At 32.8% G+C, this 125,323-nt stretch overlaps 7 protein-coding genes, 1 non-coding gene and 1 pseudogene across 12 annotated transcripts in view; 5 read left to right on the plus strand and 4 right to left on the minus strand.

The window, feature by feature from the left end:
• Nucleotides 1–24,567: 24,567 nt before the first annotated feature.
• On the plus strand, nucleotides 24,568–28,022 carry VND7 (vascular related NAC-domain protein 7). 3 transcript variants are annotated; one of them, XM_088808785.1, is made up of 4 exons: nucleotides 24,568–24,712; nucleotides 25,777–25,949; nucleotides 26,360–26,635; nucleotides 27,131–28,021. In XM_088808785.1, exons 2-4 carry the CDS (start codon nucleotides 25,790–25,792, stop codon nucleotides 27,658–27,660), a joined length of 966 nt encoding a protein of 321 aa, XP_088664911.1. In that variant the 5' UTR covers nucleotides 24,568–24,712; nucleotides 25,777–25,789; the 3' UTR covers nucleotides 27,661–28,021. The 3 variants fall into 3 exon arrangements, with proteins under 3 accessions (XP_088664911.1, XP_088664913.1, XP_088664910.1); XM_088808787.1 differs by lacking the exon at nucleotides 24,568–24,712 and adding an exon at nucleotides 25,580–25,673 and having other exon boundaries at nucleotides 27,131–28,022; XM_088808784.1 differs by lacking the exon at nucleotides 24,568–24,712 and having other exon boundaries at nucleotides 25,730–25,949; nucleotides 27,131–28,022.
• A 7,357-nt stretch (nucleotides 28,023–35,379) lies between these two features.
• Nucleotides 35,380–39,741, plus strand: LOC18592950 (putative membrane protein At4g09580). Its single transcript, XM_007019923.3, has 4 exons — nucleotides 35,380–36,007; nucleotides 37,084–37,351; nucleotides 37,485–37,655; nucleotides 39,180–39,741. The coding sequence occupies exons 1-4, from the start codon at nucleotides 35,742–35,744 to the stop codon at nucleotides 39,309–39,311; spliced, it is 837 nt and encodes a 278-aa protein (XP_007019985.1). The 5' UTR covers nucleotides 35,380–35,741; the 3' UTR covers nucleotides 39,312–39,741.
• An 826-nt stretch (nucleotides 39,742–40,567) lies between these two features.
• Nucleotides 40,568–44,610, minus strand: RPL21C (Ribosomal protein L21). The gene is made up of 5 exons (XM_007019924.3): nucleotides 44,191–44,610; nucleotides 43,787–43,867; nucleotides 41,618–41,719; nucleotides 41,447–41,521; nucleotides 40,568–40,822 (listed from the first exon to the last, which is right to left on the minus strand). Exons 1-5 carry the CDS (start codon nucleotides 44,536–44,538, stop codon nucleotides 40,751–40,753), a joined length of 678 nt encoding a protein of 225 aa, XP_007019986.3. The 5' UTR covers nucleotides 44,539–44,610; the 3' UTR covers nucleotides 40,568–40,750.
• A 462-nt stretch (nucleotides 44,611–45,072) lies between these two features.
• CDPK2 (calcium-dependent protein kinase 2) lies at nucleotides 45,073–49,430 on the minus strand. The gene is made up of 7 exons (XM_007019928.3): nucleotides 48,729–49,430; nucleotides 47,744–47,887; nucleotides 47,496–47,648; nucleotides 47,264–47,379; nucleotides 46,625–46,792; nucleotides 46,258–46,482; nucleotides 45,073–45,436 (listed from the first exon to the last, which is right to left on the minus strand). The coding sequence occupies exons 1-7, from the start codon at nucleotides 49,288–49,290 to the stop codon at nucleotides 45,293–45,295; spliced, it is 1,512 nt and encodes a 503-aa protein (XP_007019990.3). The 5' UTR covers nucleotides 49,291–49,430; the 3' UTR covers nucleotides 45,073–45,292.
• A 2,427-nt stretch (nucleotides 49,431–51,857) lies between these two features.
• LOC18592953 (Proteinase inhibitor, propeptide) lies at nucleotides 51,858–53,617 on the minus strand. The gene is made up of 2 exons (XM_018125571.2): nucleotides 53,190–53,617; nucleotides 51,858–52,086 (listed from the first exon to the last, which is right to left on the minus strand). The coding sequence occupies exons 1-2, from the start codon at nucleotides 53,512–53,514 to the stop codon at nucleotides 52,013–52,015; spliced, it is 399 nt and encodes a 132-aa protein (XP_017981060.2). The 5' UTR covers nucleotides 53,515–53,617; the 3' UTR covers nucleotides 51,858–52,012.
• An 11,421-nt stretch (nucleotides 53,618–65,038) lies between these two features.
• On the plus strand, nucleotides 65,039–65,131 carry LOC148761296 (small nucleolar RNA snoR8a). The gene has a single exon (XR_016028092.1). It is a non-coding gene; the product is annotated as a small nucleolar RNA snoR8a (small nucleolar RNA).
• A 1,502-nt stretch (nucleotides 65,132–66,633) lies between these two features.
• Nucleotides 66,634–77,175, minus strand: LOC18592954 (erythroid differentiation factor-like protein). The gene is made up of 9 exons (XM_007019931.3): nucleotides 76,852–77,175; nucleotides 76,650–76,771; nucleotides 72,114–72,321; nucleotides 71,512–72,040; nucleotides 71,181–71,432; nucleotides 70,895–71,086; nucleotides 70,735–70,809; nucleotides 68,166–70,616; nucleotides 66,634–67,128 (listed from the first exon to the last, which is right to left on the minus strand). Exons 1-9 carry the CDS (start codon nucleotides 77,043–77,045, stop codon nucleotides 66,829–66,831), a joined length of 4,323 nt encoding a protein of 1,440 aa, XP_007019993.3. The 5' UTR covers nucleotides 77,046–77,175; the 3' UTR covers nucleotides 66,634–66,828.
• A 34,124-nt stretch (nucleotides 77,176–111,299) lies between these two features.
• Nucleotides 111,300–117,731, plus strand: LOC18592956 (ABC transporter G family member 25-like). Of its 2 annotated transcripts, none has more exons than XM_018125556.2 (3): nucleotides 111,300–111,576; nucleotides 111,702–112,563; nucleotides 116,523–117,731. In XM_018125556.2, the coding sequence occupies exons 1-3, from the start codon at nucleotides 111,430–111,432 to the stop codon at nucleotides 117,542–117,544; spliced, it is 2,031 nt and encodes a 676-aa protein (XP_017981045.2). In that variant the 5' UTR covers nucleotides 111,300–111,429; the 3' UTR covers nucleotides 117,545–117,731. The 2 variants fall into 2 exon arrangements, with proteins under 2 accessions (XP_017981045.2, XP_007019995.3); XM_007019933.3 differs by having other exon boundaries at nucleotides 111,301–111,561.
• Nucleotides 117,732–122,665: 4,934 nt separating this feature from the next.
• Nucleotides 122,666–125,323, plus strand: part of LOC108663049 (ABC transporter G family member 25-like) — a 6,385-nt pseudogene continuing 3,727 nt past the window's right edge. The window contains exons 1-2 of the transcript XR_016027955.1: nucleotides 122,666–122,875; nucleotides 123,016–123,877. The product of XR_016027955.1 is annotated as an ABC transporter G family member 25-like (transcript). The remainder of the gene's footprint in view (nucleotides 122,876–123,015; nucleotides 123,878–125,323) is intronic.

The raw sequence follows: 125,323 nt of genomic DNA on the forward strand, positions 1-125,323 counted from the left end.
TAAAACTAAATACAATGACTTCTCATTTCAAAGGTCAATGCGTAAAGTATTGTGTAAGCACAACATAGAAAATCCAAATTACACCAAAAAGCAATTGCAATAGTGGGTGTCAGAAAAGTTTAACTAGCAAGTAAGCTAAGCAACAATCACATCGCATAATTTCTCTTGCAATCCGAGAACACTACACCAAAGTTTCTTAATGCATTAAGAAAAGTTAAAAATGAGGTCCAAGAAGACATTTATTTCAAGAAGAAACAGATAACATTAGACTCAAATTTTACAAAAGGCCTTCCAATTGAGTCATGTATATGTATAATTTTGATTTATAAAGAAATTATTAATTTATATATATGGTGAGACTTATGTATTTTTTAAAAAATGTATTATCTTATAAATTTAGTGAATTCTTAATTTACCACGTTGGTCCCAAGTCGAGATTGACCAAAAATATTATTTAATTGAGGTTATTAATTTATCAAGTATAAATTTATACAAGTTTTACTGTATGATGATAAATATAAGTTGATTACGAAACAATAGTGTCTTTTGGTTTTCAATAATTTGAGATCCAAATGAGGAATAAAAATGAGAATGCCAAAATTAATAATAATATTTTCCAAAGCATTTAACCACATATATGTAATAAAAGTAAGTTAACTTTAAAAAAAAAATTCATCTCATTACTTTTTTACCATAACACTATAAAAATATCAATATTCATCAATTATGTGAGACATCCAAAATCTACACTTATAAATGTATATTCATCAAATGACAATCATTGAAAATTTTTTTTATAATTATTAGTAAGATTTATTCAATTTATAAAAAAAAAATTTAATTGCATTGAATGATTTCATTAAAAAATATTTTTTTAATTATAATAGTATTGAATAATTTAAATATTAATATTTGAAGTAAAAAAAATTAAGTTAAATATTTATATTTTTAATTATTTTAATATTTTAAATTAAATATTAATGTTCATCAAACCTACACTTCTATGGTACATTTGATTCACAGAATAGAATGAAATAAAATATAATAGGTATTTTGTGGGAATACAATAAGATAGGAATAAAATGGAAATGTTATTATGTAGTTTGATTGACATAATGGAATAAGATAAGAATTTTATTATTACTTATTTTAATGTTTGCTTTGTAAAATAATTTTAGAATAACAAAGGAATAGCTGATAAAAAGACAAAAATACTCACTATTATAATGTATGATTATTTATTTTTATTTTATTTTATTTTTAAATATTAATATTTTATAATTACTTAAAAGATTAATAATTGATCATTTAAGTATTCATATTTTATTTATAATCTAATCATTAACATTTTAAAATATTAATATTTTATTTATAATTTAAATGTTGTTATGATTAAAATATGAATAATTTTAATTGGTTTTTAAATTTAAAATATATTTTTTTATAATATATAATTAACACTTTAAACTTTGTTCTTTTTTATAATAATATTAATAATTGATCATTTAAATATTTAAATTTAATTTATAATTTAATCATTAACATTTTAAAATATTAATATTTCATTTATAATTAAAATGTTATTATGATTAAAATATTTATAATTTTAATTAATTTTTAAATTAAAAATATTTTTTATAATATATAATTAAAAATAAAAACTTTTATTTCTATAATAATATTATTAATTGATAATTTAAATATGAATATTTTATTTATAATTAAAATGTTATTATGATAAAAAAATTTATAATTTTAATTAATTTTTAAATTTGAAATATTATTTTTATAATAAATAATATGTAATTTTTAAATTTGTAAGGGACATTTAGGTCTTTATCATTTTTAAGACGATTCCTAAAAAAAATAGGTAATATTAGGGGTGGTTGGTATTAACTATTTTTTAGTTTTAGCTGATTTTGGGGAATAGCCGTTTTAGATAATCGGTTATTCTTTGAATCATGTGATCATCAAGCAAAGGAACAAATGTTCTTCAAGAGCCATTCCCTAACCAAATATGCTACTAGGTTTAGTATAAGAGTTTTTTTTTTTTTGTTCTCTAGATAATGTCTTAGGCCCCTCAAAGACATAAGACATTTTACGTGATCAATAGTTGTTTTTCCATTGACCTATAAAATTTTTATGTTTGGAATAAAATTTCTGTCTTTCAAACAAGCATAACTCCTGAAAAAAAATTTTTAAAAAATATTTTATGTCAAAACAAACAGAAATAAACTATTTGGTCGTGATCTACATAACCTAATTGCAACTTGTCTAATTAATCGATTGTTAAACAACATTTAGGGTTTATGACTATCAAATTTCCTAATCCTAATGAGAAGACAAAATTGCATTTAAAGCCATTAATAACAAATTTTTGATAAACCAATTAGAAATTGCGATCGACCATTGACATTATTAAATACTTATTGATGGAGTACTTCATCATTAATGAAGGTTAAACAAGTTTTGCAGGCATCAAGCCTTTTTCCTTCTTCCTCCTGGTTGTCCTAAAGCCACTTTTCAATCTAATTTTGTTTTGTTACGTTCTGTCTTTGTAACTCTAGTTCCTCGATAAAGGAATAAGCTGATAATTAGTTCAATTTCTCTTTAGGATTCATTCTAAAGTATTATAAAGTATCAAAGGCCAATTGCAATTTTTAATTGATTTATCATAAATTTGATATCAATGACTTCAATTACAATTTTATCTTCTCATTCAGTTTAGGAAATATGATAATCATAAACCCTAAATATTGTTTAGGAACTGATTAGACAAAATTGCAATTAGGTTATGTAGATTAGGAACTAAATATTTTGTTTTGGTTAATTTAATTTTTTTTTGTTTCAAATTCCTAACTCAATGACTTTTAGACACGTGGCTAGAAAAAAAGGAGAAAAAGTCAATTCTTAATTAGCAACATTTAATACTCATCATTTGCCACGTGGTTATGTTATCATTAAAATAACAAGTCAACATGTCACGTGGTATATTATATAACATTAAATTGACACTTATACTGTTGACTAATGTAGTGAGAAAAGTTTATTTGAAAGTTCAAATGCTTAATTAAACCTAATAAAAGTATAAAGACTTAACCGAATATACCAACAGGTGGGTGTAGAAGAAGATGGAGGTGGTATTGCTGTTGTGAAAGGACTGAAGTAGTTGCTGCTGTAGTTGACAATTTATTTATTTATTTATGTCTTAATTGCTAAATTATAGTTATTTAGAAGCTTATAATGAGGCTGTTGCATTTGCTTCTAATGAAGATGGAAAGAAGAGAACCAGTTCACATGCAGTTTTGGTGGATCTATATAATAAAGAAAAACAATCAAAATCATTGGTACAAAAGCATCAAGAAAAAATTGCAAAGCATCCAAAGAAGAAATCTAAGCACCAAGCAGAGAAAGTAGAGTGGGAGGGGAAATTGATATGAATAAAAGAAAAAAAAAGGGCAACGAACATGAAGAATAAAAGGCAAATTACATAAGACAAAGAAAGGATGATTTCTGAACATACTTTAATTCATCAAAAGTTAGCCTTTTTATAGGTTGAACATGTAACAAGAAAACAATAAAAAGGGCATAAAATTAGCTAACAGTCAACAACTTCTTCCAAAAATCATAGTAAAACAAAATATCTCCTGTTGACTAAGAGTTCTTAACAGACCAAGCAAAAGGACTGACTGACAATCCCTCCCTTAAACTGATGTTTCCAACACAATTTATAGGGCTTCAAATTCTTCTAATAAATAGACACCTAGCATGTCTCTAAACTTGAGAAAACTCTTCTTCTTCAAGGCTTGGGTGAAGATATCTGCTACTTGGTTTTCACTTCTATAGTAAACCACATCAATTATACCATCATGTATGAGGTCTCTTAAGAAATGATACCTTACATCTCTATGTTTGCCTTTCTTAGAGAACACTAGATTTTTTGACAATTTGATAGTTGAGTTATTGTCACAATATATAGCAGTAGCTTCTGTTTGCATACACTGAATTTCCTCAAGCAACTTCCTAAGCAAGATAGCTTGACATGCACAGGCTGTTACTGTAACAAACTCTACTTCTGTAATGGACAAAGCTACTATAGGCTGCTTCTTGGATGACTATGATATAACATTTAATCCCAACTTGAACACAAATCCAATGGTGCTCTTCCTATCATCTCAATCCCTTGCTTAATCACTATCTGTAAACCCTTTAACATTGAATTTTTAACTTTTTTGTACAGCAAACCATGACTGGTTGTGCCCTACAAATACCTCAAAATGCGTTTAGCTGCTACAAGGTGAGATTGTTTAAGTTTGTCCATGTATTTGTCGATAAGGCTAATTGCATACATTATGTCAAACTTAGTTGTTGTGAGATACATCAGATTTCCTACTATCTGTTTGTAGTAAGTTCCATCAACATCTTTTCCTTTTGAATCTTTGTCTAACTTTATGTTAGGATCAACTGGTGTGCAAACTGGATTACATTTCTCCATTTGAAACTTAACTAACATTTCTTGCACATATTTCTTCTAAGAAACAAAAATTCCATTATTGGACCGAACTACCTCAAGCCCAAGGAAATAATGCAATATTCCCAAATAAGTCATGTCAAACTCATTCATCATAAATTCTTTAAACTTGTCAAATATAATCTCATTGTTTCTAGTAAAAAGTAAGTCATCCACATAAAGACAATGAGAATATTACTTATATCATACCTGATGTAGAAAGTATGTTCATATGGGCATTTATGAAAGCTTTCCTTTGCAAAATGGGCATCTATGCGGTTGTACCAAGCTCTAGTTGCTTGTTTCAATCCATATAATGCTTTCTTCAATCTATACACTTTGTGTTCTTCTCTAGTTCTGATATAACTAGGAGGTTGATCAACATATACTTCTTTCTATAGCTCTTTATGTAAAACTGTTGATTTTACATCAAGCTAATATATTGGCCATTGGTTTGAGTTGCCAATCCCAAAATCATTCTGATTGTATCATGCCTCACAATAGGCATAAGCACTTCCTCATAATCAACACCATACTCCTATTTGTAAGCTTTTGCTACAAGTCTAGCTTTCTGTTTGTTTATCTCTCCAATTTTTTTCAACTTTGTCTTGAACACCTATTTCACTTTAATACTTGTCTAACGTTCTGAAGATGTTATTAGTTTTCAAGTGTTGTTTTTTTTTTTAATGGCTGATATCTCCTTATTCATTGCCTTTTGCCATTTTGGTTCCTTGATAGTTGCCTCGAAGGTAAATAGATCATATTTGTAAATAAACAAAAATGAGTCAAAGTTTCATTTGTTTGACTAACTCCAGTTACCTCATAATCCTCTATCCAAGTAGGCCTTTTTCTTTACCTTTGAACTTTTTTATCAAGGATATTTATGCTTTGACTGGTAGGTTCAGCCTCCTTAGCTTGTTCCATATAATGCTATTTTCCTCCGCCATTACTTTACTCTTCATCATTAAGACTTATAGGTATATGTTGCTTTGTTCCACCTTTATCCCACTATTAAAACTCTATTTCATTAAAGACCACATCCCTACTAACTATGATCTTTTTTGTAGTGGGATTATATAGTTTGTAAGCTTTTGTACAGTCTGTTATGCCAAGAAACACACACTTCTTTCCTTTGTCATCTAATCTTTTATTTTTTTTTTCATTTGGTAAATGTGTGTAACCAGTGCAGCCAAAAATTTTGAAATGACTTACATCGGGTCTTCTTCCGTTCCATGCTTCTTCAAGTGCCATGTTTTGCACAGCCACTGTTGGACTTCTATTCCGAGTGTGCACACTCCAATTTGCTGCTTCAAGCCAAAATTTCTTTGGCACCCTACTCTTTACCATCATGCATCCCACCATGTTCATGATTGTTCTGTTTTTCTTCTCATTCACTTCATTTGTTATGGATTGTATGCTGTTGTTTTTTTTTGTCTTTTATGCCATATAACTTGCAAAATTTTGAAAAATCTTATGAGTCATACTTTCCACCTCTATCTATGCGCAGCACCTAAATTGTCCTTCTTGCTTCATTTTCTATAATTCCTTTAAACTTCTTAAAAGTTTCAAACACTTTCAATTTTTCTACAAGAAAGTACACCTAAGTTTTTCTACTGTGATCATTTATAAAGGTTGTAAAATACCTTTTTCCACAATTTGAAGTAGGAGTGATAAATCCACATATATCTGAGTAGACAATCTCTAGCACTTCTCGCATTCTCTAAGTCCTTCATGTTGGAAAGGATTCCTTGTTCTGCTTCCTAATGACACAATCTTTAAAGATGCTAAAAGGATTTTGAAAGGTTGAAAGACCAATCGCCATGTTCTTTTGTTGTAAGATTTTTAGTCCTCCAAAATTCAAGTGGCCATATCTAAAATGCCACAACCAAGCTGTATCCTTCAACTGAGCTATAAAACATGACTGCTTAATATAATTAAGATTAAGTGGAAACATTCTATTGACAAACATATTTACTTGTACTATTAGTTCAAATTTGGCATCTTGAATTTCGCACATACGATCCTTGATAATCACTTCATAGTCATTCTCCTGCAGCTGTCCATTACTCAGCAAGTTAGTCTTCAAGTTTGGTACAAAAAGTACATTACAAATTGTTTGAATGGCATTCCCTTTTTTTTTTATTCTAACCTGACTTTCCTTATGACTAAGACTTATGTGTTATCTCCAAATTTCACACTGTCTTTGAAGGTTTTGTCCAAGCTTGAAAAAGTTTCCTTGTTACCACTCATATGGTTACTACACTTTTTGTTTAAGAATCGCTGTAAAACCTGACCCTATAAACACATGTCATGACATACATGCACTGAGTAGCATGTTATTACGCTAGAAAAGCACCTAAGAATAGACGAAACCCGATATTGTACCTAACGGTACACTTAAATTGATTTAACCTCGAACTAGTTCAAATAGGAATTGTAGGATGAAATTTAATATTTTATAGTCCGGGAATGACTAAAAATGATTGTTCGGAGTTCGAGGGTTCATTTGGGGTAAAATTGAAAATTTTGATATTGAAGTGCAAAATCGTCATTTTGTCACCTAAGATAATAATTTGATCATGGAGTGAAATTTTTTACCAAGATTAACTATTTGGAGTATAATTTAATGATAGGAAGTGAAAAAGTTTAATTTTGGTGATTTCTGGAGTGTAGGGGTAAAATCGTAATTTTACCACCCACAGACAAAATTTGAGATTTTGAGAGAATTTAGATCAAATTTGACAAATTGGAGAATGGTATGAGTATAAGGGATGAAAAATATGTCTATGGGCAATTTTTCAATTTTTTGGGTAAAAATGTAATTTTTCACTTTTACGGGGGTAAAAGTGTAAACTTCAAAAATTTCTCCACCGAGACTTTGGATAAGTCTGAGAATTTTATCTAAGCTATGGATATGTGAGACAAGTGTATGGTGAAAATTTGGAAACAAATGGATGAAATTTTAAAAATGGGCCAATGGGAAAGTGACATCTGGTATTTTTTTAATGAAATAATATTATTTTAATGAAAAGTCAGCCCATTTAAACCCCATTTTAAGTGCTGGCCTGCCATAAGGAAGAACAAGAGAGGAAATAGAGAGGAAAGGAAGAAAAAAAGAAAAACCAAAGAGAAACAAGAAAATTCAAAGGGAAATTCGCGGTTTTCGACCGTTTACGCGTCTAACGGTAAGATTTTTCGATTTTAGCTTGATTTCTATCTTTCCTATGCCTTTATTTCCATTTAGCATGCTTGAGGAGAGAGATCAAAAAGTTATATCAAGGCCTGGACGAAATTCTAGGGGAGAGAAATTGAAATTTTTAGGTTTTGATTTTTAGTTAAATTGATAGTTTTAGTTAGTTAAATGTGTTTAGAAATTAAATTGGGCAAGAAATCATTAAATTTTCACAATACCCACTCTTGGCTGGATGCTCAATGTTGTACAATGATGATGAATTGATTTTATTCTAAGAAAAATGAAGAGAAAATGATGAAAAACGATTAAACGTGATAGAAAAACAAAGTAGAAAATTAATCGAGTTAATGTCCCATTTTTGGCCGAATTTTCCAAGGAAGGGAGTGAGCTGATTTTGTTGTTTTTAGAAGGTTATTGGCTGATATTTAATGGTTAGAAATGTTGGAGAGAGAATGGGATGATTTAGAGCTAAAATGGAGCGCGTTAGCAATTTATCAGGCAAAGTGCCAAAAATAGGTTAATACCGCGTTTAAGCCGTTTTAGGCTATTGTATTTCATACCATGCATTAGTATAGGATTTAAGTTAATTATATAGTGATTTAGCATCAATGTGATGAATTGTGTAAATTTTTGTAATGTGTCTAGGAGGAGAGCCTTCCAGAAAAGGCAAAGAAGTCGTACCCGACGAGTAGTGATCGGGGCGCTTAGAAAGCTTTTAGTTTGTACAAACGGTGAGTAAACTTATTATTATTGTAAATTATCTAGAGTTTATTTTTAAATACCCTTTATGTATTTTATGAAATGAGAACGAGATTAAAACGAGATTTTTGATGTTTTAGGAATAAATGTGACAAATAAAAATATATTGTATTGATTATGAAATTGAGTAATTGAAGGCTGCAAATTGACTTGAAAAATATATATTTTCCTAGGAATGGCTTATGAGAAATGAGTGTATGTGGCTATATTTTGTGAGTGCATTGGGAAATTTATGTAAGTTGTTTTTACTATGCAAGCTAGATAAATAAATAAAAGCCACGTTATACTGTCAAAATTTTATTAAAATTGGTGGGTTAGTCACTGCAGTGACGGGTTTCCGTGGACTGCCTATTAGAGGGGCACGGCAAACTCAGTTATATAGTTACTCCGGTTGTAGAGGCGAGGAGGGTAACTCTTGGGGTAGTATTAGAGCTCACTTCACGTTGAACCCCCACGTGAATGTGTAACTCTGCCAACGTCAAGGAACGACTGGTTTTAAAAATAAAAATGTGTTTCACGTGTGAATATTTTAACACCATTGGCGGACTTGGTTAGATGCATCGGCCAAGGTATCTCCGAGGATTAGTTTTGGCTTGAGCCTTGTTTTAATAAAAGACATAAGCCTTAGCAACTGTTTTGGTAAATTACAAATATTTTATGGTTTAAGAAATAAATTGGAAACATTATGAAATGGGTTGAAATTTGTTGTTTAAACTTGCCTCCATTTTACTCGCCTTTAGATATTTATGATAATGTCTGTTTACTCATTGGGATTTTATAATCTCACCACCCTCTTTTCCACCCATTTCAGGTTTAGTATAGACTGTAGATAACTGATCTCATCGAGGACTACCATTGGATCTGCATTTTCCAAACCGTAGGTTCACAGTCATCTTTACTTTTGTTTATTCGGGGGCCCTCTTGTTATTGTAAATTAAATTAAATATTTTGGCTTACTGTATTTCAGTATGTATAAATTTATTTAGCTTTTACGCTATAAAAAATTATTCACGTATAACTCTATAAATATTGTTTTATAAGAAAATAGAATATTTTCCTTAATATTTCTTTTATTTTCTTATTATATTCAAATAACCATAATTTCGTTTTAAATGAAGATTTTAGACTTTTAAACTCATTTTGAATATGAATTATGTGTTTTGTACTTGTATATTACGTTTTAGCCAATTTCAAAATTTTTGAGAAAAAAATTACCAAAATACCCCTGTGTGGCGAAAATTTTATTTTGATTGTTTTTTATCTAAAATAGTATATATTCTCTAAAAACTCGATATTTAACAATGATTGCTCACAAGAAAGGAAAGAAACTGATATGTAAGCCTTGCGGGGTTCCGGTTGGCATTCCGGATAATGGGTGTCAATTGAGATGTCGCGACAATTGTCATGGGCCTGAGGGAGGTTCCGGGTCGTGACAATCGCTTACCTTGGACAGTTTCGTCCTTTTTTTAACATACCATCAATAAAGATATCTTGTCCTCCTGTTCTACAAAGTTAGATCATTCTCCCTTGTTTTTTGACATATTTGTACTGCATTCTGACTTGTAATGGCCAATTTTATAACACTTGTAGCATTTCAACATGTGCCTTGTTTCCTGCTCCTCCTTTATGACTAGCTTGAATAAATCTCCCTTGACTTTCCCTTCTTTGAGCATTATCATCTGTTTACACACTCCTGTATCCCTTTTTTTTTTTTTTTTACTCTTATCATGCCTGCTTGTCTAAGTGGAGACTTGAAGAGCTTGCTCCACTTAATCCGGCTAGATCAACTTCTGCTCATGGACCAATAACAAGCTTTGTGACTCATCTAGGGATAGTTCATCAACATCATGTAACTTTTCTATGGAATAGACAACAAAGTTATACTTTTGTGTTAGTGATCTCAAAATCTTCTCTACAATGACCACATTTTCTGACATATCACCATGCACCCTTATCTTGTTAACAATGGCCATTACTCTTGAGAAGTATTTTTTAATTGTCTCTACTAGCTTCATCTTCAATGTCTCAAACTTAGTTTGAAGTGCTTGAAGTTTCTACTTTTTAGTCTTGTCATAACTTTGGTACTTCTTCTTCATTAAGCCCCATATGTTTTTGGAGAGGTTTTTGTAGAAAATTGTTTTCAAGATTAACAATCTATAGCCTGAAACAAATAATTTTTGGCCTTTAGATCTTTCAATTTTAATGCCTCTACTTTTGCCTTATGTGCTTCTACTACTCTTACTGCCAATCGTGGTATACTTTCTGAAACTACTTGCCAATATACTTTTGATCTCATAAAGTTCTCCATCAGCATACTCTAGTGGTCATAATGACATCAAAACAAGGAATAGAAAGCTAGATGAAGTTTTCAGATACCATGAGGAAAATTGTAAGTGTGTAGAAATTTAGCTACTACAAGGAATCTTTTCTACAACACTTTTTAAACCCGACTATGATACCAAATGATAGAAATAAAAGAAAAAAGATAAGCAAAGAACGTGAAAAATAGAAGGCAATTTACATAAGAGAAAGAAACGATGATTTCTAAAAATACTTTATTTATCAAAGGCTAGCCTTTATATAGGCTAAACAAAAAAAACAATAAAATGGGCATAAATCAGCTAACACTCTATAACTTCTTCCTAAAATCACTGTAAAACAAAATATCTCTTGTTGACTAAGTGTTCCTAACAGATCGAGCAAAAGGACTAACCAACATAAACATCCATGGAAGCCTTGGAATCGTGAGAAGAGCTTTATTGTTGAAAGGTAGAGTGTAAAGCTTGATACCAAAACCATGGCTCAAGGTTTGACTTTCAGGTTTTCATCCGAAAGCACCTTTAAGAGGAACTTCCTTTTAGGCCATGGATGTAAATAGTCATAGCTAAAGCATCGTCCCATATTTTATTTGATTGTCATATTTGCTATATGTAGTTTAATGATGCCTTTATTTTTCCCTAAAGACATCATAGATCAACTGAAATTTAAAAGATAAAATGGGTGAAAGAAGGCAAGAGGAAAGAGTCTTATAGAGTTAACTTCTATAAAGTATAATTTAATTTGAACATAATGATGTTATTTTTGGTACACAATGAAATGCAATGATTTGCATTACTAATTTGGTGATATCATTTTTAAAAAAATTAATTAGTTAGTGATATCATTAATACCTTTTATATAATATTTATGTCAAAAGTCATTCATTGTCAATTTAGGGATGTAAATGGGTTATTGTTATATGGGTAACAACAGGTATCCAACTCGATAACATAAGATTAAGGTACACTATATTTAGCTATGGAGTATATTAGGGTAATGTTTTTAAAACTCAACACAGATTCGGATTGGTTTCATGTGATATCATTAATACCTTGTATAATATTTATGTTAAGTCGTTCATTGTCAAGGATGTAAATGGGTTATTTTCGTCTGGGTACCGACAAGTATCCACCAACGGATGCGTAATGTTTTTAAAACTCAACATGGATTTAGATATGTTTTGAGTGATATCATTAATGCCTTGTATATAATATTTATGTCAAGAATTGCTCATTGTTATTAGGGATGTAAATGGGTTATTGTTGTTTATAATATTTATGTCAAGAGTAGCTCATTGTCAATTTAGGGATGTAAATGGGTTATTGTTATATGGGTAGTATCCAACTCGATAACATAGGGTTAGGGTACTTTATATTCAATTATGAAGCAGATACCCTAAACTTGAACTCAGTTATTTATAATGTTACAAAAAATTTAGATTTTATGAGATTTGAACCTTTATTCTTCTTAGCTTAATATAATCCTTACCATCTCAACCAACGTAATTTTTTGTAAACTAATAAATGTAATATTAATTTATATTAGTTAAACTATGGTGCAAAGTTAAATAATGTAAAATTTTATTATTAAGTAGGGATTGAACTTATAGGAGGATAGGAAACACTTCAAGTCTTTGCCAATTTTGTCAACTTAAATGGATGTTTAATGGAATTGGATAATTAATAGATAGTTCTTTACTATTTGGATTTAGTTTTGGATAGTGTTTTGCAATCTTATGCTAGTTTTGATAAAGTTTAGATATCTTGATAGTTAAACGGTTTCGAGTTGGGTATCTAAAAATAGCAGGTACCCTATCCATTTACCTTTCTAATTTTCATGTTGGTCAAGACATTTTAACACAACAATAAGCAAAAAAGTAGCATTGTTAATTGCCAAGACAGAATAAGCATGTTTCTATCTTTTGTGTTAGCTGGCATAATGTCCACACCAACTTGTAAGGTATTCTACTTTGACTTATTGAGTCTCACGGATTGGTCTCACAAAACATTTCATTTTAGTAGTAGATAACTATTCTCAAATCATGACATCTTCTCCTACTCCAACAAAGATTCTCTCTTTAGTGGCATGTCATTCATACCTCAGAATCGACTCTAATGTCAACTACACCAACTTGTAAAGTATTAATTGATTTGATCCATTAAACTTCTTGACTTTGTTTTACATGTAGACACCCATTCAAAATCAACCAAAAATAAATAAAAATAATAACATAATATAATAAAAATAAAAATAAAAAAATAAATAAGAAAAAAAAGAAAACAGAAAGGGAAAAGACTGAGCGTATGCTCAGCCTCTCTCTCCAATTAAACATTGTAGGGCATTTAATGCCCCTAGGTAGCAACCGGATTTGGGGAGGAAAGGTCACGTCCGACTACCAAACCCCTCTGATGCCAGAGCCTTGTGAAATCATGCTCAGAAAGCATGATTTCACCTCTGGATTGTCCAAAAATTTGGACAATCGAGCTCTTAAAAGGGGGTATCAAACAAACAACCTGAGGGACGATTTTTGGAAACGAGAAAACGATCAAAAAACCAATCTTTCAAAAACCAAAAAACACAATAGCCAAAGAAAGATCCTAAGTTCTACCAACCAAACACCTAACGACAAGCACTAAAAAAAATAACTAAAATCAGAACGAAAAGCTACAATCAAGAGAAAAATCACGAAAATAGAAAAGGAATCATGCAATCTGAGTCACAGTGGGAAAAGCTTTGTTTTCTTTTTTTGAGGTGAGGGTGGTTTAAGGTTGGGGCTTTTGGGATTTCCATAGAGAGAGAAAAAGGGAGCTTTGAGTTAAAGGCCTTGGTTCGGCTAGACCTAGATCCAGTGGTGAGATTCGATCAACGGGAAAAACAAGATTTTGGGAAAATGAGCCCTACAGACCTAAATCCAATCAGTAGAAGAAGAGTGATGCCAGTGGGGAAGAAAGATAAGGAAGGAAAAGAAAAAAAGAGAGAAGGAAGGAAAAGAAAAAAGAAAAAGGGGGAGAAGAAAAGAAAAAGAGGGACGTCGACAGGGAAGAAAGAGAAAAAAAAAAGAGAAAATGAAGGAATAGAAAAAAAAAAGAGGGAAGAGAGAAGAGAAGAGATCCTGGCCAAAAAGAGGAAGAGGAAAAAAAAAGTAGAGAAAAGGGAGACAAACAGCCAGAGAGAGAAAGTGAATGGAGAAAGTAAAAAAGAAAAAAAAAAAGGGAGCTTATATACCTAAGCATGAAAGCGTACTAAACAACGCCATTTTGGGTGTCGCTTAAAGTGGTCGTTCAAGCACTAAAATGGTGCATTTTGAGAGCAGTATTGTGGGATTGGGGAGCAAATTTGGTGTTGCGATCTTGGGCTTCCTGCATGCTCATAGGCTAGGCCAATCTCAACCTAGAAAGGTATAACCTTTCTCCTTGGTTTGGACTTGTTTTAATTGGTTTTGGTTTAATTTAAATTGTTGTAGGAAAAGGTTATACATATATATGTCTATTTTAGTAAAATTAAAATAAATAAAAAATATAAAAAATAGTAGTGAAAACAAGAATAACCAAATTATTCCAAATATGTTAACTAAAAAAAGAGCCTAAACTTAAAAAATGTTTATTTACTAGATATAGATCTAAATAAGTGAAATTTACACAAATAGGAAATAAATGTGTAGATAAGATAATTATGGTGATAGATTTAGTCAAGGCAAAAAGAAAAAATATATATACTAATATGTTTAGTAAAAATTAAAAATAATAAAATAGAACAAAGGAGACCTAAAATAAGAAGAATAGATATTAGTCAATATAGAATAGGCTTTTATAAATAAAAAGGAAATAAAAGTGAAAGAAAGTACACATAGTTACTTAAGTATGCAGTAGATACAAAATGATAATTATGCAAACTTTTCTATATAGATGTACTCAAGAAAAATAAGAGAATGTGATGATTTGGTATGGAATATTAAATAAAATAAGAATAAATAATATAAATATAAATAAAAAGGATAATAAAAAATAGTTATTTTAGGATCAATATCGATGATGGGATGTCCGTTTAGAATGCGAGAAGTCGCAATTCTGAACGAATTTCCTTAGGTTAGGAATTTTGATTAGAACCCCACCAGTCTGATGGGAGGGTCTTAATTTTGAATTCCGATGTTCCTAATTTTAAATAAATAAAAAAACTACACATACTTAATCACCAATTAATATACAAATAAAAGAAATAAGAAATTAATGATAGCAATAAAGTTGTTAATCATAATAATACAAAAAATGGATAAAATACATATGCATAATAATAATAATTACAAATAATAAAAAATACTTGGTCTAAAAATATGATTTTAGGGGAGTTTCATATAGTAAAATAAATAAGTACCTATATAGTAAAATATATGATGAAATAGAAATGGTTATACAAAAATAATAAATAAATGTAAAAATTTGTTCATGATAAATATGCACACGAAGAAAAATAGCAAATTTTGTAAAAGATAAGAAACAAACATTGAGTTTACGAGTGCATCACGTATCATGGTTGTTTTGTTAAATGTCATGGCATATAGATATATTCTGTATACGAGTATAAGCCTCAATGATGGGATTTTCTGAGGAAGCTCGTGAAGGCAAGTTTCTTCAGTAAACTCACTAAGTGAAAAGATACTCCCAGATCCCACCAATACGATGGAAGGGTTCAGAGAAATATCTTTAATAAAAAGCTTTTACCCATATTAGGATTTGCATTCATGAAAATATTGTTTTTGCTCACAAACGACTATCCCGATGATGGAATCTACCTAGTACATTTGCGAAGGTGAATTTCTCAAGTACTTCCTTAAGTGAGAGAATACTCTCGGATCCTACCAGTATGCTGGGCAGATTCGAAAAGTACGCTCAATAAAAGGTTTTCGTTTAGCATTATCTCGATTTTATGCCATGCATTTTATAATTGCATCACGTGCATGTCAAATCCGTAAAACCAAATGAAACATTTTAACTTGTTAAAAGAATAAAAGATGAATTAAATAAATCAAATTAAGGAAAAATAAAAATAAAATTAATGGGTTAGGATAATATATGATTAAGTGGTATTGTTTGTGGAAAGGGTGTTATAGGGGTGCTAATCCTTACATGTGCGTAACTGTATTCCCAAACCCAACTCTAAATAAAATACGTAAACTAGTTTACCATTCTTTCGGACCTAAAATCAATTTAAAATTTCATCGAATAAAACTAATTTAATAGATGACTAATCGTACCTAAGTAAAAAAGATTGGTGACTACTCCCTAAATTACTTTACGTTTAGCGGTCGAGTTCTCGGACCTGACACGTTACGATATTACAAAAAGTACCTCATAAATTGAAGATGGTGTAAATATTTAAATACCTAATCTCATTTGAGTACACAACCCGTATGAGATTCTTTAGTCTCCTCTGAAACCGTGACACATAACATATGTTGAAGAGCTGGAATTCGCTATATAATATTGCCAAATGAGAATATAAAGTAGATATAGTGTACAACGTTCCTAACTCTGAATACAAAAAGGACTACATTGTCTGACGTTCAAACAAAGAAACACAACAAATTGACAAACTGAACTTTTCTTAACCCAAATAGTTTTATTTCCTTTCTACGTATTAGAATATATATCAAAGGAAACAGCTCCGTACTAAGTCCCTATTATTCTCATTAAAACAAGTACAAAGTCCTGATAAGTTAATTAATTTGCATAGATTTATGGGAAGGAAACAACTTGGCCATGTGGTGGGGGCACAAGTCATTATCAAGCTGGGCCTTAGTTTATTTGAAAGCCTAAAGCTACATCTCTCTAGAAGGTTTCGTTTCGTTTTGTTAAAGTCATTGTCAAGCTTAGTTAACCTTTCCTTCTCTCTTCTACTCTCTGGAAGGGTTTTGTTTGTTCAAGAAACACTGACAAAAAAAATATTATGGGGGGTTTGAAAATTGTGTGCTGAGTACATTTATGAATGTGGGACACAAAAACTCAAAAGCACAGCAGCCTCTGGCAGTCCCACAAACCGCCCCAGCAATGCCCACTTACTTGGTTTACACTATTTCTTGTTTGCTAAAGCAAACCCCACCACCCCCCCCCCCCCCCCCCCCCCCTCACCTCAATCCTACCCTCTTTTAAGATATAGAGCCTTTCTCTTTGTTTCTACCACTTTGCTGTACCAAAATCCTTCGTATTGCTTCTCTTTCTCTTACAACAATGTCTCTGAATATATATTGGATGAAGAATGAAGAGATTTTTTGGCTTCAAACATGAACTATACAGTGTTAACTAAAGGAATTTTTAGATAATTTAGAGTACAGGGTCAAGTTTTCCATTGCTTGTACCTGCTTGGGGAGTTCTTTTGGATAGGGGTAGGGTGTGTTTCACATTTAAGCATGGGCTGTCCAATCAAGTGGTGTTGGAAATTTTCCAATGTATTGGGACAAAACAGTTCATATCAGCACTGTTCACATCTTTGATGTTTTTATTAATGAATATCAAAGTGTTCACACTATTCTAATTTGCAAAAGGAGTTGGGGTGTAATTATCCCCAAAAGAAAAAAGTTGGAGATTTTGTAGCAATATAAATTCTACTTTCCCAAAAAGAAAAGAAGAATAATAACTTGGAAGAAGAAAGAACATGATTTATCTTAGGAGTTAGGAAATTGAGCATCATTGGTTAATGTTGGTTTGGATTAAGGGATTCCTGTTGAGGGCACTCTTTTTAGGCTTAATGGTACAGTCTGGCCATGATCAAAGCAATTCCATATATAACCGCCCAAGCGGCTATGAAAGAGACATATTTACTTAGTTAAGGTTTATCTTAGCTTAACTAAAGCCATATGTGTAATTCAATGATCATGGAGCTTAAGCCGGTGGTTCAATCAACATCCTTTATGTTAAAACACAATACTGAAAAATAATAAAATAATTTCAAAACGTGTATCTATGTTACTGTTTTAAAATTTTATTTATCTCTACTAATAGTATATAAAAGAGTTGCAAACAATAAATCTTGAGGATACAATAAAACACAGTAATTGTATTTTATGGTGACAAAGTCAATCTACTACACATCTACTGTTATATGACTAAATTACCAAATTCTCTCTCCAATTAATAATGAATAGGGAATGAGAAAGCTTGTTACCATTTACTGTGGTTAAACTATTCATATCCCGCTTGATCATAAGCATATTTCTTGGACTCAATATTCAAGAAAAAAAACAACTAAATTAAGAAGAAATATTTGGTGAAATTCCAAGGTTTTGTTTGGGTTCTATATAGTGATGACCAAAGGAACATAATTAGTTGTAAATTAATGATCTGACACAAGAATTCCAGGTTGTTATAATTCAATCAACAAACCTAGCATCCCATAGGCCAGGGCTTATCATCTTGCATGTGGCCTCAAATTGAAGTGCTTGAATCAACTAGCCAAGTTGCACTATGTGAACAGTGCAAAGGAGTTGAACAGCCCCAACAATAATCAACAACAAGAATTGATAATTGAATCATTATGTCTCTGAGGAAAAGATCAGATATATATATATTTGTAGGTTATATGAAGCAATTATATGGAGCTGAAATTAGGGCATAGGGTCACCATGATTTCCATTATTCTCCTGTATCTTGAAGAGAATTTTTGAGCCGTTCTAATTTCCATCTCAAAGAGTTTGCTTATGTACCTTGTTCACACTAGTCATCACTCAAGCTAAACTAAGCATTCATTGCCCCGTTTTTCACACGCTTTATGAGATTGTTTGCCTTCATAAACATGAATGATCAGGGGTTGTGTAGGCTCTTTGATAATAAGTACGACTCACTCCTCATTCCTTTGTCACTGCTCCAATTAATATAACCTATCACTCTTTTGGTGTAAGATTGCTTCGTTATGAATTGGAAATTACGTTCAAGTAACAAAAATAGTTTCTTTCCAAAAGAGGACTGATAAGGATGTCTAGAGTTGACAAGCCTCGGACTTGCGTCATACTCAATTTTACATAATAAAAATGTTTTGTAAGTTGAAAATATGAACCCGTAATAATACAGTAATAAAATTTTTCCTATTAGTTTCAATGTCAAGTAAGAGAGTCGGAAACCTTGAGCCTTGAGCAATGAATGGATGAATATGTAGCAAGTTATTCAAGTGGAGCTGATGGGATATGGTAAAATCAAAGTTTGATTGCATGGGGAATACATGAACTCATATATTATGATGATGGATACTTCATCTAATCATTCCTTTTCCATTCATTCATTCATCCATCACAATTTACCCTTCTTTTAGCAAAGGGTGATGGAAAAGGATGATAGACAGCACGTCCAAGTCAGAGAAAGAGGCTTTCAAGCTTCAGGTAGTAACAGAATCCATTACAAAGATCCTTTGCTAACTCTTTCACCACGCCACCAATAATCACTTGCTTTTATTTGCTTGCCTAAGCAGTACTAACCCAATCCAAATCAAGAGTGGGGCTGCCTTTATTAATATAAAAGTTTAAACAGCTTGAGAGTTTAAAACAAAGAACCGAAAAGGAAAGCACCCTATACAAAAGCATCTAAAAAAATATAGAAATATTACATTACAATATATGTTTTGCATAAAATCCATAAAAACTTAGATATACAAAATAACCTATCAATGATAAACAAACGAACGGTACATTTCCTTATGTGCTCAATTATCGATACGTATTGAACATGTTTGATCGATTCATGTCTACAAAATGATTAATTTCTCTGTTAATCTACTCATATTTGATTTCACCAACCACCTTCTGTAACTAGTCAATATTGACAAAAACCGTCCACGACAAGACCCATAACCTAATATCCGGATTAAGAACCCATGAAAGTGGGGCTGCTGTTTGATTCTTGTAGTGTCATTCATGTGCCATTTTGTTTTGTTTCTCTTAAAAGCTTATAATAGCAAGGCTTGTTTTGTATTTGTTTCCATTAATTTGATTGATACAACTTTTTCCAAACGAAATGATGAGTAAAGCGAAAATTTATTAATTGCTAATCAACATTGAAAGAGAAATGCAACCTATGAAAAAGGGTCTTTACCCAGTACCATATATGAAAGTTTTGATGAGTAGCCCATCAGAATTTTGAAAAAACCATTCAAAAAAATTATTAAAAAAAATATGAAAAGGGCAAGTCGGTAGATCGCATCAGATTGTGATGATTTTATCAGATTAGGTTCATGATACTAGTAGTTGATGGGTTGGGTCCCATCTTAGACCATTGTTGCTTAGCCAACAAAATTTTTATACGAACAAAAAGGGTACAGGAGGCCATTCATTTTTGGGGTTTCTAAGAGTAGGTGAAATTGGAATAATAACACTTTCCTTGAATTTAATTTTGAACCAATATCAAAACATTTTAAGATTTTGCTAACCAATATTTCAAAGTTTCTATATTAAGTAATCTATTCACTTGATACATTGAAAATTGTCACATTAATCAATAATTACTGTATGACATAACACGTAAAAATTTTTTAAATTATTCAAGAAAATTTAAATAAATTTTAATTCTTTTGTCACGTTTAATTAAAAATTTTATATTTTTATATTGAGTCAAATATTAGACCTTTATAACTTTTTTTTTTTAGATTAAGCATTACATTCATCAACAAGAGGTGAGCAATTCCCTATAAGAAAAACTATAGACTCTTATAACTAAAGTTTGATTTATTATCATTAGTAAAAATATCACTTGTTATTTTATACCTATCGTAATATTAATGTAAAACATAAAAATATCACATCAGCATGTTACGTCATTATTCATTATAATATGTCAACATATCACGTCAGTGTTATATGACATAAAATAACAATTGACATTTTGACTAACCACAGTTAATGAACCATTAATTAGAAAGACTTGTATTTGACTCAAAATAAAAATATATAAATTTTTTTTATGTTGGAAGTTCCTACAGAACCCAACTACCTTGTATTTATTTTAAAAATATATACAAATTTGATTAAACGCACTAAACAAACATTAATTTATTTAATTTTTTTAAAATAATACATCAAGATTTTAATACAGTAACATTTTAGCAATTAAAGTGGTTATAATAATTGAAGGTAGATGATGGTAAAAAGTCAACATAGAGAGACAGAATGGAGTTATATAGGCTTTGTCAAAGTGGTGGAGATTAAGTTTGGAGAGAAATTGATGTGGCATTATGCACCGGCCATTCAAGGTGGGTTTGAATAAGTGTGGATTAAGATGGGAAAACATAGGAAGGATTAGATAGTGATAGGGAAACTTTATACATGAAATTTGTGATGATCTAAGGATGAGAGCAACCCCCATTTTCTTTGCTAAGTGGAAGGGTAAACACAAAGGGCAAAGGGGGACATTGATTCTTCTTTGAAAAAGAAGAGATGAAGCTTCAAAGTCAAAAGGCAAGTTTAATGTCAACGGGTAAATTTCCTCCATTGGAGTTTACTTTGTTTTTTTGTGTGTTACTGATTTATGTTCCTACTCCAAAAAGTTTGAAAGTAACATGTAGACCACCCTAAGATTCTAGGTCGGAATTAGGGTTCTTCTTTCATATATATATATATATATATATAGCCTTTGAAAATGAATTATCTAACTTTTTATTTTTCACAAAAATTACGTTAAAATGAACATAACCCTAAATTAATTTAACCAAAAATCATAATAACCAAACTTAACATTAAAAGTGTAATATTCAATTATAAATTTTATTCTAACTTGAACTTGAAACTGATTAGAATTTAAAATAACTCAAATCCAACACGATCTAAACCGGAGATGACCGATCCGAACCCGCCGGTCTACTTCCTCTAGTCAAGACCAAGATTAAAGGGCAGATAAATATATAACCGACTTGGCCAATTGAAAATTTTAATTGTAGGCAAGGACCTAATTTAGAATAGTGTGGCTCTGTGCATATGTACATAGCTAGAAGTGGAGGTATGGAACCACAAAAGCCAATGTCATATACAGTGAAAACACCGATCAACAAAAGAGAAAAAGGGCCAATGTCATATAAGATGTGTGATGAAACTCTATTGCTACTTTATGCGATCTGGCTTACAAAGAAACAGTCATTTAAGAGAAAGAAATGGCTATTTGCATAGTTATCCGTTACAGAATTAAAAGCATGCAGCTTGATTAATCTTCTAGCACAAATTTTTGCTTAGCTACCTATGAGGCTTAATATCGGTATAATATTTGAAAATTTTTCTAAATTATTAAAAAAAATTATTTAAGTATTTATTTTTTTATTACGCTTAATCAAGTTTTTATACTTTTATTTTAAGTCAAATAACTCTTTATAACTAATGTTGATTAATTATTATTAATTAAAATATTATTTATCATTGTTATGGCACGTGGTGTTGATGTGGAGGATGAAAATATCATATGATCATATATCATCATGTTATACCAGCATATTACGTCATTATCTATTATGACGTATCAGCATGTCACACCATTACTTGACATAGAATTACAAACGACATTTTAATTAATAATAGTTAGTTAACTATTAATTATAAAAAGTTATTTAATTTCAAAATACAAATATAAAAGCTTGATTAAACAAAATAAAGAATAATAATTTATTTAAATTTTTTTAAATAGTTAATAAATTTTATAGATATTATGCCAGAACTCTTTTTGTCCATAGGTGGAATATTAAGAATTTGTCTTAATGGTCCAAAAAGTATAAGCTAGTGGTCAATAATTAACAATAAATTATGGTACTAATTACTTATCTCAGTTGCACATGGGTTTGATATTTATCAAATCTCATCCTTACCTTGGAAATTGAGGCATAATTACATTGTGCGGGCCATTGGTTAAATAGTTAAGGTTTACATCAAAGCTAGCACCATCTCAGTAAGATTATATGAATGACTTGACACCTAAATTCACTTACTAGTGAGATGTGAATGCCAACTAACTAATTATATTTGCTTTGGGAGTAAACTTTGTCTACAACATTAATATAATTCGAGGTGAAAATTCCTATAATACTATAATCTGGAAGACTCTGTTGAACACCGTAGACATCCCATTTTGTTTGAGTGTATCAAATCTAGCCATTAGAATGTCCCATTAGAGACATATTACACCCTTTGATTACTATATATAATAACCCATAGATTAATAATCTATCCATCATTAATTGATGATTTTTTTCTAGCTCTTTTTGTTTCTTAGTTTTTGCTTTGGAATTTGTTGAGATTTGATGCTTCTGGTTGTGCACTTTGATTACTCCTTTTGCATTTCTTCTGTGCATACATTTCAGTTAATCTTTCACTCATCAAGACAAAACTTTTGCTTGACCAGACGTCTACTTATATCTAATGTTAGGCCGATTGCATTACTCGATCAAAAATATATATTTGAATATGGGTCATATATTCTTCTTGGCTGGTCTTGAGATATATATATAGGGCTTGAGTGAAAGCCAGCTTCGATGCAATTTATAATCCATCTTATTTCGACTTTTTTTTTTTTTGCATATAATTTTATAGAGGTACAAATTAAATTATAAGTAACTCTTTCTTATCTTATAAATCTCATTTCTTCGTCTCAAAATTTAAACTTAAAATTTTCGTGCTTGAATGTAAAGTTCTACTTAACATATGAGTGTGTACCTAGTGATCTTCATTTTGAAATTCTCTTACCTTGAGTATATATGGCAACAAAATAGGATGTCACCCAGTGAAAATTATGCATTATAATACGTAAAAAAAGTTCTTGAATTATTTAAAAAATTTTAAATAAATTATTTTTTATTACATTCAATCAAATTTTTATAATTTTATTTTGAATCAAGTATGTCTTTATAACTAATAATTAATTAATTACTATTAGTCAAAATATCTTTTATTATTTTTCTATCATGTGACACCGACGTAGTATATTGATATGTCATAATAAATAATAAAGTAACACAATTATATAATTATAAGATATTTTCACTTTGCACGTCAATATCATATTAATATCACGTAAGTATAAAATGAGAAATAACATTTTGACTAATAATAATTAATTAAATGTTATTCATTAAAATTTATTTAATTTAAAATAAAAATTTGATTGAATTTTTTTAATGGTTCAGGGGCATTTTCAACTATTATGCCTTAGTTTAAACTAACAATAATAAAAGCAACTTAAATGTGAAAAAAGAAGAGAGAAAGAAAGTAACTTGTGCCTAGACAAAAGAAGTTTAGTTATGAAGAATAAAGGAGATAAAGCCAAGAGCAAGAGATGATGAAAAGGACTGTAGCTTTAGTGGGACTCATGAGAGAGAACACAAATGATTAGCTATTTGATACAGACAGCTTGTAAATTCTGACATGGAAACACACTTGGCAACACAAGAGCGGAGCCAAATGGCAAAGGGCGGCACACCAAACAGACAAGGAGGAGCTGGATTGTGGGAGACGTTATAAAATTCATTCTCAACAATGTCCTATTCGTAACATATAGGTCTTTTGGTCTTATTATGTTGTGTAAGAATATCAGCAAAATGTATATTAAAGGAGCAGTCGTTGTTGCTATAGTGCGGAAAATCTTAGGACATAAAATAGCGGTGGGGAGAGAAGGAGGGGGGGTGGCGTGAAAACTTGGTGTCACGCCGTCCAAACAAACCTTTCAATTCATTCATCTGCCACCCCACGCGCAATCAATAACCTCCCTAATTCCCTTCCTATACTATATATATATTTATAGGCTCACTCTCTTTCTTTGCAATCAAAATATTCCACCACCCTTTTCTCTCTAGATTCCTCTTCTGCATAGTTTCTGTAATTATCCTGTCCCTTTACAACACACTATACTTTCCCTTCTACCTCTTGCTGCAGGTTCAATCAAGAGTGTCAAAACCCCACGGTTTCACAATATCTTCATCTTGTGAGTATGTTTTGGTCTAATACCTGCCAGCAACTTTCTTATACAGTTGTTTGTGATAAAGGGTTTTCTCTTCTTTGGGTGCATTTTTCTGTTATTAGGGATAGAGTTGTCATGCACGCATGAGGTCCCTATGTTTCCAAGTGTATGGACATATATTGGGTTTTTGTCACTCATGTTTCTTAGTCGAAATCCAGTAGGATCAATGTGATAGGAGATCTGAATGGAGGAGATTTGAATCAATGAGTTCATGTAAGAAAGGATAAGCATGGGTTTTAGCCTAACACAGGCAGTGTTGAGAGAATGAGGAGAGATGTGGAGAGGGAGAGAGCTAATGATGAGCACTGTCATTGTTTTAGCATAAGGCGAACGAGGGGAGGAGGTGGGTGTGAAAACATATTCCACTACCACGAGCAATCGGAGTGCACTGCACTCAAAGAAAACATACAACAACATGCTTGTGCCAGCAAAGTCAAGCTTTTCGGCAACTTTTCTCTTCCATATGCTTTGCCTAAGCTCATGCAACTCATAAAATATTAAAGTAAAGACTATACTTAGGATAAAACCCATTCATGTTTTTGGTGGGTTCCACACATATGTAGCCTGACATTCTTTGGCCAGGGACCATCCTTGGGTCCCATAAAGTTACATCATGATCATCATTATGCACCCACTATTTAATCAAAAATAGCTACTCTCTTGCAACTTAAGAGTTGAGGAATGAGCTTTCTGTAATAATAATAGGAATTAATGATAATAGATTATGAAAACAACATACATAGGCAAAACATGTGCGTTTACTTCACTATCCCTTGTGAGCCTTTGGAATTTCATTTCATTGAAGAGCCATGTCCTCCTCCTCCTTCCAACTTTCCTTCTATTTTAGGCTTACGCCAAAAAGAAACTTCAAGCCGCCTCTGTTTGTTGAGAGAGGAATATTCACATAATCCCCTCATATTATTAGGTGGTTTTGCCAAGATCCAATATAAATGTGTACAAAAACAAAAGCAACATTGTTAAAACCTTGGGAAGAAACTTACTTTATATGCTTGGGTTATGTTTTTCAGGAGTAGATCCACGATGGAGCTGGAGTCATGCGTGCCACCAGGCTTTAGATTTCATCCCACTGAGGAAGAACTAGTAGGTTATTACCTCAGGAGAAAGATTAACTCTCTGAAAATTGATCTAGATGTTATTATCGACATTGATCTTTACAAGATGGAGCCATGGGATATCCAAGGTATTGTATTAATGAATAAAGCAACTATATATGATGTGTAACGTATATATATATATGACAGGATCATGAGATTTTGAAAAGTTTTTACTACATTTTCATTGGTTTCTTTTTTCTTGATTTGAACCAATCAGAATTTAACTTGGCAGAAACCTATTGGTCTTAGGGTTTGAAATTTGGAAAAGCAAATATGAAAAGCACTCCTTTTTTAGTGCATTTTTCCCTTAGTCGTCAACTAATCAATATCACCATGCCATGCCATACATTTACAAGTTGATATGACTATGATGCAAATTAGAAGAAATGTAGTAATGCCTAACGAACCAAGGGCACCAGGAAAATGACTGCTTTAAGTGGGTTCTGGTTGATTTCCAAAGCCAGCTTTTATATTGTTTTTTCTTGATGTTTTGCAGGTAGATGTAAGCTAGGGTACGATGAACAAAGCGAGTGGTATTTCTTCAGTCATAAAGACAGGAAGTATCCAACAGGAACACGGACTAATAGAGCCACTGCAGCTGGATTTTGGAAGGCAACAGGGAGGGACAAAGCTGTTCTTTCAAAGAATAAAATCATAGGGATGAGAAAGACCCTGGTTTTCTACAGGGGTCGTGCACCTAATGGGAGGAAGACAGATTGGATCATGCACGAGTATCGACTCCAAACTTTTGAACATGGACCGCCACAGGCAAGTTTATTCACCTTATCTTATACGTATCTCACTGAAGATGTTACATATTTTTAGAGCACCTAATACATAATGTCTGTCACCGATGTAGCAGTGCTACATTCAGAATTCATTGTCATGGCTGCAGCTAGTCTGTCACTAACGCATAGGTTATGAATTTGTACTTACTGGTAATCTATAGTTGAGAATTAGAAAGTAATAGGCACTGCTTTGCTTGGACAATAGTGAGGGGAATTGGTCAATATATGTTAAAGGGGGTGTTTTTTTTTTTTTTTTTTTTGGAGAATGGAAAAGTCATCACTCATTACTCATTAGCTGCACAAAATTGCAAGCACGCTTAGCTTGACTGACTCAATCTTCCAAATGACAAATCATTTTAAAGTGATTACTTACTGTGTCTGATAGTGCGTTTAGTTCTTACTAGAAGCGCCATTCAAATCATTTTGTTCCCTTTGGAAATATGTTACTGATGATACAAAAGTTTGCAATTTGCAGGAAGAAGGGTGGGTGGTCTGCCGGGCATTTAGAAAGCCAAGTCCTAATCAAAGGCAAGGCTTTGAAGCATGGAACCATGCTTACTATATCAGAGATAACAGCCATGTTAGGCCTCCAATGTCAATTTCAGATATAGTAAGTACATCGCATCATCTTCATCCGAATGAAGGATCAAGTTTTCATGATCAATCCTATGGTTCGGAGCAAGAGCTTGTTTCCAACCACAATGTCTTGGACAGCCAACAAGTCGTTGAACTCCCACAACTGGATAGCCCCACTACTGTTTCACCAAGTTTGGCAGCAAAAGAAGGTTTCCAGCGGAATTTCGTAACAAATTATGAGGATTGTGAAGAAGAAAAGAGCAATAACAGTAGCCAATACATTGACTGGAAGCACTTGGACAATTTTCTTGCCTCACAGCTGACTGATACAACATCTTATCCATATCAAACTGCGCCACTAATACCCCAAAACTACGAGCTAGATGCTCAAGAACACGTTAGCCACCTGCTTGGTTGCTTCCCTGGATCATAGCGGAAGGCCCAAGTTTCACAATTTATTTATGCAAAATGCTGATCCAACAAAGCTAAAAGCTCCTGTCTCAAATAGGAACTAAGTTTGAAAAGTCCTTCAGATTTACATAACATTTGCATGCTAAAAAAGTAGAGTAAGTGTAGTCGAGAAAGAATGGATTTCTTATGATAAAAGGAGACTTTCCTGCAAGCTTGAGAGGGTGTGTAGAAAGTTTCACTTTACCTTTTTTTTTTTTTTTTCTTTTTCCATTTGTTATGCTTACAAAATTGTATATTGCGCAATAGTGCATATATATAAATGACTTTGTAATAATGTTAATCTTTTCTTATGAATTTTGGCATTTTTTTTCTATGCAAGTTATAATAATAAGGTTTCTTGATGTGTATATCAGTGCATGTGATTTTTCACTTTGGTGCAATTTATGCAACTTAAAATTTTTTTGGTACTTTATGAAAGGTTATTGAGTCTTAATTAGTTATACATGATCAGTCACCCTTATCATAAAATTTATCTGTATTAATTCTCAAGTCAGCTGCAATCATAATTACTTTGTGTCTGTTTGTATATATACATATATATGTATAATGTATATTATAACTTAGTATTACTGTTCCATGATAGTTAAGAATTTGAGTCTTATTAAGCTGGGAACACCTTCACCATGCCATTAGTCTTGCCCATTCCCTCTTTTGCTAGCTTATCAGCCTCTTGTTCCCCTCCTTCAGTATGCAAGATCTACTTTCTCATTCTCTAAGGTGAAGTGTCTGGTCTTTGTACCCATTTGATAGCATTGGTCAGTCACTCTCAATGATTAATGCATGAGTATTTATTCATTTTGATGTGACATAAATTAGTAAAGCTTCTTTAGTCTGTCAATAACTCTGTAGATTTGGATCACCAATGTCTATGAATTTTGAGAAAATAGTTAGAGTTTCTTTGTTGGAATCCTTGAGAATTCCACCTATATCGGCATCTCCCTGAAATTTCGACATGCAGCACCATCAACATTAAACTTTAACTTCGTATATACTAGTTTGATCCAACTGGTATTTTGTTATATATTTTGTTTCCATTGCCTCATTTTATCCTCCCAACTTCCAAAATTGTAGATTTTTTTGCACTTTTTTGTGTCAAGCGCAAAAATTCTATGAAAAGCCACCTTAAGAATAATTTTTGAAATCCATTACTCATCCCAAAAATTTGAACTTTTTCTATTTCCAACAATCACACCAAAATTTGATGAAACTTACATGAAAAATTTATTAGAGGTGAAGAGGAGGGATAAAATATTCTCCACAAAGTGGAGCATGGTCAATTTGTATGAACAGACCAGATAAGGGCACTTGCATCACTACCATTTTTTTTCAATATAACTCCTTTCCGAAAACTTGATCGCTCTCTACCAAATCTCCATATCCATTTATTAAGAAAGTTCAACTTTTAACTTCAATATCCGTAATATATATTGCACCATGGTCTTTATAGTTACATACTTTGCTCCATTCCACATGATATAAATTTATTCCTTCTCATAACCTCCCCCCCCCCCCCCCCCCTAATAAAAACCTTCTTTGCATTTTACCAAGCTTGTGTTTTACTCTCGTTGGGATTTTAAAAGTTGACATAAAAAATAGAGGTATTTTAAAAAATAGTTCTTAAAGATAAGATATTTTAAAAATAGCTATCTTTATAATTTTAACTATTTTTAGTCAAGATGGACAAAATTACCATGATGTTACAAGCCATGTACAAAAACCTATAACAAGTCATAATTAGCGTATTACACGCTATGTACAAAAATATGTGACACGTCATGTACAAAAACCTATGACAAGCCATGGTTAGCATGTTACACGCTATATACAAAAATATGTGACAAGTCATGATTAGCTTGTTACATGTCATGTACAAAAATATGTGATAAGTCATGTACAAAAACCTGTAACAAGATATGGTTAGCTTGTTACACGCCATATACAAAAACCTGTGACAAACCATGGTTAGCGTGTTACACGCTATGTACAAAAATATGTGACAAGCTATGGTTAGCTTGTTACACGTCATATACAAAAACCTGTGACAAGCCATGATTAAATTGTTACGCGCCATGTTGAAAAAAAAATACTATTGTTGCACGTCATGGTTAAAAAATGTTGTTACACGCCATGTTGAAAAAAAAAATTATTGTTGTTACACGTCATGTTGAAAAAATATTGTTGTTACATGACATATTCAAAAACATTTTGTTACACTTTAATGCCTAAAATGTTGTTGTTACTTACGAATCAAAACTTCAAATCCTCTCAACTTTTTTCTCTTTTTTTTATTTTTTTGACAATTTGGCACAGATTAAAGTGTTTCTAACATGTTTTCATAAATCAAAATACAAATATTTTTTATCTAAAACACCTACTTTGACTAAAAAAAAAAAAAAAAAATCTTTGAAAGCCTAGATTTATAAATTTCAAAATTTTGAGTTTATTGGTATCTAGGTCCCGAATTGATTCAATTAAAAGCTATTTCATACATTTGTGATTATTTCTACCGTTTTAGTTTTATCCAAAATACCTAAAAATCGAATTTTCCAAACAGCCACCCACCCAAGCACGTCAAAACCATTGCTTGGTGTCTTGAAAGCGTAAGAAAGAGAAATCTGAAAGCGCGGGAGAGAGAAATCGAAAGCATAGCAGACACATGCCGAACAGAGAAATCGATAAAATTTGAGAGACTGAAATGGTGAGAGAGAAATCCGAAGCACAAATGGGAAGAAATGGGGAGACATTGTGATGAATCGTTTAATTTATTTGAAATAGTTTAAAGGGTATTTTCGTCAAATCATGACTAAATATGGTTAAAAACAGTTAAACTTATGTTGATGGTGCTAGGAACGACATGATTAAAGCATCAACGCAGCGGAATAAAGAATGGTTGAAATAAAAATAAAACCATACCTCCTACCTTTGAATCACCGTGGTTGTTTAATGCAAAGCTATGTACCACATAAAATCAGAAAAAGAATGTACCTTTTCAAGTGATATCGTAATCAAATAGATTCCTTTTAGTGACAAAACACGAACACCTTTGGTGTGAAAGAATCCCAGCTACTCAATCGCTTGCCCTTCAATTATGCACACACAATTGCAACGGTTCCTTCTCAAGGAGAGAGCTTTATACGACGGGCTCGTGCTAGCAAGTGGACAACGATTTGTCATCTTTTCTTCTTTGATTTCCAACAAAGAATCAAAGGAGAAGTTTTCAAAAGAAAATAAACGTCTCAAGAGTGGCAGCACTCAAGAGAAAAATCTTCTCCACAAAAAAAAGAGTGGCTATAATGTGATATTTATATCTAGGTTTAACTTATTAAAATTTGCAAAATAAGTCCTTAATATTATAACAATTATAATATTTAACCAATACCTAATTAAACTTTTTTAAGTAGGTCCTTAATAGTTAAAACCTAGAATTTGATTTAAGTCTAACTTAAATCATCACACTCTCAATTTAATTCAAATTGCCACCTTTGTGTGTGACCCATTAGGTTCCTAATATGTTGGCAATGGAATTGAATTATAATTTTATTAATTAATTAATTTAAATGAATCATATTCAATTTTAAATTAACTAATTCAATTCCATATACCATGATTGGCATCTAGTAATGCATCTGGCCACCCAATTGTTAGGAGAGTCAAAGGATTTTTTGACAACTTTTCAGTGTACAGTTTTTCAATGTAATTCATTCCCTTATCATATATCCCGAAGATAATAAGAGCTTGGTGAAGTGCCTACTCTTATTGATCTCCATATTTGTTCTTGCAGTTAGATCATTAGCTTTATGGAGACTTATGAAACTTATTTCATAATCTCCTAATCACCTTGGCCAAGGATTTGATTAAGCTAATATCAACCAAAAACTAATGAGATATTTCCCCTTAAATCACTTGGGATGATGATTCCTATCTTGACCACTCATCTGCCTTCACATGTTTCATCCTATACCCAAAAGCATCTTGTTTTGACATTCTTGGTTAGGCACCCATAGGGATGAAATCAAAACATAGCACTCAACACATAAGACAACCTAATGTCTCAAGTCTAGGGAGTATTTACACAATTGACACATGAGAAGTATTGCATAGACACTTGAGTGAAATACCAAATGCACTTCTCATGGCGGGTCATGTTCAGTGAACTCGCTCTCCCATGGCAAGCACCCACATGCTAGTTCCAAGTATCTTTATACTTCAAACTATGAGAATGATTGCTTACTTCACAAGTAAAGAACATAACATGTGTCAATCTTTGAGCATTATTGATGCCCTATCTCAATAATACAATGATCAGAAACTTTTAAGAACAATACTTTAATGCATAAGGATCTCATAATTATATCCCAATTCAATTCCTTTGCAAGGCATATATAGTTCCATGGGCTTTATCTACATAAGTATAAAAAAGTAATTAAATTACAAACTTATGGATAAAGAACTACCTCAATGTTATTATGAATAACAAAATGTCATACATGAATATCTCAAAATTGCAATTCTCATACAACCACAGATTGGCTTGTAGGGCTTATACTAACATATGGTTACTTTTAAAATGTTTTTATCAAGAAATGTCATTTCTCACAATTTCTTCTAAAAAAAACCAAAAGACTTACCAACACCGATCTCAACAACATCACGTGCCCCCCAAAGATAACATTTTTGCTTTCGAACCTACAAACTTAGCTTCAAATCGTTTAATCACCACTTTTCAATTTTTCATAGAATGCTCAAGGGCACCCAAAGGAATGCTAAGGTAAATGGTGGGGAGATTTCCCATCCTACATTCGATTTTGTTTGCCCATTCCCCTACCTTTGATTGTCCATACCTATACTAATGAGGATACTCTTCTGATAATTAATTCTCAAAGCCTGTTTGGCTTGTTTTTTTTTAGCTTAAAAACTATTATAAAATTCTTATGAAAAATAATAATTTTTAAAATTAAGCTAAATCTATTTGGTAAATTTACTTTTATAAGCTTTGTTTTTTTATAAATAAGCTATTTGGCAAAACAATTTATGTAAGTTCTAATTTTAGTTAAAATTACCATAAAATGGTATTTAATAAATAACTTTATATTAATTAGAAACTCCTTTGTTCACTATGGAAAAAAGTTAACTTTATTTTTTATTTATTTAAAAAAATATTTAGAAATATAAAAAGTATTTTTATATAATATAAAATTTATAATTAATAATAAATCAAATAAAAATGGAAATGAATAATGTTGGGATTATTTTTAATTAATGAGGACATTTTTTAAACAAAAAGAAAATTCTCCTAAAAAGGAGGCATGTTTAAAAAAAAAAAAAAAAAAAGAAAGCCTAAGGCTTTTTTTTTAATTTTATTTTTTAAAAAAAAGTTACTTTTTTTTTCATGAGCTTCTCAAAGTCTTTGTTTGGTATGTCTTTTACTTTTATGAGGTAGATAAGTTGCAAAAAAAAACCAAGCCAATGGTCAATCTCGAAATCACTTGAAAAAATTTCAAAATTCTTCAAACATTTTGCAAATGTTCAATTTGTGATTAGCAAATCCCATCATATCGTCCACATATTGCAAGTGGTTGCAAGTGGAATATCGATAACCCATTCCTTTCAATTTGAATGGCTATACACAAACTAACCTCCATTGCTTTATACATCAAACAATTAAATGTTTTCGTCACCATGTTGAACAATAATGGCGACATTGAACAATCTTGACGTAAACCTTTTTGCATCTTGAATTGTGCCCTAAACCCCATTCACAAGAACTAAAACCAAGGCAGTCAAAATACATTCTTTCACCCATCCACTCCATTTGTCACCAAACCCCATTCTAACTATCACAAAGTCCAAGAAGTTCCAACTTTCCAACTTACATTGCTATATGCCTTTTCAAAATCGACTTCAAATATCAACTTTCCTTTTCTCTCCTTTTTAAGGTCTATAATCTTGTTAGCTATAATTAATATTGAATCCATCAATCTCTTAAATGTGAATTGATTGGTGCAAATCACTTCTCTAATCACTTGTCTCAATTGGTTAGCGAAAAGCTTAGTCATAATTTTGTAGATACTACCTATCAAACTAATCAGTCTATAATCACCAAACTCAACCAAATTTGTAAATTTTGAAATTAAGGCAAAAAAAGTTGCAAAGAATTATAGGCTATGTTTGATAACCTGAAAATATTTACAAAAAGTAAAATATTTTAGGTCAACGGAAAAATTCATGTTGACTTGAGGAAAATGTTTTACTCCTTTTCCAATCCTTCTCCTATTGCATTCCTTCTATTTGGGATCGATCCCATAAACCTTAGGATCGATCTCACAAAACAACATTGCCTTCCCCTCCTCGTAGGATCGATCCCTTAAACCTTGAGATCTATCCCACAAAATGATCCCCACAAAGCATCATTTTTTTATATAACTATTTCACAACAAAGTGTTATTCAACTATTCAACTATTTTTCTTTTTCTTTTCATCTCTTCATTCATTATTCTTTTCCCAACAAAGCATCATTCACTATTTTTATTCAACTATTTTATAGGAATTATATCATCTATAATTATTTTTTATTAAGATACTATATAATCTTTAATATAATACAAAACAATTAAGGTCAATTAAAGAAAAAATCTTCTATAAAATAGGAAATAAAATTTTCACCTATAATAATCTCTCATTTATTTTAATTTTCAATTTATGATTTATTCACTTACAAATTAAATAGTATAACAATACGATCAGAAATAAATAAATAAGTAACAAGAGTTAAATAATATTTAGATAATATTTCTTAATATTGAAAAGAAATATTTAGGATGTCTTGTATAATTGAGGAATGTTGATATTGTTATGGTATTATTATTAAAAATTATTGAAGATGGAAAAATTTTTTGAAGATGGGGTCATGATGCAAAATATTTCTAAAAATGATCCAAACAATAAAAAAATTATTGATAGTTTATTCAAATAATAAAAAATATTTTACATAGAAAAATTTTAGGCATAATACTTAAAAAAAATATTTAAACTATTTAAGAAAATTCAAATTAGCTTTTAATATTTTATTATGTTCAATTAAACTGTTATATTTTTATTTTAAACCAAATAAGGTCTTATAATTTACAGTTGACTAATTGTTGTTAATCAATTATTATTTTTTGTCATTTTATATCATATGACGTTAATTCAGTAAGAAAACATATCATAATAGATAATAATATAACTATATGACATTTATACTTCCCACGTCAACATCACGTTAGCATCACATGGGTGTAAAATAATAAATAATAATTTAGCTAATAATATTTAGTTAACTATCGTTCTTAAGGATATACTTGATTCAAAATAAAAATAAAAATATTGATTAAATATGATAAAAAATAAAAAAAAATTATTTGAATTTTTTTTAAATAGTGCAAAGACTTTTATTATGTTTAAATTTTTCTCAAGTTTTCTTTTTTAATTGGAGGAGGGGAATTTAAAATTTATTTTTTAAATAAAAAATTATGTATCGATTAATGAATTAAATACTCGGATGCAAGTAAGTGATTTTTATGTTACGGAAATGAGCCATATATAATTAATAAGTTAAATTCCCTCTCAAAAAACTTAACTAAAAATAATTAAATTCCCCCTCAAAGGGACAGCTGAAATTTATATACAAATAAAGCCAACCGCTACCAACTCCACTTTGTAACATCTAACCAAAAAAGGCAGGAAAGAAACGGAAATGAAAACCCAAAAAAACAAATAAAAAAAATTAAAATTAAAGCATTTCCAGCTCTCTCTTCTCTTCCTCTTCATTAAAAGATCCAGACGCATTGCTTTAACACATTCAATTTCAATTTCTTCAAAATTAGGGTTCTTAAAACCCCCCCTTTCCAAAGCTTCCAATCCCTCATAAAATGGCATTACAATGATTCTCTAATTGATTCCACAAATTTTCCTTATAAATTTTTATTTTTTTGGGGGATCCCAAGAAGGTCCCAACAGCTTTGTCTGTCTTTTTGCCGATTCGTCCTTGTCGGTGTTGTGAAAATGGCGGCGCCGAGGAATGTGTTGAGGGACGAAGAGAGTGCTGCTGTGGCATTGTTGAACAACAGCAGCAAGGAAGACGACGATTCCCCGTCTGGGAAAAGGTTAAAATCGGAAAGGTTTCCGGTTTCGAGATGGGAATTGGCTGCCTTTTTTGGGGTTTTCTTGATCTTTTCTGCCGGTTTGTTCTGCATCTACCTTACCATGCCCGCCACCGAGTACGGGAAACTCAAGATCCCACGTTCCATCTCTGACCTTCGCTTGCTCAAGTAGGTTCCTTCCTTTTGTTTTTTTTTTATTTTTATTAAATTCTTTTGGTGAATGTACGATGCTTGGAGTTTTGAGATAAGCTTATATTTGTGTTAAATCTTTCTGGGTTTGACGAATATTGTAGATTTTCGAAATGCCCATCTAGGATTTCTTCTTTTTTTTTTTTTAAGATTTTAGAGCTACAAAGCTCTATTTGGATTTTCTTTTTTAAGCTTATAATTCTAGCACAAATCGAGTCGTGCGAAAGTGAAACAGTCCTCCGTTTGTGTTAGATTCGTGGATTTTAGATACTAAAATAGTGAAGATAGCTATAAAGATGAAATTAAACTCTGTCATTTCTAACCATGTCTAATTTGGATAAGTGCTGGGCAAAACAAACATTAATACATAACAGCCAAGGGAAAATGAAAATGCTCTGCCGAGAATGATGCCCTGAGGTAGTAAATGGTTGCTTATATTTTACAGTGATACTTACGTTGTCGCATATACATTAATACTGAGTGACTGAGGACTTGAAATGCAATCTAGGGTTAATTATAATTTAGCTACCTTCTAGTGCTTATCATTGCACCTTGTATGTGTAAGAGTGTTTAGCCCATTAGTGGATGGCGTGAGGAAATGCTGTACTGCAAATTAAAGGGAGCATATAGCATACATGCCTAGTATATAAATGGAACAAATGCAGTAAAATACTAGATAATTCTCATAAATAAACCTTATATAGCGAGTGGTCATTTTTTGAGGGGATCACATAATGAGAGGACAATTTCTTTTTTTTTTTTTTTTTGTAAAATTATGGTGGCATCATTTCATTTGGTTGTTTTGGTTGTATCTGAGTTCTGCTTTCATTTTTTCTCATGTGAAATTCCACCATTGAGTTTCATTAGATTCTCCTTCCATATATATGCTATGATTGTTGCCCGACTTACCATTCTTAATTTATTGCTGTTATATGTTTCAATTTTCTTATTTATTTGCTGCATTTTGTCTACTTTCGTGTCAGCACTTCTTTTTCTGTGTTCATATTTTAACTGCCACTCATTTTACTAAATTTTGTGCCTTTATTTTTGTTCAGAGATAATATTGCAACATATGCAAAGGATTACCCAACACAGTTCATTTTGGGTTACTGCTCAACTTATATCTTCATGCAAACCTTTATGATTCCTGGAACAATTTTCATGTCTTTGCTAGCTGGAGCTCTTTTTGGTGTTAGGGGCCTTTTCTTGGTCGTCTTTAATGCCACAGCTGGAGCATGCTCCTGCTTTTTTCTGTCTAAGCTGATTGGCAGGCCCTTGGTTAGTTGGTTGTGGCCTGATAAATTAAGATTTTTTCAAGCAGAGGTACTTTCTTTTTTATCCTTGTTACTATCGTTGGAACTTGTGATGTTTGTTGTCTTTTATTTTAGAATCTTTCATTTGTTTTGTACTACCATCTTTTTTGTACCTGAATTAATCTGCATTGTTGTGGCATCAGATTGCAAAACGCAGGGACAAGTTGCTCAATTACATGCTCTTTCTGAGAATTACTCCTACTTTGCCCAACCTATTTATCAATTTGGCTTCACCAATAGTTGACATACCGTTTCATGTGTTCTTTTTGGCAACCTTTATTGGCCTAATCCCAGCCTCCTATATAACTGTCAAAGTAAGTTTCCTGCACCTGTGCCACAATTATTTTCTCTGCTGGTTTATGCTTTGATTTTTTTTTTTCTATTCTTTTTCTGCTATTAACAAAATTGTCATCTTGATGAACATGGTCATCTGAATTGATTTGTTGAAGAAAGCAGATACTCATATCTTATCCAATCTATTGCAACAGCTAATACCATATAGTGTGGTTGTTATGGCATGATAGTTTTATGTTGATAAATTTAAAAGCCTTTTGGTGCCAAGGTGTAAATGTTGTAGATTGTAAGCATGTTACTTATAACAGTTCTTAATGATGGAGACGGAGCAATAAATTTATGAATGGTGCTTATGTTTCCTCACAAAGTATTGCTAAAAATGAAAGGATTCAGGGCTTTCTAACTAAGTAAACTCTGTTGTAAAGGCTCAGATGAATGAGAGTACTGTTCTGAGCTTTGCTTTACCTTAGCGAGCTCCAGATAGGAGGATTTCTTGAAAGTTTTAAAATAATTCATGTGAATTCTTAACAACATGGAGTGAGAAAAGTTCTACAAGATTGATATAGCATATGACGTGAGGCCATGGTCTGTCTAAGTGGGGTCATTGAGCCAAATGCTTGGAGTCATTGAACCATAGGGACTATTTTGGGTATATTTTAGTTGAACAGTTTACCAAGTGGTGTGTCAAAAGGACTATAAGTTTTCTTGATAAATTGGAATGCGTATGATGTGTTGTGGGATTGAAGTAGATGCTTGTTATATAAAGCACTGATTAGAGTTGTGGTAGGTTTCTTACCATAGCATATATTATTGAAGATTCATGGATGCCTTGTCATAATGAAAGTAAAGCTATTTCAGATAGAAGTTCAATAGGTATTTCATTGGGATATATTTATTTGTCTCCATTATAGTCGGTTGTGGACTGTAACTGAATTAGGCATTTTCAAATTGGAAATAAATGAAGCACATGGAGTTTGTGGTAAGATTCAATTTGATTCAATTTATTGGAGTCATATGTAAGATGTGGAACGATGATAGAGAAAGATTGAATCATGTTCTCAGATAGCTTATCTTTGGGATTTTTCTTGAAGGATGTTAAGAAGATATCTACAATGCTTTTGTAGAACTAATTTTGGATCTTTTTCTATGTTTGAATGGATACACTTAAGATTTCGCTGCACAATTTTGATGCTTAAACAGAGAGCAAGTAGATGCTAAGCGTAATGGACTATGGATGTGATGTCCCCCAGTGTCCACTAAAGAATGGATCTTCTTGAGATTGTCCCTACTGGGCCAATAGCACATAAATATAATTCCACTTCAGTGAGGTTCTAGAAGAATTGAACAGGATTTATCAAATCATTCCAATAGAAGGATCAATGAACATTATGTTGATCATTTGATGACCCCTTCAGTTTCTTCTGTTCACTTTATTATCTATGGCTTCTTTATTTCTTTTTATGAGGTATTTGTTGATGATGTTGAATAGATGTTGGCTTAATTTTATTCTTTTGATTCATGACTCTCCTTATTTCTTCATTCAGGCTGGCCTTGCTCTTGGGGATCTCAGGTCTGTAAAGGATCTCTATGATTTTAAGACATTGTCTGTGCTTTTCCTTATCGGATCAGTCTCCATATTTCCAACCCTTCTGAAGAGAAAGAGAATATATGAATAAGGTTATGTTGGTAAAGTTTGCAGCATCCTCCTGACAATGAGGATTAAGAATAGATATATTGACAATTTCAATATTTAGGATCCAAGAAAGAATAGAGCCATAGATCCTTACCTCTGCAGCTGAATATTGAAGATCTAGCATTCATCTTGTGGTACACAGGGGGCCAGTGTTGACACAAATGATGAAAACACAAGAAATTCCTTTTGGCAATTTTCTGTTTAATGTAAGCTAGCTCAATCATCTCCCAATTGGATTATTTACAAACATTTGGGAGAGTCATACGTTCTCTAGACGTGTTATAGTCCAATTACTCTCTTGACAGTTTTACAGACAGCACTACATGATAAAAGATCTTGCTGTAGAATATGTAAAAGCTGTACTAATATAGTATATTCAGTAATAATACTTTCAGTAGTCTTTTTTCACTTCAGGTTATTGGTGGTTTTGTGGCTGATATTTTAATTTGCCTTATGCCATGAATTGCACGAAAATTAATATTTTTGGCCTGTGGCTTTGTTATTTTCCCCATCAATCTTTCCTTTCAATTCTTTCTTTTCTTGTTCACATTGTGCTTAATTTTTATTGAACACATTCATTCCCTTTCTTACCAATGCAATGGCCTGTGCCACTTACCGTTTTCCAACCCCATACTGTACCACTCTCCTTTCCATGAAGTATCCGCCACCCTTCGTCTCAAACTCACCCGCCATTACTGTTCCCGGCATCGACCCTTTCTTCTTCCTAGAAAATCGGAATCAGCCCAAACTGTTGCGTATGACGACGTTGTCCTTGATGAACTTATCCGACATGGACTTAGAATCGGAAACTAGACATCCAACATGGAACGTAATATCTTGCCTTTACGTGAGGAGTTATGGGAACCCTTGCGGGAACATGTAAACTACGAGGGGTTTTTTATCAGAAGAGCTTTGGCGATATAGATGTCGGAGTTTGAAGGGAAGAACCATGGTCTAGTTCCGGCGAAGGTGAAGAGGGTTAGATTGGGAGGTGCAGAAAGTATCAGAGAGGCGTGTCAAAGGTGAAGATTTTGTGATATGCTTAGAGCAATTTAAGGTTGGATGGGAGGATTCGTTCGAACATGAATATATATATATATATATATATATATATATATATATATATATATATATATATATATATATATATATATATTCGTCTTAAAAGTTTCGAATTCGAATCTTGAGATATTTATTTATCTCAATCATGACAGGTGCAGGCCCCCGAAGAGAAAAGAATTGTTGGGAAATTGAAATTAATTAATCATTGTTCTGACAGTAAATTCTGATCAACTGGTTTTCATAATTCTCAATTCTTAAGGGATACATCAATCTAGATGCCAACTTGAAAGTGAAATACATACAAAATGGGAAAGAGCGAGAAAAGAAGACTCTGTAGCTTCCAATCCTCCACATGGAATTTCAGGAGTTGAGTGTCACCGCTGGATAGTCTTGGTAGCCTGTGATGCCTGTTATCCTTATCCGCGTATTCGGCTGCAACAGTCAAAAGATCATAAACATATCAGGTGGAAGAAAACAAGTCTGTAAAACTGTCAGTTTTAGTATAACTCAAATCGCTTTATTTGTGGAACGTAAGATCGGATACAGATACCAAAATGACAATGTTACGCTACCAGAAATATTTCAGTATTGAGAAAGCAAAGATATCTAAGACTATGCACGAATCAGCAGCTGCACAAGCATCTGGTTTGGGATTCATGGCTCCGAGCAAGGTGCAAGGGGAAAATCAGCAGCTGCTCAAGCATCTGGTTTGGGAAGAGGCTTCAGGGCCAAAGCAGAAAACAGTAGAAGGGAGGACAAGAGGGCATTAATTTTGGTTTAGTCATATGAAAGAACTAGATTATAGGACTATATATCTTTGCCTTGAATTCAAGCCTCCAAGAGCCAGGTGTGAGTGCCAAGCAGCAGGACAGCTTCAGGAAGAGGCCTCAGGATCAGAAGAGAGAACAGATGATAGGAAGGGACGATGAGAAGGCATTGGCTTTGGTTGAGTTAAATTAGGGAACAAGATGATTGAATTATTTATATTTTAGCAATAAATTCTAATTTGTAGTGGCTAGGTCCCCAATCAACTGTTAAGTCAGAAACTTGTCATACCTGTCGATGTCCAATATTTCTCCGATAGTTTTTCTTCTTCTTGTACTTGAAGACAACTACTTTTGGATTTAATCCCTGCATTTCAATATACATATTAATGGGTCACACAGTAGGAGCAGGTGATAGTATTGTAAATAAATAAATAAATACATAACATCAGAAGCTAATTACCTGCTCTTCAACAACAGCATGTACAGCAGCGTTAGTCACCACCGGCTTTCCAATATAGGTTGTTGTTTTTGTACCCACAAGCAATACCTTGTTCAAAACAATCTGTGAAAAAAAGAGAATTTAAACATTTAAAGGCAGCTAATACAGCATGAAAATGAAAGTCAACTAGTGATGAAATTACTGATTCTCTGGAATGTAAAAATACATGAGCATTGAGCATGAAAGTAATGCACAAACTAAAATGGGAACACTAAACCCCCTCCTGACTATAAATGTTCCAGACATGTAGAAACAGCCGATAACCAGCCAGGCCAAAATGGGAGTACTGGACTAGTAGAATGAAAAATGCACAGCCTTTTGGTTCTCAATCATAACAACAGAAGATTTTTACCTTTAATTTTCTAATCACATCATAGTGGTATGATTCTAACAATAATTTCCAAATATGGAGAGAAATGCAACAACAGCCATAACAAAACAAGAATATTAAATTTTTTCTCATCTATTTCAAGTTCTACAGTGTTATTCAGAACTGAAGTTAAAAAGATAGTATTAATGACAAAGAGTAGAATGCTACAGTTCAAACCTAGCAACTCTACCCAAAATCCACCCTTTTTACGACTTAGCTAAGCCCAGGTGGCATATATTGCAGTTATACAATTTAAGTTAGTGCTAGATGGGAAACCCCAATTTTTTTTCTCTTCTTTCTTTTCTTAGTATGCAGACTGCTGCTATATCAGAAATATATCACTTGGATTATTGTTCTCAAAACATTTTGGTACTGTTTCCATATACATTTATGCTTCTTTCAAACTTAACTAGCAAACATACCATTATGCTTTATAGAAGTATGTCTACAGATAGCAGCTGCTGCTTAGGAATTCAGAGACATACTACGAACCCAAGACTCCTTCCAGATTCTTTACACTAGGTTGATGAAGTAAATTTGCATAGTCCCAATCAAAAAGTTTTCACCAGCCGCCAAGCTTCAGTTGAGCCCAACAGACCCACTCAGAGATGACACTCTTCTTCCACTGGACCCAAATACCAGTATCAAAGAGTGGATAAAGGAAATGTAACTGACAGATCATTAACATTTAACATATTTTAAAACTATGGAAGCACCTGTCATGACTCGACACAAACTTGTTTGAAGTCAAGTAACTCCTCGAGGAAAAATCATTGGTCTTTCAGGTAAGTAGATTAAATTACTTTTAAAATAGCCATCATTACCGAAACAGCATCACCAAAGAAGAATTAATAAGTGCTATCAATAATAAAGATTACACTTGGTAACTGGTTTGTTACCTATTGATACTGCAGGGGCTGAGCCCATTATTACCCCATTTTTTCAGGTGGGCGATTAAAGCAAAGATATAGAATTCTTTCTCTTCCTAAGTCCTAATGCCCAAACTAACTCTTGGAATAATTCTCTGTAACTTCTCTCGCAATAAAACTACATCTCTGAACTTTATATCATGAATTAATGAACCAACAGATGACCATCAATTCTTTGTTTCATAAAACCAACACTCATCTTATTGTCAATTTCTTATATCTATCAGCCAACAAAGTTATCCTATATGTTTGATCCAATAATATTTCCCTAAGCTACCAATGAAATGAAGACTGGGAATAGTGTGGTCAAGTCCCCAATAATGTGTGCTTGAAACTGAATAATTATGCTCCAGAAAATGCTAAAGGAGCCAGCTCTCTTCTATCCAAATGCGTGACCAAGACCTTAATCTTTAGAACATCTGAAGCTGGTCAACAAAACCACCATCCAGCAACCACTTTGGGAAAAAACGCAAGTATAAAAGCCAACACCTTTTTACACTGAACTAGACATGATACTTGAAGCCTATATACTGTTCCATTCACTATGTACTTAAGGCTTTTATCCTTTCTTCCCTCTAGTAATCAGCACAGGCAAATTGTAAGTAGAGAATATGACAATGCATGTATAAACACAATGAATTCAACCATTCAAGCAAAAATGACAACAATACTACTATTACTAACTTGATGAAAATTGCAAGCTCATTTCTTTCTCAAAGAGAAAGCTAAACTGTGCAAGATTTATTGAATGCTTTAATAACGATAACAACTTCTCAAGTGATTAAGAATTAAGAAGAGGATTAAAATGCAAAAAAAAACTAAAGCACCGACCTCATCATTGACATTTGCACCTTTAAGCCTCTGAGTATAAATATATCGTCCAGGGAAAACAATATACTGGCGAGACCCAATCTGAAACAAAACCATACTAATAAATCAAACACATTGCATACAAGGAACTTTTGTTATGAATAATCATAAATTATATAATTTGGGCAACCACAATACTTAGAAAGAAAGAGAAAAAGATGGGGAAAAACCATTAAAAAGAAAAACGTCAACCTGTTGAAGAAAACCAAAATACAGTCTGGGTGGCAGCTAAATTCGACTAAAAACACTAATAACAACTAAAAATGCCAAAAGGGTATCCGAAAAGAATCTTTAGAAATGCATAGAGACTGATAATTCCATATAAAAACACATAAAAAACTGCTGAATTCTAAGTTATAACTCACCATGACAACAGCGAAAATCTCTTCCCTTTTGGGCTTATCCTTGGCAGCCTCAACAACCTCAGCTGGTTCTGGTGCTGGCTCTGGTTCGGACTGTATGTTATCAGGTTCGGTTTCAACAACGCCGGCGTCGGATTCAGAGGATTTGGGAATTGTACAAAATGTGGGTGTTTTGGAGAGGAGAGGAGAGGGAGTGAGCCTGAAAGAAAAAGGGTTAGAGAGAGAGAAAAAGGGAGTTTTGGAAGGAGAAAAAAGAAGAGAATTTTGGTGGTGGGGATGATTAGAGATTTTGCAATGAGTGGCGAAAGAAGAACAGAGAGCCAACGTTGCATGAGCTGAGGAGGACGCCATTGGTTTTTTTGGTTTTGCAGCTCACTGCAAAAGAAGTGAGCTTCCTCTTATTACCCCTCCTCCGCCTCTTCTGAACAATAGACTTATCCTATCCATTTTCTGTCCCAATGTCCATTATGCCCTTTTGAATAATAATAATAAGCATTCTTTGAGTATTATTTTTATTATTTACTTTATATTTTCAAAAGTAAAAATAAATGAATAAATAAATTTTATTATTTTATTATACTCATTAATATTTCAAGTTATATTATATTCACGTAACTTTGACATAAAATATAAAACATATTATGTTACCATGTAAATCTAAGATATTTCAGTATAATATGTCACTGTTACTTTATATAATATTGAATTTGAATAAAAATTTATTTTAATTTATTTTAATAATTAAGTAATTTTTTTGGTATTATCCCAATGTAATACTTTACTCATAGCATTTTACTTTTTGGGCAAAAGAAGGCAGTATAAGTCAAAGGTAAGAATAGGAGAATAGAATTGGTTATAAGGCTACAACATCCATGAAGCTGACAATTAGTGAACTTAGACTGAAAATTTTATTATTCTACCAAATACCATAGCAGCTGGTGTCATTTGCAGTAACCTTTAAAGGATAAACAAAATGTTAATCTTCACATTCCTCCTAGAGTACATCACTTTGAATAAAACCCAATCATCACCCTAAACAACCATTGACATCTTCCATTTCAGTATCACAAAATGTTGCTAACTTCACAGAAGAGATTGAATTTTTTCAGTTAGAATCAGATGTTGGGTCTTTCACTCCAAAGGCATCAGCTATGGTGAAGTTCAGGTTGCTTCTCATGGTTCTGCTTCTTCCTATCCCATCACCCTTTCTCATCATTGCAGTGAACTCCCCGTAATCTATTCGCCCATCCTGAAATTTGACATAATCATAAGAGAAGTTTAGGCGTAAAAAATTACAATGATTTTTCACTTGTGATAGATTTTAGTACATTTTAACATAGCCATCAAAGCACTTTCAGGCCGATGTTAAATGTTCCATAAATAGCAACCTTTTACGCTGCACTATAACCAACAGTGCGTACATACACACACACATAAGAGATAGATTATATTGTTAAAAAACTTGAGCTTAAAATAACTCAGCCATAAGCTCTGTGATATCATAGCAGGTCACTCTGTATTCTTTGGACAAATGCAAAATCACTTAACCGAAAAGTAAAAACTTGGGAAGTTCTATAAAATTTGTGACCAGAACCATCGAGACGAAAATCTCCCTAACTGCAAAAACTGAGGTTAAAATATGCAATATAATTCTGCAGTGTATCAAGTTGCCACTATATAACAGTACTAAGGTTCAGCAAAATGCAAAAAATCACAATATTAGAAATGGAAAGCAAACAAGAGATGGAGAAGCAAAGGGGCTAGAGCAACCACTAAAACTGTATTTGGTAGAGAAAAGGGAAGGAAGGAAAAATGGATGGAAAGGAAGGTAACTAATTTTCCTTCCACGATTTTGCTACCCTATCCTTCACACCTATAAGGCCATTAGATGTATTCTACTCAATAATTTCTCCAATAAACAAGACTCATACAAGTTCATCTCCATGATAACATTATATGCTGAAATGAAATGATAATGAAGATTTGATCTTTGATGATGATATGTGAAAACTATGACAATAGAACTTTTACAATTACAGATGTGAAAAAGTAACTTCAAAATATACTTACATTATCTTGGTCAATTTCTTTGATCATCTCATCCAGATGAACATCACCAAGACCAAACTCTTTGCAAGCATTTTGAAGTTCATCTATGGTGATGTAACCACTACCATCTTTGTCAAAAAAGGAGAAAGCAGCAACTAAATTCTCCTCTCTCTCCATCTTATTTATGTGCAGTGTAGCAGCAAGAAATTCACCATAGTCAATTGTTCCACTGTTGTCAATATCCGCCTGCCAAAATTTCCAAGGCAATATTTCTAGCTGTCATCAGACTCAATCATGTTGTAACAGTAGAGAATATCATACTTACATTATAAGAAAAACATTAAAGTTACATTAATTTTTCAATAATAACTCAAGAAGGTATATTTACTGCTTCCATTAGAGACTTGATTTCCGATTCCATTAGTTCAGAGCCCACTTTCTTTAAACCATCTTTGAGTTCCTGAAATGTTATCGTCCCACTGTTGTCTGTATCAATCATTTTGAACAACTCTTTCAAGCCACCAATTTCTTCCTCAGAGAGTCTTTCCGCTATGACCTGCAAAAGAATTTCTTTTCAATTGTAAAAAGATGAACGTGAAACATACATAAATATTAGAACGCATAGAATTTGTCAGAGTGACCCAAACAACCATTTTTCACCAATCAGAAGACCGTACACATAATTTACAGAGTGAAAGAGCCAATATCACACAATTATAGCAGACTTTATGTTTATTTCTATAAAAACAGAATGACCATTTTCCACCCGAGTTTATTCATTTCATAAACATTCAATCAGAAGCTTTTGATCATTTTTTATTCTCTAGGTGCCCAATACAGGCTTCACTCTAATTTCAGATATCCTTCACTATATGAATTCAGCATTAAAAATCCTTCAGCAAGGAGATGCGATTTTTTAAATTTAGAACAGAAGATAACTAGATAATAAGTTCATAATGAGATTTCCATGGAAAATCATCCTACAACTCTAGATCATTTGGAAGATATGAACCAGGAAAATTCATACACGCAAAGCCATCTTTTTAAGTTTGTTCATTGCGGAGAACTGCTTCAGGCGTGATAACACAGCAGAATCCAGAGGTTTGTCTGGGGCAACTCTATCATCCACAATCCATGGGTGACCTGATGCATAAATCAACACACGTTTTTGACTTACATACAAGAAAGATACGCATTGTCCTTCCCCTCCTATAGCAAAGAAATAATAATTTGGATGGTATAATGTTCAAATGACCTACATAGAACTTCATGGGCAGAAATTCTTTGCCTTGGGTCCCTCTCAAGCATCTTTCGTATCAGATCTTTTGCACTGTCAGAGATACTGGGCCACGGCTCAGATGCAAAATCAATTTTTCCATGTAAAATCTGTCTGAAGATTCCTGATTCAGTTTCTGTGAGTAGAGAGGAAACGTAAGTACACCTTAGGATACAAGAACATAAGAATGACACTAACCATTGCAGGGAGTAAAATTATTGAGATAGCTACCTGCCCAAAACGGTGGAACCCCACTCAACAAGATGTAAAGGATAACACCAGCGCTCCATATATCTACTTCTGGTCCATAATACTTGCATAAAACCTCAGGCGCAACATAATAGGGGCTCCCAACAACATCAGAAAAATATTGTCCTGGAAGGGAAAGAACAGAAGAAGCAACCCCCATTAAATACAAGAGAAAACACCACAGAAAAAGTAAGGGAAAGCATTAACACATGGGATAGGTTTGAAGTTGCCCATCCTTTGAAGAAACCTAAGGATTCTTCCAAGCACAATAAAGTTGAAAATAATTCTAAAAAGTAGGCAGAATTTATTGCTGAGGCACGACCAGATAATCTAGCTAAGCTGATCTTGACATCAGTATGGAGTTTTCCAAACAATTGGTGGTCACAGAACCATCCCAGTTAATGTTGGGGAAATTTATACATTATATTCAATTGAATTGGATATTTAGTACAGTAATTATGGACAAAAACAGAAACAAAAATAAAAAAGAAATCTTTTGCAAAAAAAAATGAAGGAATATGTATAACAGAACATTGCTCAAATCAAACAAAGCAGAACCAACATTCCACACAATTTTAAAGAATGAAACTAGAAAAATAGACACCAAATATGAAGTATCCTAAGGGGAAATGATCCTAATGATCAATATCTAAAGAACATTGACTGAATCAACATGTTGACAAATAATTATCCCAGGAACAAATCCAATTTAAAAAACAAAAATTCAAAAGAAAACCCCCAATCATGGAAACAACCCATATAAGATATCAATACCCTTCAACAACGTGTTGAAATTTAAATCATAGAATCAAGATAGTCCTCAATTTTTAACCAGAAAATCGAACTTAAAAAAAAAAATCCGAAACCCCATTTATTGGTTATTGCAGAACTACATTAACCATTCCCAAAAAAAAATGCCATTTTATTAAAAACTAACAAATAAACAAAAGAAAACCCAAGAACCAACCTGGCTTATAGAAGATAGACAAGCCAAAATCCGTAGCCTTGAGAATGGCATCATCAGCAGGAGAATCAAACAAGAAATTCTCAGGCTTGAGATCTCTGTGCATAACCCCAAGAGAATGACAAGCCTCCACGACACCAACAATAGTTTTGATAAGCTTAACAGCCTCTCTTTCACTATAATGACCTTTAGCCACAATCCTATCAAAAAGTTCCCCACCTGCACAAAGCTCCATAACCAAGTGAACAAACACAGAATCTTCATAAGTTCCCTTGATCTGCACCACACTTGGGTGCTCTGACAAATGATGCATGATCTGAATCTCTCTCCAAACATCATCATAATCTTCACGGCATAAAAGTTTGCGCTTTGGGATTGATTTGCAAGCGTAAAGAGTGCCAGTAGCCTTGTGGGTACATTGATATGTGGTGCCAAATTGGCCCTGCCCAAGCTTCTTGCCTAACAAATAGTGGTCCCTTAGCCTTGGGGTTTGGTATGGCAAAACTGTACCTGCGGGCTTTGTTGTTGTTGATGACGATGATGATGAATTGGTTTTCTTATTCATTGCAGAAAATATCTCAGATGGGATCTCTTTCTCTTTCACTTTCTTTCTCCCCTCTTGTTTGCTGTTGTTTTCTTCTTCTTTCTTCTGTTTCTTGTTGTAAGCTTGTAATTGGATTGGTGACCTTCGTATGGTCCTTTACCGATGAAATGGAAGACAGAGACAGCTCAAAACTTTATCTTTTTGGAAGTTTTCAGCTTTTTATATAGTTAGAAGTGTAGAATTGTTGACGGTGGAGATGGGATTATTATCTTAAACCTAGTATTCAATATGGTATAAATAATCAGGAGGAGTTTTCAATCTTGGACCATTGGAGAATGAGATCCCATTGTTGGATATAATATTAAACTCTGTTCATCATCTCATCCACATCAGCATTTTAGAGTCCATAGCATAGGGTCATAATTTTTGTTATTAATTGCTGGTATAATTTAAAAAAAAATTAAATTATTAAAAAATTTAAGTAAATTTTTATTTTTTTTATTATGTTCAATCAAATTTTATTTTTTTTATTTTAAATTCAAAATTTTACTTATCATTTTATATCCACATAACATCAATATAATATTAACGTAAAAAACAAAAAAACGTCATTTAATTATATTATCATATTATATTATTATCAATTATAGTATATTAATATATCATATTATCATCAAATATGACATATTAACATGTTTTATTAACATCACATAATATATCATGATAAATAATATTTTAATTAAATTAATTATTAATAATAAAATTTTATTTAATTTAAATTAAAAACATATAAAAATAATATGTATAAGAATATATGTGAATAATTGTGCGCATGCACCAAATTAAATCGTGAGGGTCACCCACCCCCGTCAGAGTCCTTGAAAGTAAATATTAAGGGCGCATGTCCTACACTTTGAGGGCGATAAGGGACAGAGCAAGTCCAGGTCACTAGTCTCATCTGCCCGGTCAATTTCAACTTTTAAAAAAAGTCGGTCTGCCATTGTTTTTCTCTTTATATTACTTTTCTTTGTTCATTTTTTTAAAATATTTCTAAATTATATCATTTTTTGACACCTAATAAATACTCTTTCATTATTTTCCAAAGATTTTTTTTATTTTTTTTTTGGTCATTTTTATAAAAAAATAAAATTTTGATATGAATTACATATTATAATTAAAGTTTTATTTCTTAATTTTATGAAAATAAAAAAGAAATAAAGAATAAAAGACAAAAGGAGCATATAATTCTTTTGTTTATATAAATAAATCGTTGTTAAAATTAACTTGCAAATGCTCTTAACAAAAAGACCTCAGCAACTTTGTTTGGTTCCATGGAATGAGCCATTCCATTCCATTCCATCCCATTCCGACCGCATCTATATTGCGGATAAGGGATTGGTTATTTTGATCAAAAAGTCTATTTCGAGTTTGATCGGAATAACCATTCTCCTCCTCTTATGTTTGGTCAGAGGGAATGCTATAACCATTCTTTCCTATTCCTTACCTCCTTTTAAAATTGTGTTTGATTCACGGAATAAAACGGAATAGTCATTACCGATTATGTTGGAATAGGTTAGAACAATTATTGGAACAAAATGTTCTTAGTGTTTCGCTTAGTTTTTTTTCAGCTTATTTATCTCTTAAAAGTAAAAGTCGGGTCAAATATGATTTTTTGAAAAGCTTTTAAAAAAATAACTTTTTTTTAAAAAACAAAATTTTAAAAAAAAAAGCTTAAAAAAAATTCCAAAGAGGAGTTTTTTCTTCTCTTCTTTTAAAAATACAAAAAAAAATTATTTTTGTTCAAAAAATATCTTTATTAGTTAAAAATAATTATAATATTACCCTATAAAAAATACTTTCTATGATAATTTTAACAAAAATTATAATTTATAAAAAAGAACTTATAAAAAAAAATTATCAAATAACTTTAAAATAATTTTAAAAATTATTATTTTTTATAAAAACTTCATAATAACTTTTAAGTTAGAAAAAAATCAGACCAAACAAATTCTTAATCAACTTCTTTATATCTCTACTCATCTGCCTCTATCCTTCTCTCTCTAAATTTATTCCACCGCCGGTGTCTCCACGGCCAAATTGGGCCGTCAGATTAAGGGTTTGGGTTTTATCAAAATACACCTAGTTTGATCTAGTTTCAGAGTGTTGAGTCTGCATGAGCCTTTGGGTTGAAATATCTTGGTTAGAGGTTCGACTTGGGCTTGTGTAGGGCTGAACTGGGTCCTCTAGGCTCCTTGGCCATCGTCTAACCACCACCTACGGAATATTGAAGAATAGTACTAAAGAGAAGAGAGGAGATGAGAGGATTTCAGAAATGAGGAGGTATTTATAGCTTAAGAGGTTGCAATGAACCATCTGAGATTAAAGGTACTGAACAACTCAAATCCAAAGACAAATTCGCGATACTTATCTCGAAAATTGGCTGGCCAATTGACACAAAAGAATGTCAATTTGTGTCGATAGGCCCTTGGTGATTAATATATAGCGTAAGGATGCATTTGTGATTAATATATCTATATATATCAAATAAATAAATAAAAATGAAACCAAGGAGACCAATGATAGATAGATTGAAGTATAAAACCAATCTTAGTGCAGATTGAATTATCATTAAAGCACACACCAATAACACATAGTGCAGCGAACAGGTCATATTGCTTTATACAAGGAGACCATTGTTTGATAGATTTGTTAATTACTAGGGTAAAAGAAAGTTTCTTGTGCCCTAGTGCAGCTGCCCTGGTGTAGAATGCAGCTGGAGAGTCCTGCTCGGGACAACCTGAAGAACGCCGGGTTGCTCTGCCACAAACAATTGTAAGGTAATCAACTTATGTGTGTATCATCCGAAATGTTCAAATCATTGAGAATTGTATGAAATGCTGTAATAAGACAAATGTAACAAGAACCTTTATGTTCACAAAAAGAAAAAGGTACGTGCAACAAAATAACTAGAAAAGACCTAGCCTTTCCATGATTTAATCTCACAACAAAACCATTTGACAACTAAAACCTAGAGATCATTCCAAAACACAATAACTCAATGTTCCTCACTTTTCTTTCCAGTTTATATTCATCTTCTACTGCCAATTATCAAGCATTCCCTTTGAACCTTAGACCCGAATATTGTTAGTATAATGCATAACTAGCACAGTGCTTTCTCATTTCTTCACACATACAACCATTCACACAATCTACATCTTTTAACAATGCAGCAGTCTTGCCTTAAGGCACAACAAGGATGGAAAGCCCCAAACCTAAATAACAAAACAAGCAAGTTATCCCATCACAATCTGCTCAAACCAGCCTTAAAACACCAAAGGCTAAGATCCTTAGAAAACAAAACATTTTGAATCATAATGAATTAGCAATTCACAAAAGATTGGTGATCCTGCAATTGCGAGTATAGCCCGCAAAGAGAGAATAACTGAATGGTTAATTGTTAAAATAAGTGAGCAAGCAAAGACAAATGCTTTATAAGTTGCATTTCTACAATTTTGTAACAAATAAGAAATCGGGTCCCTCATCTCATCTTTAAAGAAACCAAAACAGCAGCAGCTCCTTAAAAGTTGTTTCTTTGGTTATACATTGAATTCCACACCAGTGCAAGGATGCTCTTTCAATATAAACTACAACTTCCTTCTGACAATTGTTGTCGATAAGATCATACTCATTTTGAGTTATGAACTACAGATAAAGAAACAAGTAACACCACTGGGGATGAAGCTTTAAAATCCCAAGCTAACCATTGGGATGTTCTTGGGAAAGTATTCTTCCCCTCAAGGGAAATTTGAACTCATAATTATGAATCAGATAAGGGTTTCTTCTAATAAACATGAGAAACTGAACTCCACCAACGTACACTTCTTCCGTAATTGAAACAAGAGGAAAACAAGAGCACTTACTCGAGATTTCCGCAACCTGTTCGGGAGTAAGCTTGGCGGAGAAACCGCTAGCAGCCGTCTTGTAACTGTAAATAAGCGCCTCCTTAGCGGCCTCCTCGCTGCCGAGGACGGAGGAGAGGGTTCGGATGTGATAGGCTTCAGGCTGCTCATCCTGAGGCTTCTCGGTGTAAACGATGTGGACGGCCGCCGCCGCCGATGACGACGAAAGCGACGACCACTTGGATGAATCTACAGATTCAGCCATTTGGATCAAACAACTCAGATTGAAAATCAAACACAGAATCAGAAGCGATTTAATGTAAAAACAGGCAATGGGTGTCTGCATATTTGGGCAGTGCCTCCCCCTTTTTATACCCTTGTTTGTATCGAGGAAGAAGTTTTCTGGAATGGAAGAATTTTCCTTTCTGATTTTTTGTTCACTCAAATCTTAGCCATTAAGTTATTAAAATATTTTGTATTTATCTGATTACATGATTACGTGTTGCATTCGTGTATCGTTGCCCCCAAAGCCCTATTCTTGTCTTTTCCCTGTTATCCATTTTTTCTCCATCTTGCTCCCAAAATCCGACAAGTGGAACTTTATTCCGCATACATAAAAAATAATTGATTAAAATATTTTTTTATTAGTTTTAAAAATTATTATTATATTTTTAAATAAATTTTAAAGATGTTATGAAAAATAATTTAAAAAAATAAATAAACATAACTGAAAAAATAATTAAAGAAAAGAAAGAAAGTGTTTAGGGAGGAGAAAAGATATCTTATGGAAGTTTATATATCTTACAAATAAAGTGAATGGGTCTATTTATAAACTAACAACTCCTTGAATCATAGTCCTAATCTAATTTTATCTAAGAGTTCAAATCATATTGCGTTTCTTGTATCTTGTCTTTTAAATTGTTTGATTTGGTCTGCACTTTTTGGGTCATAATATAATGAACACTTACATATTTATTCATAACACTCCCCCTTGAATATTCATTGTATTAAGAATATGCCTCGTCAAAACCTTACTAGGAAAAAACTTCATAGGAAAAAATCCGAGTGAAGGAAAAAAAGTACATAATTCTTTTTAAGAATACGCTTTTGAAATACTACCTCATTAAAAACTTTATCAAGAAAATCCCAATGGGAAAAACCTTGATGAAGGAAAAAAGTACAGTGCGTATTTTACTCCCCCTGATAACTGCATCATAGAGATATTTAAAATGATGCATTTCAACTTTTTAAATGTTGCAATAAAAAGGGCTTTAGTGAACAAATCTGCTAGATTGTCACTTAACTGAATTTGTTGAACACTAATTTCATCCTTTTCTTGAAGGTCATGAGTGAAGAAAAATTTTGGCAAAATATATTTTGTTCAATCGTCTTTAATATATCCTTCCTTTAGTTGTTCTATGCAAGCAATATTATTCTCATATAACATTGCTGGAATTTTCTTCTTGGTTGACATGCCACACGTTTCTCAAATATGTTATATTACAGATCTTAACCAGACACATTCATAACTTGTTCATGAGTTGCTAAAAATTTCTGCATGGTTAGAAGAAGTAGCAATTATAGTTTGCTTTATAGAACATCATGAAATATTCGTACCTCCATATGTGAATAAGTAACATGTATAGGATCGAGCTTTATGTGGATCTGATAAATATCCTGCATCTGCATAACTAATTAAATTTTATTTTGATGCATTTGAATAATATAAGCCTATATCCATTGTTCCTCGGAGATATCGAAGTATATGTTTAATTCCATTCCAATGTCTTCGAGTTAGAGAAGAACTATGTTTTGCTAGTAAATTCACCGCAATTGATATATCAAGTCATGTATTGCTAGCAAGATACATTAGTACTCCAATTGTAATAAGACACGGTACTTCAGGACCAAGAAATTCTTCATTATCCTCACGAGGTCAAAAAAGTCTTTTTTCACATCTTATAACCTTACAACCATTGGTGAACTCAATGGATATGCTTTCTTCATATGAAATCGTTTTAGCACTTTTGCTATAAAATTAGATTAATGGACAAATATTCCATTTGTCAAGTGTTTAATCTAAAGACTCAAACAAAACTTTGTTTTTCAAGATCTTTCATCTCAAATTCTCTCTTTAAGTAATCCAAGGCTTTTAATAACTCTTCAAGAGTTCCAATAATGTTCAAGCCATCAATATAAACAACAATTATAATAAATTCATATCTAAACCCCTTTTATAAAATACATGGGCACATAGGATTATTACTATAGCTTTTTTCAACAAATTATCACTAAGGGGATTATACCACATGTGTCTGGATTGCTTTAATCCATATAAAGATTTATTTAATTTAATCAAGTAAATTTATCGAGGGTTCAAATTTTGTGCTTCAAGCAACTTAAATCCTTTAAGGATTTTCATATAGATATTGATATCAAATGAGCCATATGAATAGGCTGTAGCTACACTCATTAGACGTATTTTCATTTTCTCATTTTTTGCCAAACTAGTTAATATAGAATTGTAATTGTATCCACCGCAAAAAATATATCTTTTCATATTTAATACCAGCTCTTTGGGTAAAACATTGTACGATAAGCCGTGCTTTATATCTCATAATCTCATTTTTCTCATTTCGTATTCGCACAAATATCCATTTATATCTCATTAGTTTTACATCATTTGATGTACAGACTACAAGTTCAAAAACTTCATGTTTTGCAATTAAATTCAATTCCACATTGATTACGTCTTTCCACATTGGCCAATCATTTATATGTCTATATTCTTCAATAAATATAAGTTCAAGATCCTCGTTTTTCTTTCATAATAGTGAGCTCTATATTATATACAAAATATCGTCGACGTTTATTTACCGGTTCCATCTTTTCCCATCACGACATAATTGATTGAGATCTCTTCATTTTCAATGATTTCAAGTACCTGAATTTCTTCTGAAATTTTTTATCAATTATATCAAGGGCCTCTTCTAGAGTTTCTACTTCCTCTTTCTGACCATCTTAAATATTTGCTCATCTTCTTTTTCGAGGATTTATCTTTGGAACCGATTGATTTTCACACTTCTGACGTGCCTTGTCCTACATGGACATCAATGCTAATAGGAGCATTTGCAGCTGGTATATAAGATTTAGTTATTCCCTTTAGATCAGTAAATACGTTTGGTAACTGATTTACTATATTTTGTAAAATAATTATCTTTTGAACTTCAAGTTCATATTGCTTTGTACAAGGATCAAAACTAAATAATGATAATTCACTATAAGAAATTTCCTCTTTCAGCTACTTATTTTTTTCCCCTAATGTTACAAAAATTGTTTCATCAAAATAACAATTGACAAACTTTGTCATAAATAAATCTCTTATCAATAATTCTAAATATTTAATTACAAATGGAGATTTGCATCCAACATATATTTCTAACCTCCTTTGAGGACCCATCTTTGTGCATTGTGGTGGAGCAATTGAAATATATACCGCATATCCAAAAAATTCTTAAATAGAAAATATTTGGTTCCTGATCATAAACCAATTATATAGGGAGGATTTATAATAACTCATTTGGCCTGATGCATATAAATGCTGCTGCATACAAAACGGCATGCCCCCTCCCCCAAACAGAAGTTAAGAGTTTGAATTTCATAATTAATGTCCTTGCAATCAGTTGGAAGTGTTTAATAAATAATTCTGCTAGACCATTTTGTGTATAAGCATAAGCAATAAGCTGTTCAATAATTATTTCAACTAATATGCAATATTAAAGGTTTGAGATATAAATCCACCAGCATTTTCAAGACAAATAATATTGATTATATAAGTAGGAAAATGTGCTTGCAAACGAATAGTTGCAAATGTCAAATTGCAAGCTGATAATAAACACACATGTGACCATCTAGTCGATGCATCGATTAAAACTGTAAAATATCTAAATAGTTCACATGATGGATATATGAATCAACATATAATCTTGAATATTGTTAAAAAAAAGTAGGGAATTCAATCCGAACTTTAGTTGGTGGTAGCTTTATAATTTATTTGCCTTCAAAGCAAGCAACACATAAAATTCATTAAATTGAAAAATCTTCTGATTTTTTAATAAATGATAAATTTTCAATCATTTTTTTGCATCATTATTGATCCGAGATGGTCCAACCGGTCATGCCAAATATTAAAATCATTAGTAAACTTCAGGTTTACTATGGATTTCAATTATTCTAATATTTGTATAGTTTAATTCTGAGAACAAAGCGAGTAATTTTTTTCAACACATACTTTCTACTTGAGATAATTGCAAAATATAGGTATTAAGTGTCTTTTTCATTCGTTGTCTCCATATGATATCTATTCAAATAAATATCTTTAAAACTTAATAAACTTCTTTGAGACTTAATAGAAAATAATACAACCTCTATTACTTTATTCCTTAAGGTAGTAAAATATTAGCTCTTCTGGAGCCTTCAATTAATCTTGTACTACCAGATATTGAATTGACATTGATTTTTTTTTTGTTGTCAAGTAGGAAAAATATTTCTTGTCTTTAAATATAGTGTGTGTTATAGCAATGTTTGCTAGACATATATTTACATTATTGATCTTAGATCCAACATGATCAATATCTATATTTTCTTTAATAAAATAAAATATATACAATAAGAAACTTGCAAATTAACATAAAAAAATATTAAATATAGAATTAAAACACATAATAAGAACATATCATATTGAAAACATATTAAAACATCTTCATAATATAGTTATACTAAATATACCAATTACTATTAAGTTCATTCTCAGATATGTCTATTACCAATCAAATGATCAATTCCTTTTTCAGGACAAGAAAATCAATAATAGATATTTTTATTACCAATCATGTAATCAATTCCTCTTTTAGGGTTAACAAATATCTTGATGTGCTATATCAACTTGACCATGATTCAAATTATCACAAGATATTTTAATTTTCAATGATACTTGATAAAATTTAAGGCGTACAACAGGTATGTGATCAATAATCTTTTATGCCACATCAATAACAATACGTTTTCTATATTCCTTTTATTCTTTTCATTATTTATCCACTTCTGGTGGGTTACAAGTATTCATCCACTTTTTGATTGGTTATCCACTTCTAGTGGGTTAGTAGTTTAAGGTATCCATCTACTTTTTGTGCGTTGAAAGTATTCATCTATTTGTGGTAGGTTACAAGTATACATCCACTTTTGGTGGGTGATCCACATATGATGGGTTATCCACTTCTGGTGGATTATACATTTTTTAGTAGGTTACAGTATTCATCCACTTCTGGTGGCAAAATTATCCTTAGATTCTGATAATAAAATTATTATTCACTTCTAGTGATAAAATTATAATTAGAATTAAAATAATGATAGTGTAAATTATTATAACGACCTCTTCCATATCCATGATCGTAATTACTAAATAATATGGAATTCACTTCAGGGAATAGATAGATTCATGACCATGATCATAAGTATTAAATGATGTCGCATTCACTTTTGGGAATAGACAAATTTATAATTTTTTTTATTAATAGCTTGTTTGTCACATTCACTTCAGGAAATGAATATTATGATTTTCATTAATAGCTATATAATAGTAAATTCACTTTCCAATTAAGAGACAAAATATAATATATACTATATGATAGTAAAATTCATATTAAAGTTGATTTTTAGAGAATGAAAATATTAAAAAGATATCAAGTCACTTACTTGATTTATTACAACCAAAACAATTAAAGATCAACCATTGAAATTCTTTCGAAGCTTGGAGATGATGAAAACAAAATAATAGCAACACTTACCTGATTTGCTAAAACTATAAATCAAAACCAAATCGTTGAAATCTTTTTGAAACTTGAAGATGATGAAAACAAAATAATTTCAAAACTTGAGAGATCAGAGAGCATCGTGTTGATAACGTGTTATGAAAATAACTTAAAAGAACAAATAAAGATAACTGAAAAAACAATTAAAGAGAAGAAAGAAAGTGTTTAGGGGGAAAAAAGAGATTTATTGAAGTGTATATATTTTACAAATGCAGTGAAGAGGTCTATTTATAGGCTAAAAACCCCTTGAATCATAGTCTTAATTTAATTCTATCTAAGAGTTCAAATCATATTACATTTCTTGTATCTTACCTTTTAGGCTGTTTGACTTGGTCTGCACTTCTTGGGTCATAATATAATGGACATTCACATATTTATTCATAACAAAAGAGTACTTATTAGTGTTCTTCCTTTTCTCAATAGAGGAGTGCTCTTTCATTTTTTAAAAAGAAATAAATTATATAATAATAATTTTTAAAATTAATAAAGAGTAAAATTATTTTTTCAATATTATTACGTTATCAAATTAACGAAAACACTAACGGTTAATTAAGAGTTGGACTTATGTGTCCAACAAAATATATATTTTTTTAGGTGGAGTGTTTATTTTAAAAACTAATAGATCCGTTTCAAATTTCAATTAAAACTTAAAGAATGGGGTATTTTACCCAAAATAATTTTTAAAAAAATACATAATATTAAATAAGTTCCTACATTATTAAAAGAATTTAAATAAGCTCTTCTTTTCTTTATTATGTTCAATTAAATTGCTGTATTTTTATTTTAGATTAAATAAATTTTTATAATTAATAATTGATTAATTATTATTAATCAAAATATTATTTATCATTTTATATCTACGACATTACGTTGATGTGAAGAGTAAAAAATGCTACATATTCATCTTATTATGTCAAATTAACATATCATATTATTATCAATTTTAATATATCAACATGACATATCATAATCATTTATAATACGTTAGTATGCCACGTCAGCACCACACAACATAAAATAACAAATGGTATTTTGATTAAATCAATTATTAGTTATAAGGGTTTATTTGACTCAAAATAAAAATATAAAGATTTAATTTAAGACAATAAAAGTATAAAAGTTTATTTAAATTCTCCTAGATAATTTAGAAACTTTTTTAAATATTATGCAAAAGAAAAATGGTATAAATATACTAACCTTTTAAAATCTCTGCATATCCGATATACCCATTTATGTCAGTACATCCTCTCATCTATTAAGTTCATTCAATGTATGTATATTCTTATTTACTACATCTTTTTTGTTTATGTAAATTAAGTCTACAAATAAAGGCATTATAGTTGATCATATATACACTTAAAGAAGAAATAAAATAGAAGATCTTACTTTTTTAATACTTTTCTTTCGTAATTATTCTTTTAAGTTATATTTTACGATAAATACATAATATTTAAGAAAATTTAAATAAATTATTATTCTTTTATTACGCTCAATCAAACGCTCTTACTTTTATTTTGGATCAAATAAATTTTTATAATTAATAGCTAATTAATTATTATTAATTAAAATATTACTGGTCATTTTATATTTACATGTGTTGATATGGAGATTAAAAAATATCACATTACTATGTTTTATGTTTTCATGCCACATTAAAATGTGATATCATCATCGAGTATGATATGTCAGCATAATACATCATCATAAATTATAAAATGTTAGCATATCATGTCAACGTTGTATGATATAAAATGATAAATAATATTTTGACTAAATTAATCATTAGTTATAAAAGCTTATTTGACTCAAAATAAAAGTATAAGACTTATTTGACTCAAAATAAAAATATTTAGGTTTAATTGAATACAATGAAAGAATAAAAATTTATTAAATTTTCTTGAATAGTTTATAAACTTTGTTTTAGATATTATGTAAAAAAAATAAAGTTACTTTAGTTTGATTTGTTAGGATTTAAATTTTTTTTATTCTAATCATTTAGATTTGATATTGGTAAAAAGATCTATCCAGTCCCTGTACTCTTCAGTTTTGTTCAATTTAGTCCTTATACTCAAAATTGAAGCAATTTAGTCTCTTCATTTTGAGAATTGTGTCAATTTAGTCTCTCCCTCTAACAGCATCCAATTTTATCATTAAAAGATGATGTTATCGTTGATGTCAACGATGAAGTGTCACTTTTTGATGACGTGGCATTTCATAATAATATGCTTGTCAAAAGATAAATATAAAAATTACAAGATAATATTAATTAAATATTAAGATGTTTAATAATGGCAATTCATAATAATGAGCATATTTAAGGTAAATGCTAGGTGAACAAAGTATATAATAAAAGGGGTGTCATTGAATCAAAATTGTATCTAATTATGAAATAAGATGTTTTACTAAGCATACACTAAGATAACACATAAACATGTTCATAATCCATGATATACATATTTATAAAGAAGAATGATAGAAAAGGGAAGCCTTAAAGAAATAAAAAAGATACATGAGGACTCAAGAATAAAATAATGAATTTCATAAGCATAACATGTGTCATAGTTGCATTGTAGAATGTCATGGCATATAGATATATTCTGTATGTGAGTATAAGTCCCGATAATGAGATTTTTCGAAAATCTTGCGAAGGCGAGTTTCGTTCAGAAAGTTTCCTAGGTGAAAGGATGTCCTCGGGTCCCACCAGTAAAATGGGAGGGCTCGGGAAACATTTTTAATAAAAAGGCTTTTACTCGTAATAAGTTTACATTCATGAAAATCTAATTTTGTCTAAAATGCGTACGATAACCCCGATGATGGGATTTATTCATCAAATTTGTGAAGGTGAATTTCTCAGATAATTCTCTAAGTGAGAAAATATCCCCGGGATCCCACCAGTATGATGGGCGGATCCGAGAAATATCCTCAATAAAAGGTTATTTGTCCGACATCATTTAAATTTTACTCCATGCATTTCACGAATGCATCATGTGCACCTTATACCCGCAAAGTCAAAATAAAATATTTTAATAGAAAGAAAAATAAATGAATAATAACTAAGGCCATAATAGGATAATCTAAAATTAAATAGTACCGTTCATGGAACGGGCGTTACGGGGGTGCTAATCCTTCCCCGGGCGTAACTGCACTCTAGAACATAGTCCTAAAAAACGTAGACCAGTTTAACATTTTCTCGACAAGCTTAAAATTAATTTAAGACATCATCGATTAGAATCGAGTCAATAGGTGGTCAATCACACCTAGGAAAAAAGATTGGTGGCGACTCCTAATTATTTTATTTTTGCCCATGTCTAGTGGTCGGGTTTCCAGACTCGCACGTTACGACGGATGGCAACTCCACTGGGGACATCGAGAGTCGAACCATTAAATAATAATAGGTTATCCAAGGCTTTAAATAATTCAATGTTTCATTAGTATTAATGATTTACTCAACATATTTTGTTCGATGCATTTATTTATTTCGTTATTATTACTTTATTCCTTTTAATAATTGCAGGGATTTAGGATAGAGGGATGTGAGATTATTGGTCCAAAATCGATATGTTTCTTCACACACACAACATATTTTGCATTCATGTATAAGCCCTCTACCCGGGCTATGTCCATTTTTAGGAGGGAGTTTAATAGCTACGCTCTCGTGAGGTGATAACCTCCGCACGAGCTAGTGAAGACTCTCACTCAGATCGAACCTAGTCCGTTCAAAGCCTGTAATGGGTGAGGACCGAGGTGCCTTACTAGTCCGCATGGATGACAGTGAGGAATGATTTGGGAACCTTTAGCTTCGTTCATAATCAAAACTCAGCATATAAAATACTATAACCAACCTCCTCTTAGGTAGAGCCTTACCTGTGAAAATGTACTCTTAAATAGGAACACATGAAGGAATACTTCTCAGTTTCTCTATTTTGATTTCTTGTATAATATTATGAAAAAAAATGAAAAAATGAAGAAATGTAGAGCCGATGAAGATATCAATATCGACAATAATTTTGATTATTACTGCTTAAATGGCATCTTGGTCAGTCTAAAAAATATATATAAAATAAATAACATAAAAAGGAGTTCTTTTCTTCAAGTGATATTTTTTTTTAAAAAAAGAAAAAAGTAAGGAAAAGAAAACAAACAAAGTCTTTTCTTTTATTTCTTTTGTTCTTTAAAAATTATGAAAATAAATGGAAAAAAAAAGAAGAAAAAGAAAAAAGAATAAATAATTATATTTCTTTCAATTGTTTTTTCTCGTAAAAGTAAAAAAAAAAAAGAGAAAGAGGAAAAAGAAGAAAATAAAGAAAATAAAAAAAAAGAAAGTAGAAAAACAAAACAAAGGTCTTCCATTTAAATAGGAATGAAAAGAGAAATAAAAACGGTTTTTCATTTCTTTCATTACGTTCAAAAAAAAAAGAGAACAAAGGATTTTAATTTTGAATAGATCTTCCATTTCCCATTTTACATGATTTTTAATAAAATGGTTTTTATTGAACTCGCATTGCATGTACAGTGTTTAAATTTTCTTACATTTTGGGGGTACTCCATTGCATATCATTGCATCCATTCATCAAAGCATCATTGCATTTCATGCATTCGTACACGACATATTTGCATCCATATCCATGTATTCGTCTTTTCTTTATTTCTAGCTATATTTATTCCCATAATAAAGAACCACATTTTATTAGGTTTGAAGGAATAGAACAAATCCATATTTATGGAAAACATTTAGAAAGGTTCTAGTCAAATTTCAAAATTCTCTTCTAATTTATTTGATTTGAGTTAAAGGAGTTGAAGGATATGGAACATCAATTGGAAGCAAGGATAAGCGCACTAGAGAGCAATCAAGAAGAGTTCGGACATGATCTTTGAGAGATGAAAGGACAGATTGCTAAATTGATGAAAATGGTTGAACGTCTCAACAAAACTAATGGAATTCACCCTCAAGAATTCCAATCGCTTCAAACTGAACCACGCCTCAAGCGACCATTGAAGGAAGGCCAATTTGTCTTTGATAGGACCAACATTTCACCTAGTGACCCAAGTAAAGATCAGGGTTTAGAAAAAGTTATGAAAGGGATGGACGAGTTGAATATACAGATGATTGAATTGAAGAGCTCAATATCCAATATGGGATCTCTAGGCTCTACATCACCTCCAAACAGTGGTTTTGGCACCAAGCACATACTTCCAACCTACCACTTTTCGACCAACTTTTCAACCCATGAATGTCGGTCTGCGTCCAAGTTTGCACCCTTGCCCAAACACCTTTCGACCACCTTTTCAACAAGCTCATCGAGCCCAATTGTTCACACCTTCACCTACCACCCCTACTCCTAGCCTAGGTGTCATCCAAAAACAATCCAAAAAAAAAAACTACACAAACAGTTGGATCCCATTCCCATTTCTTATTGAGAACTTTTTCACCAATTGGTTCAGGATCACCTTGTTGCTGCTATGCCTATGGAACCCTTGAAACCTCCATATCCAAAGTGGTACAATCCAAATGCAAGATGCGATTATCATGGTGGAGTCATGGGGCATTCTATCGAAGATTGTACTGCATTTAAGCATAAGGTGCAAACATTGATAAATGCAAAGTAGTTTGATCCAGCAAAGATGGTCGAGCAGGGTGATAAGATGTCCAAATAGGCATCTAGGTGGCAAAAGTGGAATTTATTGGGACTTTTTCTTTTTGAGTAAAAGTTTTTAAGGTTTTAGGGCATTTAATGTTTAGATATGGTTGTGCTTAACCTCTTTTGAAGTTCGTAAAAAATGAAAAAAAATTTCATACTTAAAGTCAAATTTAGATGAATATCTTGTTTTACGTTAAAATAACATAACATAAAGTGACTAGATAAATTCTTCTTTCTTCTATTTATAATAATATAAAAATTTAAAATTTATTTAACTTAGTTTTTAACTTGAACTAAAGTCAAATAAGCAAAATATGTTGATTTGGTTTTTTCTTTTAAAAAAATGAAGAACGGAGATATAGAGTTTGCAATGATTATCAAAATAATTTTTCGTTCTGACTTGCTTAATTTGGACATGACAAATCTCTTATTACAACCATAGAATCTGAGCTCCACTATTTCAATTATTTATTTATTTTTTATGTTGTTATTTTGTTTAATATTTTAAGTTATACTTTTTAAGTTGAAATTTCTTAAATTAAGGATTGCATTTATGGTTGATAAAGTTAAATATAACTGTAAATATTTGTACTATTTCATTTTATTAATAATTTTTTTGTAGATCCAAATTAATAATTTAAATTTAAATTTAACAAAATTTGATTGTGGTATTTGAATTTAAATAAAATCGTTTTATAAGAAATTCTGAGTAAATTTAAATAAAAAGTGAATTGGGTAAGAGTTGAATAATTTTAAAAAAATGTTTATTTGTAAATTGTGACTAAATAAACATATTTTATTAATTTTAGTAAATTTAAATAAAAGGTAAATTAAGTAAAAGTTGAATAATTTCATAAAAATGTGTATTTGTAAATTGTGAAAATTGTAACTAAATCTACATATTTAGTTATTTTATATTATTTTATTTTAACTAATGTAAGTTATTTATCTAAATTTGATTTTAAGTATGAAATTTTTTTTGATTTTTTTTATAGAAAGAAAATTCAAACTTAATTTTTGTAAAAAGGATAAATTAATTTACAAACTCTATAATGAAATAATCAAGTAAGAAAATATTAATATATATTTTTTATTACCATAAATTTTTTATATTTAAATATTTGACTTATTAATAAACATATCAATAATCTACTTAAAGATTTATATTTTTTAAAATTTTTTTCAATTTAGTCCCTCAACATCTCAATTTTGTTCAATTTAATCTTTGTACTATAAATTTTTGTTCTCTTTAGTCCCTATGACGTAGTAAAATTTTTTTAAAAAAAATTTTTTGATTTGTCACGTGGTGCTGACATGTTAGCATGTCAATGCCACATCAACACTGCCACGTCATCGAACAGTGCCACATGACACGTCACGTTATCATCTCAACGACACATCATAAAAAAAGTAACACGTCAACAATAACATCATTACTGATATCATCAACGACACAATCTTTCATCGACAAAATTGAATTTCGTTAGAAAAAAAGATTAAATTGACGTAATTCTCAAAATTAAAAAACTAAATTGCTTTAATTTTGAATACAAAAACTAAATTGAACAACATTAAAAAATAGAAAAATTGAATATCTTTTAACCATTTGATATTTAAGGTTACTCGAGTTCAAGTAATTTTGAATTCATATTGTTAATTTTTTAAAAATCAAATCAAATTGAATTGAGTTACTTTTCCAGATTAGACGTGTATTTTGAATTTTGCTCAGCTTTATCAACTCTATTTTCCACATTATTAATATAAACTTAAAAGTAAATTTTTAAATAAAAATTTATAGTTTGTGATTATATTTTTAGGAGGGATTATTATCAGCATAATAATAATAATAATAATAATAATAATACTAATCATAAAACTTTCGATATAGTTAATATTTTAACAAATCAACTATTAAATATTAAAGAATTATTCGTAATAATCATCATATACGTAAAATTAAAAATCAATTTAAAATTTATATCACGTCGATCAAGACCATTACCTTTTTTAATGTTTGAATTATGAAAAAAAATTATAATAATTATCCTTGCGCTGTTACATTATTCACAAATGAAAACAAAGCATAATATAAAGGTCTAGAAACTATACCTTAAAAAATATGAAATATCCATGGGTTGCACCATTAGAGATTTATGATGATGACCACAAGGTGTACATTGCATGCAACTGCCCTAAGTGGTTCGACTTCAAAGCCATTTTGTAGAGCTCCCTCAGCTTTCCACCATCTCCAGACTTGTTACCTGTCTCAGAAGAAGAACAAGTTTTGTTGGAATTTACAGACACATTCACAGCCAGCATTTTCTTCAAAACCGTCTGCAACTGACTCCAAAATCTTGCATGCAATTCAGGGTAGTCTGTTGTAAACAAATTCAAGAATGCTTCCGATACATGGCGTCCTTCGAGTAGACGGGACAGTGCAGATTCCAGCATCTACAAAAGGAAAGGTATTTATCAGCATGCTTTTGCATAAAAATGTATAAAAAGAAAGAAAAAAAAAAACACAAGAAAGAAAACGGTGAGCTAGCGAGAATGATTTATCCGTTGGCAACACAACCAGCATGACAGATATTGCCAATTCATACCAAAACGTTTGTGGAATAAATAGATCAACCCAAGTTTCATCGAATGGAAAACAAAAATTTGCAGATATAGTTCTCATCATGATTGTGAACCACAACAGGCTATCTTATGTTCTTTTAAGTAAAAGAAATTGCAAGACAAGCCAATGGTCTTTCCAGACCGAAAAGAGATGCCGTTACTACTGTTTCTTTTGCCCTCACTCAATGGGCCTTTGGTGATCTAACCTTAACTTAAGGCTAGACTAGCTTCTTATAGAAGGTTTTGTGCAACGAGCAGAATAAATGTGCTTGATAACAAGAACTCTGATATAAGCAACACTGCAAGCTATCAAAGTAGCAAGAGCTCATATCTCCCTCCCTTTTCAAACAACAAATAGTCATGATAAGGAACATAAAACAGATTGCCTTGGATTATAGAAGACAGTGCTGGCACACACAGCTACACTGCAAATGTAAGGTAATTTTGTGCTCCATGCAATCAAATAGAATTTCATTCATTGTCATCAATCCTAAAACATATGTATTGGACATCACAACCTCTAAACCCCAACCCACATCAACTTCATATAACATGAAATTCAGTCAATCAGTTTCATAGAAGCTCAACGTTGGAGGAACACAAATTCTTTCTGGTGAAAATATCATAAAAAGTCCTATTTGAATTTGCCACTTGTATACACAGAAAGATAAGATCGTATTTTAATTGTTACAAGCAAGATACCAAATTCTTTTTCATGCCTTTTCACACATTAAATATTTCCAAATAAGCAAAGCAACAGAGCACTGTATAGAAAAGTTTGTCCATATAATAAAAGCTTGAGTGAAAAAGTCTGAAGCAAACTACTAATATTCAACAGACAGTATAGTAAATAAAACCACATAACATACCATGTTTGATTGGAAAGAGCTTGAAAGGCTTAACGAAAGCGAGGATTTCTCAATAAGAATAGTCAAGTACATGCTGGGATGTGTCTGAGGGCCGTAAAAGTCAATTGCCTTTTGCCAATTTCTATCAGCCAAGGAAGCAAATTGCTTGACCCTCTGGTGAACGCTTTTCTCACCCTTAGGCAAGCCACTTTTCTTATGATCTGGCACAAAAAATTTCAAGCAGCAATCTCTTTGGTAACAAGCAAGCTGAAAATAAGTGTAAGCAGCCTCCTGCTTACGTAATTCACCCAGTAATTCATACACTGACGATGCCTCCATAATGGCCTCATTGGCTGTTATCTCATGCTTTCTCAGCTTTTTCCTAGCTCTTCTGTCACGTGGGTAGGATATATCTTCAAGAGCTCCATTTTCATAAACCTCAGCAGTTATATCTTCTCTCGCTAATAGCATTCCAAGCCTCAGATATGTATGAGCAAACTGTGTACAGACTTCATTCTTCAAGCTGTTTGACACAGAGTACACCTCTTCCATTATAGCATTCATTTCTGACTTCGCCGCCCCATAGTATCTGAGTGATTCACTGTACTCCAGTTTTGCAGTTTCCAAAGCCTGTTTATATGCATTAAGGAAAACCTCATGCAGTTTCAGACCTTCCATCTTTGTCACCATCTCTTCAGCTAATGCTCGTCTTCCATGACCCAAATTACAGTATATTAATATAATATTGGTGTAGTCCAAAGCTTCTCTGAATGCATTTATTGCATCTGCAAATGCAAGTTCAGCTTTGTTTAACTCTTTCAGCTCAAGCCTGTTTCGTCCTAGTTCATTACAAACCCATCCTTTCTTTTTTAACACAGACTGTAGATCTGCTGAACCAGAAGGAAGTTCACCCAAAGCCTTTATTGCTTCTTCATAACAGCTCAAGGCAGATAAGAGATTGTGTTCTGCATCTGCTACTAAAGTATTCCTAAGGTACTTGAATATGCCACCATCTTTCAATTTGGGAGTTTCTTTTAAAGAAATTTCAGTTTCGATGGCCACTTTGGACTTTTTGCCATGCACTTCAAAGGAAGCCTCCGCTGGTTCAGAATTAGTAGTTGCCAATGAATTTACTCCAGGCTCATCTTTAATAGTATTAGAAACTCTTATTATATTGTCACCATCTCCATTGTGCCAGAACTGTCCACTATCAGGACTCTGTCTATTCTTTACATATCTCTTGCCATGTTTTCTGCTGTAAGTTACCGCATGTGTATCTCCACCACTGCTGCTTGCACTATTACCACTGCTAGCCCTATCACTTTGGCAGCTACAATTCACCAAGGAACATGAAGTACAGTTCTGATTATACTGGCCCAGCTTCCTCTTGAGCCTTTGCACTTCCTTCACGACTTCAGATGACATTTTCAACTCTCTGGTAGAAGTTTTTCTCTCTGCTTGTGTAGAGATCTCTTTACCCTTAATTATATGGAACTCAACATACACATCTCCAACTAGCGTCCATGCATTTGCCCAAAACAGATACGTGGATGAAAATTGCTCAACAATATAACAGTTGTCAGCAGAGTTGGATTTCACTTCTTTCACATCACCAGTAAAAGAATTTTTCTTTTCATCTTGGTCACTGAACTTTGTATGGGATGGTGAGCATTTAACTATTGAGGAAATAAATCTTGAATCTTCAAGTTGCCGAGGCATAGACCCATAAACAGAGCAAGCTAATTCTACTATCTTCAAAGCTTGATGCAATTGACCATCCTCCTTGTATGCTTGTCCAAGTGCCAAATAAGATTCCCCAAGGAGAAGAACAAGTTTCCACAACTTGTGGTCCAGTTTGGAGGTTGGCAGCCATTCCCGAATATCACAAACTTCAATGCAATCAGCATCACCACATGCACAAACAGAAAAATTCATAGATGAAGGTAGCTGGTCATGGTTGACCAACTGTGGTTCAGAGGTTTGCAGTTGGCGCATCCATCTGAGAGACTTGATAGCTTGAGAAACATGGTGCACAGCTGCTAGCTTAGAGGAGATTGGATCGGTAACAGGTTGAACTACATCATCAGATGTTGAAGACATGTTATATACCATGAAGTTTTCATCACCATGAAACCTTGGCACGACACTTTCTTCATCCCCTAATTCTGTGTCAGTCAATGTTATCAATTTCCTGGGGGCAGATAGATTTGTTTCCAAAGTCATCTTTGCAGAAGCTTCAGATGCTAGATCATGAAAATCTGTTCCACCTTCCGTTAATTTGTTATCAGCAACCAGAGAGAAGTCATGTACAGCAGATTCAGAAAAACCATTAAAAGGTTCTGCAGATTCTTCACCACCATCAGTAACCGTAACCTCACACTCTATTGGAAGATATTCAGGCATTAGATCCAATTCTTCGTCATAATTCAAAATAAGCCTGGCAAATTGTTCATGGGCAAATGCACGTACAACCTATTTATGATAATATTGATAATGAGTATCCATGTTTTCCTATCATAAATGACCAATAAAATAGAAATATTTTAAAGATCTAATATTTGAGAAAACACAAATATAGAAAGCATGATACCAGATGATCTGGCTCATCCAGGAAATCCAAGCATTTTTTGAAAAACTTTGCACACTTGGCTCTGTTATTAGTTGCCTGCACCAATGAAATCTACGTAGTTAGCAGATCATTACAGGATGCGGGTTAATTTACTGATGAAAAAGTTATATGTTTTCCACACCATTGAAAGTGAAAGCCTATGAGCAATGCGGTAGAGGAGAGTTCCAAGTGAAAATAAAGAATCACTTCTCCCTCTGTGTACTAGAGAAGGCAAGGAGCTTGAGCTATCATCACAATCACTAGAAGAATGGTTCTTGGAAACGACAGACAGATCAAAAAGTTGAATTACATCTTCACCGGCACTTTTATATAGCTGAAAACACAAAGGATGAACAAAGTTCACTATGTCAATTTTTTAAGAGACGCGCAATAAATAGTTTTTTTTAAAAAAGAAAAGATAATGATACCCAATAAGCACCAGGATCCTGCTTGCAGTTCTCTTGAAGGAACCTCAAAACAGAAAGGCCATTTTGCTGAACAACGTGGGGATGAAAAGCAGGAGTTCCATCCTCAGCAACGCCTTTTAATAAAAATATATCATCTGTTTTTAGAAGCTCATAACCCTGGACAACACCATTTTGATGATAACAGATGGCCAACTCAGGCACACTTGCCATGACATTGTCAAGCCAAGCTTCAAGCCATGTTAATGGTGTAACCTGTCAATGTTCATAGATTAAAAATAAAATCATGCACCAAAAATAATAATGCAATCAAATTCCAGTTACTGGCGACAACCTGTCGTGTTACATCCCACAAGTGCAAGCTCACAGCAGCATACTTTTCGTTACTGAACAGAAGCAAGTCACTACCAAGGAGCATGCGGAAATTGTGAAACTGCCAATATAACACTCTTAAGAATCCATTATTGCCAACTCTTCTATGCTTTTCCGACTCTTGCACAGAGCATCTGGGCTTTTCACCAACATGAGTGGCCTTTTTGATAGGATCATGGCTCTTGTTCCTCTTACCCTTCTTACTTCTCCAAAAGAAACCATCCTGTTTAACCTGTGAGTACTCTGAACAGTGGTCGAACCCTTCTTTTCGAGCAATATCATCAGTCTCTGCCACAAAATGCGATGTCCCTCCCCCAGGAAGGACAGATGAATCTGATTGCCTCTCCTGTGATACTTGATGAGTTGGTGGACAATCACAGGCCTCCACTCTAACTGAATGCATAGCAAAATTCAGAAACAAAGATTGATCTGTACATTTTGGTTGATTGCTATGTCTTCTAACCAATTTCTCTCCCTCTTCAACATCAGGCCTGCAGTATGGCAAAACCCCATTGTATCAAACGTCTAACAGAATGGGAGAAAAAACTATACAAATATACAAACCCTGTATTCAGAACAAGAGTTTGTCCAACACGGTGAACCGCAATTGATAGTCGAGCCTTAGAATATGGTATTTTAAATATTTGCTTTAGAATATCAGCTGGAGCAATCACATCAATCTCATCTCCATATTCCACCAAACCAGACACAGCAAGTGCCTCACATTTCCTACTAAGATTAGATGCAACAGCACCATCCTCCCATATTATATCTGCCCAAAAATAACACAAAAATCAGACCAGAAGTCACAGACATTTCAAATTCAAGACAAAGAAATGCACAAGATCAAGCGAAAACAGTTTGAAATTGAAAAATGAACCACAACATTTTAAGTTCAAGAAAAATGAAAAGCGGAAAAGGGAGCCATAATGACATTTCAAATTCAGGAAAGAAGAAAAGCAAGAAAGGATTTAATATGTTTCCTTCTTTCTCACTCTCACTCACACACATCATTTTATCGTTATTTGCATAGTCGTTACTAATGTCAAACACTGGATCTATCATATAATTATTTCTGAAAACTAGAACAGGGGCTACATGCTTAATATAGGTTTCAAATATCAGATAGTCTTGATTGATAGCACAGCCTAAAATAGCATGAGTTAACTTGCATAATCATATACCCTATTCAATCTAATTCATTTAAAATATTCTAATCAGAATTACAATAATAATAATGGCCCTTCTATTTCTTGAGCACCATAAATTTGTCATTGAATATTAAACTCACAAACAATTGACACTAGAAAAAGAAACAAAGAAAAAGTAAAGCCTAGTAACACGGCATTCCCTCTATTCTCTTATTACAAACAAATCCAAGTTTCTGTCCTGTCAATAAGCTGCTACCATTGTTACAGTCTCTTTAATTGTTTAAGTAAAACTAAATTCAATTGGGGTTATTAAATCTTATCAGCTAATAAAAGAATATAGTTCTTATTAGTCTCAACTTGCCACGTTATTTAAATGTTAAGACCACAAGAAGCAAGGAAGACCAATTTCAACAACCACAAAGTAAATAAGATGCCATTTTGTCTTTAGCTTTTTTAGCTTTTAAGCCTATTGAACTCTTTGACACCAAGAACCACAAATAAAACTAGGTGCCTTCAATAATCTCATCTCACCTTTCAGCAACCTCTTGCCTATCAAATCATAGCTAGAATGACCTCAAAACAGCTGTAAGTTAAAGAACTCTACCATCTATAATTTAGTTAATTAATTCAACTAAAATAGTTATTTATATATAAAAAGTTTCTGGTCAGATTTGTTAAATGTATGTAATGTATGTACATGTGTGTGTGTGTGTGTGTGTGTGTGTGTAATTTATCAATTCACTTTTGTCAAAAACTTGACTAAATTAACCAAACAGATTGACTGCACACCCACATCTCTTCGTGCCTTCAAGAAGCCAATAACTGTAAGTTGCCTTTCATGTCAAGCACTATTAAACTAGTTTTGTTCATCACTAGAATCAAGACAATTTTTAATTAGGCACTAGTTAACAATCTTATCCTATCCACTAGCTTTGGATGTACAAGTGCTAAAACCCAACAGCAACAAACACAAGGCACAGATGAGCTAGTTATTGAGACCTGCCCTATCCATTCTTCAACAAACACATCAGGGCACCTATCCCCTCATTAAACTTGAACCTAGAAGCCTCCATATTTTCCTAGTCACACTTTTGGTTTCTTTGTGGTCAGCCCACTTACATGCAACAAGACATCCTATATTATAAATCCTAAACCTCATTATCTTTAAACATAGACAATTGAGAAAGTCATCACACAAGCAATGTTCAAGACGTAGCACCTTAAGGCAAACCAATGCGGCTACCACCATCATTCTCCTTCAAAGTATACTGACAATAAAGTTTACACCAATCTAAAATGCTAAAAATTTACTTGGGATGATTGGTTAAAGGAAAATTTGGAACACTTTGGCTCAAGTACCAATCAGATTGAAAATTCCTATTCAAGGCCCAGCACATTTTACAAGAATGCAACAACTCAGGGCCAATGCTTCAGGTATTCAGCAATAGAGAAAATAGGGGAAGATAGTGATGAAATCAAAAGCTGCACAAAACCAATACAACAAAAATAGAAAGACTTGGGGGTGTGCATTTGGTTAATTTGGTTAAGAAATTCTCTTAACTGAATTAACCAAAGTGACCAATTATTTTAATCAAATTAACCGATTAACCAAATTAGAACCATTAGTTTGGTTAAAAATTGAATTAATCAAAATTTTTTGGGTCATGGGCCTTACTACACTCAAACCCAATTTTCAAGCCCAATTTTCTTAGTTTAATTTTTTTTCTATGCTACTTACATCATAAATAAAATTAAATTATGAAATTTTAACAACATCATAAGCCTACTAATGCTAAAATGTTCCAATAAACATGGTTAACACATTAAAATGTTCCAACAAACATAATGAAAATACACTAAATGTTCCAACAAAGTTATGCAAGAAAATATTAAATTGTTCCAAGTTTCAACTTCAAACAACTGCAAATATTAAAAGGTTCCAACAACAACAATTCGACAAGGAAATAACTTCTAATATGTATGTTTAATGGCTTATCCATAGGATGATATAGAATCATAATTCATTGATACTTAATTAAAAAGTACATATTGACTAAATCTATAACTCTTTTACATTTTTCTCAAGACATTTAAATAAAAAAATTTATCAAATATTTCGATTACATGATCAATGTAATAGGATTACAGCTACTTGTTGTTACAGGCTAATTATAGAAAGAATATATCAAAATTTTTATAAATTAAACATAATAAGAAGTTTATAGATTACAGCTTGTACTTACGGGCTAATTATAGAAAGATTACATTAAAATTTTGATAAATTAAACATGATAAGAATTTTATTCCCTAATTGAGAATTTTACTTTGATGCTTAATTAATTATAAAGGCTAAATTACAGCAACTTAAACAAAACAAGTTGTCTTAGCTCAGTTGGTTGAGTGCTTGGCTTTTGATTAAGTGGTTGCGGGTTTGATTCCCATTGACTACACTTTTAGTCTTCATTTATAGATCGGTTAATTCAGTAAACTGAAAAAAAAATTTCAAAATCAAAACCGACCGAATTAACCAAACCATTTTAACCTAAATTTTCAGTTAATTCAACTTTAATCAAATTATGCTCACCCCTAGAAAGACAGTCACTTATTAGTCTCCAAATTTATGCAGGAGCATTCTAGAATTCATCTAATAGTTATTAGTTAGTAATTATGTTCTTATTTTATTAAGTGCTCATGCGACTAGCATGTGATCTTATAGTGAGTTTGAATGGCTAGGATTAGATAGGGTTTGTGTGCATCCAAGACTAAAACTAAAAGCTAGTGTAACCTTAGTCTAAATAGTACTTTAGACACCTTAGACAACCATATTATATTGGACTATTTCTGTTAGGGGTTCTACAACCCTAAAACCTAGTTATTCTGTTTCTTAATTCGATTTTACATCAATTTGAGCCTTTGTTCTGGTTTTCTTTCAAAGTTTTGGTTCTTTCTATTGTTTCTACTTCTGCTCTACATCACAAATCCAAACTAGCCTTTCAATAAGCAACTGGAATGATCCAAACAACTTCAAAAAAGATTGGATGGACCAAAAATCTATGAAGGGTAGAAAACCATGTGCCTCTACTAAATTGAAAAGCTTAAAATTGTCTCCATTGTTGAAAAGATCATCCAATCCTAACTTAGAGAGTGCAACACATTTTCCCAAATTCATTAAAAAGTTCTATGAATATAGATCCATCCTCAAGTGAACAAATTTATTGTTACCATAGAAGTAGAGTTTCTAACCATTCTAGCTTCACTCATGTCAAATTTCAAGAAAACTCTAATAGCATAAGGAGTTAACCAGAATTCTAATATCCTACACTATGTATCAGCTTCCCACTTAAAATGCAACTTTGCATTTTGCATTTTCCGTCCCGATTTTCAGGTGACATTGATAGTCCTACTACCTTGTGCAAGCCTCATGCCTTGGATTACGCTAACTAGAAAGTTATTTTCTAGATAATATCAAGGAATACTACCACCTAAGAACTGACACTTTAAAAGTAGTTTTGATGGAACGTGACAATGCGATTGGTGCAATAGGACACTCCCATAGTGACCTAGAGGAGTTAATGGTTCAAGCACAAAAACAATCAATCCAAGAAGTAAGTTCACTGCTGGAATGCGTTCTACACTCAACATTAAACAAGTTTTTCCTTAACTAAATAAGGCAATGTTTTTTCTCAATTTGAATACTTTTTTGTCTAAACAGTCAGAGGAACAGCCAACTGAATTGAACTTTAAATCGCAAACCTTTTTAATCCCACCAATTTATGTGTTCATCAAATCATTACATGGTTCTAAATTCGAGTAAACATGCCATCATTTTTTAATCTATTATAAGTTAAAAATCATAGCTAAAGGAAATGTACAATAAATGCTTACACATTGTAATCTAGCATGTCTCAAAGACTGAAAAAAAAATAGAAAAACTGAAAAAAGAAAAAACCTCCAGTAGCCTTGGACTGTACGGCCCCAATGGGAAGCACTTTTTCAGGCAAATTAGTGACGAGCGGCGGCCTGTTTAAGTCCGTCTCCGTCGGCAGCATCCGATATCTCGGCGCACATACTCTGTAACCAAAACAAAAAACAGTCAAACACAAAAACGAAAGTAAAAAAAAAATAAAAAAGAAAAAGACGAGAGATTTTACGTTTGGCGGGAAGAGGGAACGAGAGCTGAGTTGAAAGCATGAAAGGATTTATCAGTCGGAACGGGGATCGAACCGCAGAGAAAACCAACGGGCTTTGGTTTTACGATTTCCATTTTGCCTACGCATTGTAGCTCTCCCGAACCTTCTATTGACGGCGTCGCTGCCGCCGCTCCTCCTCCTCCTGATTTCTCCATCAGAAGGATTGCCGTTTCCGAATTCTTTCAAGGATTTTTTTCCAAGTTCTAGCTTTTGGATTTTGTTTCCTAACCGGTTTTCTCTTATAAACGGCTTTCTCATTTGCTTCCAGAGTTGTCTGGAATGAAGTTTGGTAAACAAATTAAAATTGTTGAGCTTTTAACCTTTTATAGAGAGGGTAGTGTTTGGGTACAGGCTTTCCTTTTTCTTCCTCATGGATAAGATAGGTATTTAGTACAAAATTTAATAAAAAATAAAAATTTATTTTTATTTTTTTGAATGGTTTAAAAATATTTCCAAGGATTATCATATAAAAAATTAAAAAATTAAAAAATTAATTAAGGTCCAACCTTAAGTAATTGGGAAGGAAACACAATGTTTTTAACTCTCTGTGTTTGCCATATTGAATATTCTGGTGTAATATTATCGGTGAATCTTCCTGAACTTATTCTATGAGTTCGCTTTTATGCCTTAGTAATCTATTTGACTTTTTTCTATTTCCCTAGTTCACCATAAATAAACTCAATTTGATCAAGCCCATGAGTCGTTAGAACAAATTATTCAAATCCAACTTGTCTACGTATCATAAGTGGAGTATAACTAATTCCCCTTTATAATCCTAAGAGAAGAACTAACATCTCGTTTCCTCTCAAGCCATCTATTTTCACAAAACTCTCTAATGGGAATACTAGTAAGAGGAATAGTGCTCGAAAATTTACTCTCTTCACATTCAAAATGGCTTTTGATTCATATATTCAATAGTTATGCACATCCAATCAAACGTCTTTTTTCAATTCGTCAACAGTAGCTTAGTGATCTAAAGGTTTCCACGAAAATTGCTTGTAATGGGTTAAACTTGATGTCAACTTGCTCAAAAAAGTCTACTGCCAATACCCCAATATGCCTTAAAACTTTTGAAAGCACAACCACCCCATAGATTGCTAACACCATAACACTCATGCTTCTTTCGTGTTCTAAATGTTTCAAGATGAAGCTATTAAGAAATTCCCATAGAATACAAGCACTTTCTCCCTTCCTTTTAACGTACATGTCGACTTCTTGCACACTAATTCCCATGATTTTTGCCATTTCTTTTGAAAACCTATCTTTGGCTTCTTTGAATAAATCTTGTTTGCACTTGGATGACACAATCAGAGTAAAATTGAGTACTCTTCAATGATTGGCGTCATGTCTACCTCACTCAAAACAAAGCATCTATATGAAGGATCCCAAAATTGAGCTATGACTTTAATCATTTGGTCATTAATGGGTATATGAAAAAGTGACGCAATATGTATAAATTTTTGCTAAAATTCTTGTTGTTTGGATGTTTCCCAATTATCCCAAATTCAAATTAGATCTGTGAAGTCGTTTTGCTGGATATCAATGTGAACTTGCTTAGGGAGGTTAGAAACATATCCCTCCATCAAACAATCACCCTTTATGGACTGCATTTGCTTTAATTGAGCCTTCACATCAAATTCCTCTTCACATAGAATAGGGGTAGATATTGAACGACATATGCATTTCGTGGATGTAATTAAGGTTTTTTTTTGCCATCTTCTGTTATGTAACAAATACCTTTACATGAAAAGATATTGGATGCAAGAATAATTAAATAAACAACCATATAAAAAATCATTTACATATAAAAATATCCCTTTATGTGTACTTGATTTTAGGTACTTTTCTAAAGAATGGATTTGGTAAGGCTCTATTTGAGTTTGGCTCTTTTATGGCTTACTATATATTGGGCAAGGTTTCACATGAATCTAAAGGTTCCCAAATTGCTCCTTACTGGCACTCACACTGAACTAGTGAGGCACCCCAATCCTCACCCGTTACAATCTTCCAATGGAAAGGGTTCAATCTGAGTAAAAGTATTTCATGTATCCACATGGAGATTATCACCTTATGAGAGCAAGGTACTTTACTTCCTCCTAAATAAGACAAAGACAAAGCCTTGGTATAAAGCTTATGTATGTATGCAAAAGTGTATTGTGTGTAAAGGGACGTACAAATCTCAAATAATGAACATATATATGAGCAAAGTAACTAACATCAAAATTAAAGAAAATAAAACAGAATATCGAACTAATTAAGACTTTAGGATATCATATAATTAATTACAGGCTCGACTCATGAAGTCCCCAGTGGAGTTGTCAAGCTGTCATAATGTGTGAGTTTGTAAACTCAACCATTCGACATGAAAGAAGAGTCGTTACCAATCTTTTTAATTTTTGTTTAGGTGTGATTGGCTATCTAGGTAAATCAATACCTTTTAATGAAGTCCTAAGCTTGGCTTAGATTTATTTAAAAGGATAGATTTCGATCTATGAAACAAACTAGGTTCGAAAGTACAATTATATTCAAGGAAAATATTAGCACCCTCACAACGCCACTACGTGGTACTTATTTAATTATGTGTTATCCTTTTAACCTTAATAAGTAATCTTTAAATTCAATATCCAATCTTATTTTCTTTAATTATTGTTTTTCTATATTTTAATTATTTTATTTTATTGTTTTGACGTAAATAAAATCTTTTGATATTGAAATATTTTCCAAATACTCCAATATTTATGGTAGAATTCAAGCAAAATCCCTTACCTAGAAATTTTTTTGAAGTTATTACTTATAATCTTCGCAAAATTTCATCAATGGAGAATTTTATTTATTCTTTCTTTTTATTTATTTATTTCATCTTATTATTATTTTTATTATTTTGGTTGTTACTATTACTTATGCAAATCCTTATATTGAAAATCTTCTAAAATTTTCTACTACTTATAACAAAATTTTAGGAAATTTCCTCATCTTGAAATTCTCTTGAAATTTATTGCTCATAACTTTCTCAAGATTTCATCATTGGAAGATTTACATTTTTTTATTTAATTTTTATGAATATTATGATATTATATTTTAATCTACAAGATTTTAAGTATCTTATATTTTAATTTATGAAACTTTAAATATTTATTTTTTATTCATAAATTCTATTATCTATTTTTCATTACTTTCAATGTTTATAATGATTATTTACAAATAAATCTCTTTGCAAAAATAAATTACAAGATTACCTCCCATTACTTATAGCGAGATTTTATAATTATTCTTGCTTTGAAAGTTTTAAGAAAGTTACTACTTGTAATCTTCCTTAAAATTTTCATTTAAAAATTTTATTTGTAAATAATTGTACTTTATTCTATCCTATTCTTACTATTTATTTATAATTTTTTTGTGATTTTACATAACTATGAATTAATTTTATATTTATGATTCCTTAATTAAAATTCATTATTTAACTCCTCAATTAAAGACCTAATCCTAAGTAAATTGAAATATCAAGAATATAAAAATAATTAAAAGAAACCAAAATAAAACTTATCTTAGTGGGCTTAGAAACTTAAAAGTAAGGAACTTTTAACAATTGGACTTTGAAATATACATGGGCCCTGATGGATTGGATCTTTGGGCCAATCTTGAAAGCTTTTTTTTTTTTAACTCAAAATAATGTAGTTTTGCACTTACAAAGCTTTCTTAAAACAACGTTATTTTGGTTTCAATATAAATAAGTTTTCTTTTTTTACTTCAATATAATAAGTTAATCCTCTTCTTTTTCTTAGTTTTTTTTCTACTCTCTCTCTCTAAAAATCTCTTTCTTTCTAAAAAAACTTTTCTTTCTTCTTTTGCTAAGAATTTGACTTCAGTTTGCTACCGGCCACCTGTCGTGACGTGCGGGTCCGGGAACCCGTCCGCCAGACGCGGGGCGAAAATTAAAATCTCAAAGTGTGGGAGTCGCCACCAATCTTTTTTATCTAGGTGTGATTGGTCACCTATTAACTCGATTCTTAATCGACGAAGCCCTAAATTAATTTTAGGTCCGTCGAAAGAACGAGAACTGGTCCACGTTTTTTAGAGATGGGTTCGGGAGTGCGATTACGCACGGAGAAGGGTTAGCACCTCCGTGACGCCCGTTCTACGAACGGTACCATTTAATCTTAAGTTATCTTAATATAGCCTTTTCTTAGTTTAATCCCTATTTTATTAATTAAATTTGAATTGTCAGACTCAGTTTTTCACTTGGTCTTACGTATGCATATGATGCAAGCGTAGAATGATGTCGTGACTTGTTTATTTTATATGATGGAGTCGGTAATCTTTTATTGGAAAATTATTCGAAGACTATCCCAACGCTTTGGTGAAGTCTCGAAATTCTCCTCACCTAGAGATATCCCCGGAAGAACTCGTCTCTACGAGCTCCTCAGGAAAATCCCATCATCGGGATTCCCGCGCCATTTGCAAAATATGAGTGGCATGCAATGACAGTGTAAAATGATGGTATCTATATGCACGCGTTTATTGATTGTTTAAAAAAAATTTGGTTATTTATTTATTATTTATTATTTATTATTTTTATATATACTTTATTTTTTGGTTATTTAAATCCATGTTTGTTGTTGGTCAATTTTTACTTGTTTACAAAGCTTATCTAAATAATTAATTAATTAACTTTTAAATGATTAATTTAACTTTGTTTAGTAATATTTATTTGAATTAACAAAATCTTTCTACATATATTATTTTCTAATAATGACTATTTGGCTTAATGGGTTTTGAAATTTAGAGTTCGGATTTATCCCGACGCTTCGGTGAAAATCCGTCCCTGACTTCGTACCCGAAAATATCCACCGAAAAGAGGCAACTCTTTGCCCCTTTTTTGGTGGTAATACTCAAATATTTATTATATTATTTATTACATTTATTTATTTTTTTATTTTATTATCATTATTTTTATATATTTTATTTTATATATTTTTTTATTTTTTTATTTTTTCATTTTTTTATCTAAAAATATAATATAATATATATATGTATATTGAATTATTATTATTATTATTTATTTTATTTGATATTAAATATAAATATTTGTTCCTAAAAAATGATAAAATGCATTTAAATTAAAATGGGCTAGACCCAAGTAAAAAGGTTATACCTTGTTGGGCTGCAATCGGCCCAACCCGGCGGTCCGTGGGAGCCCAAATCCACTATGCTAGGCCTGCTTCTGGAAGCCCGCAAGGTGAGATTCAAAACGCACCGTTTTGATGCCTGCGAAGCCGCTCAAAACGACGCCGTTTGGCCGGGTCCTTTCAACTTCTTCTTGCCTCTCCGAAACGACGTCGTTTTGCCCCCCTAAACCTAGGTATTTAACCCCCTTTTTCCTCTTTCTCTCCTCACTTTCAACCCTCACTTTCTCTCTCTAGCGGCGGCACCCTCCCTTCTCTCTCTAAAAAATCTTTTTCTTCTCTCTTCCGGCGCCGGCGTCCCGTCTTCTCTCCCCCAAATCTCTCACCGGCTTCCTCGCACTTCTTCCCTTCTGATCGAAGGATCGGGCACCCCCTTTTCCTTCGGTCGACGACGTCCCAAATGGGTTCGGGAGGCTTTCTCCCGCCGGTGACTGGCACTCCACAGATCCCTTTTCCTTCACCACTCATCGGTCTCTTCCCCTCAAACCGGAGCAAATCCCCGATTGAAACCCCGATCAGATTTTTGTCTTTTTGATTTTTTTTGATTGATTTTTTTCTTTTTGTTTCTCTTTTTTGTTGTGGCTAACCGTTGTTTTTTGCTTTTTGCAGGGTTTTAAGGAGCCGGGTTGTCCAATTTTTTGGACAACCCGGTGAGGGGGGGTTCTGGCACCCCTGGGGTTGGTGGCCAGAACCCCCATCCCGCGTAGTGGGTGGGGGATGGGATGGCGACGGGATGGCTGGGCGTACGCCCAGCCATCCCGATTTTTTTTTTATTTTTTATTTTTTTTTATTTTTTTATATATATATTTTTTATTTATTGTTATTTTATTTATTTATTTAATTTAATTTAATTTAATTTAATTTTTTTTATTTTATTTGAGTGTCTACACCACCACTACTTCCACCGTCAACCACCATTTGTTGGTGTCGAAATTGTCCTAAATTGCTCCTCTTGAATCCTCTTGACTCATTTTTCCCTTTAATCGGAGTAGTTTTAAAACAAAAAAACTCAAATTTCTCTAGATCTAAACCCCAAATTCCAAAACAAAAACCCAAAATAAATCTTGCTTCCAATCTTTTTTTTTTTTCTCTCCTCCTCCCAAAACTTGGATGATGAATGGGTATTTATACCCATTTTTGGATTAGAATTTCCTTCCTTTAAAAAAAAATGATCAAATTTTGAAAGTTGTTGGATTAGGATCAATTTAAACCAATTCTTAGGATCCGTTTGGTAATCGAAAAATGACTTGTTCAAGGAAAAATTTTTCTGTATAAAATTTTTTATAAGAAAATTTTATATTTTCTATTGTTTAAATAAACTGTCGAAAGCACTTTCTGTTGTTTGGATCATTTTATGAAAAATATTTTTCATCATGATGGAGTTGTTTAGGTGTTAAAATAATAAATAGGAGTTAATTACAAAACAATATTGATATTTGATTCTCACTAATTTGGGATCAAAATTAAGAATCGAAATAAAATGGACAAAACATTTCCCAAAGCATTTAACCACATATCTGTAATTTAAAAAAAATTTTCCATCTTATCACTTTTTTATCATAACTATAAAAAAATAAATATTTATCAATTGTGTAAAATATCCAAAACCTATACTTATAAATATGTATTCACTAAATGATGATCGTTGAAATATTTTTTATTATAATTATTACTAAGATTTAAACCTATCATAAATATGTATTCATCAAATGATGATCATTGAAATATTTTTTATTATAATTATTAGAAAGATTTATTCCATTTATAAATAAAAATTTTAATTGTATTGAATGGTTTCATTAAAAATATTGTTCTAATTTTAATAGCGTTGTGTAATATAAATATTAATATTTTAAATTAATTTTTTCAAAGTTAAATATTAATATTTTAATTTTTTTAATATTTTAAGTTAAATATTAATATTCATGAAACTTGTATTCATAACTTAGTATAAAAGTGTTTTTATTATTCTTTGGAAATGTCTTACGCTCTTTAAGGGTATAAGACATTTTCCGTGGTTAACTCTATTGACTCGTAAAATGTTTTACATATAGAATTTATTTTTTGCATTCTAACGAGGATAAGTTTTGAAAACATTTTTCACAAAATATTTTTTTGCAAAACAAATGGACCCTTAATTTGTTTGTATGTTTATTCAAAATTTTCCTTATCATTTATCTTTTCTTTTTTTATTTCAAAATTTATTATTTATTATTTTTCTTTTTTTAATTTTTATTATTATTTTTTAGTTTTTATTTTATTGATTTGTATTATTGAGACAACCCCAAACAAATAGGGTGTCTACATTTGGGATTTGGTTGACTTGTTTGAAGGAAAAAATGTCATTAGACTCAAGTGGGTATATCAAACAAAATACTATGTAGATGAGAGCATACAAAAGCACAAGGCTTGGTTGGTTACAAAGGGATGTTCCCAATAACAAGGAATCGATTTTGAAGGAACTTTATCTCTAATAGCACGATTTGAAACGGTGAAAATTTTCTTAGCCTTAGCTACTCGACTTAAGTGGCTTGTTTACCAATTTGATGTAAAATATATTTTTTTGAGTGGTGAATTGAAAGAGGAAGTTTATGTTTCACAACCTAAAAGATCAAGTATACAAGTTGAAAAAGGCACTTTATGGATTGAAGTAAGCTCCGTGAGCATGGTATGGTAAAATTGATTCTTATTTTTGAGAAATGGATTTGAAATGAGTAACGATGAGCCCACTTTCTATTTTATAAAGGAGGGTAAAAATGATTTTTTGGTGATTTGTCTTTATGTTGATGGTATGATTTAGATGGGATCATCTGAGTCTATTATTAGTGAATTTAAATCTTGTATGATGAAGAATTTGAATCAAAATTGGGTTTATTGCATTATTTTATTGGTCTTGAGGTGAAACAAGTTAATGATGGAATCTTTATATCACAAAGAAAAATATGCAATAAGTCTTTTGAAAAGGTTCAATATGGTGAACTGCAAAGTGGTAGCCACTCTCATGAATGTGAATGAAAAGTTAAATCTTGATGATGGTACTAAAATGGCTAATTCAAAGTTTTGTTGGTGGCTTGAACTATTTATCTCATACAAGGCCAGACATTGCATTTTCTATTAGTGTTGTATCCAGAATTGTGCATAATCCAACCAAGCATCATCTTGGGGCTATCAAAAGAATATTGAGATATGTTGCAAGAACAATTAATTTGGAATTTGGTAGTCAAAAGTATCAGATTTCATATTAAGTGTCCATTTGGCCTGACTTATTTTTAACTTATCTACTGCTTAAAAGTAGAAGCTAGGTCAAACAGGATTTCGTAAAAAACTCTTAAAAAATAGCTTTTTTAAAAGAATAAAATCTGAAAAAAAAAAAGAGCTTAAAAACAAACTCCAATTAAGAGCTTTCTCTTCTTTTTTTTTTTTTAAAAAAAAAACACGCCAACTTATTAGGAGAGCTATTTTTTTCCAAAAAATCCTCCCTCGCTCTCTCCCTATCGATCTCCCTCTTCTCTCTCCCTTTTTGTAATTCATCATTTTAGGGTTTTTTTTGTTCTTACAAAAATTAAGAAAAAAAAAAGATCCAAAATTCAAAACTGCATTCATTTTTTTTTCTTTTTATTTTGTTTTTCATTTTATTTTCTATCGTTTTTTTTTGTATTTTGAAAACTCTCAATTTATTGTTTGATATGACAATTATGTGATATTTATTTATTCTTAACTTCTTTATGGTGTATATAATATTTGATGATTATGATTGAAATAATTAATTAAATAGGTTAATGGTTGTTAAGATAAATTAGATGAAAATTGAGAAAATATTTGTTAATTATGGTTGCTAAGATAATATTGTTCATGGAGATGAACTTTGTTAGTAAGAACATCAATAGCTAAACGTGATTTTCTTGAATTATTATTACCACCTTAGACTTCTCTTCTTCTTTTTTGGGTTCTCTTTCATTGTTAGGGTTAAGAGTTCTAATAGTTGACTCACTGCTTTCTTTCATTTCTCATTTTTTTTATTTGATTCAATTTTTTTCTCTTGATTTTATTTATTTATTATTATTTAATAAAAAACTATTTATGAATTATGTGTTACTTATAAATTATTTGTGAAACTTTTTTTTATGATTTATTATTAATTACAAACTTATGTTATATAAAAATCTTTTTAATATTTTCAAAAATTTATTTTAAATAGATAAAAAAAAATTTAATTTTTTTATTTTGAACAAAAAAATTCGTGATTAATAAAAAGTTATTTATCAAATACCTTTTATGGTAATTTTAACTAAAATTAAAGTTTATATAAATTGTTTTGCCAAACAACTTATCTATAAAAAAGAGCTTATAAAAAATAAATTTATCAAATAATTTTAACTTAATTTTAAAAGTTATTATTTTTCACAAAAGTTTTATAATAGCTTTTAAGTTAAAAAAAATCAGGCCAAACATGTTCTAAGTGGTTTTACTGATGGTGATTAGGTAGGTCGTTTGGATGATAGAAAAAACACTTTAAGAAACTTATTTAGCCTTGGTTCTGGAGCAATTTCTTAGAGTTCAAAAAAGCAAAAAGTAAAAGCATTATCAACTTCAGAGGCAGAATACATTACAGCAACTACTGCAATGACAAAGAATCTTGCTTTCCATAACAGAACCAAGCACATTTACATCAGTTATCACTTCATTGGAAGTCTGGTAAGTGGTAACAAAAGAGATAATTACATTGAAGGCGTGTGGCACAAATGAGCAAGTTGGGGACATTTTGACCAAATCTCTATCCCAAGCCAAGCACAATCACTTCCAATTACGTAGGGGAGTTTATCTTTTATTAGATAAAGTCAAATAAGTCTTTCACTTGAAAGACTTTAGGATAAGATGTTTTTTAAATTACTTTCGTTCCGTCTTTAGATTTAGTTGTTATAAGATAAGTACTGCCTAGGATATGCTAGAAAAGCCAACTACTTCTGTCAGCCTATTGAAAGCAGTTAGTTCATTTAATAAATTACCATGAGCAGTACATTCCAGTAACTTTTGTCCTTTAGTTCTTTACTTCTTGTTCATTCTTTTTTTCAACATTTTCCACATGTTGGATTGGTAATTTGCTTCTCTTCAGCGTCTTTAACACAGCATTAACAGACAACATGGCTACCTCCAACTTCTTGAACAACCCTTTTTTAAGTTTCTTTCCCCTGATAAAATCCATGACATGTTGAGAAGCCATCCTGTCAAACAACACCTGGAGAGAAGCAGAGAGAAAAGCTCCACCCACCAACGCCTCAGCCATGTTTCTTTTTCTGCAACCAGGGAAGGATTAGAAGAAGATGAAAGTAATCAAACTGATTGAATGCAACACAAGAGTGTGCTGCTTGGAATGAGGGCAAGTGCTTAAGATAAGACCAAAGGGTCTGTTCAATTCAATGTAGGTACAATGCATCTACCATTGCAAGTTGTGTAGGAGGAAATTGTGTGGATGCTGCACATCCTTTAATTTCTTAACCGACTTATTCAATCTATTCTTTTTTAGTCAATACCGGTTCCATTTCTTTTGGTTCAATCCCATTTTTTTCTGAGTAAATGACAGTACTCAAGGCCCATTTGCAGGTTCCTGTTTTCTGCTAGTCGATGCAAAACATGAATTACTCCTGATTAAATACAATGAGAACACGACCATAAGTCTTCCACATTTATTCTGGTAGGCCATATGTAACTATTTGTCTCCAAGAGTTTCATCAAAGTGAGGAATTGGCAATAACTACTTACCAACCCTTTTTTTTTTTATATTTTTTTCAGATAAAATTACATTAAAATATCATATGAAACTCATATCAATAATTAAAAATATTTATTTTTTTAAAAATATTTATTTTTTTAAAAATATTCATATATAGATATTTAATGTATACACATGAATAAGTTATCATGTATGTAATTTAAACATACAAAGTCTTAGTTTCTCTTATACAATCGGAGAAAATAAAGATAACACAAATGGAAAAGAAAATTAATTTGACTCAATGGAACTTTTAATTATTATTTTATCAGTTTTTTCTTGCTCAATAATATTGTTTATCATAGGTTTGAAATTTGATCAAACTTCTTGATAAAAGTTTAATTTTCTTATGACATGTTAATTGCATATATGCATTTTAGTTGTACAAAGAATGCTAATTTGTTGTGTATATGTATACATATTTAAATAGGTAAAATTATTTTTTAAAATTTTGAACTTTATTTTTAAAATATTTTATCAAAATAAATTTAATAAATATATATTTTAAACCATATTATTCAAAGTTTCAAAAGAAAATGTCTTTTGCAATTTTAATCAATAACCAGCCACTGACCCATGCCACGCAATGAGAGTTATTAATTTATCTATAGTTTGAATATCAGTTTGTTTGAAGATCATTTTGATTAGTTAAATAATTTGATAATATATTTCATCCATGAATTGAGTAATAAAGTAATTTTTAACAACATTGTAAGGGAAATAAGAGTAATTGTAGATAATATCGAAGCACATTTCCACTATCTAGAGGTTTTCAATAGCGGTTTGAGTCAATTAATCAAAATAGAAAAATGGATCAGAGAATCTTCAATCCAAGTATTTAATAAAAAAACAAATAACTAATCCTTCTCGTAAAGGCTATAAAGCAATATAGTAATTCAATAATAAAATTATGAAATGGAAGACTAAATTCCAAATACAAGAACTCAACATTATACAACCTACCACAAGATGCAAAGATTAAAGGGTCCTTATAATTGAATTGTGCTTGACTAAATTTGGTTTTTTGAACAATAGCTCTCACTGGTCACACCACCACCTGCTTCTTCTGAACTTCCATCTCTTCTTTCTCTTGCTTCAAAAGTATCAATTAATTTTGCACCAAAGATACATTTACATTACTGTAAAAGTGATTTTTGAGAATTTTAATTTGATTTGATTTTTTTAATTTGATTAATAACTTGCTTTACAAAAAGCACCATATAAGGGAAGAGCTGCAAGTCAGGCAGCATTAAAATACAGACTATACAAGCTCAAAATCAACCATGGGTTGTAATGGGATCAAAAGGACAACCAACATTTAATTTGATGTTATTTTCAGTTTTTTAACCTAATCCTCTTTTCTTTTTTTGTTTCCTATTTGATTTTTTTTCTGAAACAACTAACTAATTCATCCTAAGAAAATTTTAAAAAATAAAATCTAAAATCAGATTATAATTTCTATTTTCCTATTACTAAAAAGAATAATACATAATTAACAATAAAGAAAAATAAATAAATACCAAATAAAGCAAAAAAAAAAAAAAAGAATGTGCATACAGCCTTTTCTCCCCGTCTTATTTTTGTAAAGCAAAAACACAAAATGCCCTTTAAACATAATAAAATACCAAGGAAAGGTGTTGAATGTAGATCAACTATGTCGGTAAGAATCAATATAGTTTAGATTAGATAATTTGAAACTAGAGATTGTTAAATCAGGAAATATTTGATAAAAACAAAGTCAAACTCAAGCTCTAATTATGAAACTAGGAAAGTAGTTTTTGTAACCATTATCAAGTTATCTCCCATCATCCTTCCATAAACAAAATGGAATGCCCTATCATCATAAAACATTGAACCTATTCTTATTTCTTTTTTGACCTCAATTTGAGGTAGTCGTAAGTCCAGTTGGACCTAATCTGACCTCTTTTTTTGAAACCCAAGTTCGAGCTAGCTTACCCATTTCATATTATGTTATTATTAAAACATGAAACATATTTTTTATATTAATATTTTATAAAATTAAAATTAAAATAAATACCTTTTCAATATTTTAATTGAATTTGAATGTCCATTTTTCAAACAATACAAAGTTTCAAAGATTGGGTATTTCATCCATACTTTACATCTTTTACCCTTTAAATGTATTAAAAACTAGAAGAGCCTACTTAAAATTAGTAGATCGATAAAAATTAATTTTGAAAAAATATTTTTTTATTTTTGAAAAATATATTTTATAACGTGAAATGTCTTAAAATAGTAAGATGAATATTCAATTTGGGACGAGGCGATTACTATTTATAAAAGAGAAAATTGTGAGAATAGAACCTCGTGATGATGTGATTTCAGAAATAATCACCTATATAAAGTTATCTGTTTTTAGCCAAAAAGAAGCATGAGTATACCAAAATGCCCTTAAAAACATCGTTTCAAATAAATGCTCAATTGTTTGAGCTATCTCCCTCCCGTCAGAGAGAAAATAGAAAAAAATAAAAATAAAAATAAATGCTTAGCTGTTTGAGCTCGGTCATCTTTCTCTCTCAACTCTCTGAACTGTCTCAACTCTGCCAACTCTTTGTTGAACACCATCGTCGTCAGCTCTCTCAAATCTCTGAACTGTATGAGCTTTGTCAACTCTTTGTTGAGCACCATCGTCAACGGGCTGTGGTCTATCTTTGGGCATCTGGCCATATTGTCGTAGATTAATAGACCTTATAGCATAGATGACATCAAGGTACTTGTTATTGGGTTTTTTGCTGCAACACACTTAAATTTGTGAAATATTTGGTGTAAATTAGAATATGGATTAGAAACATTGCCCAGAGTTGTTACATGCCATGCATCTATAACATGTATTAACGTTATTTTAGAGTGTCACGACATTAGTTATATGTATGGCGTGTTACAACAATTTACGTTATATGCATGATGTGTTACAACATTGTACGTTATATGCATGGCGTGTTACAAGATTTTACGTTATATGCATGGCGTGTTACAAGATTTTACGTTATATGCATGACGTGTTACAACATTTTACGCTATATGCATGACGAGTTACCACATTTTACGCTATATGCATGGCGTGTTACCACATTTTACACTATATGCATGTCGTGTTACAACATTTTTATGTTATATGCATGGCGTGTTATCATATTTTACGTTATATGCATGGCGTGTTACCACATTTTACGTTATATGCATGACGTGTAACAACATGATTGACAAATTTTTAAACACAGCATGTATTGTGCAAAATGATTGACAAATTTTTTTTTTTTTAAATTTCAGTGGAGTTCCAATTGTGCGACTTGTGATAAGACAAGGTGGTCAGTGGGTGGATGGCATTTACAAGGGTGGTGAGTCACAAATGCGAGGGGTTAGGAGTGATTTGTCGTTTGCGGGCTTGATGAAGCTGGTTGAAGATGTTGTTGGGGTAAACTCAGAAATTGACGAGATTGAGTTACATGCATTGATCAGTACACCCGGAGAGCTATCACGGCCAATTATCAAGGACGATGAGGATGTTGCATTAATTATGCTAGAACAGAGGAATGTTCCGGTTGTGTATGTCAGCATTAAGGGACGCCAAACAAATGTTATGTCAAATAAAAAAGTTGAACAACATGGCAATCAGCTCAATCAAAATGAGATTTACAATGCTTCACATATACCACAGCATTCAGTCCGTAACCCACAACCATGGAAATTGAGGAATGCACAAGAGTTTGTGTAGCCTAGTAGACAGACGACATTCACAGAATAGTTGGCTGCACAATTTCGATAAGGATGTGCATCAAACCAATTACTTGTTTCTGTCCAACAAATGCAATGATCAGGTGAAACTGTAAAGTGTGTAATGTCATTGTCAAATGAGAATACGACACTTGAGGACAATAATGTGAGGCTGGAAGGTGACACTGTGATGCTGGAGGATAATGCTGCATTTGATGAGGGAAATGAGGATTTGTTCGCTGCCAGTGAAGATAGATTTGATGACAATTCAGATGATGGGCTTGAACAATGGCATGATGACAGTTCAGACGATGACTGGCTTTATGACAGTGACATTCCACTTTGCAATAATGTTGAAGGCGAAACGGAACCTGTTGGAGGTGTTGATGTAGGAGATATTCAGTGTAATGACCCTATATACAATAACCCCATCGCTGGTGAGAACGAGATTCGTTCCCTTGATATATTGCTCGATGATAGTTATCAGGAAAAGAAAAATGCAGGGATATCTCATACGTGGCTAATTGCAAGTGCAGAAAGGTTCTCCTTCCAAACAATTACCATTGAGGAGTCGACATGTGCAGATGATAGCTTATACAAAGGAAAAATATTTTCGTCGAAGGCTGAGTTGAAACGAGTTTTGAACATGTTGGTTATAAAAGAGAAGTTTGCGATAAGAGTAAAAAGGTCATGTAAAGGCCGTTATGAGGTTGGTTGCAAGGATAAGGAATGCAAGTTCAGTGTGCGTGCAACGAAGTTACCTGAAAGAGGAGAATATTGGGAAGTTCAGACGTTCCACAAAGTACACACTTGTACTGTTGATGGTTTGCAAGAGCGATTTCCAACTACTGGTGCGAAGATAATTGGTGAACTTATGTCACACAAGTTTTGGGCTAATGGAGTAGCATTGAGACCTAAGGACATAATTTGTGAGATGAAGGTTTAGTAGGGATTGGAATGCTTGTATAGTAAGGCTTGGCAAGTGAAAGAGTATGCGGAGAGGCTTGTTTTCGGTTCACCGGAGGAGTCATTTCAACTACTACCTTCATATTTTTATATGTTGGAACAAGAAAATCCTGGCACAGTGACTGTAGTGGCTACTGATGAGGCAGAAAGATTTAAATATTATTTCTGGTCATATGGGGCTTGTATTTGGGGGTTTAGAGATGTAATGCGTCCTACGGTTGCAATTGATGCGACACATCTGAAAGGCAGGTTCAAGGGTGTTCTGTTTATCGCTGTATGCAAAGTTGCGAACGAGTACTTATATCCAATTGTGTTTGGCATCGGCCATGTTGATGAGGAAGACTCGTGGACGTGGTTTGTTAACAAGCTGCATGATGCGATTGGTTGTCCTGAAAACACTATGTTCATTTTTGATCAGTATCTCGACATTAAGAAAGCAATCCAAAATGCATACTTAAAAGCGTACCATGGTTTTTGCGGTTACCACTTGAAAAAAAACTTTAAAAACAAGTTCAAGCACGACAATGTTTGTATGGTTTTCACCCTTGCTCGATATTGCTATAAGGTTTTCGATTTCAACAGACATATGAACCAGCTCAAGCAGATTCACATGGGAGCCCACGCTGACCTTATGAGAATAAGGCTTGAGATATGGACACGTGCATGTTCACCGGCAAGGCGATACCAAATGATGACATCCAACATTACAGAATGTGTTAACTCATGCTTGAAGCATGCAAGACAAATGCCAATCACTGTTTTGATCGAGTTCATCAGAGACATGTTCTAGCGTTGGTTCCATAACCAGTACGAGGAGGCCGTCAAGGTGACCACGCCCCTCAGCCCTTGGGTTGCCAAGCAGTTGAGCAAACGGTTCAATGATGCACATCGCTTTGTAGTTAAGCCTATCAATCGAGTGGAGTTCGAAGTTAAAAACGGGAAGATGGACGAACTTGTAAACCTGTCCAGGAAGAATGTTCATGTTGTGAGTTCCAAACAGATTTACTGCCATGCAGCCATGCCATTGGAGCAATAAGGTCAGAATATCTTTATTTCTTATTTGAACCCTAACTGACATAACATTCACATTGTGCTTGAAGATTGAGTTTATTGTATTTTTTAGTAAATGCAAACGTGAAGCCATTGAATTCTATGCTGACTACTACGAGATAACCATTTTGGTGGAGGGTTATTCGGGATCCATTCGATCGGTAGGGCATCCTAGTGAGTGGGACATCCCCCTCATGCGAAACAAATTGTCGTCTTGCCACCACATTGGCGAGGCCAAGCAGGAAAACCTAGGAAGAGAAAGATTCCATCGACTGGTGAAGGCAATCGAGCACGGAGATGTTCACAATGCAAGAGGTACGGGCATAACAGACAGAATTGCCCATCCCCATTTGCAATTCCATCCTCAAATCCGGCACCATCTCCAAGTCAATCGGCGCCTCCACGAGTGCGCCGACCCAAAGCATGTTCAAGTTGTAGACAAATCGATCACACACGCAACAACTGTCCAATACGAAGGACAATGTCTGAAAATGTAGGGTGTGTTGTGGATGAAGACAGTTTGTCCGTCTAACTAAAAAGGTAACCCATGTGCAATACCTTTCTCACAATTTCCTCTTGCAGTATCTTACATTCATTCATATTTTTTAGTGTTTGTTAGTTTCTTCTTGTAGATGAGTCTTTATTTTTTTTTATTAATTTTGTAGATATATTATTTGAGTATTCATTTCATTTTGTCCATAGCTTTGAACACTGAATAGACTTACGAAGTCCCTATACTGTTACCCCATTTCTCACATTTTATTACCACTTGTATTAAACAATTAATAATTTGATTTAATTACTTTCTATTTCATTTGATTTAACCTTTTATGTTCTTACAATGAAATTCCTTTCTATTTCATGAGTAATTAAATTTTGCCAATACTCTCTGCTTCTGTTTTTCTTCTTGCTTGTTATTCACTTCACCCACCTCAAGTGTAATTATTACTTTATTTTAGATATTTAAGAAAAGTTTTAAAAAAGTAACACCTATTATAAGAAAAATAATATAACCTGATATTTTAATTGTTATTCGAGCGATTCCGGCTCTCAAATGCTTATCCACACTCGATATTAAAAATTCTCGAAGTTCAATTTTCTTTTTCGAACCTTGCCAAATGTATGTCTATTTTAAAAATGAAAATAAGTAGAGTTTCGAGAATCTCATCAGTTAAGCACTTTTATTTATATTTATATAATTTATGTCATGAATTTATATTTTTAATTTAAAAAATATATTAATAAAATAGAGTAAACTTTTTATTTATAAATTCAATAGGATTTGTGGTATTTTATAATATTCAATTGTGAAATTGAGAGATAGTGTTGTCATCAACTTTGGCTTTTTTATATACAATGTTCTTGTTGTATTAACTCTTTTATTCATATAGAAAATTAGTTTGAATTTATTTTGATTTTTGTACTTTTAATAGAATTTCATGTTAATGAACAATTGGATAAACTTTAATATTATTTGTTATAGATTTATATTTTTAATATAAAAAATACTCATTATATAAAAAAAGAAATTTATTTATTGATTTACCAATATTATGTGATAACACAAGTGTGATCAATATATCAAAAAATCATATCCAACATTCTAGAACTAAACACATTGAGATTAGGCACCATTTTGTTAGAGATCATGTAGTAAAGGGAGATGTTAAAATTGAGTTTGTGAATACTTTGCATCAATTAGCTGACATTTTTACCAAACTTCTAAATGAAGATAGATTTTGTGAAATTAGATGGAATCTAGGAATGATTAATATGCATGAGTTGTAGGTAAAATTTTTAACTTATTCACATAAAACAGAAGTCACTTACTAGATTAAGAGAGGTCTTAGTCAACTAAAAGTATTCTATTTCATTAAATAATAAGACTCAGTTAAGTTGAAGGAAAGAGAAATAAAATAATGCCTATCGAGAAATAAAGTAGATAAGAAAACCGCTCAAACCGAAAATATTCATTAGGAGGTAACTTTTGAATTTTAAAGGGGGAGTTACCAATTGCACTTAAATAGGGGGAGTCAGACAGTTTTTCTTTAACGATTAAACTGCTCTCAACCTATTTTTTCTACATTTTCTCTGCTGAAACCGACTCTTGAAACTGAAACCGTCACCCCTTAACCATTTGAAACCCTGTGTTGAAAATCTTCCAAACCAAATGGGTAAAACCTCACAAAGCAAAGAGATTATTGAGAAGAAGAAAGGCAAACGGCCTATGGAAAAAAGTCTGCAAGCTGAAAAACTGAAGAAAAAGAAAAAGATTGCATCGGGTTCTGTAAGTAAAGAATCTGGAAAATCGAAGAGTCACAAATATGAAAAGAAGAAAGAAAAGAGCAAATCGGACAAGAAAGGTACTACTTCATCTTCTAAATTCAAAATTAAAATACATGAAGAGAGATTTAGAAAAATAAAGAATGCACCGATCACTTGTGGAAAATATATTGAATGGGAAAGCTTTAGTGAAATACCTGAAATTCTGACAAACCTGTCTGATTATTTTGAGGAGTTAAAACTAAAAGAATTCAGCATATTTAAAAATCGATCATACAGTGCTACTTTAGTTAAGGAATTCCATTCAAGTATAGTTATTGACAAGGATGAACTGAAAGATCTTGAGGATTATTTTGATGAGGGTTTGAATGTGTATTTGAATGAAAAAAAGTTCACTGTCACTGCTGCAGATTTAGGGGAATTCCTTAAAATAGAGTGTGATGAGGGAAAATTTGAATTCCCTGATAAGTATGACCCCTCATCCTTGTGGGAAGTTATCACAAGGAAGAGAGAAAAGTATTCCTTCAAAAGCAATGTTGGGCTTATTACAAGTCCATAAATAAGGATTCTGCATTACTTTGTTACTACCAATATTCATGGCAGAAATGGAAGCTCAAGCTACATTAGCCTCCAAGATTTATGGCTAATGGAACATGCATTTAGTGGTGTGGTACTTAATCTGGGAAGGTTTATGATTGAAAGAATGAGGGGAGCATGCAGACTGGAGGAGATAAACTTGCCATATGGAAATATCATTACTTCTCTAATGCAGAAGAAAGGAATTTGAAATTCTAGATATGAGGCAGACGAGGTCAAAACCAGAGATCAAGCCATTTATCTAGGAAGCTTGCCTAAAATGGGGTACAAACTTGGTGGAGAAGGTTACATTAAAACCCCCAAGGCTGGTCTAGTGAAAGAATCCTCCTTACCTGCTCAACTAGAAACAACACCATCTCAATTCTGAAATGAAGTAATCTTCAATCTGCTAATGAGGATTAATGGGAAACTCTTAGATCAAGGAGCAAGAATTTAGAAAACTGAAGAAAGGTTAACAAAAATGGAAAGCAAAATGAGACGAAAAGAAAAAATACCAACTAAACCAGCTCTGCAACTCCTACCCTAGCTTCAGTAGAACAGGAAGCTGAGATGCAAGCTGAAGGTCGTGAACCTAAAATGGAACAACCGAGAAAATCCCCTTCACCTGAGGCTTGGGACAAGGATGAATCTGATCAAAAAATCGAGGTGCTTGGATCACTTAATGAAAATCCTCCCACTGAACCCTAGCCTCAACCAGAACCTCAACCAACTCCTCCACATTCTGATGAGGTTTCAATCATGGGACTTTTCCATCAAATGGTTCAAGAAGAGCAAACTGAGAAAGAAATAGTTAAGGCAAAAGCTTAGTAGGCAGCATCTGCATTAGTTCCTACTGAAGAAAGGCAGTCAAGGAAAAGAAAAGAAAAAGTTGCTGAAGAACCACAAATAAAATCCAAACCACCAGGCATGGGAAGAAAACAATGGCAACTAAAATGAAGTTCATCAAAAAGAGAAAATCATCCAGATTGGCTAAGAAGGCCAAGCCAGCACCAATCTCCTCTCCTCAACACCCTCTTGAGGTTTCATCTCCTGAACAATCCCCTAAAAAATCAACACCTTAACCCTTTCCTCCACCAGAATCCTCTCCCCAACCCTTCGATGCCAAATACTACACTGATGATGAGTCCTCTCCCTCATCCTCCTCAGAGAGTGATTAGAAGCTAATGATGACAACAAGGGGGAGATGTATAGCAAGGATCTTAGGGAGATAAGAAGTAGAAACTGTGTAGGGGCAGTTACGGAACATTAATTATTATTTTTTTCTACTATTTTTGTCCAACTGAAAGTTGAACACTTGATTTTAACTTTGTTGGTTATGTTTTTGTGTGAAAATGGATGCCAATATACATATGTTATTTGGTTGTTGAAAATTGAATATCTGATGGTATATTATTGTCTATGGTATTTTACCTGTTGTTGTTAAATCTGGTGCTGTACTAATATTGAGAAATTATGCTAATGATTGATTTCTGTCATGTTTTCATGAGTGAAAAATGTTTTTGGATATATATGGATGCAAATTATACTACATCTGATGAATAATTAATGGCAAAGATAAAATCTGGAAACAATATATTGTTGACAGACACGATTGAAATTTTTATGAAAATCTATCAACATTTATCTGCTGTAAATCATTTTATACCTCTACATATATATACTCTCTGAATATATAGTGTCATTTCCTATATGACATGAATAAAGTTTGCTGGAATAAATAAGCAAAATATGCACACACTAAGGGGGAGCACACATTTAGGGGGAGCAATCCCCATCTTTTGCAGTATTAAAAAGAAAAAAGGACACTGTGCTATTAATTAAGGAATGTTTTGTCATCATAAAAAAGAGGGAGATTGTTCACTCCATTAGTTTTTGATGATAATAAAATATTTCCATTTCATTCGTGTCTAATATTTTTACTTGAGTGTGCAAGACAAAATTGCATGAAAATAAATATTCAATCATTAAAATGCACATATCAAAGAGTATAGAAATAAGGAAGCCACATTTGACCGATAAGACAAAACCCTTTTAGTTGATTAAGGAAGAGTTAGTCAGCTAAGATTCAAATTGAAAGAATGGCGGCCTGAAGAGTGTTGAGATACAGAACCAACTTAGTCGGCTAAGAAGTGAGTTAGTTGACTAAGTGCACACTGCCAGAACTGTAAGAAGCTGAGAACAGAAGATAAAGATGTCTTAGTCGACTAAGATATTGGTTAGTTGACTAAGAGCATTCTGCCTACAAGTTTGAACTCTTACTAAGATATCGGATGTAGGTATTTGATCGAACCACTATAAATAGTTGAGTATTGTCTCTTCTGTTTTATTTTTCATTTTCATTCTTTCTAAAATCGTTTCTTCATCTTGCATCAAATTTTCGATCATTGATATTCAATTTGCTCCCAATTCGAAATCAAGATTAGTAAGAGCTAAAAAGTGCTATTCACCCCCCTCTAGCACATTTATTCAGGACCAACATAAAATTATTCCATTTGTTAATAATATGAGTTCCATGACATGTAAATATAGAAAATCAAACAAAAGAGATTAATTATCCATGAAGATATAGAAAAAGAAAAAGAACACGTGTAATTAAATTAATTCATCTAAATTATGCTAAGCTAATTTAAGAAATGCCACGTGGCAGTTTTGATCATCTGATGTAAGGGTTCAAATTAGGTTGTAATTGGTAGATGCAAATGAAATCTTGTGGTGACACGTTAAGTGGAAGCAAATGCTTGTGGTGACACGCTGACTGCAAGCAGACTTATGGCATGACACACTGAGTGAGACAGTTTTATGGCGTGACACGCTGACTTGTTGGAATCTTATGGAGTGACACGGTACGGCCCAATTGTGGTGACACGTTGAGTGAATGCAGACTTATGGTGTGACACGTTGACTTGTTGCAGTCTTGCGGGGTGACATGGTAGGGGCCAATTGTGGTGACACGCTGAGTGAATGCAGGCTTATGGCGTGACACGCTGACTTGTTGCAATCTTGTGGGGTGACACAGTATGGCCCAATTGTGGTGACACGCTGAGTGCATGCACACTTCTGGCATCACACGTTGATTTGTTACAGTCTTGTGGGGTGACACGGCAGGGGCCAATTGTGGTGACACGCTGAGTCATTCAGACTTGGCGTGACACGCCACATTGTTGCAGTCTTATGGGTGACATGGCAGGGGCCAATTGTGGTGACACGCTGAGTGCATGCAGACTTGGCGTGACATGCCGAATTGTTGCAGTCTTATCGGGTGATACGGCACAAAATTAATAAAATTTTAGGTTTTGGATTTTTTCAATATGAAGTTTATCTATCTATTTTTAGCTTTTCAATTTTCAGCTTGATTTTATGTTTAATTGATAAAGAAATAACGGGAAAGTAATGTATAAAATGTACGAATATTAAAATTAATAAAATTAATTGTATATACACAAAAAAATGATGTATATACAAAGGTTGATATGTTCAGGGTTCGCTCTCACAACTGTTCGAAAAAATTTCTAATGCGTATTGGCGATGCATATTTGCAATCATATTCTGCTTAACTCTGATATTTTACGATTGCAAAATATTATCAATGTACCCTATCTTGAACATACCGCAGTTGACATTATTGTTCTACTGATGCACTTTAGCTTTTGGAAAATGGATATCCAATGGCATCGACGTCAAATCTCGTGTCTTTCGACGTGTTTTGTCGAAATAACTGGCTTGGTGCAGATGATTGGCATAATAGTCGTAAGGGGTGTCATCTGAGTCGCACGCACTCTGTTATCCTTAGCTTCTGAAGTTCTTGCGGAGTCCACCACCTTGATCGTCCACCTCACTAAGTCGATCTTCGCAATCACCCAATGCCCGCCCACATTGCAAGGTGCAAAGATGAAATCGACATTTTCCCATTTTTTGCCATATGTCGACTTCTCACCCTCCACGAACCCCCTTAACTCATCTGGAATTTCCATCGTGGATCAGGCATTTTCAGTTGGAAATGCGGTGTGTAACATATCGATGGTGTCCTATGAAGCATGTATACATTAACTTACACTTAATGCAATCAAAAACTAAGTATTTTCAAAATTGAAAAATTTTCAGATAAACTTACGAAGAATATCGTGTCAACCACGCATGCACGGGTAGTGTACAGCTTCGACTTCGGCCCTGTCATCCGCTTACAAAGTACGCTGAGACATGCGTTTATATGTTCACTACTCATTTCTTCTTTGGGATCCTCTAATGTTGTGAAAATTTTAGCACATTGATCCCCTAAGATCCCGACTTCACTCCTGCATATGTAACAGAATGAATTTCAAAAGCCTTGTGGATTAATGTTTCATTAAAAAACAATATTTGCAATGTTATTTATGAGCTTACCTCGCACACTCGTTTTTCTTGAAAGCTTCATATGCTTGCACCAGTGCGTCTTTCATATCCCGTCGGCTCACTGAGGGGTCAAGTAAGGGTTTGACATGTATTTGCTCTCCAGTTTAACCCATGCCTACTTAGTTGGGCCTGAAATTGGTGCTGCACAATGATGGACATCAGACTCTGCTAACAACAACCGTGTCCCATTGGCTTCAAGAGTGCTTTGAGGAAGATGGTCCCCTTCAGCCTGAAGTGATACAAGGTTCCCATCCCCTCCTTCTGCTGCCTCGACTACTGCATAGGACTCAGGAAGATGCTGTCTTTCAACCACGAGTGACTAAAGGTCCCTTTTCTTTCCCTCAAATACATTGATAATCGAATCAGCCTCAGAAACATGGACTCTTTTAGCCATGAGTTAATGAAGGTCCCCCTCCCCTCCCGCATATGCATCGATAACCGAATCAGCCTGAGGAACATGGACTCCTTCAGCAGCATCTGATTGAAGGGTCAAATCCCCTACCACAGCATCATCTCCACCAAGGTCAACAACATCATCGTGAAAGTGAACAACAACCTCATCATGCTGCCTATCATCAGCATCAACGTCGTCCTCACTAGCATCGTGAGATGAAGGACCGCCCTATAGAACGAGACAAATGGGAAAATCTGTTAGCTCATAAAATACCACAAACCATAAACCGAGAACAAAAAATACACCTACACCTACTAAATATAAACAACCAATATATGAGCGAAGATAGAATATTGCACTTGTGATTTCAAGCCCTCTAGAATATGAGCAATGACACAGTCCTCAAACGTCTGCATGGCCAGAGTCAATGATTGAATCAAAGTCTTCAGCTCCGACATGTCTTTTTTATGTCGATGCATGATCCGTCACAACTGACGCTTCATTACTACTCCGTCATTAACTCTTATTGAATGGGTCAACTACAATAACATATATTACTGTGTTATTCAATAATCATATAAGGAATTGTTAAACATTAACCGTTACAACTTTAAAATCCATACCAGCGTCTCGTTACCACTGTGCATTAAGTAGGACCAATTGGTGGTTGAGGAGCTGTCGTCGCTTCCTTCAATTGCAACGACAGAAATTATTGTGTTACTCGACAAACATATGCAAAAATGTTGAACACAAACTGTTACAACCGATCTTACCGACGGCTCGTTAGTAGTGTGCATCTGAAGAGGACTAGTCGATGCTTCAAGAGTTGTCGTCGCATGGTCCAACTGTAAACATAGATATGTTAATCGATAATCACATATGGAATGGTTGAACACAAATCGTTAGAATCGTCCTTACCGGCTGTTCACTGCCATTGCCATGGTCGTCCCCTTTCTCCATCAACTCAGGGGCCGACAGTTCATCCACTAAAACAGTGACAGTGCACCTCCGCTTGATGCCACCAGTGGCTCTATTCTCTTTTAATTTTCTTATCTTTTCCCGAGCACCTAAGCCCTTGTCTGACCAATCTTCCAAGTGCCCTATTGGCATGTACTAGTGGCCCTCAGATAATGGGACATCAATGTCCATAAAATACTCCCGGCTGGCCTCATTCGGGGTGGGCTTCAAGGTCTCGACTGCCCAAAATTGCAAAATAGGGATTGTGATTAAATTTTAGGCAAAATTATTATACAAATACACAACAAAAATTAGTAGTTGTTCACTTACCTGCTCAGATGACTCCAACTTCTCAACTGTTTTGTAGAAGTCTTTCGGCTTCTGATTGCATTGCCATCTACATATACTTAGGTAGACGTCCTTCGGAGCAAAGGGGGTAACTATTTTTTGAAAGGCTTGAATTACCTCCATTACCCAGAATTGCAAGTCAAATGTAACATTATCAGATCGTAAATGATAAACAAGTGCAACCATAAATTTTTATGTCAAAACGAAACAGATAAATGTTTAGTGACAGTACTTGTATCACCCACGCGAATCTGTAAATGTTGTACCGTAAACGAGTAGCCTTTTGCGAGTTTGAGTCAGGCACTTCGAACCCCTTCAAAAGGTAGTCCTCAGTCAGCCTCCAAACATAGTGACCTCATAGGAAGGCATTCCAAGCGTCGATGTCCTCCACCAATGACAACAGCCAAGGCGTCACCCGTCTACGGTAGTCTTGACCAAATAAATGTTATTCGCGATCAACATAAGTGCCATTTTAGTCGCGTCGCCTGATCGCTGAAAGTATCAAGCAACTCCTGCAACTTAATGTTTTGCTGCCTGTTCCAATAGCTGGCATGAATTCCATTCGTAACAACCTCGTATGGTCGTATGAACACATTCGGCATTGGACCAAACTTCAGTGCGATGATAAGGTAAAACTCCTGCTTTGATATCTGCCCTTTGATCTTGCCAATGGCAAACCATAACTCATGCTCTATTGCCTCTATCTCATTGATTCGACGAATCATGCTGTTATGCAGGAGACCAGCGCTAAAGTAGCCTTGTGGATATACGTGCAGCAGCATTCCGAAACATGTATGCTTCACTGCATCGTACTCCTTTTTTTCTTAGAGAGTCTTGTTAATGTAATGCAGCTGCGACCACTTACAGTGGGTGTTGATAACGACATTGAACGCCAACTTCTCCCTCGGCAAAAGAAGCAAAACACTCCAAAAACAGCCATGACATGCTGAAAATCCAAAAAATCAATTAACCCACAACACTCTAAAAACAGCTGTGACAAGCTAAAAATCCAAAAAATCAGTTAACCCACAACACGTCATATGCAGACGCGAACCCACTTCAACACTTTGGTATGACCATAAAACCAAGAAGAAAACAATTTAAGCAAAGCATAACAATTGCAAAAAAAAAAAAAAAAAAAACACCTAACAACCCAGCAAACCAACAAAAAATCAACAGTTTAAGCAAACCAACCCACCAAAAAATCAACGAACAAAAGGAAGATTAATTTTAGAGTGACTGACCTCTTCACTGATAACCGACATTGTTGCTGTGATGTAGTTAAGCTTGGGAAGAACGAAGTCGAACTCTCTGCTACCTTTCGGAATGAGGAATGAATGAAACTCTCTTACTTCCTTCACACTGACGTTTGTGATTTCAGAAAAATATTTAATTAAAACGAAATGGCCTTTTATATTCATTTCATTCGTTCAGTGGAAGTCCAAACGCCTTCCTCGTCATTTGCCCGCCTTCTTTCACACCATGGCGTGTCACATATTAAACCCATGACGTGTCACATGTTCAACCCATGTCGTGTCACATGTCTGACCATGGTGTGTCCCACACTCTAAACGTTGCCGTGTCACACCCGTCCTACATATTCTCATTGTGCTGTCTCACACATTTTCACCCTGGCATGTCACACACTTTAAACCCTGTCGTGTCACACCCGTGTCACACATTATCACTGTGTTGTTTCACACATTATGACTCTATTATGACCCTGTCGTGTCACACGTTCTGACCATGGCGTGTCACACACTCTAAACGCTGTCGTGTCACACCCGTCTCACATATTTTCACCGTGTCGTCTCACACATTATCACCCTGTCGTGTCACAGATTTCCTTCATGGCGTGTCACACACTCTAAACGCTGCAGTGTCACACCCGTGTCACACGTTCTGACCATGGCGTGTCACACACTCTAAACACTGCCATGTTACACCTGTGTCACATGTTTTCACCATGTCGTCTCACACATTATCACCCTACCATGTCACAGATTCCCTCCATGGCATGTCACACACTCTAAACCTTGTCGTGTCACACATTATCACTGTGCCGTTTCACACATTATGACCCTGTCGTGTCACACGTTCTAACCATGGCATGTCACACACTTTAAACCCTGTCGTGTCACACCTGTCTCACCATGACGTATCACACATTGACACCATGCCGTGTCACAAACTCTATACCCTACCATGTCACACCCGTTTCACAAAATTATCACCATGACGTGTCACACATTCCCACCATGCCATGTCACACATTCCCACCATTCCGTTTCATAAACTCTAAAACCCTGCCGTCACACAGACCATATGGCTTGTTGTAGCATGACCATTTCCTGCTTCAGATTCACATCTTTCTCCTTTCGATTCACCACCATATCAGGGATTTCTGCTTTCACATCATTCTCGAAGCTTTCGATTCATCACGACCGGTTCCTCATTCGATTTAATATCACCCTTCGTATTATCTGAATGTCATGTCTGAAATATCTGAAAAACCATTATTTTGTTTTGCAAAAGCTTCTGGGGAAAAAATTGGATGTTTTGTATAAAAATGGATGTTCGAAAATTCTTCGCATATTTATTTTCTAATTTTTCGCCTGTTTGAGAGTGCACGTCACTGAAGATGTCTCATTAAGGGCATTTTTGTCCCAAAATCTCTTCTGGTGGCTAAAAACAGTTAAATTTATCTGGAATGTTATTTTCAAAAACACTTTGTTTTCAAGGGTCAAAAAAAGAATTTTCCCCTTATAAAATATTATATTATCTTTGAGTTAGGCCAAATGGGGCAAGGTTCAAGTCTAGAATTCTATGCCCAAAGATCTGGCCTATGGAATATGGACTTGGCAAGGGGCTTAGCCATTGAACACCGCTCAACCTAGCATACTTAATTTGTTTTGTTTTCTTTTAGGATATGCTTGATTATGGAAAGGAATAAAATGAGAATAGAATAGTCATTTCGTAAGTATTGAATAAAAGATAAATAATTATTATATAATTTGATTTATGAGAATGGAATAAGACAGGAATCGCTATCATGAATTATTCTAACGTTTGGTTAGCAGGAATAGTTTTAAGAATAATTAAAAAAATAAGTAATAAATGACAAAAATACCATTTATTATAATATTTAATTTTTAAATTAAAATAGTTATAATTAAAACATTATTTTATTTTTTATTCTTTATTTTTAAAATATTAAAATATAAAAAATTTATAATTAAAATTTTAATTTAATTTTTAAGTTTAAAATATTAACTTTTTATAATGTATAATTAAAACTTAAACCTTTTTATTTTAAATTAATTTTAATTTTATCTTTTTTATTTTTAAATTTTAAATTTATTTTAATGTAGTGTGAAAAGGAGAGACATAGTTAGGTAGAGAGAGAGAAAGACAAAGAAATTGTAAAAAATGAATAAAATGTATTTTATATAGTATGATAATTCTTCAAATTAATAAAGAATATTTTTCTCCATTAGTGTTTTCACTCTATTCTTTACTTTTCGGAATAATCATATCAAGGAGATCTTAGTATTGGCCTTTCGCTCACCTCTTGGCCATTCCAAAAAATGAAATAAAGAGTTAAAAAAAAAAGATTAAGAATAAGGAGATTGACTATACTATTTCCCCAACCAAACATGCTGTGAAAGTATAGATTTAAAGTAATAAACCATTGTTTGTGTCTGCCACCCAAGACTGTGTTGACCGCAACTCAAAGTCCTTGAACAAATTGGTGAACATAATTTAGTAAGGAAGTGGTGTTTTCCTCCCAAAGAGATTCAATCCTTCCTAACACCAATGATGAGTTCCTAGATATCTTGACTCCTTTCATTGAATTGTACGTGTCATCAACTTTTGCATTGGGGACAATTATGCTATCAAATCAACCCACTGTTATGCAAAAATGATCTTGTTCACATCAAATGACATGTTCCAAAAACCATGACATTGTCTTTGCATTTCTATTGTAATCATTTTATTCATTGAGCAACTTCTCAAATTGCGGCTAAAAATTAGTTTCTTTCTCATTTGTTTTTCTTGCTCAAATTCTCATATCTTAGATTTCTTGCTAATGCTGTCCGTATTTGTTTGGTGCGGTGGTTGATTTCGATTATTTTTTAGGTGCGGGTTTTATCTAATTTTGGTATTGTTAATTTTTATATTTTCAGTGCTTCTGATACTAAATGATTTTCATTTATTTTGTAAAGTGTTCAAACAATTTCTTATTGAAATGCTGGTTATAACTTGCTTTCGGTCTACCTAATTTTGTATAGGCTTAAATTTATATCAATTTTTCAAGACATAATTTAATGAATCCATTTGATCAGAAAAACAAATTTCATGTGTCATTACAGTGATTTAAAATCAAAGGGTATAAACATATCAAAACTTTTGGTAATTAACCCATTTCACTCATGAACCCTAAAAACAATGTAATAATTACTGATGAACAATTTTTTTTTTTTTTTGTAAATAACATCTTAATTAACTTTCTGCCCATGTATAGGCAGTGGGTTAAACATATTATTCACTTAGTTTTTAAAATAGTTGATTGGTCGCTTCTGCACATGGGTGGAAATGTAGAGCCTGGGAACTAGAGCCTCAGGTGACTGTTCATTGGAGACTGGGGATATTTTCAGATGTTGGGAATCAAAGTTCTTAAGTCAACCCTGTAAAATCCCCCATGCAGGTTATGTACATTAATTAAGAGCTCTAACTGCTTACAAAAAATCATGCCCATTAAATTATTTTTTTGTTATTTCGGTATCATTTGTGACTAATCAATTGAATTAGTGTCACACCATTAATTAGCAAATAACTAGATGCCCTTTTTCTTTTTCTTTATATCATAATTTATATGTAATATTTATTACTAATGGGAGGTTAATTAATAATATAATACTTAAAGAAGTTTGGGAATTATTTAAGAAAATCAAATAAGTTTCATTTTTTTATTACATTCAATCAAACTTATGTATTTTTATTTTGAATTAAATAAATCGTTATTATTAACAGTTAACATACCTTTCCTAATCAAAACGGTTTTTGTCATTTTATATCATATGGTGCTAATGTGTTATATATATTGATGTTATATTGAATGATGACATAATCGAGTGATATTTTTACCTTTCATCTATATCAACCATACATGACATAAAAAATGATAAGTGATATTTTGACACACACACACACACACACACACACATATATATATATATATATATGTATTTCATTCACATGATATTAATAGGAATGTCCTAACACTTGCAAATTAATAAAAATTTTTGCACCATTCAAACCACCCATATTGGTAAAGTACTAGCCCAAAATGGTGAGGCATCTTTTGAAATGGAAAAGAGAGAAAGACATATTACATTGCACTGACAAAGCTAATATTTATTCAACTTCAAAAAGCAAACAAAAAACAACCTACAAATCCTAAAATGAAAAAGGAAATGTCCCTCCCTCCTTACTAAATATAGAAGATTACATGGATGAGAAAAAGAAAAGTAAAAGTGAAACCACCTATTGCATCCATTCCCTTGTGACGGTCCATGCTTCACAAATAGCTTCGGCTTTATTCCTTTTTTTAACAAAATTGGATAAAAAAATCTTTCTTGCTATTAGGAATGTTAATGGGTACCGTATAATCAAATTTCTTATCTTATCGAATCCAATTAAAAAAAATTAGAGTACTCTGTAATTGAATTTAGATAGTAATATTATTATTCATTACAGGTTTAGGAAGAGTTTGAGTAGTGCTTTGATGGTACCATTACCTAAACTTGATTATCAATAGTGATTTTTATATTAAATTTTAGCTTTTTGTATATTATTTTTATTTATAAATTTCTTGTAACTAGTGTAATATTTATTAAAATTCATTAATTATTATAAATATAATTTTAAGTTTTAATCTATTAATTTAACTTTTATTAATAATATATATTGATTTTAATTAGATATTTAACATATAGTGTCTAAAATATTTAGATACGGATTCAGATAATAATTTAAAATTTAATCGAGAATTTATAGACTTTGGATATCGTTATTAAATTATTAATTTCGTATTAAGATACTTAAAAAATAAGGAGTGCCTTGCTGGTTGAAAGTGGACTATGTGGCCCAATAAGAGATTGACAAAATCTCCCCTCCATGCCTACTCTGGTTCGAATACTATTGACACGCGCTCCAAGCTCCAATAACGTGCGAGTAAAGGAGAATCCAATTTTGTTTTCCCAATAAAGCAAACAAAAGGAAGTGGGGAGGTGATTTGGGATTAGTGCGCATCACGTGCCACTTACATCCTGTGGACGACACGCGTCACCGCCTTTTCGAAAGAGTAGGACCCGCCAACCAGACATGGAAAGGAGCACCACTATATTTGTTTCCCGTGACAGCCCAATCAGGAAAGCCCGAAACAGTGAAAAAAGTCACCGACGGCTTTAGGCGGGCAATAGCAAGGTTTGACCAATGGGTTCCAAGTAAAATGGATAGTACCACGTCACAGTCAACAAAGCAGTGCTGTTAACATAGCAAAAGCCCGGAGGAAAGCTCAAGCGGTGACGCGTCCCTATTCCCGGAAAGATCTCCCTTCCAGTGTTCTTTATAAACCTTGAAGCCGGATATTCTTTTTCTTTTCCCCTTTTTTTCAAAAGGTGTTACTATAATTAAACTATGTAGATTACTATTATTTTATATTAAAATTTTAACTGAAAATATTTTTTTCAAAATGTGTTACTATATATTAATTACGTGAATTATTATTTTATAAGTTGATAATGGAGTTTTAAAATATTATATTTATTTAATTTTTTTAATTATTTCATAATAAACATCGAGTAATCGCATAAAATAATCAGTTTCTACTTAGTTAATTTGTCTCAATTTTGAGATTTCGTCTCTGTTATATTTTTATTTATTAAAAGAAAACATAATACTTTAAAAAACTCTTAAATTATTAAACAAAAGTCAAATAAGTACTTATTATTTTATTTTATTAAATTATTATATTTTTATTTTAAACTAAATTTTATGATTAATAATTTATTAATTATTGTTAATTAAATATTACTTATCATTCTGTGTTATTTGATAATGATGTGATATGTCGACATCTTATAATAAATGATAAAATGGTATGTTGATGTAACATAATCATATAACATTTTTCACTATCACATTAATGGTATGTTGATATAAAATAACAAGTAATATTTTAACTAATAACAATTAATCAATCGTTAATCATAAATATCTAATCAATTTAAAATAAAAATGTGGACTTAATTAAATGTAATAGAAAAACAAACAAATAATTTAAATTTTTTAAAATAATTCCAAAGCTAATTCAAACATTACATCTTTATATTTATTAGTAGAAAATAATAGTAAGATGCATATGAATTGGAGCTAAAAGACTGCAATGTTTATAAATACAAGAATTTAAGAAAAAGAGTAATGATTAAACAGGTCGTGCAATTTAGGTGTGCACAGCTGAGTTTACACTTCACATGGGCTGTTATTAATATTAATCAAAGCAACTTAATTCTTATCTAGCTAGCTACTTCAATCCAATTCAAGCAATTTCCATAGCAATGGGTTGAGTTAAGCATTTTTATAACTTAATTAGCTGCTCCAGCAAGCTTAGTTGAGTATTTTATTTATTTTTAATACTATAAGTCACTATTAAAATTATGATCTTTTATTGACGAAATATTTTATTGATGGTACTCAAAATTTCGTTGATAACGTAATCGGGAAAGCGATTGTGGATAATACCATAACGAAATATTTTGTGGATAAAATCTTTTATGTTTGTAGTGAGTCCATAAAAAAGGTAATAAAGTTTTGCAAAACCCAAGATTCGAGAATAAAATTAAATAGTACAAATTTTCTTATAGTTCCATGATAAAAAAAGAAAGAAAAATAGTGCAGATATTATAAATTTAGGAGATCTTGAAAGAAAGATTTTAAGCAATTCGGATCTAACTTAAAAGTATTTAATGGTACATTATTATTCTCTTAAGAAGATTGAGAATTCCAAAATCCAAATCCTAACTTTCCTTGTATCTTTTTGTAAGATATTATACTGTTTTATACATATATTTATATATGTATCGAAAGAACTTATAAAGTATATACATAATTATTGAGAGAAGAGAAATTGAAATGGAATTGTTAATTAAATGTCCCTACAGGTACAAGCACAAGGGCGCACCTCCAAAAAACAACCCTTGTCTTTGTGGAATATTATAAGAGGAAAAAATGTAATGAGGTGCCACCTCATGTGCTCCACTTAGCTATTGGATGGAGGAGAGACGTTTGGATATGTTCTTCCTGTTCTCCTCCAACATGTTTTCTTACTTCCTTTTTTTCTCTGTTCAATGGAACAAACCCCCTTTGCATTCAAAGTCAAATTAACCCAATTATGATGTAAGAAAATAATACCAAATAATCTCTACTTTATTGTTATTTTATGCTAAAAATAAGCATAATATTCTTTTATAAAAGTCTTGAATCATTTAAAGAATTTCAAAAGCTGCCATGAATCATCCTTCACAAGCTGCCAACTAGCACATCCTTGTGCCACGTAGCACTTTCTGCTGTAGGCAATTCTCTTTGACGTGGCACCCACTATCTTCACCCTTTTCCCTACATAAATACCCCCGTTCCTATGTAGTCCTCTCTCTCTCTCTTAAATCTCAAGTCGTCCCTTGTTTCTTTCCTTGTTCCTCTCTTCCCTGCTCCTCCCTCGCTTTAATTTCCTTCCTTCCCCCCCCCCCCCCCTTTCCAAACAGCAGCAGAAAGAACCCAAAGTGCCAAAAGAGGCAAAAGAAATAATGCCGAGTTTTGGTGGTGTAGAAGCTCCCACTGGGGACAGCCTTGAGGGTCCAGATCATTCCAAAGACATTTCTCGAGATTTGCGTGACTTCCCATCTTTAATGTCTTCTTGTTATCCTATCACTCTGAAGGTACCACAAGTTTCAGTGAGTGCAGTGTGTTGAACTACCCGAGTCAACTGAACATTGACTCTTTTCATCTTTTATGTTTTCATTTTGACCTTTAACATTGACTTTTATATATATTTAATTTTCTTTTTGTGTTCATGCAGTTCATTGATGTGTGTTACAAGGTGAAGATACAGCAGCAGACCAACAGTTCTCGAGGTCGATGCATTAAACGAATGTTTAGCCATGGAGGATTATCAGCAGCAACGTCTGATCAAAGATCAACGGGTCAGGTTCAAGAGACAACGATCTTGAACAACATCACAGGCGTGGCTTCACCGGGAGAAATTTTGGCTATCCTTGGTCCTTCGGGCAGCGGCAAATCAACCCTCCTCAATGCCTTAGCCGGGAGGCTCCAACAGGGCCATGGCTTCTCTGGAACTATCCTTGCTAACAACAAGAAACCCACTAAACAAATCGCGAAACGCACCGGATTCGTCACTCAAGATGATGTTCTTTACCCTCACTTGACAGTTCGTGAAACCTTAGTGTTCTGCTCCCTTTTAAGGTTACCAAAAACATTGACAACAAAGGAGAAGACTTCAATAGCTGAAATGGTTTTGTCGGAGTTGGGGTTATCGAAATGCGAAAACACAATAATTGGGAACAGCTTTATACGGGGGATTTCAGGTGGAGAACGAAAAAGAGTGAGTATAGCTCATGAAATGCTTATAAACCCTAGCTTGTTGATTCTCGATGAACCAACGTCGGGTTTGGACTCGACAGCGGCACACCGGTTAGTTTCAACTTTAGGGTCGTTGGCTCAGAAAGGGAAGACCATAGTTACATCCATGCACCAACCTTCTAGCCGAGTTTATCAGATGTTTGACTCAGTGTTGGTTTTGAGTGAAGGAAAGAGCTTGTATTTTGGAAAGGGAAGTGAAGCCATGGCTTACTTCGAGTCAGTTGGATTCTCCCCATCTTTTCCCATGAATCCTGCAGATTTCCTCCTTGATCTCGCTAACGGTACGTAAGCTTTAATCCCTGTTCTTATTTGTGGTTCCTGCTGCTTCCTTTTCTTGTGTCAGCTGAGTTAACTCGAATGAATGGCTAGGCTCTTTGTTTTTTCCTTTTTCCTTTTTGGGTGTCGTTTCAAAGACGTTTATTAGCAGCTTTGTTTAGAATAGAGAGAGAGAGAGAAAAAGAGAGATAACAGTCTTTTCTTCAATCTTTTTTGGGTTAATTATTAGAGGGGGCAATGAGACATAGTTTTTAAACTCTTTTTTCCAGAGGGAAAGTTTGGTCACTTGGTCCATGAGGGAGAACTCTAAGGATACAAGATCATGTGGCATACAACTGTTGCATTCTATCTGCCTTAATCAATTGCCCATCCCTTCTTTTCTTTTTCTACCATACTCATTAATCCTACCCCCCATTTGACCCCCTTTTGTTTTCTCTTTTTACTCTCTTTCCTTTCTGGGCCATGCTGGGTATTCAAAAGTATTTGCTAGGCTCCATGTGTCCTGCTGATGTTTCCATTAATTATTTCCTGCCCACAGCATTTTTTAGCTGTGGGGATATGGTCTTGCTTTTCTTTCATGGTCCTCTCCTCCCTATAATAATGACTTGCCATTCATCTGTTGCAATTTCCTTGTATTAGGACAAGATTAATTCCAAAAAAAATTTTGGCAAACGAGTGATGGGTTTTCGATGGTGGTGGTGGACTGGTGGTGCTGGCTAATGGGTCAGTGGATTTATAATTAGATTTTTGTTAGTAAAAAAAAAAGGAAAAAGGGATGGTAATTTACTTTGTTTAGTCTTTCCTTTTTCCTTTGTGGGAAGGATAGTGGATAAAAATAGCTGAGACACGTAGTGGTCTTTTTCATTTTGTTGAAAAGGAGTACTCATGTTTTCTTTAATAGTACACGTGTCATATATCCTTGATTTGGAAGGGACACTTTCACTTTCTTCTTCCACTCTTCTAGCCCCAACTCCTTAACTTTGTCCTTTTTGGCACCCCTAGTCTCTGCCCTCTGTCTTTTCCTATCTGCTCTTTTCCTAATGAAGCTTTTGCTAAGCCAAAGAGCTCTGTGCTTAGCTCGTGCGAAGATTATGAACCATAATTTTAGTCATCAGCTGATATATATATATTGGTCGTTGCCTCTGCCTCTATCCAATGAGGCATGTTACAGATTATATGTCTATAAGAAGCCACTGCATGTGGACTTCTAGCTCTTCTATAGTCATTGGATTTGACAATTTACTAGAAAAAATTCTTGGTAAGAAAGGTCAAAAGCATATATTCTTAACGGAATTAATTTAGTGGGTTTCTCCAATATTAGTAGGTGGCATATGGTGTCACCACAAATATGATGTCATTAAGGGCATTATACATAGAATTATCCTAAGCAGCATGAATAATTAGTTAGCTTGAGAATTTTATGCTTCCCATCATACATTTTTCCAAAAAGGATTGTCCAATGGAGCATGGGTCCCTCTTGGACACTAGGGCCATAATTATTGGTAAAAGGATTATTAGTTAGTAGATTACAGCATGAGTCGTGGGACCCTTTAAGAGTCTTGTCCTTCATAAGGAGTATGGACCTTCTGCTTCCTTCCACACATCCTTCCATCCAAAGGGATCACATCATAAATGTTTTTACTTTGGCAATCAAGTTGACTTCTTTCCAAAATGGAAGAGGACTTAGGCATGCAGTGACAATTCATGATATCTTTTCAAGACATGAAGCCTCACCTTACCATAAAGCTTACATCCCAAAAATCAATCTGTCTGTTTCATTATAATTGTATATTTCAGTATTTGATTCAATGATAAATAAATATGTACAAAAAAAATTAAATTTTGAAATCTTTTTAAAATAAAATAATAATACATTTAGGTAAGTTGGATCACTAGGAAAACAATAGAGTTCAATGGATGAAGTGATTTCGAGCTCAACAAATCAGCAAATAGATTTAGAAACACCTTTATTTTTAACATACTAATACTTAGATCTAATGACATCTTGTAGAAAAAGCCGAATCACCACCAACTAGCCTAAGACATATTTAAATCCTATATGGAAGTTAGATGGGTCATGTGAATCACATAGGTGGTGAATTTTAACCTCTAATGCCAACACATGGATAGCTCTGCATTACATAAAAGATAAAAAAATGAGTGGTGGGGGTACGTCACTAATCCACAAAGTCTACAAAGAAATAGTGTTATATGTGCAAAAAATTGTAGATGAAGTGCTTGAACAGGTTTCGTATCTTTGGGATCTCCTATGAGACAAGAACACATTAAATAGAATTTAGAGTGTTAAAAAATGGAGCTGATGTAGGAAATCTTTCTCAACTTTTCCATTCATATATTCTTGGACACCATGATGGTAAGGTGGATTTGAGGATAGAGAAAGGGAGAAAGCTTATGACTGATGACAGCATTGATAGCGTTAGAAAGCATCTTGCTTTCTATTGTAGCTAGAGCACTTGGGAGGTGGCGCATCGCATCACTACTGTCCTTGCAGGTATCTGTTGACATAGTTTCTGCTGTTGTAATTCAACAACATTATGAATCTAATTAAAGGGATTAGACATTTAATTTAGGTTTCTTTTATCAAATCAGACTGATGCAACTTATGGGTTTGTTTAACGGTGGATATTTCTCATGTCCTGGTCTGCTCTGGGTGTCATTCCGTACCTGGTTTATTGATTTCTAACCAATAATTCTCAGAATAGCTTATCAAATAATTGTTGTGTTGCCCTCTCCTAGGCTGTCCCTTATCCAGCTTTACACTTGTTAAAACTTGACCTCAATTTTTATTATTAAGATTGATGTGACCATCTTTTTCCCTTTCTTTTCCATTTATAATCCAATTTAGGACATGTGGAAGAGCAACACGTGTTTGGCATTTTTTGCGTCTTTTCTAATACACCCAAAGTCATAAAAAGTGGGGATTTGAAAACAAAACGGAAAATGTTACGCAAGAATAGGAAAAACAAACGTTGTAGTAAGTGGTGGCCCAAACGATAGTGGCAACACCCGACCTAAGTGGACTCCCACCTTACCACCAACAGTGGTCAGCTTTATTCTTGTTTACTTTTGCCGTGCTGCTACTCATTTCTCTTGCTAGTAAATGTCACTAAGTCTTACATCAATAAACTAATAACCGTTAATTAATTTCATAATGGGAGACGTGCCTTTCCTACTAATTCATTCATATTTGTTCCTTGGTGGCTAACTGATCAATGGGGTCTATCATGCTCAATTAGCATCAGTTTTCAAACTTTTGTTTGGCTGAACCAACTAGTGGTGATGATATTTCTTAAAACAAGATCTCATACTTGGTATGTGTCATGACTTCCTTACCTTTTTTAACTTTTTGGCTGTAAAGGAAAATCAAACCCCACTCCACCAGCTTTGTCTAAATGCTTGGATTTATATAATCTTTTTTATGCTCGTTATAGATTCGAACAATATTTTATATGCTTGATTCAACTCATATTCATCCATATCTTACACGTTAGGGTATATGCTCAAGAGGGTTACTAATAAATTTTTATATATTCCAAAGGTTATGGTCTGGGAACAGAGGGACAGATATTTTGCCTTTAAAGAAATACTACTATTGCCTTACATTGCTTTATGATATAAAGTATCATTTTACTTTTGAATGATTTCTAAGAATATATGCAAACTCATTCAGCATCATGCTTGTATATAAGTAATCATTATGCAACAGTTCATGGAATCTTCCTTTAAGACGAGGTCCAAAGAATTTGGGGGGTAGTTAACTCCATCACTTGTTATATTGTTAACAATTGTAATTGCAATCTTTAGACTGGCTGCAATATATTTGAGGGGTATTAGTTATTATCTGAAGCCTAGATTTAAATCTTCAACTTTCTGCCTTCAATTTATGAAAAAGGGGCCAGGGAAATGACTTGATGTGCTAAATTTTCTCCTATATATGTTTCAGATGTGTGTAAACTTGATGGTGTAAGCGAGAGAGAGAGGCCGAACGTAAAGCAAACTCTTATTGCTTCTTACAACGCCCTGTTGGCCCCAAAAGTAAAAGCTGCTTGCATGGAGATCACCATTGTTTCAGCAAAAGAAACACGTTTGATAGGAAGCCATTCATTTAAAGAACACAGGGATAGCAACACAATTGACCTCTGTACTTGGTTCCATCAATTTAGCATTCTGCTTCAAAGAAGCCTGAAAGAAAGAAAGCATGAATCGTTCAACATCCTCAGAGTCTTCCAAGTGATCACTGCTGCAATATTAGCCGGTTTAATGTGGTGGCACTCAGATTATAGTGACATTCAAGACCGCCTAGGTCTCCTCTTCTTCATTTCCATCTTTTGGGGAGTGTTGCCATCGTTTAATGCAGTATTTGCATTCCCCCAAGAACGTGCAATCTTCATGAAAGAGCGTGCTTCTGGTATGTACACTCTATCTTCCTATTTCATGGCACGGATAATCGGAGACCTCCCCATGGAGCTCATTCTTCCCGTAGTTTTCCTTATTGTGACATACTGGATGGCTGGATTGAAACCTGATTTGGTGGCCTTTCTTTTGACATTGTTGGTTCTTCTTGGCTACGTGCTCGTCTCTCAAGGCCTTGGCCTTGCACTAGGCGCAGCGATCATGGATGCCAAACAGGCTTCAACAATAGTTACTGTCACCATGCTAGCATTTGTTCTAACAGGAGGGTATTATGTGCATAAGGTGCCATCATGCATGGCATGGATCAAATATATTTCCACTACGTATTACAGCTACAAGCTGTTCATTAATGTCCAATACGGCGAAGGCAAGAAAATTTCGTCCATGTTGGGCTGCTCACACCATGGAAGAAGCAACACTGTTAGCTGCAAGTTTATCGATCAAGATATTGCAGGGCAAATTAGCCCTGAACTGAGTGTGGCCATCTTGCTTCTGATGTTTGTGGGATACAGGTTGTTGGCTTATCTTGCCTTAAGGCGCATCAAAGGTTGAAGCTAAGCTTTGTGTTAGTTTAAATAGGTTTCTTGTTATTCTTATAGGCCCTATAATTGTAATTCTTCAAACGTGGCGTACAAAGGGATGGCCAAAAAGAAAGATTTGTTCAGGGTGTTGAGGGCGAAATTGGAATCAAAGTTAACTGTAACTAAAGAAGAATCAAAAGTAAAAATTTGCATGCAAAGGTTTGCAACCACATTGTTTTAACTTTGCTCTCTACATTAATTCGAGCTCAATGATACAATTTGTAAAGCAGTTCATATAAGCTTGAGGGATAAAATTTGCTTTCTTAGCCTCACTTAATGGTTGTATTGCCACTTGCAGGAGCTTTTAGATGGGCTCTGTCCAACCAATTTGGGAATAAAACGAGTAATTGGATATGAGGTTTTATATTCTAGAATGATTTCTTGCTCTGGATGGGCATGTTTTAGGTTGTTTGTGCAATTAGGTCAAAGCTTAAAAGGGCTCAATTGGCCTTGAATTTTTTTTTTCAACTTAAAATAAAATTATTTATATATAAATCACTGATAAATACAGTGTTGGGATAGCATTGAAGCCATCCTGAAAAGTACAACACTTGGATAAACCTTGTGACATATGCAAACATTAAGGATTAAAGCAAGAGTACAGTACACAGACACTGAAATAACCTAGGAACACAGTACACCAAGAGTTCCAAGGAGACTAAAGCAATAAAATCACTAACTGATAAACAACACCTAACACCTTGTGATTCGGACAGTGATTTTAAAATACTTGTTATCCAAATTTGATTATAAATAGTAATTTTTAATATTAAATTTAATTTTTATATATTATTTTTTGTTAATAATTTTTTTGTAATTAGTGTAATACTTATTAAAATTCATAGTTGTGATATATATGATTTTAAGTTTTGATTTATTAATTTAATTTTTAATAATAATATACTTAAAAATTGATTTTAATTAGATATTTAATATCTAGTATCTAATATATTCAGATACGAACTCGGATAACGTTTAAAATATCATTGGATATTTATAGAGTTTGGATATCTTATCAAATTATTAAGTTTGTGTTAAGGTATTTCAAAAATATCGAGTGCCTTGCCTTACTCCTTGTTCCAGGTTGAAAGTGGATTATGTGTTTCAATCAGATTGACAAAATCTCCCTTCCATGCCTTCCCCTCGTTTGCATCCTGTGGACACGCGCCTGCACGCTCCAATAACGTGTGAGTAAAAGAGAATCCAATTTTTTTCCCGAAGAGGTAAACAAAAGGGAGTGGGAAAGTGGTTTGGGATTATTGAGCATCCGGTGCCACTTAAGGCGTGTGTTCGACATGCGTCACGGCCTTTCGAAGGAGTGGGACGCGCCAACCACACATGGAAAGGACCGCCACTATATTTGTTTCCCGTGACAGCCCAATCAGGAAAGCCCGAAACAGTGAAAAAAGTCACCGACGGCTTTAAGGGGACAATAGCTAGGTTTGACCAATAGGTTCCAAGTAAAATGGATAGTACCACGTCACAGTCAATAATGCAGTGCTGTTAACTTAGCAAAAGCCCGGAGGAAAACTCAAGCGGTGACGTGTCCCTATTCCTGGAAAGACCTCCCTCCCAATGCGCTTTTTAAACCTTGAAGGCGGATATTCTTTTTCTTTTCCCCTTTTTTTCAAAAGGTGTTACAATAATTAAACTATGCATATTACTATTATGTTATATTAAAATTTTAATTGAAAATATTTTTTTCAAAATGTGTAACTATATATTAATTATGTGAATTATTATTGTATATGTTGATAACGGAGTTTTAAAATTTTATATTTATTTAGTTTTTTTAATTATTTCTTAATGAACATCAACTAACCTCATAAAATGATCGGTTTCTACTTTGTTAATTTGTCTCAATTTTGAGATCTCATCTTCGTTATATTTTTATTTATTAAAAAAAACACACAATACCTTAAAAAACTCTTAAATTATTGAAAAAAATTCAAATAAGTGTTTATTATTTTATTTCATTCAATTAAATTATTGTATTTTTATTTTGAGTTAAATCTTATGATTAATAGTTTATTAATTATTGTTAGTTAAATGTTATTTGTTATTCTATATCATTTGATAATGACGTGACATGTTGACATCTTATAATAAATGATAAAGTGGTATGATGATATGACATGATAATATGATCATATAATATTTTTCACTATCCACATTAACGACATGTGGACATAAAATAATAAAGAGTATTTTGACTAATCGCAATTAATCAATAGTCAATCGTAAAGATCTAATCAACTCAAAATAAAAATGTGAACTTAATTAAATATAATAGAAAAATAAATAAATTTTTAAAAAATTTTAAAATAATTCAAAAACTTATTCAAACATTACGTCTTTATATTTATTAGTAGAAAATAGTAGTAAGATGTTTATAAATACAAGAATATAAGAAAAAGAGTAATGATTAAAAAGGTCCTGAAATTTAGGTGTTCACAGCTGAGTTTACACTTCACACGGGCTGTTATTAATATTAATCAAAGCAACTTAATTCTTATCTAGCTAGCTACTTCAATCCAATTCAAGCAATTTCCATAGCAATGGGTTGAGTTAAGCATTTTTATAACTTAATTAGCTGCTCCAGCAAGCTTAGTTGAGTATTTAATTTATTTTTAATACTATAAGTCATTATTAAAATTATGATCTTTTATTGACGGAATATTTCATTGATGGTACTCAAAGTTTCGTTGATAACGTAATCGGGAAAGCGATTGTCGATAATACCATAACGGAATATTTTGTGGATAAAACCTGTTATGATTTTAGTGAGCCCACAAAAAAGGTAACAAAGTTTTGAAAAACTCAAGATTTGATAGTATAAATTTTCTTATAATTCCATGACAAGAAAAAAGAAAAATAGTGCAAATATTATAAATTTAGGAGATCTTGAAAGAAAGATTTTAAGCAATTCGGATATTTAATGATACATTATTATTCTCTTAAGAAGATTGAAAATTCCAAAATCCAAATCTTAACTTTCTTCTTATCTTTTTGTATGATATTATATTATTATTATTATATATATAGCGAAAGAAATTATAAAATATATACATAATTATTGAAAGAAGAGAAATTGAAATGGAATTGCTAATTAAATGTCCCTACAAGTACAAGCACAAAGGCGCACCTTCAAGAAACCCTTCTCCTTGTGCAATGTTATAAGAGAAAAGAATGTAAAGAGGTGCCGCCCCATGTACTCCACTTAGCTATTGGATGGAGGAGAGACGTTTGGATTTGTTCTTACTCTTTTCCTCCAACATGTTTTCTTACTTTCTTTTTCTATGTTCCATAAAATAAACTCCCTTTGCATTCAAAGTCAAATTAACCCAATTATGATATAATAAAATAATGCCAAATAATCTCTACTTTATTGTTATTTTATGATAAAATAGGCATACTATTTTTTTAAAAGTCTTGAATCATTCGAGAAAATTAAAATAAATTTTTATTTTTTTATTACGTTCGATCAAATTTTTATATTTGATTTTGAATTAAATAAACTTTAATAATTAACGGTTGACAAATTATCATTAAGTAAAACGTTATTTGTCATTTTTTATATCCATATGTTGATGTGGAGCTATGATGGGAAGTGAAAATGCGACGTGACCATATCATCATGTTATGTCATTATCCCACATCAGTATATTGTGTCACTATCTAATATAACATGTTAGCAGCACTTGATCAACTCTAACTTAAGATTAAACGCGATATAAAACTAAAGACTTGTTATGATACTTATGATTTTGAATATTAAAAAAATGATAAAACAATAGGTAATTTTTACAATCTTATTTCATTTCACTCTTAAAATTTTAATTTAAAAGTCTCAAAACTCTAACCTAAGAAGAGAGTTGTCTCCTTAAGAAAAGGTCAAAACATTGATTCATGTGCATTAAAATTTGATGATTAATTCCGCTGATCTGATGCCTCAATAATTAATCCCTTGACCTTATATTAACCACTGTGGTCAACACTTTGAACCCTTTCAAAGGCCTATCAAAAAGACTTTCAAACTTAGAAAAAAATACATGGTATCACATTAATTTGTGATAATACCATAATTAAGCTCACACAAGTCTGCTAGCAAACCATTCATTTCAAAAGACTTTTAAAACTTTGAAAGTTCAAATCCATTATGTCCATATATAGAAACCATGGATACTTTAAACAAAATACATAATATCTAAAAAAAAATCCTTAATTATTGAAAAATATTCAATTAAGTTCTTATTATTCTATTACATTTAACTAAATTTTTATATTTTTATTTTGTGTTAAATAAATTTTCATAACTAATGATTGATCAATTAATTGTTATTAATCAAAATATTATCCGTTATTTTATATAACGTGATTTTGACATGACATGTTGAGATGTGGCATTTATGACTTGATTTTGTAAAATTTTTATCTTTCACCTCAACATAACAATTAACACATTACGTGAATATAAAACAACAAATAACATTCTAACTGATAGTAGTTAATCGATTATTATTTATAAAAATTTATTTAATTTAAAATAAAAATATAAAATTTTGTTAAATATAATATAATAATTTTTGAAAATAAACCCAAAAAAAAGTAATTTTTTTCTAAAAATAAAGTAGTACATATATTATATAAATAAACATTTGTGGGTATGTAAAAATTGCTTTTCCCTGACAGTGTGTCCACTCACTCTCTCAAAGTTTCAAAGAACTTTTCAGTCAACATGCAGCAATTCCCTGCTCATTCCAATGGATTGGATAATGTATCCTCTCTCTCTTAGTTGTAAGATAGAGAGACAGAGAGAGAGAGAGAGAGAGAGGAGAGAGAGGAGAGAGAGAGAGAGAGAGAGGAGAGAAAAAGATATTTGTTGGGGGCGAGGGGAATGACGCTTAATAGTGCACTTGCCATGAACCATACTTCAGAAGCTGCCAAGTGGCACATCCTTGTGCCACGTAGCACTTTTTGCCGTGGGAAATGCCCTTTGACGTGGCACCCACTCCTTTCACCTTCTTCCCTACATAAATAGCCCCCTTCGCTATATAGTCCTCCCTCGTGTTCTCCCTTCCTTCACCTTTCTTCCCTGCTCCCTCGCTTTAATTTCCTTCCCCCCAAACAGCAGCAAAAAGAACCCAAAGTGTCAGAGGCAAAAGAAATAATGCTGGGTTTTGATGGTGTAGAAGCTTCCATTGGGGACACCCTCGACGGTCCAAATCATTCCAAAGAAACTTCTCGAGATTTGCGTGACTTCCCATCTTTAATGTCTTGCTGTTATCCTATCATTCTCAAGGTACCACAAACTTCAGTGAGTTCAGTGTGTTGAACTGCCCGAGTCAAACGAACATTGACTCGTTTTCATCGTTCATGGTTCCATTTTGACCTTTCTATATATTTAATTTCTTTTTTTAATTTATTTTTGTGTTCATGCAGTTCATTGACGTGTGTTTCAAGGTGAAGATACAGCAGCAGACCAACATGTCTCGAGGTCGACGCATTAAACGAATGTTTAGCCATGAAGGATCATCAGCAGCACCGTCTGATCAAAAATCAACGGGTCAGGTTCAAGAGAAAACGATCTTGAACAACATCACCGGCGTGGCTTCACCAGGAGAAATCTTGGCTATCATTGGTCCTTCGAGTAGCGGGAAATCAACCCTCCTCAATGCCTTAGCCGGAAGGCTCCAACAAGGCCATGGCTTCTTTGGAACTATCCTTGCTAACAACAAAAAGCCCACTAAACAAACGGCGAAACGCATCAGATTCGTCACTCAAGATGATGTTCTTTACCCTCACCTGACAGTTCATGAAACCCTAGTGTTCTGCTCCCTTTTAAGGTTACCAAAAACATTGACAACAAAGTAGAAGACTTCAATAGCTGAAATGGTTTTATCGGAGTTGTGGTTATCGAAATGCGAAAACACAATCATTGGGAACAACTTTATACGGGGGATTTCAGGTGGAGAACGAAAAAGAGTGAGTATAGCTCATGAAATGCTTATAAACCCTAGCTTGTTGATTCTCGATGAACCAACGTCGGGTTTGGACTCGACGGTGGCCCACCGGTTAGTTTCAACTTTGGGGTTGTTGGCTCAGAAAGGGAAGACCATAGTTACATCCATGCACTAACCTTCTAGCCGAGTTTATCAGATGTTTGACTCAGTGTTGGTTTTGAGTGAAGAAAGGAGCTTGTATTTTGGGAAGGAAAGTGAAGCCATGGCTTATTTCGAGTCTGTTGGATTCTCGCCGTCTTTTCCCGTGAATCCTGCGGATTTCCTCCTTGATATTGCTAACGGTACGTAAGCTCTATTGTTGTTGTTTCTGGTTGTTGCTGCTTTCTTTTCTTGAGTCAGCTACGTTAACTCGAATGAATGGCTAGGTTCTCTGTTTTTTCCATTTTCCTTTTTGGATGCCGTTTCGAAGACGTTTTCTAACAGTACTATTTAGAATAGAGAGAGAGAGAGATCACAGTCTTTTCTTCAACCTTTTTTGGGTTAATTACTAGAGAGGACAATGAGACATAGTTTTCCAATTCTTTCTTCCAAAGGGGAAGTTTGGCCACTTGGTCCACAGGGGAGAACCATAACGATACAAGATCATGTGGCATACAAATGTTGCTTTCTATCTGCGTTAATCAGTTGTCCAAACTTTCTTTTCTTTTTCTACCATACTCATTGATAGTACCCTCCATTTGACCCCCTATTGTTTTCTCTTTTTACTCTCTTTCTCTTTCTGGGCCATGCTGGGGTGTTAAAAGGTATTTTCTAGGCACCACGTGTCCTACTGATGTTTCCATTTAATTATTTCCTGCCCACAGCATTTTTTAGCTGTGGGAATATGATCGTTCCTTTCTTTCATGGACCTCTCATCCCAACAACAATGACTTGTAATTCAGCTGTTGCCAATTTCCTTGTATTAGGACAAGATTTCAAAAGAACATTTGGCAAATGAGTGATGGGTTTTCAATGGTGGTGGTGGACTGGTGTTGCTGGCTAATGGGTCAGTGGATTTATAATTAGATTTTCGTTAGAAAAAAAAGTTAAGGAAAAAGGGTGATGGCAGTTTACTTTGTTTAGTCTTTCCTTCTTCCTTTGTGGGAAGTATAGTGGATAAGAATAGCTGAGATACGTAATGGTCTTTTTCATCTTGTTGAAAAGGACACGTGTCTTATATCTTTGATTTGGAAGGCACATTTTCACTTTCTTTTTCCCCTCTTCTAGCCCCAACTCCTTAACTTTGTCCCTTTTGGCACCCCTAGTCTCTACCCTCTGTCTTTTTTAATCTATTCTTATTTTGATGAAGCTTTTGCTAAGCCAACGAGCTTTGTGCGTAGCTGGTGCGAAGATTATGAGCCACAAATTACAGTCATCAGCTGATATATAATATATATATATATATATATATATATATGTATATATCTCTCTCACTCTCTGCCTCCATCCAATGAGGCATGTTGCAGCTTAGATGTCTCTATAAAGCCACTGCATATGGCTTGTAGCTCTTCATATAGTCATTAGATTTGACAATTTACCAGAAAAAAATTCTGGAAAAGAAAGGTCAAATGCATATATTCTTGGAGGAATTAATTTAGTAGGTTTCTCCAATATCAGTAGGTGGCATATGGTGTCACCACAAATATGATGTCATTAAGGGCATCATACATAGAATTATCCTAAGTAGCATGAATAATTAGTTAGCTTGAGAATTTTATGCTTCTCATCATCCATTTTCCAAGAAGGAT

This window comes from Theobroma cacao, chromosome 8, assembly GCF_053813885.1.
Source record: "Theobroma cacao isolate CCN51 chromosome 8, ASM5381388v1, whole genome shotgun sequence".
NCBI lineage: Eukaryota > Viridiplantae > Streptophyta > Magnoliopsida > Malvales > Malvaceae > Theobroma > Theobroma cacao.

Coding starts and splice junctions, on each gene's coding strand:
- VND7 (XM_088808784.1), top strand. CDS start 25,766: ATGTTTTTCAGGAGTAGATCCACGATGGAGCTGGAGTCATGCGTGCCA. Junction 25,950..26,359: donor GGAGCCATGGGATATCCAAG/GTATTGTATTAA, acceptor GATGTTTTGCAG/GTAGATGTAAGCTAGGGTAC. Junction 26,636..27,130: donor ACATGGACCGCCACAGGCAA/GTTTATTCACCT, acceptor ATTTGCAGGAAG/AAGGGTGGGTGGTCTGCCGG.
- LOC18592953 (XM_018125571.2), bottom strand. CDS start 53,514: ATGCAGACACCCATTGCCTGTTTTTACATTAAATCGCTTCTGATTCTG. Junction 52,087..53,189: donor ACAGGTTGCGGAAATCTCGA/GTAAGTGCTCTT, acceptor TGTTTGTGGCAG/AGCAACCCGGCGTTCTTCAG.
- LOC18592950 (XM_007019923.3), top strand. CDS start 35,742: ATGGCGGCGCCGAGGAATGTGTTGAGGGACGAAGAGAGTGCTGCTGTG. Junction 36,008..37,083: donor TCTGACCTTCGCTTGCTCAA/GTAGGTTCCTTC, acceptor ATTTTTGTTCAG/AGATAATATTGCAACATATG. Junction 37,656..39,179: donor CCTCCTATATAACTGTCAAA/GTAAGTTTCCTG, acceptor TTCTTCATTCAG/GCTGGCCTTGCTCTTGGGGA.
- LOC18592956 (XM_018125556.2), top strand. CDS start 111,430: ATGCCGAGTTTTGGTGGTGTAGAAGCTCCCACTGGGGACAGCCTTGAG. Junction 111,577..111,701: donor TGAAGGTACCACAAGTTTCA/GTGAGTGCAGTG, acceptor GTGTTCATGCAG/TTCATTGATGTGTGTTACAA. Junction 112,564..116,522: donor CCTCCTTGATCTCGCTAACG/GTACGTAAGCTT, acceptor TATATGTTTCAG/ATGTGTGTAAACTTGATGGT.
- RPL21C (XM_007019924.3), bottom strand. CDS start 44,538: ATGGCGTCCTCCTCAGCTCATGCAACGTTGGCTCTCTGTTCTTCTTTC. Junction 43,868..44,190: donor AGATTTTCGCTGTTGTCATG/GTGAGTTATAAC, acceptor GTTTTGTTTCAG/ATTGGGTCTCGCCAGTATAT. Junction 41,522..41,617: donor ATGCTGTTGTTGAAGAGCAG/GTAATTAGCTTC, acceptor ATTGAAATGCAG/GGATTAAATCCAAAAGTAGT.
- LOC18592954 (XM_007019931.3), bottom strand. CDS start 77,045: ATGGAGAAATCAGGAGGAGGAGGAGCGGCGGCAGCGACGCCGTCAATA. Junction 76,772..76,851: donor GTTCCCTCTTCCCGCCAAAC/GTAAAATCTCTC, acceptor TTTTGGTTACAG/AGTATGTGCGCCGAGATATC. Junction 70,810..70,894: donor ATAGGCTTTCACTTTCAATG/GTGTGGAAAACA, acceptor TCATTGGTGCAG/GCAACTAATAACAGAGCCAA.
- CDPK2 (XM_007019928.3), bottom strand. CDS start 49,290: ATGAATAAGAAAACCAATTCATCATCATCGTCATCAACAACAACAAAG. Junction 47,888..48,728: donor GTCTATCTTCTATAAGCCAG/GTTGGTTCTTGG, acceptor TTTCCCTTCCAG/GACAATATTTTTCTGATGTT. Junction 46,483..46,624: donor TCAAGTCTCTAATGGAAGCA/GTAAATATACCT, acceptor AAATTTTGGCAG/GCGGATATTGACAACAGTGG.